The sequence below is a fragment of the Rhinatrema bivittatum genome, chromosome 6 (genome assembly GCF_901001135.1).
Source record: "Rhinatrema bivittatum chromosome 6, aRhiBiv1.1, whole genome shotgun sequence".
Lineage (NCBI taxonomy): Eukaryota > Metazoa > Chordata > Amphibia > Gymnophiona > Rhinatrematidae > Rhinatrema > Rhinatrema bivittatum.
In genome coordinates, this window is record NC_042620.1 from 236,971,442 (window position 1) to 237,097,713 (window position 126,272).

At 44.0% G+C, this 126,272-nt stretch overlaps 1 protein-coding gene across 1 annotated transcript; it reads right to left on the bottom strand.

Annotated features, from left to right (window-relative positions):
* Positions 1-11,397: 11,397 nt before the first annotated feature.
* SLC9A6 (solute carrier family 9 member A6) lies at positions 11,398-106,910 on the bottom strand. The gene is made up of 17 exons (XM_029606644.1): positions 106,454-106,910; positions 95,770-95,969; positions 95,458-95,535; positions 93,761-93,837; positions 74,811-74,923; positions 70,795-70,900; positions 61,427-61,568; positions 61,153-61,258; positions 57,432-57,520; positions 39,003-39,116; positions 37,554-37,665; positions 36,196-36,349; positions 29,269-29,299; positions 28,824-28,903; positions 25,333-25,438; positions 17,812-18,080; positions 11,398-12,107 (listed from the first exon to the last, which is right to left on the bottom strand). Exons 1-17 carry the CDS (start codon positions 106,728-106,730, stop codon positions 12,077-12,079), a joined length of 2,085 nt encoding a protein of 694 aa, XP_029462504.1. The 5' UTR covers positions 106,731-106,910; the 3' UTR covers positions 11,398-12,076.
* Between the last annotated feature and the right edge of the window lie 19,362 nt (positions 106,911-126,272).

Sequence of the window (126,272 nt, forward strand, 5' to 3'; positions counted from 1 at the left end):
CTCTGCGGAAAAGAAGAGACTGAAGGTGGGCCTCGCGTGGACGCACGGATAGTAGAAGGCTGGGCATGCTCAGTCTGCTGGTCAAAGCTTCTAGAAATTTGCATGCGCTGCCTGTATAACACAAATTTTCTCTCATGCATATTCATTGTGGATATCCTGAAAACCCGACTGGCTGGAGGGTCCTCAGGACAGGGTTGGGAACCACTATCCTAGGAGAATCATAATATGATCAAATTTGAATTAATGACTGGAAGGGGGGGGCAGTAAGTAAATCCACGGCTCTAGCACTAAACTTTCAAAAGGGAAACTGATGAATGAGAAAAATAGTTAAAAAACAAAAAACGAAAAAACCTGAAAGTTTCAGACACAAAGGTAAAGAGTGTGCAACAGGCCTGGACAATGTTAAAAAATGCCATCTTAGAAGTGCAGTCCAGATGTATTCCACACATTAAAAAAGGTGGAAGGAAGATCAAACAATTACCAGCATTGCTAAAAGGTGAGGTGAAAGAGGCCATTTTAGCCAAAAGACCTTCATTCAAAAATTGGAAGAAGGATCCATCAGAAGAAAATAGGATAAAAGTATAAACATTGGCAAGTTAAATGTAAGACATTGATAAGACAGGCTAAGAGAGAATTTGAAAAGAAGTTGGCTGAGAAGCAAAAACTCATAATAAAAACTCCTAAAAATATATTCGAAGCAAAAAGCCTGTGAGCAAATCGTTGGACTGTTAGATGATCGAGGGGTTAAAGGGGTACTTAGGGAAGAAAGCAAATGTTGCTTACCTGTAACAGGTGTTCTCACAGGACAGCAGGATGTTAGTCCTCACATATGGGTGACATCATGAGGATGGAGGCCAATCACGGAAAACTTCTGTCAAAGTTTCCAGAACTTTGACTGGCCCCTACTAGGCATGCCCAGCATGGCACCAACCCTGCAGTCAGCAGGGGTTCCCTGCAGTGCCAAAAAATAAAACAAAACGTTACGAACCCAACACCGCAGGGCGGCAGGCGGGTTTCGTGAGGACTAACATCCTGCTGTCCTGTGAGAACACCTGTTACAGGTAAGCAACATTTGCTTTCTCACAGGACAAGCAGGATGGTAGTCCTCACATATGGGTGAGTACCGAGCTGAGGATGACCGAACATGCACCAAATGTACCCAAAGGCGTGCAACAGGCACAACAACTGGGGTGAAATTTGAGAGAGGGTATCCTGAAACCCACCGGGCAGGCGGAAGGGTGTAGGTACGTCACGTTGTAAATAAGTTGCGAAGGACAGATTGGCCGAAGATGGAATCTTGTCTTCCGGCTTTGTCCAAGCAGTAGTGGGCTGCAAAGGTGTGGAGAGAACTCCAGGTGGCAGCCCTGCAAATGTCAGGAAGCAGCACTGATCATAGGTGTGCTACTGAAGTCGCCATGGCCCTCACAGAGTGTGCTTTAACACGGTCTTGAAATGGAATGCCCGCTTGCTGATAGCAAAAGGATATGCAGTCCACCAACCAGGAGGAGAGAGTCTGCTTACCCACAGGCTTTCCCAGCTTTTGTTAGGGTGGAAAGAGACGAACAATTGAGTGCTTTCCCTGTGGGCAGCTGTACGGTCTAGGTAAAACGCTAGAACCCGTTTACAGTCAAGGGTATGCAGAGCCTGTTCTCCTGGGTTGGCATGGGGCCTGGGGAAAAAGGTAGGTAGTATGATGGATTGGTTTAGATGAAAATCCAAGACTACCTTAGGTAAGAATTTAGGTTGAGTGCGGAGTACCGCCCGGTCCTGCAGAAGTTTAGTGTAAGGCGGATAGGTAATTAGAGCCTGCAATTCACTACCTCTGTGAGCTGAAGTGATAGCCAAAAGGAAAATCACTTTTCATGTGAGATAACAAAGTTCACAAGAGTGAAGAGGCTCAAAAGGTGGTTTCATGAGCCGACCGAGAACCAGATTAAGGTCCCAAGAAGGGGCTAGAGGACGCAGTGGAGGCTTGATGTGGAGCAAGCCTTTTAAAAAGCGTGTTACTAGGGGTTGTACTGATAAAGGGACATCCCCAATACATTTATGGAAGGCGGCTACCTCACTGACATGCATTCTGATGGAAGAGGTCTTTAGACCTGATTCTGACAAATGCCAAAGATAGTCCAGAAACTTCAGGATTGGACAGGAAAGGGGTCAAGGGACTGAGAAGAGCACCATGACGTGAACCTTTTCCATTTGTAAGAGTAAGATTTTCTCGTGGAAGGCTTTCGTGAAGCAATCAAGACACGGGAAACTGGATCTGAAAGGTTAAGTGGTTAAAGGATTAACCTTTCAACATCCATGCCGTCAGGGACAAGGCTTGAAGATTGGGATGGCGTAGGCACCCATCGTTTTGAGTGATCAGGAGCGGGTCCTTTCCCAAGGGAATGTTTCTGCGGATGGAGAGATCCTGAAGCATTGGAAACCACACTTGGCATGGCCAGTGAGGTGCTATCAGGATCATGGTTCCCTTGTCCTGATGGAACTTCACGAGAGTCTTCGAGAGAAGAGGAAGTGGAGGGAATGCATAAAACAGACTGGTTGCCCATGAGAGGGAGAATGCGTCTCTGGGCTGAGAATGTTCGCTGCAAATGAGGGAGCAGTAGTTGTCCACTTTGTGGTTCTGGGGGGACGCAAAGAGGTCTACCTGAGGATATCCCCATTGTTGGAAGATGGAGATCGCTACGAGGGGTTGAGAGACCACTCGTATGGTTGAAAGACGCGACTCAGCTTGTCTGCCAGCACATTGTCCACTCCCGGCAAGTAGGTGGCCATGAGGTACATCGAATGGGAGAGGTCTTCTGCCCAAATCTGCGCAGCTTCCTGACACAGGAGGAAGGAGCCTGTGCATCCCTGTTTGTTGATGTACCACATGACCACCTGGTTGTCTGTCTGAATTAGGATGACCTGATTTGACAGGCGATCCTGAAATGCCCTGAGGGCGTATCTTATTGCTCGAAGTTCCTGGAAATTTATTTGGTGTTTGGCTTCTTCTGGAGACCAAGAGCCTTGTGTCTGCAGATCGGCTACGTGGGCTCCCCACCAGAGGTTGGAAGCATCGGTGGTGAGAATGATTTGAGGATTCGGAACCTGGAAGGGCAATCCCTGGAGGAGATTGGTCTGATTCACCCACCAGGCGAGGGACAGACGGAGTGAGTCTGTGACTTGGACAATGGTCGACAGAGGCTGAATAGCTTGAGTCCATTGAGACCTCAGAGTCCAGTGCATGAGCCTCATGGCCAAGCGTGCCATTGGTGTGACATGGACTGAGGATGCCATGTGTCCCAGGAGGACAAGAAATTGGCGTGCAGTTGCAGCATGTTGAGATTGCAGTTGGTGGGCAAGAGACACGAGAGTCAGTGCTCGTTGTCGAGGCAGGAAAGCCTTTGCCTGTAAGGTGTCCAAGTCTGCCCAATGAACAATAAGGTTTGAGATGGGACTAAGTAGGATTTGTCATAATTGACGAGAAACCCTAACAAAATTAGAGTGTGTAAAGTTAGACTGAGGGACGACAGAGCAGCTTGCTGAGTGGAAGCCCTGATTAACCAGTCGTCCAGATAGGGATAGACGTGAACACCTTGTGTCCTGAGGAATGCTGCGACGACTACAAGGCATTTTGTAAAGACTCGTGGAGCAGATGCTAGGCCGAATGGAAGTACGCAGTATTGATAGTGCTTGAGGTCTACTAGGAATCTCAGGTATTTGCGATGAGCTGGACTTATCGCAATATGGGTGTATGCGTCCTGAAGGTCCAGAGAGCAGAGCCAGTCTCCTCTTTGTAGAAGAGGTAGAAGCGATCCCAAGGTGACCATCTTGAACTTTTCTCGCTGGAGGTACTTGTTGAGGGCCCGTAGATCTAGAATAGGACGGACGCCCCCCGATTTTTTGGGGATTAGGAAGTACCGGGAATAGAACCCTAGGCCTTGCTGAGAGTGTGTGGAACAGGTTCTATTGCTCTTGACTGGAGGAGGAGGGAGACCTCTTGATCCAGATGAATGGAGTGGTCGGACGTTCTCCACGTCTGCAGAGGTGGGGAGTCTGGTGGCAGGGCGAGAAAGTTCAGATGGTAACCTTGAGCAATGATTGCCAATACCCATTGGTCGGATGTAATTGAATGCCACATATTGTGGAAGTGGCACAGTCGACCTCCCACTGGTATGTGCAACAGAGGAATCTGGCTGCTGCTCTCCAAGTGAAAGTCAAAAACCTGAAGCAGGCCCCGGCTGGGGAGCTGCTTGTGGTTTTTGTTTTCGGGTTTGACGAGACTGAGGTTTTTGATAAGGTCTCGTAGCACGGGATCTGGCTGGTGGCGGGTAGGACTTTCTTGGACGGTAGAACGACTTCTTAGAGTCCTTTCTAAAGGGCTGCTTTGAGGAGAAGTCGTGAGGCATTGAAGAGAGCTGTTTTAGGGTCTCATGATGGTCTTTTAATTCGGCCACTGTCCATTGGATCTGTTCACCGAACAGATTATCTCCTACACAAGGCAGGTTGGACAACCGGTCTTGCACTTCTGGGCGAAGGTCAGAAGACTTGAGCCAGGCCCACCGTCTCGCCGAAATAGCAGCTGCAGACACTCTGCCTCAAAACCTTTGCTTATAAGGGTTTGTAGTTGGTCTTGGAATTGCTGAGGCAGGGAGTCTGAGAAGTCCTGTATCTGCTTAAAGATGACCCTGTTATATTGAGTCATATAAAGCTGATAGGCAGCAATTCGGGAGATGAGCATGGCCCCTTGGAATACTTGGCGACCAATGTTGTCTAGGAATTTTTGTTCCTTACCAGGAGGGGTAGACGAGTGAGGTTTTGACCTTTTTGCCCTCTTTTGTGCAGACTCTACCACAACCGAGTGGTAATCAAGCTGTGACTTCTGAAAGCCTGGGGCTGACTGTACTAAGTAAGTAGTGTCAGCTTTCCTGTCTACTGGAGCAATTGTTCCTGTATTTTCCCAGTTCTTTTTGAGATCAAGAAGAACCTGGTGGACGGGAATAGAGGTTATTACCTTGGGGACATCCAGGAATTGGATGCCCCCAAGGCATCATCTGGTGCCTATCATCCTGTTCTGTCTGCAATTGAAAAGGAACCAATTCAGCCATTTCCTTCACAAAATTTATAAATGAGAGGTCCTCTGGAGGAGGACGCTTTCTACTCTCAGTGGGTGAAGGTAAGTCATCAGTGTCTGATGAGGTGTCATCTCCCCAGGTATCATAAGGATCAACACCCTTTCCTCTAGGAAGTAGAGGGGGACAGGATACCTGAAGGTCCTGATCTAGGCTCCAAAGGAATCGGAGGAATTATCGGAGGCACCGACGATGGCATCGAAGGCATCGGTATAGGCATCGAGGGCATCGATGGATGGCTCTGTGGTGCCAATGGACGTATCAGCACCGATGGCTGGATCGGTGGTGAGGGACGTATAGGCATCGATGGCTGAGGCAAAACTCCGGATGGAGGAATGCGGAACAGTGTTTCTCCTCCCGATGATGCTGTCAGTGGGGAGGGCATCGGAGCCATTGGAGACCCGGGATCCATCGATGGAAAGGCGGCCATCAGGGCTTCCATCCTGGATAGCAGCGGTGCCAGTGCTGCAGGAATCGGGTCGATGATCGGTTCCACAGTCTGTGCCGGAGGAACCTGAAGACGTTGCATCGCCTTGTTGATGGCCTCCTGGACCATCCGGTCCAGTTCTTCTCAGAAACCTGGAGCAAGTAGCCCCGGCTCCGGAACAGAAGAAGGAGGCAGAGGCATAGCCGGAGGGACCACCATTAAAGGTGGAGTCGCGGCTCCCGATCCCAGATCGGGTGAGGGTCGCCTCGGAGACCCGGTCACAGGAATGGTCGGTGCCTTTCCTGGATGGGGCTTCTTCGACAGCGGCTCGGACGATGGCGAGGTCGATGATTTCGCTCCCTCGACGGTCTGAGTCTTACGGTGCCGATGGCGGTTTCTCCCTTCGATCCCCTCAATCCTGAGGGGGAGCAGAGGGTGTCAATGGCCAAGACGTTGTCGATGCCGGTCAGTCACCGGTCGGTGGTCGATGCTGGCGCGAAGTCAATGATGCCGGTTCCGACGTCGAAGCAATGGATGGAGTCGGGGTTTGAGCACGGAAGAGAAGTTCCATCTTCTCCATTAAGGCCTTGCAACCCTTTGGTGTCATTAGGGCACATTTGGTGCAGGTCAAGACATTGTGCTCACGTCCTAAACACATTACACAGACTTTATGGGGGTCTGTGATAGACATGGTGCGGGTACAGTCCGGGCACAGACGAAACCCCGATGCGAAGGCAAAACTCGACTGTAATCGACGGGAAATGGGTAAAAACTTACTGGAGTACCGTGGACTTATAAAGAGTAGAGGAGGGACCCCTGTGGGGCAATTTAACTTTTAATAATTCCATGAGGAAAATTCCTGTCAGGAATCTCTTCAGAGCTCCTTCACCGCGAGGCTACTGCTGCGCGGAAAAAAGAAGACTGAAGGGGAACCCCTGCTGGCTGCAGGGTTGGTGCCATGCTGGGCATGCCCAGTAGGGGCCAGTCAAAGTTCTGGAAACTTTGACAGAAGTTTTCCGTGATTGGGTTCCATCCTCATGATGTCACCCATATGTGAGGACTACCATCCTGCTTGTCCTGTGAGAAAAGGCCATTGCAGAAGCATTAAATAAATTCTTTGCTTCAGTATTTACTGAAGAGGGTGTTGGGGATATACCCGTTCTGGAGATGGTTTTCAAGGGTGATGATTCACCTGGAAGATGTGGTAGGCCAGAATGACAAACTGAAGAGTAGTAAATCACCTTGACTGGATGGTATACACCCCAGGGCTCTGAAAGAGGTATGAAATTTCATTTTTTCTGTTATTTCAATTAATTTGTAACCTATCATTAAAATCATCCGTTGTACCTGAATATTGAAAGATGGCCAATGTAACCCCAATATTTAAAAAGGGCTCCAGGGGTGATCCAGAAAACTGTAGACTGGTAAGCCTGACTTCAGTGCCAGGAAAAGTCATGGAAACTATTATCAAGAATAAAATCACAGAACATTTAGATAGATATGGTTTAATGGGATACAGCCAGCATGGATTTACCCAAGAGAAGTCATGCCTCACAGATCTCTTACCTTTTTGTGAAGGAGAGAATAAACATGTGGACAAAGGTGAACCAGTAGATGTGGAGTATTTGGATTTTCAAAAGGCGTTCGACAAAGTCCCTCATGAGAGGCTTCTAAGAAAACTAAAAAGTCATGGGACAAAGAAGAGATGTCCTTTTGTGGATTGCAAGCTGGTTAAAAGACATTAAACAGAGAGTAGGATTAAATGGTCAGTTTTCACAGTAGAAAAAGGTAAAAAGTGGTGTGCCTCAGGGATCTGTACTTGGACTGGTGCTTTTTAATATATTTATAAATGATCTGGCAAGGAGTTCGAGTGAGGTGATCAAATTTACAGATGATACAAAATTATGCAGAGTAGTTAAATCTCAAGCAGATTGTGATAAATTGCAGGAGGATCTTGTGAAACTGGAAGATTGGGCTTCCAAATGGCAGATGAGATTTAATCTGAACAAGTGCACAGTGATGCATATAGGGAAAAATATCCCTTGCTAAAGTTTTACAATGTTAGGTTCTATCTTAGGAGTTACCACCCAGGAAAGAGATCTAGGCATCATAGTGGATAATACATTGAAATAGTCAGCTTAGTGTGCTGTGGCGATCAGAAAAGCAAACAATGACCTAGATTAATGATTTTGCTATAAATGTCACATGAATAGCGCTTGTGATACAAAAGGGGCTTGGTTAGGGAAACACACACACACACACAATATTTTCACATTGCAAGCCGAGAAGTGCCCAGACAGGCATTTCCACATTTTGGGCTACTCCTGGCAGAGGAGAGAGAGAGAGAGAGAGAGAGATATAACACCCTAACCCGATTTGATGAATGACCCTGAAAGTTAGGAATTAGGAAGGGAATGGCAAACAAAACTATGAATATCATAAAGCCTCTAAATCACTCCATGGTAAGACTGCATCTTGAATACTGTGTGCAATTCTGGTCGCCCCATCTCAAAAAAGATATAGTTGCACTGGAGAAGGTGCAGAGAAGGGCAACCAAAATGATAAAGGGGATGGAACAGCTCCCCTATGAGGAAAGGCTAAAGAGGTTAGGGCTGTTCAGTTTGGAGAAGACATGACTGAGGGGGGATTTTATAGAGCTCTATAAAATCATGAAAGAACTTGAACAAGTTAATGTAAATCAGTTATTTACTCTCTCAGATAGTAGAAGGACTAGGGGGCACGCCATGAAGGTAGCAAGTAGTGCATTTAAAACAAATCGAAGAAAATTCTTTTTCACTCAACGCACAGTTAAGCTCTGAACTCATTGCCAGAGGATGTGGTTACAGCAGTTAGTGTAACTGGGTTTAAAAAAGATTTGGATAAGTTCCTAGAGGAAAAATCCATAAACCGCTATTAATTAATAAGTAATAGTAGCTTGAAATTTATTTAATGTTTGGGTACTTGCCAGGTACTTGTGACTTGGCCACTGTTGGAAACAGGATACTGGGCCTGATGGACTATTGGGCCCACAGAGGAAGGGTCAGAAGTTGTGTGGGAGCTGCAAGATTTGATAAGGGATAGGATATTAGTGGGAAAAGAGAAGCAAGAATCCACCAAGAGACCAGAGTAGGGGGGGGGGGGGGACTAGAAAGACGGTTGGAAGTGGGCTTAAGAGGGAGGAAGGAGGGCCAGCCCAGTGGCAGTGCTGTGCAGAGGGACCTGGATACAACCAGAGTCAGCCAGGATTGGGAATGTGGGTCAGGGGTGGAGTTATTGTGCAATGGCACCCTCAGGGTTCTGGAAGGAGTCCCCAGCCGAGGTCTGTCATTGCAGACTGAACTAACGTAAACCGGGAAAAGAATAGGGGGGGGGGGGGGGGGGGGAATCCCTGAGCAGTTGTGAATGAAGGCTTACAGTAGTGGCTTCCAGCCCTGGTTCCAACTGGTCTGGAAGCCAAAAGAAACTGCTCGGTCGGGAAAAAACAGAAGGTAGGAAAGAGAGAATTTAGCCTTGGACATGAGGTGGTGAAATGACATTCTGGAGATGGCAGCAGAGAGGAGACCAGTGACTCAGAGTGACAGACAGGAGGAGTTTAGGGATAGAAAGCTAGAGATGGTATATAGCCAAAAGCCTGGATGAGGTTTTTCCCCAAAAGAATGTGCACAGAGAGGAGGACAAGGCCGAGGACAGGGGAATGCCAGCTGGCAAAAAGATGGAGCGGAAGAGGACACAGTGATAGAGAGAAAGAAAACCATGTCAGACAAGAGGTGTTAATTGTTAGGCAGTGGAGAAGGAGGGTGTGGTTAATCGTGCTGAAAGCTGAAGAGTTCAGGCAACATAAGAATGGAGAAACTGACACTAGGGTGTGGCTAGGTCTAGCAGGAGGAGGTGAATGGATATTTTGATCAAAGCAAATTTTAGTCTTGGGCTTGACAGCAGATAAACTGGAGGTCAAGTAATGATTATTTAAACAAAAAATAAGTTAGGAGAGTTCTAATGTTCATAATAACTGAATGGATAAAGCAGTGCCGATTCACCAAATACTAATCTGAGATCTCAGAGCAGACAAATGACCCTGGCTGTTTGACATTTTCTCCTGATGCATTACAGTTCCCACAATGCCAATTTCAAATAGAAGCAGCAGGTTTGCGGTCCCACAATGTAAATGGGGTGTAAATTCAAAACCCAAAGTGGAGCAGGTGGCAGGTCTGTTATTTTTAGCTCCAGGCAAAAAGGCGAGCAGGAGGGAAATTCTCCAGTTTCCCGAGGCTAGACAACTACCTTGGCACATGGCGTTTATTTCCACTGGCAGCAGCCAAAAAGGATTTGGCTCATTTTCTCTTCAAAATACTGGTGAATATTTCTTATCTAAACATTGCTCAGTATTTTTAGCTTAATGTGGTAGATGGTACCAAATAGCCAAAGAGAAAAAAAAAATGTTTTTACTAATAGTTTACACTATATAAAGCTGATAACGCAGAATCTAAATTGGTATATTATGCTTTTTATTTTGCATTCCCCAATGCTTCTTCAAATAGTGTAAAAAAAAAAACCCCAAACTCGCATGCCCTTACACTTGGCATTCCTGCATTAGTGGGTGAAAGATGCGAGATCTGGAGTGCTGTCCATATATGGATGGACATTTTATGCACGCTGCTTGGACAGATTGCTCCCAGTCTCCCAATGGTTGAGGCAAGCTGCCATCTATTGTCCAATGCAGGGAGAGATCAAAGGCAGATTCCCTTTAAAGAAATCATACAAGGAGTTGTGGATTATGCCTGTAACATCTAAGCATTAGATAGAATATAAAGTGAAAAAAAGTAAATTTGAAACAAATAATCTAAAGCTTAAAGGCACTTTGAAAATAAAATGTGTCTCTCTGTAATGCATCCCTACATTCATTCGTTCCTCTCTTCCCTTAGTATCCAAGTTTATAATCTCTCTCCCCAAGAGTCCAGAATTACCTCACCACTCCTCTCTTCTGCAAATGTCCAGACAGGCATGGATTCAGGAGTAGGCAACTGTCTAGAGCATCAAATTTTGAAAGCGCCAAATATCCAAGGCCAGAGAGGAGCTAGTTTCTGCTGGTTTTGGGGCCTTATGCTGGCACAGCAACAAAGGTGCACTTCCATTGTAGTCTGCCAATAGGCACCAAAATCTTAAATCTGGCTCCTTCTCCAGAAATACTGCTTACTCCACTTACTTCCGGTCCCAGAGTAGCAAAATTACAATTCATTATCGTGCTAACAAATTATCACTTTATTAGAGTGGGACACAGCAGGCTAAGAATCCAAGGCTCCTGCTCCATGAGAAGCCTTCATGGTCCTAACACAGCTTCCTCCTGCAATACTGTTATATCTGCTTTCATATAGGCTCCCGTGTTCCCCGCTCTAACCAGTTCAATTAGTTGCAAGCTCATCCTATGCTCCAGGAGGCTTCTGTGGCAGCAGAGACTTTTCGGCAATTGAAACAGGTAGCAGGCAGCCTGGTTTACTGCAGCCACTTCTGAGAGCAGAAAACAAAGTGTCAGCTAGCTAAAACACTTTGAAGCCAACTGGTTGAAATTGAGTATGGGTCATGGAGCTGCTCTCTCTGACAGGGAGGCTTTGAATGCCATTGAGAACAAAGTGACTATAGAGCAGGCCACAACATATAATATATTGTAAAGGCAGTGGAAGCAGACTGCTTATTCTATACTTACATTATGGGATTTGTGCTCCTGCTTCTTCCAGCTGACATCCATACTACAGGTAACACAGTATAAAACTCACCAAAAGGTGCAGCAGAGCTAAGGAGGAAAATAATCACATTACACAGGAAAGAGATATGGTAGAATTTCTTGACTTTAGTAGGTTCCAGAGTAGTTTTTCCAGGATAGGGATGATGACAGAAGATTCAAGTTACATGAACAATGGCCAAATCTTCAAGAATATTTTATTATGTATGAATGAAAGAATTAAGTAAAAAACAAATTTAGAAAATGCAAGACTATGAAAACAGATCTAAAAAGTGTATCTAACAGAGAGAATCACCAATGAGATGGGGGTTTGCCCGATTGCAAAATGATCACAAACCCATTTACAGAAAAGAAAGTTCTTAAAAACACTTAAATGAAGATAGATAAGGTGATGGGACCTGATGGTTTACATCCCGGGAATTTAAAACAGCTCAAGCAAGTACTGACTGTGCGCCATCACAGTTCTTTTCAGCTTGTCTTTAGAGACTGGGGAGACTCTGAAGAACTAAAGGAGAGCTACTGTGGCCCCCAGCTGCACAAAAGTGGAGACAAGGAGGCGGCAGCTAACTTCAGGCCCATCAATCTCATGTCAGTAGGGAGTAAAGGTACCTATAATTTGTTACAAGTCAGACTAATTCACTCATTGAGTGCTGCGTTTAGGCCTTTGCCTTTTGCCACACAAGACAGACCAGCACCTGAAGACGTATTTCTGATGAGTGCCAGTCTGGTTGAGTTTCCTTCCTAAATATCCCATTCCTCAGGCTCTCTTCCTGGGAAGCAGCCAGGGCTGGTGCATCATGCAGGAACCAGGTCACAAAATGCAAACCTAAGAAAGCACAGGAGCAAATGGGATTGGTGTGAGGGTTGGGGGAGAAGGGGCTCGTGGTTTTCAATTCTAGTAACGCACAATTTAAAAAAAAATTTTTTTTACAGCAGTTATGAATAAAAACAGTACAAGATCATTTCATTTCAAGAAAAGGACATTTTTATACAGTAGGTTCATGATGATCCATTTTTCACAGTGCAACAGTAAAGGATCTAGTCAATGTTAACAAAATAAATTAATTTTCAGGAACTATTACTAATGAGCTACACAAAACACCACAGCAAGCGAGATTGATGTCATTAGTGAACAGAACCAGCAGCAGGAGAAACCAGATGGACATTCACTGTCTATTTTAGATTTTTTTTGCAAACATTTAAATTCTGTTTTGCCATGAGGTGCTCCCATAGAGTGGGATTGAAAGAGAAATACCTTGGCAGGTGTCAGGCTCTCTCCTATACAGCAGAAGCCTCTAGGATTTCCCATTTCTTTTTTGGGCTCAGCAGATTCCTCCTGCTCTAATGGGCTTCCAAGCTCAGTCAGCTACTAGGCCACAGGGCCATGAGCCTTCATTCACAGCAAACCTGAGGATTTTTCCCCCATTTTATATCCCTCCCCTACTCACTCACCCAGCCATTGCAGCAGCAGTTTTTGGCCTGGCACCATACGCCAGGGCCTTCCAGAACCCTACAAACATGGGCTCTCAATCTGAGCACTAGATGTCACTATTGCACCATGTCTGGGACTCTACCTTTCACAGGGACTGCGAGCGCCATCTCTGCAGCATCCCCAGCCAGCCCAGGGAATAAGAGACCTGATCTGGCAAATCAAACCTAGGTCCTCCTTGTGGCCATGCACGGCCCTGAGTTACTGGGCTGGCCACAGGATTTCCCCATTCCCGATGAAAACAAAATCAGGCAATTTACTACAAACATGAAAACTGCTTCCCCTCAAAGCCAACGGAAAACAAGGAAGGCTGCACTGCATAAACAACATGCATGCTTCTGTATGACAATTCACCATGGTGGAGAGGAATATGCTCTGTTTTATTTTCATATATTCTTAAGATAGGGTGCCTGCCATGTTGGGCCACTTAAAATTCTGACCTGAAGGAGAAGTATTAGCTTCTAAAAGCTAGACAAAAACTGTATTTAGTCCAATAAAGAAAGGTATCACCTGATACATTTTTTTTTCTTGTTAATGATCTTTTTTTTCCCATGCACAAATTACTTAGAGCAAGAAAACACCTTAAAGCGATCTTTAGAAAAATGTGCTGCCCAAGGAGGATTCACTAAAAGCAGGCATTGCACTCAGAAGAGATACATCACAAAGCTATGTCATTTCAGCTTGTGTTAACTGTAGCACAAGCTTCCCTTCAATTGGATGGGGGGGTCCACTGCAAAATATTGAAGTAAAAAATGTTATGAATTTTTTTTTTTTTTTTTTATAATCTATATTGTCTCAATGGGCTGTTTTCATATCGCACACTAATCTCAGATCTCTTTCCATGACTGTCTCCACAGATAGTCTCTGCTCGTATTGGCATTTTGCTGTCTACCACACAGTTAAAATTATTGTCTGGAATATTCTATATTTATGCTATATAATCACTAAACACGTGCAGAAATCAAAACCTCACAAATCTAACCAATGTGCACACGACAGCTGCTTTCGGTAGACTAATTAAAAAAAGGCTCAGCGAGAGCAGGAGCTACAGAGACAGTCATTTGAGAGTCTGAGTGCCCTCTTTCCCCATAAATTCTCCCAATTTCAGCCAGGAACGATTCTAAGCCTGCTGAGCCACAGCGGTCATTTTATGAGCCTAGAAGTCATTTCAAACACCTGCTTAGAAAAAAAACTGCTGGCAAATCCGTGTTGATGATCATCACTGACCACTGGATTTCTTGCCCACTGCCTGCTGATGACAAAATACAGTCCTGAGAGGTCTCTAGCATTTAGCAAAATGTACTGCGGGCAAAGATGCACAAAGCACTGCATTGTCTGATGCGCTAGGACACTAGTTTTAATGAACACAGGTCTTTATTAAATTCGTCACCCAACACCATACAAGAGAAAACACACAATTTTTTTTTAGTTTATTTACTGCACATATCCTAAAAAAAAAACAAAAAAAAAAAACCAACCAACATAAAAAATAGTCAATGTGAATGTTTTAGTGAATCAAAGGATCAATAAACTCAGCACATAGCAAAACAATGAATTCCAGACATGAAGTTAAGAGGATGCAGGCGTTTACAATGCACTCTCCATGGGATTCCTGCATAGCAGGAAAAAAAAAAAGCAAACAGCCACTTAAATAACAAATGACCGTGGCAACAGCTAAAACTGCTATTGACCGGATGCAAGGAACATTCTGCTGTCCTACGCAGCACACCTTTTACATGAACTGCCCACTTAGCTGTATGCAAAATGACATTTCTTTGATACAGATATACCAGAAACAACTCAGTTGCATGTGGCGGTTTGAGGGGGATAGAGGCTGGTTGTATCAGACCTAAGAACATGTGTTTTCTTTGAAAACATAACTAGAATTTTTTTTTTTAAACCATGAATCTGGGATGTTACAAGGATCTGACCCTAAACCATCTTCTCATTAGAGAAAAAAAAAAAAGAATACATGCAAAAGGAGATGTCTAAAACCTAACACAAGCAAAACTGGTCTAAGTTTGATTTTGATTTGATTTGTAAGATGGGGGGGAAAAAAAAAAAAGAATCCAGACAGACTATTTAAAATGTTCATTGCACCAACAGCCATACCCACCACTACGGAATGCTGCACAATTCAACACACTTGACCTAGTCAATTGTTCAACGCTCTGTCTTCCGGCAGGGAAACAGGATTGCCCACAAATAATGCTTTTCTGATTAAAAAAGGTAGCAAATGTAAGAATGATTAACGAGATTTTTTTTTTTTTTAAATTAACACACACTGCATGCTAATGAGATTTTGAACATAAAGTGCAATGTCATGAACTACAGACGTACAAACTCCACTTCAGTACCACCTATGTTTCTACATACTCAAAGAATGTTCAGGCTGAAGTCAACCGTACGTACACCGGGTGCTGTAGAGTGGAACTATTGCAGACTCCAGAACTTGCCCCCTCCCTGGCCAAGAAAATGGGAGGGGGCTTGGGAAATCGCCCAAATCAGAGACCACCTGATGTGATCCCAACATTCTGGCAATGTTGCTCAAGCATGGTCCAGCTGAAGGTCCCATGAAGACAGAAAGGTTGCATGCTACTTATTGCTGCATTTCCAGAACTGGATGAGGGTGGTGAAGGTTTTTTAAGCTTCATCGCATCTACTGTGTACATTCTGCCAGCTCCTCCCCAACATCTGAAGACTCCAAAAAGGAAGTATCTCAAGTCACTTTGGCCAAGTCAAAGATCTCAGGAATACACAGAGAAAATATGCCAGAGTGAAAACATCCCCAGATCTAATGCATAGGACTATATGCTCATACTGATGGGAAAATATCAGTTGAATTCATGGCTGCTGGCACAGTAAAGAATAACTTGTTAAACTACTGCTGAATAGGCCGGCTCTGTTGGCTCAGGGCATCAGTGTTTCGATTCCCCATGTGTGAGGGCTGGAGGTGGCATGCTCAGGCCTGGGAAGGGAGGAAGGGAAGATGGCTGCCACTACTATGCAAACCCCTACAGGCTAAAAGAGGCTCCCTTCCAGCCCTCAGACAGTTGTTGTTCACTAAGTCACTAGGGCATGCAGAACGTCAGAACTTCCCACACTATGTCCTGGTGTCCCTACAGCCAGTCAGGTTTTCAGGATAGCCACCATAACTATACATGAGGTAAATTTAATCTGTTTATATCTTTAATGTATGCAATTTTATCTCATGCATAGTCATGGTGGATATCCTGAAAACCTGACTAGCTGTGGGGGTCACCAGGACAGGTTTGGAAAGCCCTACTACTGTATGGAAAGAAAAAGTGAAGCTAGTGGGATTAAAAAAAAGGAGAAAAATTATTTGCGCAAGTTACCTGAAGCAGTATCAGGGAGAAAGACAAGTGAGGATAACACTGGATTCAGGGCAAAGATTTTCAGTAGGGATTAAGACACAGGGCCTAGACTTCAAGCCATCCTCTATGATCACTGATATATTTTTCTCACACTAGTCATATTTACCCAAAATGCGATCTCACAAATTAAAAAAAATAAAAATAAACGCCTTTAAAAAGTTCTCGGGACAGGGCTAGATGCTATGGCAGATCCAGATACTAATCATGCAGCACTGGGCACTGCCAGGTGCAAACAAAACTGTTACCTACTGGGCTAGTGCTGCAAAAGCTGCGATCAAAGCTCCAGCCATGACACTGAGGCAACACACACTGGCCATCTGAAAAATACATTTGTACAGGACTCCATGCCCCATCAGTTAGGGGACTGTAGCTATAATATCTGGGTTGGGGGGAGGGGGAGCCTGATTAGGGCAAAGGCCACTGTAGGATGGGAATGAAACCTCAGTCTCAGCACTCTCTGCCACACGAGAGCGAACAGTGCTGGGGCAAGCTTCCAACTGGCCAAGAAATCCAAAAAATAGGATACATGGGAGAAGGGTCCCCAAAAAAAACACATTTCCCAAGAAAACTTGTTTGCTGCTTAATAGGTGATTTTGATGGCTCTTACAGTATTTAAAAAAAAAAAAAAAAAAAAAGCAACTGACAATTATAGCTCCAGTGTTACTTGAAAATTTTAGCCTTCACTTTCTGCCTGTTGCGTGAGCAGAGAATGAACAACAAAGTTTCTTCTTTCATCTCAAGCAAGAACCCTGTAATATGGCTCATCAATTTGCCCACCTGTTAGCAAATGGTTTTATAAAAGGCTCAAGGTTGCCTAGATATATAAAATGACAGTCAGAAGAAGAGATTTCCCCCTTTGTGCTGGTACTTGTCCCATTTTCTTTCCCTGCCTCCACCTGACAATTTCCCAGGGCCTAGGATTTCCCCAACTGGATGGGCACACACTTAAGGCCAATCCCATGTGTTAAGCGGGATTGCTTGAATAAAGCCTCATTACCTCCAGCCCACATTTAGCCATCAAACCTAGGTCAACTAAGCCACAGCATACACATACCCCTCTCGCCTCTGCCGCAAGATACACTTCCTCACGCACATCCCATAGGTAGGACATGTGCGCTCTCCTCTCCCCCAGTAAGCGGGACATGAGCACACAAACATACACCTCTCCGCAGCAGAGTCACAGGATGAGACCTGAAATTCCACATCTGAATGACTCTTTCTGCAATTGTGGTGATCGGTGTGGCAGTATTATCACTATATTTGGCACTACAGTGGATCTTTAATTTTAAAATTAGAAAAAGATTGAGAAAAATAAATAAAATCGGGCATGCGACATACTAAATTGGGGCTTTCCAGTATCGGAACTCTGTGACTATCGCATGCATGACGTTTCCCATCTGAAATAGTTCCACTCTACTCAGAGAAATTCAACTTTACTTTTAAAGTAAGTAATGAGAGGTTGTCCTTCACCACAAGCTGCTTCACGGAATAAATATGTACCTTCTTCCTATGCCATATAAATCAAGATTTACACAGCTTAAATATTCGGAGACATGCGTTAAGAGTTTAGGTACCAGATACTTCTTCATGATCACAACACGCAAATGTTACTGTGAACAACCACCAACCAACGGGACAGGCCTTACATGGGTCCACGTCGCGCATTATTTTGTATGTTTACAGGAGGCTCAGAGTCATCCATGGGAAGAACGAGACGCGTCCCTCGAATGACAAGTTCATGGTCTCCAAATGCGAGCTCCCGGTCTAGGGCATCTTCTGAATTGTTTCCAATAGCCCTTCTGGATGTGCCCGAAGCCACAGATTCTGTATTCACGGTGGAATCGCCATATGTCAGGCTGATATCGCCATCATTTAGGATAAGGTCCGAGTCATCGTCCTTCAGCTGTTCTTGATTCTAAAATGAAAAGAAATGCCTGGGGTTATTCAAAGTCTCCCTACAAACTATACTCTGCCAGCATCACCACTCCAGCTAATTCCAGAAACACCTATGTCCTAGTGGTATCCATGACATAGGTGACATGGCCCCAGTACAGGAGCAGCCATGGCTTGATTTCCATCCACAATATACAGATGCCATGACCCCATTATACTGTCTGTGGAACAAGGATTCCATGCCTCCAAGTCCAGCATCCTGTCTCCTACAGTAGCCAATGCAGGTCACAAGTATCTGACAAGAAACCAAAAAGAATAGATCTAATCCAACCTGCTTATAACCAGGGATAAGCAGTGACTTTCCCAAGTCTACATGGCTAATAGTTTAAGGACTTTTCCTTCAGGAATTTGTCCAAACTCTTTTTGAACCCAGTTATGCTAACTGCTTTCACCACATCCTCTGGTACCAAATTCCATAATTTAATTGTGCACTGAATGAAAGGCATACTCTGATTTGTTTTAAATGTGCTAACTATGAGCTTCATGGAGTGATCCCTAGTCCTAGTACTATTTGAGAAGGTAATTAACTATTCCCTGTTTACCCATTCCACCCCATTCATGATTTTGTAGACTATCATATCTCCTTCTCAGCCGGTCTTTTCTCCAGGCTAAAGAGCCCTAATCTTTTTAGCCTTACCTCACAGGGCAGCCATTACATCCCTTTTATCATTTTAATTGCCTTTCTCTGAATCTCTTCTATTTCTGCTATATTTTTTGAGATGGGGCGACCAGAACTCAAGCCACGGTTGCACCATGGATCAATACAGACACATTATTATATCCTCTGTTATTTTCCATTCTTTTCCTAATACCTAACATTCTGCTTGTTTTTTGACTACCGCCGTGCACTGGGTCAATGATTCAAAGTATTATCCACAATGACTTCAAAATCCTTCTTTCTGGGTGGGGACACCTAATATGGAACCCAGCATCATGGATCTATTGTTTGGATTACCCTTCCCTATATGCATCACTTTGCACTTGTCCACATTACATTTAATCTGCCATTTAGATGCTCAATCCCCAGTCTTGCAATTCCTAATAATCGGCTAGTGACAACTTCGAGGGTCATTTTCGAATCTGAGCACCTCACTCATCACTGGCACTGTACCACAACAAATGGTTTAAAGCACAATAATGGACTTAACACTTGAACTCAGCAGCACTCTGCCATTAGCACATCTGATAACTTAAACCTTTTGCTGCTCTACAAAGCCCATTACTGTAAAAGATTTAAAAAATCAGCTTTTCAAAACTATAAACAAAGCTACAGTGCAGAATTTTATGTTTGTTTTACTTAGTAATATTAGATTTTTAATGGATTGATAAAATACATTCAGAGGATGAGCTGCAAAATGTCCCATCCTCTGGGAGATGCCAAAATATGGTCCTTAACTTGGGTGGGACCTGGAGAGTTCTGCTCATAGAACAATCTCACCAAAGCACATGAAAGCCAGAGCCACAACATCCAAGGGATAATGCCTAGCAAAAGTGTGCAACAACTTCCCAGTAGCCGCCCAGTAAATTGCATGTGGCGACACCTGTTGTGACTCAGTCCAGGAAGTCACTTGAGAATGTATCAAGTGCAGCCCTAAACCCCCTGGAAACAAACACCCTTTAGAAATGTAAGTCAACTTGATCGCTTCCCTCAGCCACCGCACAACTGTAGCCTTAGACGCTTATTTCCCTTCTTTGGACGACTCCACAGTACAAAGAGATAATCCGATCTACGGAAATCATAAGTGACCTTTAGATACCTCAATAATGCATGCCTGTAATCTAAGAGCCTAAGCTCCCCCACGTGAAGTGTAGAGGAATCCAAATCTGGAAAATCTGAAAGCTCCACTGTCTAACTAAGATGGGACGCCAAAACTACCTCAGGCAGAAAAGAAGGCACCATGCATAAAGATCCCCCGCGAATCCATCTGTAGGAAGGGATCTCGACACGACAGCACCTGGAGCTCTGAAATTCTCCTGGTTGAACAAATAGCCACCAAGATAACCATTTAAAGAGTCAAGTCCTTAACTATAGCTCTTTTCAGTGGTTCAAACCAAGCCTTGCACAGTCTTCTAAGGACTAGATTCAGATTCTAAGACTGACACAAATGCTCCGCACCTGAGGATGCAAGTTCTTAGCTCCCCAAAGGAACCTTATCTGTATGTGTGCACCTTACCCCAGAGACAACCCAATGTCGCAACCTGGACTCTCAGAATTACAGGCCAGTCCCTTGACCAGAACTTTTCTGTAGAAAAGCCAAAATATGCGACACCATAGCCTGAACAGGCTGAGGCTGCACTCCGACAGCAGACCAGGACTCGAAGATCCTCCAAATGCGCACAAACATCAAGGATGCAGAAGGTCGCCTAGCCTGCAATAAGGTAGAAATAATAGCTTTGAAATATGCCCTCCATTTCAGTTGCCTCCTCTCGGAAGCAAAGCTGCAAGACAGAAGTGAGCTGCCTGACATGAGAATATTGGGCTCTGGTCGAAGAGAGTCAACCAATGACCAAATATTAGGAGGCCATCTATGGCCAGAATGATCAGATCTGGGAAGCATGGTCGATGTGACCACTCTGACTCTACCAGGATCACGTTGCTCAGATGTTTCTCTATCTGCCGTGATCTCTTGTCCACCAGAGGCCATGGAGGGAAGAAAGAAGAAACTCTCTCCACAGCAGCACCAGAGCTACAATTCCTTCCATACCGTGTGTGCTGTTCAGTGGCTGTAAAACCACAATGCCTTAGTATTCTCTTTGGTCGGGATACCTCCATCTTCTGTGAATGAGACACATCGCTGCCTCCAACAGCTCCCATTCCCCGGGATCTAATTTTCTCAACTGAGAAAATTTGCCTAAACATTGTTCACTCCAACGATGTGAAACACTGTCAGCTGCTCCAAATGCTGCTCTGCCCAGAGAATCATCTCCTGGGCCTCTCAAGCCACTGCCTGATTCTTGGTTCCATCTTGACGGTTGATGTAAGCCACCATTGTCACATTGTCTGATAGGATCCATATTGAATGGCCGTATCACCTTGGCAGACAGGCAAGCCATGCGAATTGCACTGCTCTTGTCTCTAACCAACTGATAGACCATGAGGCCTCCTGTTTCAACCACTGGCTCTTTGCTGACTAATCTTGCCACGCTGCCCGCCATCTGGAGAGGCTTGCATTGGTGGTGACTATTACCCAGTTCGGAACCTCCAATTCTGCCCCCACACTCAAGTAAGCCACCATGAAAGAATGTCCCTGGCTTCCCCCTCTTACGGAAGAGGAAGATGAAACTCTTCCAATAACTGATTACAGCGGGAGAAAAGAGTCCCCTGCAGAGGCCACATATGCATAAGCCCAATGCATTAATTCCAATGTCGATGCCACAGAACACAGGACCTGTAAATAGCCCCAGGCCCTGGGCACCGAAAGCTCTAGCAGAAGCCTAATCTGACTCTGCAATTCAGCACTCTCTCTCTGTGAGAAACACTCTCTCCTCCAGCATGTCAAACTGAGCTCCCAGATACTCCAGAGTTTGAAAGAGGACTAAATGGCTCGTTGCTAGGTTCACTACCCATCCTAGAGTCTTCAAGCACATCGGTACCTTTTGTACTGACTGTCAACAGAGGTTCTCTGATTTCACACAAATGAGCCAGTCATCCAGATGCAGACGCACTAACACACCTTCCTTTTGCAATGCGGCCACCCCCACCACCATTTTGGTGAAGGTATGTGGAGTTGCCAGGCAAAGGGAAGGGCTTGAAATCAAAAATGTTCCCTCACAGCTATGTGCAGATATGCTTCTGTCAAAGCAAGAGATGCCAATAACTCTCTCGTGTACCACTGCTCTGACAGACCTCAGAGTTTCCATACAGAAACGGGGAACCTTGAGAGCCTCCTTTACCTTCTTTAAATCCAGTATTTCTTGAATTGGATACAAGGGAGAAAGAAACGGGATGCTTAACTTAAAATTGGCCTCCGGCCACACTAAGCATGTTCAAGGTCTGAGCCAACAAACTCAGCAAGACATCCCTGTGAAAAAAGAAAAACTCTGAGCAGTCTCCCAATAAGTTTTCCAAAATCTGAGCATTCTCAATAAATTTTCCCTCTTCTAGAGGTCAGAAAGTCAACTTCCCATCAGAATCCTTCAGTGTCTCATGATCCACATCCCTTTGAACATTACCAGGGACAGCCTCCCTACACCATTTGCCCACTGTGACTGACAAATAAGAGGCCCAAGCATGCAATCCCTACCTAGTAGATTGCTTTGCCTTCACTGGTTGCCCCTGCAGAAAGATCTGCAGGCCCTGGAAACATTTCACCCATGAGGAGGAGGAGGATGGATCTAGAGAGGAGCCCATAGGCCCAAACTTGCTCTCGCAAACCTCTCTCTCGGGGAGGAGGAGTACTGACAGTTGACTCGCCTCCCACTCAACTCCCCTCCAGAGACACCATAGGCTGAAGGGACGTCCCAACATGGGCAAAAGCTGTAATAGTCAATTTGAACATCTAAACACCGCTGACACAAATGGAGAAAGAGTGAGGACTTAATTGCTATCAGATAGCAAGGTGCTTGGACCTGTTCGTCCCCGGCGCTGACTTCTCCTGAACTTCAGCAACCCAGGCGTACTCGTACACCCCTCCAGGATGCGCACAAATACAAGTTCAAGACTAGGCTACGGTCTTACGCGCACAGGTCCCCGTGCATGCAACGCCACATGGCGAGAATGCGTGAACATACCTACACACGTGGGAAAAGAACCGCTGCCACGGCCTACCACACAGCTAAGTAAAGCCTGCTTGCACCTTTAGCATGTTTAGACCCGGATCCATTCAATGTCCAGCACCAAAAATCATCGAAGGCCTGAAGAGCTTCTCAACAGCTCAGGCTTCTTGACTGGCTGAAAATCCATGGAGACTGGAGCAGAGAGCCAGCATACCCTGCTGCTTGTTCTGCTAAACAAGCTTTGTGCATAAGCAAATTAAAATCAACAGAAGACCTCCACCAAAACCAGAGACTCCTCCTCGGTGCATGTGCTTCTCTGCACTTCTGTGGGACAGGGAACCACCGGCGATAGTTGAGGAGGGGATTTCCCGCCGACACTGCTACAGAATAAAAAATGGCCGGTTTCCACACTGATGGGGAAAGCTTCAGTGCTAGACCCCTTCGCCCGTGAGGCTCATTCTACTAGTGCAGCCATGCTCGATGCAGACCCCCGAATGCCATGCCGCTTTTGCCGTACATGCACGCTGTTCCTCCCCACACCCGCAGAACCACCAGCACAACAGCAAGCAGGGGAACAGTCCCTCAGTGCCACAGAGCCAACCCCCAATCTCCTCCACAGGCAGAGAAGCTGCTGAAAACTTCCAATGCTGAGCTCTGAGCTGCTAAGATAGCTCTCCCCTGCAATCCCAATGTGTCACAGATTCCTCTAACTAGTTCCTTGTTTTTGTTTTTTTACTCTGAGAACAAATAAAGACACATAGAAACAAATACTTTCCTTTGGTACAGAGGTTCTAGTTCCAGGAGTGCAGGCTGCATGGCAGATAAGAAAAGAGCTAGACCACTGGCTATATCAGTCTCCTTTCGCCACACTTTAGCAACCCAGCCCAGGACAAACCATATAAAAGGGATACTTCCCTGCTCCACTGGGCTTGCAGTGCAGAACTGCCAACAGATTCACCGCTGTCTCATGGGGGATGAGGGATCTGGACCACCAGATGTCCACCCTACAGACCTCCGGACCGAGACACCAGAGGGGTCACCAACCCCCTGCTCGTCTGCCTCAAACCATGGAGAATGGCCCCGCCAGGACCTCACAACCCCCTGGGAGGATCCAGAAATTTTGTCTTGTAACCTTTTTTTTTTTCCTTTCTTTCCAGATTGCAGGTTTTAAACCATCTACCATCTGCTGGAGACAGAGAAATACTGAGGGACTGCAGGTGGCACACTGGGTAGTGCACAGTGTCGGTGAAACTTCCTCTGTCTCCATCTGCTGGCAGGGAGACAAAACCCAGGAGTCAGGACTGATCTTGGTATGAACAGGGAACATTTATTTTACAAAGGGACTATGAGGTTGTTTAATGCAAAACATCACAGCAAGGCTAATATTGGATTAAGCAAGTAGAAAGAGTATCTTCCCTTTGCTTAGAATTCATCACTGGTTGCCAATGCAGGGATGCACTAATTTAAAGTGGCTCTCAATGTTATTTTGAATCATACATGACATGGCCCACAAGAGATTAAGTCCCAACTTTGTGGATATACTCCAAGTAGGCCACTGCAATCAGCCCATGAAAATCTGCTTTCCATCGCGTCTTCACAAGAAGGGCGTTTGGCAAAGACTAGATCTAGGCCTTTTTCAGTACTTTCTCCTGATCTCTAGAAGTCCTCAACAAAGGGCAAGAGATTTGAAACTAAAATTATCTTTCCTTCAGAAGAAAGCTTAAATAATGGGGCCAGAAGCATCTTTAAGGAATAGGGGCCTGATTTATATTGATGGCCCAATTAGTTTTAATTCTGTGGGAACTGAATTTTATTCATTAGGATTAAAGTTTTATTCAGCTTCTGGGTGAGACTGATTGTTGTGGCTCTGATGGACCTGGTGGTGTTATCTATAAGTGGGGACCTGTATCCCCATCAGGCCAGTCAGTCGGCCAAAAGTTTTATTCTAATTACAACAATGTTATGTTTTTCAGTTATAACAACCAAAAACAGTAACAATGAACAAAGTTAAGTGCTGATTTGGCGCTATGTCTGTTATATGTGATTATGCTTTGTTATGGGGCGGGGGGGCTGCAGCTCTCATTCCTTGTAATTTACAAGTTATATTGATATTTGATTGATTATAGGAGTGATTTGAGTATATACTGTCCTGGGCAAGTATTGTAAATTGTTAAATTAATTTAAATTACATTTTAAAGATAAAATAGCAGAGGGAACAAGATACCAGATTAATCTTTAGAAATATATAGTGAATGATTTCTTGCAGAGCTTTTTTTAGTTTGAATTTTCTGTAAAAGAAAATGTAATAACCATAAGTGGGATATTAAATGTATTGGGAGGGATGGGGTACCACAGCTCACTGATAGCACGGATATACCCCAATAGGCCCTGGCTTATGCTTGCACAACTCACTAAGCAAGGGAGAGGAAGACTAGGAGATAAAAGGCAATATGAAAGATTCATTTAAGGTAAACTGGTTTCATTAATGCTGAACTTACTTCGTAGGCCTGAGGGCTTGTCAGACATCTTGCAACAGGTCCACAGCAACTAGGAAGTGTAGTTGTGAGAGGTGGTCCACTGTGTGTCAGCAAAGGCTTCAGATAGCTACACGCATTAAAGAAAGAACCTCAAAGACCATTAGCATGCTGCTTGCATCTGTCCCCTTTACAAGGCTTGAAATTTCTGTGTTTCATTTCTATTAGCTTAGTTTTAATGATTTGATGTACCTACAATTACTTAAAAACATAAGCAGAGAGAGAGAGCTGTTGCTTTAGATATCCTGAATCATTAAGTCTTGGTTACCAGACTTCATGAAATCAGGATATCTGGTCCCATTTTATCTTGGTTTCGCTCCTGACAGGTTATACACAACAGATCAGAGTCACATCGAAGGTCTCCTCCTGGTAAGAAGTTTCCACAGCAGTCCCTCAGGGCTCAGCCCTATATGCTGCGCTGCTCAATATTTAGTTAGCCTTTCTGTGTAAATTTCTTGCTGGTTTGGGTATAAATTATAAGATCTATGCTGACATCCAGTTTTTTATTCTATCAGCCACTTTTGAATTCATTTCCACATGCCCTTCTGCTCTCAAACATTGACTTATCACTGAATAGATAAGAGTGAGCTGATGGTAACAGATTTCCGATCCCTAATGTTCTGAACTTTTGGGTGTTTGAAGGCATTGAGCTATCAGTTGTACATCAAATAAGGAATCTGGGTGTAATCCTAGATCAGAATTTATCCATGAGTCATCAGATGAAAGCTGTGGTGTCATCCGCTTTTAATAAATTACATAAGCTACTTCTTAACACAGATGACTTTTGCATGGTCCTGCAAGCCTTGACTTTTCCTGCCTTTGACTAATTCCTTGTGCTGTGGCTTACCTGCTAAGTTCCCTTAGGTCTCTTCAAATTATACAGAATTCCACTGTCTACATTCAAGGATGAACGATCATATTACTCATGCTCCCTATTCGCTCCACTGGTTTCCTATACTGTGGTGTATGAAATTCAAAATACTAACACTTATACAAAAACTTATCAATAAAGTTAACACCCCTTGGATTAATCTCCCTCGAGGGTGTATGCCTTTCCCAGAGCTTTCCAATCTGCTCATCAAGGGAAGTTAAAAAGTGTCAGCCCTGTGTCTTGCACATCTTGCTGAAACTCACGACCATGTGTTTTCGGTCTTAGGACCTCTGCTCTGGAACTCTCTATCAGGCCCTCTTTGTTTGACAACTGATCCTTGAGCTTTTAAGAAAGCAGTGAAAACTTCTCTCTTTAAAAATGCCTTTAATTAGGTGGATTTGTCCTGATCTAGAGCCTCCTCATGTGTTTGTTGTAAAGCTCTGTCTGCTCTCTCATTGTATGTTTTTGACTTATTCTGTGTCTTTGCTTATTTTGTATGATTTTTTTTTTGTGTGTAGATAGATAGATATATATATATATATATATATATATATATATATATATATAGTTAGCAATCCAACATACCCTGCATGGCCATTTTGATTGTGACACTGCGCAAGCAGTATATGCAATCATTTGCTTGTGCCATAAATTATATATAGGTCATACTAAACTGCCAGTCAAGACTAGAATTATCCACCATAAAAGCTGCATCAGGACTTTTAAACTTGAATCCCCTCTAGTGAAACATTGGATAAAGTATAAGCACACAATGGACGACCTTCAATTTTTTGTGGTGCAAAGATTAATACATGCGAGGGAAGGCAACATTTCTCTAGCATTGCGACGGCAGGAACAGTTCTATATTTACAGCTGGTATCACACAACCAGAAGGATTAAACCTTAATATAGAATGGGAAGCATCTTTATGAGCCTGAGTTTTCCCCTGATGTTTTCATTTTATCCGTTACATTTTTCTTTTTTCTTTTTCATTGTTCTGTTTTCTGTTCCTTTTTTTAAGTTTCTCTGCAACTCAAATTTAAGGTTTGGAATGATAGAACGTTCCTCCAGGTAGTAATGTCATGAACGCTGTGACGTCACTCAGATACGTATGACATTTGCACAGAGATGCACCTGCAAAGCTGCACAAATATGGGTCAGTTTCCCAGTGAAGCGCTGCAGGAAGGAAGGCTCGTGTGAGGTTTTATGCATTTGAGTTTGCTTCTTTTTAGTCTAAAATTTAGTTTTTCATTTCACATTAATCCAGTTTTATTTGTACGCTATTCAGAATGTTTTGTTACTATTTATCCCCAGATATTTTTGTGCAATGCAGAACAAAGAATCTTATACAAATTGCAAATTCGCCCATGCTTGAACACAAATTGCTGATGACTTGAAATTTCCGTTATTTAATGGTGGGTGAGCAGCTTTTGTTTTTAATGAAATAGGTACAGTATAGGTTTGACTGTAATGGTGTTTTGGTTACAGTCTGTTGGTCCGATTGCTGTGTTGGATCTCCTGTTCCTGATGAAGCCCTTTATGTGGAGAAACAAAGGGACCTTTGTCGAAGGGCGTTTTTGACTGACACTTTTCATGGCATCTCTAAGCCAGTGCAACTTGTTATGAGAGAAGAGTTGTCATTTGCAACCTTGCAAGGCTATTGTGAAGACATTTGTGCTTACTTTCTTACAGTGGATTGGATTATTTTGTTTACACATTGTCAAGGCTTCTGGACTTTTGCCAAACTTGCATGGACTGTTGTAAGATATTTATTGTTTTGATGTTTTGAGAATAAATTATATTCCTCTTTGCATAAATAAATATTTTCTAAATAATGGAGCAATCTGGTTGATTGTCAGAACATGAGTGTTGTTGATCTGCTATACATTAATGTCTATACATACATATATTAAATACAAATACATATATATATATATACATATATATACATATATACATATATACATGTATATATATATACATATATATATATATATATACATATAAATACATATAAATACATATATTTAAAAGGGATACATATATCCCTTTTAAACTGGCAGGCTTTCCCAGTTATTCTTCACTGTTAAATTACTATCTCCTTTTCTTCTGTTCCAAGTTGAAATATGTCCCTGTTTTATTGTAACTGCAATTTTCCCTTCTTTTAGCACTTGTTAATGTTTTTTATCACTTGTTAATGTTTTTTTATCACTTTATTGTTGTTCACTCCTTGTTATTTGTAAACCGGCATGATGCGATTCCCTTCGCGAATGCCGGTATAGAAAAGACTCAAATAAATAAAATAAATAAATAAATATATACACACATCCAATTCCCCCAGGTAGACTGTCCTGATAATTTGCTGGCTTCCTCCACGCTTGACCCATCGGTGCCCCCCTTTGCTACAAAAGATGACCTCTGAAGTGAACAGACTTTCTGCCTGTGCATCCCTGCCTCCCTTCCATGAACAGGATTAGAGTGCAGGCAGACATGAGAACCGAACTGGAGCCTCTGGGGCTATCCATCACTATTCATGAAGAGAATTTTGCTTTAGCAGCCAAAATTTCCCTGCCAGTAAGGATACTTGTGATCAAAGTTGTACCACAGTCTGAAGAGCCAGGCACTATCTGCTCTTGTACTCCGCCTTTCACTCTCAGGTAGACCCTAAAAGAAGAGGGAAAAAAAGTTTTAAAAAATGTGAGCCAGCACTTCTCTCTCTCGCACAATGAGCTGTGATCACCATAAGGACATCGACTGCTTAACACACACTCAGGGGGAAGATGGCACTACCAGAGCTACTTGGGTGAATTGTCCTTGGCCAGCATGGAAATCCTCTTCATGTGGAAGATATGGACCAGGGGGAAAAAAAAAGAAAAAGATTTAACCCCAGCCCTCAGCTTTCAAAAGGAAGTGAACAGATAAATGGTACTTCTATCTCCATGTGTGTTTCTCCCCAGCAGTGCTGAATGACATCCTAAGCACACAACATTACGCCAGACTAGAAACACACCAAAATGGTCAGTGCTTACCAACTGATCCTGATCTGCATCAACACCAACCCTAATAGAACAAAAAACAATTAGCAGTGTTGGAAACAATCCCCCCCCCCCCCCAAAAAAAAAAAGCCCTGCACGCATACATAGCTATTTAACAATGCCATGACAGGATGTACACAACACAGAAGGAACTAAATTCCTTAGCTTCTGCTCCTCCATTTTAAGACCATGTTAAAAAAATAAAAATAATCCAAAAGGATCCATTCATCAATAATTCTGCTCCTGTCACACACACACACACACACACACACACACACACACACACACAAAATCCTCTTACTGAGCAGGACGCTATTATTGCCAAGTTATGGACTTTTTACATAAAGAATATACTCTCCATAATATAGTCATTACTGTGGGTTCTTGTTTGACCACCTATAAATCTGGTGCTTTACACCAAGCACAGGTTTGAAGTCTTCCAGCTGCCACACTATGGACTGCAAGTGACATTTAGTGGTCAAACTGGTTCATTACAACTGTCAAATCATGAAATTCACCTTCACTGTTCCTACAAACCTGCAAGTATTCTACCTACAAAGCATGTTCAACTATTTATGTATGATCAGATTTAGCTCAATTTTGGAGGTATGCCCAAGGAGGACATTTCACCATACAAACATCTCCTCAGGAATAAAAAACATGAAAAAATGTGTGACCGTATTGACAGTTTATTTTTGGCCTGGCAGTTTTCTCTTGCTCTTCTGAACTGGAATCAGATTCTACTAAGCTACAGCACCATGAGGCTTTTCTTGCACTATTTTTTCAGCCCCGCCCTAGCAGCAACATTTCTCTGCCAGGAGTCACGGATAGCAGCAGCTCCCTCCATACCCCAGGTCTAGGGCTGGAAAAATCCCAGACACATGAACACTTAGGGGCCTAGCACCTAACATCCCAAGTTCAACAGGAGCTGCTGCCAACCTGAGCCCAAAGAGAACGCGGAGGCCACCAACGCCTCTGGCCCAACCGAGGAAAAAAGGATGTTGCCAAGGCTAGCTCGAGTCTGAGCACAGAAGCCACTACAGCTGCCACTACGAGCCCAAATCCTGGGAAATGGGCCGATACAGTAAAGTCTACGGGAGAGCCGGCTCTCCCGGCGCACGCACCGGCCACTCGCCAGTGCGTGCGATTCTGTATGCTAATTAGGCCCGGCGGTAGAAACGGGCAAAAGGAGGCGCTAGGGACGCGCTAGCGTCCCTAGCGCCTCCTTTTAGCCTGGAGCGGCGGCTGTCAGCGGGTTTGACAGCCGACGCTCAATTTTGCTGGCATCTGTTCTCGAGCCTGCTGACAGCCACGGGCTCGGAAACCGGACGCCGGCAAAATTGAGCGTCCGGTTTTCGGCCCGACAGTCACGAGCCAAATTCAAAAATTTTTTTTTTTTTTTTTTTACTCTTCGGGACCTCAGACTTAATATCACTATGATATTAAGTCAGAGGGTGCACAGAAAAGCAGTTTTTACTGCTTTTCTGTGCACTTTCCCGGTGCCGGCTTGGCTGCACATTTTACTTTCTGTATCCCGCGCGCATACCTAATAGCGCCATCAACATGCATTTGCATGTTGAGGGCGCTATTAGGTGCCGCGGGTTGGACGCGCGATTTCCTCCCCTTACTGAATAAGGGGTAAGGGAAAACGTGCGTCTAATAGCAGGCTAACAGTGCGCTCCATCGAAGTGCACTGTACTGTATCGGCCTGAAAGAGACTGCTGTTGCTTAGGGAGAGTAAGGGAGAAAGGGCCAGGATGGAGAGAGAAGCTAGAGGAGAACAAAGGCAAAAAAAAAAGAGTGAACTACCTCCTTTCCCTTTACAAAGAGCAAAATAAGGGGAAAAAAATTCCTAGAAAAATAAAAAAGCAACATAAAAAATGCAGAAAACAGTAAAACAAATGTAAACATTATCAAAATAGTTTTTTTTTATCCTGGCACCTAAAAACAAAACAAAAAATCTCCAAAATAAATTCTCTTTTTGAAAATAACTCTGCACCCTAGCTTGTCTTCTGCACAGCAGCATACAACACTGTCAATGAGCCATTTGTTCAGCATCCCAATTATTATTTTCCTGCCAACTGAATTACGTACAAATATTTTCCTATTACTGTTGATTTAAGTGGATTCATTCTTTAAAAAGTAATTTCCCCACCAATGGTTATTTGCCTTAAAAAGGAGCTAAAAACTGATAATGAGATGGCAGATGTAGGCAATAAGGTCAATCCTGCAGGCTAATTTTCCTTCTAACTGCAGCATCATGGGCCCTGCATAATCTCCCCACTGCTAGGTGCTTGCTCTATTTTTGCTTGGGGCATCTCGCAAGTGAATATTTGAGTTTAAAGAGAGCTAATGCAAAACTTGGTTATTCACTACTGTTTTCCCACTGAGAATATCATAGATTTGGTCCTTTGTTATCAAATGATGTTTTATTAAGGACAAGAGAAGATTTTATTCTATTGCTGGTTTACTTTTTCTATGCTATTATGCCGATTTATACTTTTTAATTATTTCATTGTAAAACTATATAATCTGTATGGTGTACAACATAAGAGTACTTTTGGGATGCGATGACTCATAAATCTGAGCAAAAAAAAATAAATTAATTGCCGACTCCTAGATTATCATGTAGGCATTAAGAAGGTGGGACTTGATGAATCTCTGAGCTTCTTTCAACCTATCTCTGTAATTCTACATGTAGTGAAACCCCACTCTCAGAGACAAAGGGGCGGATTTTAAAAGGGTTACGCGCGTAACCTTTTTAAAAGCCTCCTGCGCACGCTGAGCCTATTTTGCATAGGCTCGGCAACGCACGCAAGCCCCGGGACGCGCGTATGTCCCAGGGCTTGAAAAAAAATGGGCGGGGAGTGGGCGGGCCGGGGCCTCCAGGCACAGTGGCCATTTGCCGCGGTGCCTGGGATCGCGGGCCGGCCATAGTGCGCAACCTACGCCTGCCCAGAGGCAGGCGCAACTTCAAAATTAAAGGTAAGGGGGGGTTTAAGGTAGGGCTGGGGGGCGGGTTAGGTAGGGAAAGGGAGGGTAAGGTGGGGGGGGCGGCGGAAGGAAAGTTCCCTCCGAGGCTGCTCCAATTTTGGAGCGGCCTCGGAGGGAACGGAGGAAGGCTGCTCGGCTTGGCGTGCAAGTTGCACAACCGTGCACCCCCTTGGATTTTATAACATGCGCGTGACTGTGTATGCAGTCTAAGAAAGAATGTTGGTTGCACGATAGCTCAATTAATGTGAAACGCAGAAACCACTTTTGAAAGGAACTTGGGGTGGGTTTTCTGAGCCAACTATTATGAAAAAACTGAACAAGTCAGAGCCTGTAGTGTGCTTACGTTTTGTATGGAAGTGAAAGCCAGCAGAAAACACTTTCCAGGTGAGAAACTTCAAGTTCAGCAAGTCAAGAGGCTTGAAAATAGGTTTCAGGTGTTAAATTAGGGACACTACTGTCCCAATGCACTGAAGTTTACTAAATGGAGACTTGGAATGCCAGTCCTTCCATAAATTTTGATACCAAAAGGAGAGAGAGAGATCAGAGCTCTGTTCACCTGCTAGCAAGACACTGCAGCAGTGCTGAGATGACTGAAGAGGTGCTGAGGCACTGCTACCCAAAACTGTGGGTTGGGATCACAAAACCTTCATCTGGTGGTCACAGGTGCCTCAAAAGGCTTTACTATTCAGGCAGCAGCAGCATTAGTAGTCGAAGTCAGTGTGGGGCTTATGAGATAGCACATGTGCCCTTGCATGAATTTCTCCAAGTAACAGAAAGCCCTGTGCGAGGTTGGATCAGGACTGCTGCAGAGGCTGAGAGCTTGCACTAGCTCACAGACCCTGTGCTGACATTCATTACTAATGCTGTTGTCACCTGCAGACTGTCATAAGGTTTGGGATCACCCAGGACCAGTGGAGATTTTCACTGCCTCACCCCTCATTCACCAAGAGAAAAGCATAGCCTCGGTCATCAGCTTGCCTTCTCTTACAATCAGTTGTCATCCACCTTTGACCCAGGGTCCAAAAGAAAAGGTTGCCACCAACCCTGGCCAGTCGGATATTTGCAGGAGGTATCAGACAGAGAGGGATGAGCTGTGAAGGGTGTCAAATGGAGAATAACAGAAGGTCAACTGGATGATAGAAGAGCTGGAAGGTTAAAGGGGATGGGGGATGAGAGTGGGGAGATAAAGCGGAATGGGGCAACAGGGGGAATGTCATAGGATCAGCTGGGAGTTATAAGGTAGTCATGGGAGTGAGAGATCAGCTGGACAGATTCAATAAGGGCTGGAGGAGGTGAGAGATGGGATGGGCTGGGGGAGGCTGACAGAGGAGGCCCTCTGGAGAAGGTAGAAGTAGAGATACGATCAGCTAGAGTGCAGGGAGATTGACAGTGCAGTGATGGTTAGAGGAGAACTGCAGCTTTGTTAAAATCTGCTTTGGTCACTCTCTGGGCTCATATGACTAAGTGCTAAAATGGGCTCTCACTGGCTAAAAGTTTGGGAAATTCTGTGTTCACGCTTGAGAAAGAAAAAAAAAAAAAAAGAGGAATAATAGATATGGAAGCAAGTCCTAGGGCCACAGGAAAAGGGATCTAGCTGGCTAGTCCCACAATAAATCGAGAACCTCATCTCTTTGAGACTAGAATTTTTTGGATGAAGGCTTCCTGATGGAAACCAGCACATCCTCCACCTCACTGGGAAGGAGCAGGGAAGAGACTACTGCTTGTTCAATATCTACGCCATAAGGACCAGATATGGCAGGTTGGATGGCAGAGCCTGCCGCCCTCCTGTGTGATAAGGGTCAATGACATTCCCAGTGGATTGAAGACAATTAACAGACCGACGAGATATGGATACCATGCATGTCACAGACAAGCTGATGCTATGAGGATTACACTCGCCTTTTTTGGAAGAGCCTGCTGAACAGTCCTGGCAATGACAGGAATCAGTGGGTATGTACAGAATAGACTGAACTCGAGATTAACACAAAAGTATCGAGAGTTGATCTGTAGCTGATTGTATGCATGGAGGAGAACTTTTGACTTTTCTGCTGTCTTCCCTAGACGAACAGGTCAACCACTGACATTCCCTAGCGACTGAGCAAATTGTCCCGTTGATCCAAGGACCACTCAACATGGTTGCAAAACTCTGCTGAGGCGGTCCACCAATGTAATCCAAATCCCTGAAGGTAGATTGCTTCGAGATGGGCACTGTGATGGCCTGCCCATGATCAGAGTCAAAGGACCTCCTGGCAGAGGGCCATGCTTCCCTTTTTATGTAGAACATGGCCACTTAGCTGTCCATCTGAATCAAGATTCTCTTTCTTGAGAGTGGAGAGAAAGCCTTTAGAACACAATGGATAGCTTGCAGCTTTGGAAATGACTTTATACTAGGGACCACAATCCTTGGGTGCACAGTACACCTTTAGAACATCCAGGTTCCTCCACCACTGAAGATCTGGCTCTTATCCTGAGAGTTCCAGAAACATGATGGGATAATAGAAACATAGAAATGATGGCAGAAAAGGACCACATGGTCCATCCAGTCTGCTCAGCAAGCTTTTTGACAGATATGATCCTACTGACTTCAGGAGGCCCCACTGAAGGCCTTGCATGCACAGAGGAGTCAGAGGAACCATGAGCACTGCTGCAGCAATGTGTCCGAGGAGGGCCAGGTCTAAGCTTGCTGATGGCTCAGTCTAGCTGAAGAAGAGATCTTATCAAATCTGACAGCAATGGGGCTCTCAATGGTGAGAAACACTTTTTCCCCATGAGTCTATCCAGGCTCCTATGAACTAAATTCCAAGACAGAACCAAGTTGGATTATGAGAAATGGACCAGGAAACCCAGGGTCTGGAGAAGAAGCAATACAATCATCTCAAGGGATAAACTCCAGTCTCAGATAGAAAGGTCACCAACCAATCCACTACTGTGCACCCATGATGGACCTCCAGCACCCACAAATAAAGGCCTTGAAACTGTTAACTGCAATCTTCTTGACTTTGGCTCTTCCATACTCAATTTTAATTTTTCTTTTGTAGAACTAAATGTTTTTGATGAAGGGTTGCTGAGGCAGTGACAAAAAATAGAGATATGCAATGAGGCAGAAAGAGAGACCACAAAATAAGGACAAGGACAAGAATCAAAACTATTTTAAAGAGAGACTGGGACACATCCACGCAGTAGCTTGGACAAAGGCAGTGTGTGCCTGTGAGAACTCCTGTGCATGCTCAGCAAAGTCTTTACTAAGTTCTGAGAGCCGGGACCGTGTCTGCATCGTCAGATGATATCACCCACATGTTATGGCTAATTCATGGCTACTTGTCAATGGAGAAATTTTTCCAAGAAAGAAAAAAACCCCAAACCAGTAGACTATAAACAGATATACTGTATGTATGGAGTGTGAATGATATATAAAAAATGCACTTGGAGACACCTGAGACTGAAGTGCATGTGGGCAGATTGAATATCCTGCCCAGTCCTATGGTAATGTTTACAGAAAGCTGATTTGTACCTGCTCAAGGTCACCCTACAAATCTTGGACCATGCTGTGGCTTCCCATAGAACACAAGTGCATATCTAACATTACAGGAAGGCAACTATGGTTGAAGAATGAAACATTTTGGATAGCTGTAATATAAGATATCAGTAAATGATCTTCTAAATCCCTGTACTCAGCTGCTGAGGGATCTGACTTGTACCCAGCTGCAGGAGCAGTGCTGATAGTATGTCTGTCTCTGCTTCAGTAAGCTCCAACAGCAGAAGAGATAGGCATAAAAGCTCTTTATAAGCTAGCACCCAGATAGTAAGGTCCTTATATCTGGGCAGACACTAGGACAGCCTTTGGGACATCATGAAAGTTGGCCTTTAAGAAACAATTAATGATAACAAACCCACAAAGAACGTTTACTGCTAATGTTTATGTCTCACCTGATATGCAAACAAGACAGCATTGCTGTGGTGCCTCCACCAAAAACCCAGACAGTGAAAAACACAATCAAAAGAGTCGTGCTAAACATCATCTGTCTTGCATATGTAGCTGTGTCTCTAATGGACAGAGCAAATGCCATTGCTCCTCGGAGCCCTGAGAAACAGAAAGAGGAAAAAAAAAAAGAAAATATCACTATCTCTACTAGCCCCTGGCTAGATACCTTTTCTGCAATCTTCAAGGCCTGCAGTAGGCTAACAGCCAACTTCAATCCATGTACTCATCTACCCAAGTGCTACTTAGTAGCATCAATGTTTATGCATCTAAAATGCAGCATTTACTCCTCCTCTTGCATCCATCATGGTCAATTCACTCTCACTTCAGGAAAAAGAGGTTGGTTACTTTTGCATTTATATAAATACAAATATTAAAACTGGGCAAAGATAATGGGAAATAGGTAGGTTAAGGTGTGACGAACTTATCAAGAAAAGTGATGTAGCCAGACAGGCTGTGTGAGGGGCAATCTCCAACAGGCTTCCAGGTTTCAAAATTCTCTTGACAATGAGGTTCATTGGTAGGTAGGTTCTCTTTGACTATGAGCCAGTATGAAGTCCATGCATGCAAAGGGTGCACATACTTTGCACTGTTACTTGTGCAGGCAGCCAAGCAGGAGTAAAACAGTCTAGGTACATTTGAAAACAGAATTCACACAAGCTGATTTCCTTCCCTAATTTAAACACCACCCCCCAGGAATGCCCATGCATACTTCTACCCAGCTAGAGAGCACAATGCTGGATATTTTTTTTTTTTTTGGGGCTCAGCAGTTTCCTCCTACCTCCAATTCAGTCTTCCAGCTGAAATGGAACCTGCTTCTATTGAGATACTGTGCCACGAGTCTTTATTCACAACTACTTGAGGATTTTTTTTTTCCCCTCTATTTTCTCTCTCTCCTCCCAACTCAGATCAGTCGTCGCAGCGAGCCCTCAACCAGAGGCCAAAAGCCATGTCTTTCTCTGGAACCTGGCAAATGTGAATCCCTCACTCCACCCCCTCCAAAATCTGGCCAATAGGTTTCACTATTGAGCAAGGGCCAAGACTTCCTCGGTAGCATTCCCAGCCTCACCCAGCCTAACTTGAGAATCAAACTCGGGTCTTTTGCAGGGCCATACAAAACAAACACTTGCCACAAGCCAGCCCACAATCTTGAGTTTATATGACCTAAAAAATAAATTCACTACCTCAGCGACAAGAACCCCAGTACTGCAGCATCCAGGGCAGGGGGACACCTCTCAATCTATGGCACCAGAAAGCATTTTACAACACAGGCCAGAAAATGCAAAGCAAATCTTAGATTACATACCTGCAAACATCATCATATGCTGGAAATTCGACCCAATCTTGTTTCTTCGACCCAAATTAAGTAAAAAGGAGAGTGGGTAAATATTAGCTGCTCTCCCCAAGAAGACAGCCAGCTGCATTCACCAAACGTCAAGGAAGTTTTAAACAATTACCACAGGACAATAGTGCCATCTTAGAAAATGCTTCTACATAACTGGTTTAAAGGAGAACTTTAAGCTACCTGCTGGCACACAGGGAGGGCAGAGAGATAAAAACTACTGAATAAAAGTTTATTTTCTCTCTCCCAGAATGGACAGAGCTATACAGTATATCTTTCCTCAAATGTTATCTAAAGAGACCCACGTGGCCTCAAAAGCTCATGCTGTACATTCACTTCCTTATGTGAGGAATTTGATACAGCTGCGGCAAAGCCCTTTCAGGTATAATTGATCTTGATGTTCCAATGCAGCCGTTGAATGGCATGGAAAGCATTTTGAGCGTTCCTGCTGTGTCAGCTAAGGGTATTCACGGCCATCTATTGGGGCATTCTGACTGGTAAATTTGGGTCCGCGACCATGTCATCCTTAATTGATAGATGGAATGCGGACCTGGGCTCTAACTTAGATACAAAAGTTATGGAAACATATCTGGACAGCGACTCATTGCAGCTCTCTGTGCATGAGGCGAGTAGAATTAAGGATCAGACTGCTACACAGAACATACCGCACTCCACTATTCTACGCTAAACTGTTTCCAGTTTCTTGTACCTTATATGCTGGAGACACTGCGGTGAGCGGGATACCTACCCACATATGTGGTGGCACTGTCTGGGAGTGAAGTACTTCTGGAGAGGGTTCCCTCAGGAAATTGCTGATATTTTGGATCTCCCTGTTTACGTAGCACACCTTCACCAGACGGTTGGGCAGGTGGAATGGATCCTTAGTTCCCTGTCTTTACAGAAATTTGGTTGGACAGTTATTGCTTGCTGCTCACATGGCCATGGTGGCATACTGGAAACACAACCCTTGCTTAAACTATTGGAGAGCACAGGTTCGAGACATTGTGAACATTGAATGCCTTCGCTATGCCATCAAAAATGAGCAAAGTAAATATAAAAATATATGGGGAATTTATCATCAATACTATGGGACTGCTAACAACTGATTGTTTGCATAAGCATACAAATGTACTTTTCTAAGGTTGCTCCTCTTCTCATTGGCATGATCTTTGAATGTTTTATCTTGATCTGTTTATGGGTGCACGTTGTTGTACTTTGTATGCCAAGAAACAATAAAGTTATTTTAAAAAAAAGGCCTACGCAGTACAACATCCGTTCAGATGGCTCAGGAAAAAGTATCACAACCTACCAAGATTCCCTTAGCACCTTACAGATCAGTGTGCAACATGACAGCGATATTTAATGCATGTCACCCATCATGCGCCCCAGTCAGCCAACAGCACAAAAGGATACAAAGGCTCCAACGATGAAGGTGGGGTTAAAGACATGATTCTGGAATGTGAAGAGCGCGAGTCCCATGTAGGAAAAGATGAAGTTTTCAGCCAAGAAATTCAGGAGCTCGAACAACTGAGGAATAAAAAGAAGAAACCTGTGTAAGTCGTCCAACTGATGCCATATCAGTTAGGAGAAAGGAAAATGTTTTGGTTTTCTGAAGACACCATATGCACACATATATGACACAGCATACCCTCGCACTCCCATTACACAATGACATTTTTTCCTGCAGCCCCCATTTCCCCTCTCTCTCCTTGAATCTCCCTATGCTGCATGCCTAGATGACTGAAGAGGCCTCACTGGCCCCCCTCCTCAGAGCATTCAGACGAGGAGGGACCACCAAGGTAACAGCAGCTGTCCGTCCTCCTTCCCCAAGCCCATCACTTGCAAGGTGCTGCCAGGCTCAAGCAGCCCACCCCCCCCAACAGCGGCCCTACTGAACATCACATGGCATGAGTGCAAACACAAGGATGCTATTCTTTACGGCTCAGAAATAAGGCCATGTTCATTTAAATCTCTGCAAGCTGCAGGCTCTGAGTTACTAGCACTAGTTATGACACCATCCACTTTAGGATTATTTGTAAGGCTCTGGTAATAAAGTGCTACATGTATGGTTGTTAGATCATTACAGATATGAGTAGTTAATGAAATCCAGGGAAATGGGTGGGCTAGATGCTGGTTAAGGGTGAGTGGGCTGAAAAAGGGGAAGGGGAATTCCGTTACTGATGTTGTATCTGCTGCAAAAATTACAATAGTGTATAGCAAGAACAACTATGGACTGTTCTGTATGATGTATATTTGTTGCAGTTTCTTCTTAAAAAGAATTTGTTTAAAGTGCTACGAGACAATATTCAGTAGGCCGTTTAAGTGGACACGTTATCTGGCTAAAATTAGCCGGATAACTTGTCCCATGCATTCAGTGGGATAAGCAGCCATGAATATACTTACTTAAAGTTATCGGCTACACTAACTTTAAAACCTAATCAGCTATGTTTGAATATAACCAGTTAGGTTATAAAGTTATCCGGCCTCGTGAAGCTGGATAACTTACCTACCTGAATATCTTTATCCGGGTAAGTAGCACTGTCAGTATAAAAAAAAAAGAAAGAAATCAAAAGGAGCTGCGGCTCAAGTGTCTGCCTTTCCCAATTTTATATAAAAATGACCCTGTGCCCCACAGCGCCCCCCCCCCCCCCCCAACAATACCAGGCCCCTTTTCCCCAATTTTCAATCTCAACCCCCCCTCCCGCAGTCTCAAATGAATTGGGAACACTCCTCCCCCACCCCCGGACCCCCTCCACATACCACCTCCCTGATGGCTGAAAGACATCCCTGCCGGGAGCGAGGGTCTTCACTCACCCACTCCCAGCAGCTCCAGCAGCGTAAACTACATCCAGTGTTACAAATATCTTTGGCCATCAAGGGGGTGGAGGAGGGTCCAGGGGGTGCTCCCAATTCATTTGAAACTGCAGGGGAGGGGGAGGTAAAGAATGAAAATTTTAAAATAACAAAAAATATGGGGGAAAAAGGTGTAGGAGGGGGGGGTCCAATAATGTTTGGGATCTGAGGGGCGCAGGGCCAGACAGGGTCATTTATATATAAAATTGGGGAAGGCAGACATTCCAGCTGTGGACCCTTTGATTTCTTTTCTTTTTTTTTATACAGACCAAGCTATGTACAGCGATACTGACGGCACTAAAGATATCCATTAAGTAGAAAGTTAGCCAGATAACTTCAGGCCAACTCTGAATAAACAGGCCTAAACATCCGGCTAACTTAGCCGGATACCCCCAATATTGGGCTTTACTCATCAGATAACTCAACCCCTTCCCAGCATGCCCCTTTATCTGGCTGTAATTTATCTGATAAACAGTTGAATATCCCCTAAACTTGCCATTTAGGCTTATAACTTTTAGGTTATCCACCTAAATGGCTTTTGAATCTTCACCAAAGATTCTAATAGCCAATCTTTAATATGTTGGATCATACAAACTAAGTTATGTTTTTGTAAATCAGGACAACCATGTGTAGCCGGTAGCATTAAAGTTTTCAACGCTATTCGTGCTTTTTTTGTTCCCCCATAGAAATTTCCTAAACAATTTCTAAAGAGTTATCACCCCTTTCCATCCATATTAGTAAATGTAAAACATATAACCATTTGGGTAAGATCATCATTTTAAATAGTTGGCTTTTCCCACTCATTGATAAATTAAAATAATGGAGTTCGATGCCTTTAATTCTCATTTTAGTACGTAATGGCACTATATTACATTGATATATATTCTGATACTCCATCGGTTTATAAATCCCCAAGGATCTCATTTCTTTGTCAACCCATTTTGGTGGGAAATTAGCATCCCAATTGTTCCTCAAATTACCCAACACATCTAACACCTCTGACTTATCTAGGTTTATTTTCAAACCAGAGAAACTCCCAAACTCCCTCTGCAATTACAAAAGGTGTGCAAGAAAGCCTTTAGGATCAGTAAGAAACAATAAAACATCATCAGCAATAACCACAATCTTGAAACTATTATTGCATATTTTAAATTCTGATAGGTCTAGCTTCAACTTTCTTAAGCAAAGGATCCATACTCAAGATGTACAAAAGGAGGTAGTAATCAACCGTATCTGGTTCCCCTCTGCAAAGCAAACTTTTCAGACAGTTGCCCATTAACAATAGCAGCTGAGGAAGGATTTTTATAAAGTAGCGAAATATACTGCAAAATCCTCCCAGTGAAACCATATCGAGGAAGGACAGAAAATAAAAATAACCAAGAGACATGGTCAAAAGCCTTTTCAGCATCAAATCCAACTACCATCAATGGTATGTGTTTAGAAATTGCTGTCAATAAGCCTACTACGTGTCTACTTGCTGACCTTCCTTTCACAAAACTGACCTGATTCTGGGAGATTAAGTCCAGAAGTACTAAATTTAGTCGAGGCCAAAATTTTAGCAAATATTTTTATATCAAAGTCCAAAAGGGAAACAGGTCTATAAGATGCTGGTTTGAGCAAACCTTTATCTGGCTTAGCAAGCACTGTGATATGCGCAGTCACTGAGGACACTGGGAATTCTCCTCTTTGTAAGGCTTCTTAAAAAAACAAACAAAAAAAACCCCCATAACCCCTAAAGAGAGAATTAAATGCTGCAGAAGTATCTTGTAATGATACTTCTGCAGCATTTGGGCCTGGAGCTTTATGTAAGGCACTTGATTTTATACTGTCCAAAATTTCCTGCATTTCTATGGATCTATTAATTTGCTCAATTTGATCATCCCTCAAATGTGGAAGTTTCAAATCCTTAAAAAGATGCTTTTAATATTCCCCTCCCCTGAAGGCTCTGCTGAATACAGAGATTGGTAGAATTCCTTATAAATTTTACAAATTCCTTTCACTTCAGAACATATTTTCCCATCTTTATCTGACAAAGATTTGATATAAGCTTTTCCCCTCCAGGTACTGACTAAATTCACCATTAGTTTTCCAGCCTTATTCCCAAATCTGAAGAATTTATGGGAGGAGCACAAAAGCTGTTTATAAAATATCATTATCAATTTTTTTTCACAAAAATTTTAATCCTTGCTTACTGCAACAGTGAGAAATCTGGGACTGATATGCATACGCAGCACACAATTTTTCGATACAGCCACTCTCACTATCATCCTCAAAGTTCTGACCTCTTCTAGAGTTTATACAGAGCACAGTTAGGAAATTTCCCTTTTAATTCAAACAAAAAAAATATATTCAAATTCTGATATCCCCTCAAAATCCCTTCACTGCCAGCCACTTTGTAAAATAACATGAAAACCTGCTAAAAAGACATTTAGAAATTATATGGCATTCCAGCCATACCATAAGAGTACTAACATCCAGGTCTTGAACAGCAACAACCTTACCTATAAAAAAGCAAGACTGCAAATATAGAACCAAGTACACTTACTATTGAAAAAACAAAGAAATCCAGACTGCTCTAGATTCCTACACAGAATCTAAATCCTAGTTAGCAGAATCCCTCACCTCTGTCAAACATGCAGAATGCAGACTGACTCTTATCTAATACAGAATAAAAGACCATAAATGATAACAAGCATACAGAGAAAAACAAACTCCAAGAAGCTGAGGAGAGGTGTGGCGGGAAGGCAGAGGCAGGATACAGTATGCCTGCAACATTTCTGGCTTGGATCGGTTGTGGCAATTGCAGGGTTCAGGGAAAAGCAGCAACAGGGAACGGTGATGAGGAATTTTAAGTACCAGTTCCTTATTCTGCAGTCTCCTCAAGCAGCAAGCATACGTGGCTGTTACAGAAAGCATAGGCTTGCTATGTCAAATATTTGGTGACATACCTTCCACCCCTTGATGACATACTGGTTAAGAACCACTGCTCTAGCAATAAGGCATATTATAACTGACCATTGAAAGGCGCCTTGCCACCGGCACCATCGAGCTGTGAGCCCAACCACCATCTCCGGGCACCCAACAGCACATCTCCAACACCATGAGAAAAAAAATGGAAAAACTTCAAGAAATAAAACAGAACAGCGATGAGTGAGAGACCTGATCGGGAGCCCCGCCCCTCCCCCCCGACGTCATCAAGGAAGCACTGACCGTTGAAAGGCGCCTTGCCACCAGGCGCCGTGCGACAAAGGGGCCTTTCCCCTTTGTGCACCCCTTAGTGCAATCCATAGTGCAAGTTCCAGTTAATATCTTTGCATTTGGATGTCTTTCTTTTATGTAATATGCTTCCTGTAATGCCTTTGCTCAATTGTTAAAAAACTTGCATTTTGAAGTTTATAAACCGTTATGATGGCTTTACCGAATGACGGTATATAAAACTCAACAAATAAATAAATAAATAAATAAAGTGTTATACTATATTTGGCATGGTCCTTTATTGCCGGGAGACAACCAGAATAAAAGTAAATTCTTCAGGGCTCCATATCCAGATGCACATAGCAGAAAAGTCTGCACCAGCAACAAGAAAACCCCCAAAAAGCTGGTCAAGTTCAGCCTGACTATCATGGAGATGAAAATCTGCCTATGTATCATATATCAACATTAAAATAGTAACAATAAAACAAAATTAATCTGCATTGTTATTTTAATAAGCAGAGGAATAGCATAGTAATATGGTAAATGATAGCAAATAAAGACCAAAATGATCCATCTCAACTGGCCAACAGATATTTAGGGTTGTAACTGCTGCAATACCAAAAAATATTCTTAAAAACTGTGTGAGCTGGAGAAGGCTCCGTGGTTATTTATACTTTTTCCAGAATTCTCATCTCATATGAGATTTTTGCCCAGATGTCTTACCTACAAGTTAGTCCTACTGTCAATAACTGGTCTCATTTTCTGCTATGCATTCTTCATGCAAAAGGGCATCTCTTGTCCCCCCTCCCCCCCATTTTCTCTGTAATACCTTCTATTTACTTTCAGTTCTCTTCAAGAAAGTTCCTACATGCCTTTCCCTGCCTTCTGTCCATATCCTGATAAACTGCCTCTCCTTACCTTCTCCTCCTGTTCCTTTTGCTCAATTACTTCTCACTGTGGCTGAACAAGCTTTGCAATCTCCAGTGCTGTCTTTCTTTGTGTTACACAGCTGCTTCTGCCAAACCCAAACCTGTTCAACACTCACCATTCTTCGACTTACCCAACTACTTGACATAAGCCTTTTGTGATGACTGTCCCTTGGAATAAGTGCTTGGACACATACTCTTATGTGCTTGCATACAAAGATTCAGCACAGTGTTGATCAGTTTCTTTCCTTAGAAGATAACAGCCTGTACCAGACAACACTGCTGTTCCAGTCCCAGGGCTGGGACCCTTATTCTCCCTCACAGACAATGGCAGTAGCCTCTCTGCCTGCCCATGCAGTCTTCTCTAGTCATAAAAAAAATGGTGATGGACCAAAAGGCAACCCTTTAAAATCTGCTTTTGCATGTCACAGAACGTGTACATGGGGACAAGGTATCTGAGTCAAATCCTGAACCCAGCTCCTACCTCAACAGTTATTGGCTGGCTTCAAGAAGCATGTCTGTTAGAATCCAAAGAGAACAAAGTATCATGCCTGTTAGCCACAGCACTGTTAATTAATGCATTCAAAGAATAGTTTCTTAGAAGAGGGTAATTTTTAAAGCCTCTTATGAATATAAATGGCTGTACTAAAATAGCCCGGGCTTCAGTGCGTGTAAAAGCAGCTGTATACTTTACTGAGCAGAAGCAATCTAGGGGATGGTGTTGGAGTGGAGACAGCATCTATTTGCAGGCTTTTTGATTTTAAAAAAGGATGCAAGTTATACCTTCTAAAGAGGAGGTGTAACTTTATATGGGTGAATGTGTGCGAATACTAATGGGGGTATATCCCAATTACGAAGCTCTCTCTCTCACATTATGGTTTGGTTTGTGGGAGTTGATGCAAAATCTTAAAAACAGTTAAAAAAAAAAAAAAAAAAAAAGCAAAATGGCTTACCTTGTAATAGGTGTTATCCCAAGACAGCAGGATGTAGTCCTCACATATGGGTGACATCATTGATGGAGCCCTATCAAGGAAAACTTTCTGTCAAAGTTTCTAGAAACTTTTGACTGGCATTCTGAACCCATTGAGCATGCCATGATATTCTCAGCCACAGGGGTCTCCCTTCAGTCTCGTATATAGCAATAAGCTTTAGCAAAAATAAAATAATAAAACGTATCGGACCCAACTCCGCGGGGTGGCGGGTGGGTTTTGTGAGGACTACATCCTGCTGTCCTGGGTAACACCTATTACAAGGTAAGCAATTTTGCTTTATCCCAGGACAAGCAGGATGCTAGTCCTCACATAAGGGTGATTAGCACGCTATAGGCTGAATCAGTTTGTAAAGGACCAACAGTGAAAACTTGTTGGAAAAATTGAGGCAGCCTGAAATCATAGCAGGGTGGATGTAGAAGGAGTTGGGATTATACTGGAAACAAGTTAGTTTTTTTTAAAGACAGATTGTCCGTAGGCTGAATCTTGTCGTCCTCTGTCCAAGCAGTAATGAGCTGCAAAGGTGTGAAGAGAACTTCATATAGCAGCTTTACATATGTCAAGAATTGGCACTGAACGATAGTGTGCTACTGAGGTTGACATTGCTCTTACTGAATGCGCCTTTACTCGTCCTTGGAGAGGAAGGCCTGCTTTGTCATAGCAGAACTCTATGCAATCTGCTAGCCAGTTGGAGAGAGTGCGTTTGCCTACTGGATTACCCGGTTTGTTTGGATCAAAAGAAACAAAGAGTTGAGTGGATTTCCTATGGACTGCAGTGCGGTCTAAATAGTATGCTAGTGCACGCTTACAGTCCAAGGTATGTAAAGCCCTTTCACCTTGATGAGAGTGAGACCTTGGGAAGAATGTGGGCAAGACTATGGACTGATTCAAGTGGAATTCCATAACTACCTTGGGGAGGAATTTTGGATGTGTACGGAGAACCACTCTGTCATGTAGGAATTTTGTATAGGGTGAATACATGACAAGTGCTTGTAACTCACTAACCCTTCTAGCAGATGTAATAGCTATGAGGAAGATAGTCTTCCATGTGAGAAATTTAACATTGCAGGAATTCATGGGTTCAAAAGGAGACGCATGAGGCTTGTTAACACCAGATTAAGGTCCCATTCTGTGACTGGTGGCTGCATTGGTGGTTTAAGCTGAGTTAAACCTCTCATAAATCTACTGACAAGAGATTGTATGGATATTGGTGCATTTCCCATCTTGTTATGGTAAGCCGAGATCGCACTTAATCGCACTGGTCTCCAGACCTCATCTGTAAGATGAGGTCTGGAGACCAGAGTCTGAAAGATGACATAAATAGTCTAGCAAAGAAGGTGTGGGGCAGGAGAAAGGGTGAATGTCCTTTTGCGTGCACCACAAAGTAAATCTTTTCCATTTCGAAGAATAGTTCTTCCGCGTGGAAGGTTTACGTGAAGCTATAAGCACTTGAGAGACATTAGTTGAAAGATTGAGTGGTTGTAAGATCAAGCTTTCAACATCCATGCTGTTAGAGATAGGGATTGAAGGTTGGGATGGCGCAACCTGCCCTGATCTTGAGTTATGAGAGTGGGAGCTACACCCAGGCGAATTGGCTCTGTGACTGAGAGGTCAAGAAGTATGGAAAACCATATTTGTCGAGGCCAATGTGGGGCTATGAGTATCATGGACCCCTTGTCCTGTTGTAGCTTCACTAGGGTTTTGGTTATTAGCGATATCGGAGGATACGCGTATAGAAGGCCTGAGTTCCAAGGGCGAGCAAAGGTGTCCTTGGCTGGCTGGTGTTTCTGTTTGTGCAGGGAGCAGAACCTGTCCACCTTGAGATTCAGGTCGGATGCAAAGACGTCTATTGTTGGCTGTCCCCAACATTGAAATATCCTGGTCACTACTAAGGAATCCAGGGACCATTCGTGAGGTTGGAACTGACGACTGAGGCGATCTGCAACTACGTTGTGGATGCCCGCTAGATAAGTGGCCCGGAGAAACATAGAATGTGTCAGAGCCCAGTCCCAAATTTGTGCTGCTTCTTGACAAAGGAGATACGAGCCCGTACATCCCTGTTTGTTCAGGTACCACATAGCTACTGTATTGTCCATTTGAATTAGAACAGTCTTGTGTGAAAGACAGTCCTTGAACGCATGCAGAGCATAACATATAGCTCAAAGTTCCAGGAAATTGATTTGAAATGTTGCTTCGAGTTTTGTCCAGGTACCCTGGGTTTGGAGATTGTCTATGTGAGCTCCCCAACCTAAGGTGGATGCATCTTAAAGTTATCTGTGGGACTGGTTGTTGGAAGGGTTGGCCCTTGCGCAAGTTGTCTCTGTTTGCCCACCAAAGGAGAGATGAACGTAGGTGGTGGGTTACTTGAATTGGAGGCGACAGTGGTTGAATGGCTTGTATCCATTGTGACCTTAATGTCCATTGGGTTATTCTCATGGCTAATCTGGCCATAGGAGTGACATGAACTGTGGAGGCCATGTGACCTAGTAAAGTGAGAAACTGATGAGCTGTTGCTTGTTTCTGCGAGTGTAGCGAGTCTGCTAATAAGGAGAGTGTTTCTGCCCGATCCTCGGATAGGAAAGCTCTTGAAAGGATCGTGTTCAATTCTGCTCCGATGAACTGAAGCAGGTGAGACGGGATGAGATGGGACTTTTGGTAATTGATGAGAAACCCCATCGAGTGTAGCAGAGTGATTGTTCGTCTGAGAGAAACAAGAGCTCCTTGTTGAGATTGACTTCTGATGAGCCAGTCGTCTAGATATGGGAAAATGTGTACACTTTCTTTGTGTAATTGAGCTGCTACTACTGCCAGGCATTTCTTGAATACTCTGGTTGCTGAGGCAAGGCCGAATGGTAGTACCCTGTATTGGAAATGCTGTTGACCCACCAGGAAACGCAAATATTTGTGATAAGGAGGGAATATTGGAATGTGAGCATAAGCGTCTTGTAGAACCAGAGAACAAAGCCAATTTCCTGTTTGAAGAAGGGGAAGCATGGTGCCTAGAGAAACCATCCTGAACTTATCTTTCCTTAGAAATTTGTTGAGATTTCTGAGGTCTAGGATGGGACGTAGTCCTCCTGTTTTCTTTGGAATGAGGAAATAATGGGGGTAGAATCCTCTGCCTTGCTGAGTCCGGGGTACCGGTTCTACGGCTCTGACTCTCAGAAGGGTGGATAATTCTGCTTGCAGATGAATGATGTGATTTTCGTTTAGCGAAAAAGGTTTTGGAGGAGAGTCTCTTGGAATCGATAGGAAATTGAGTTGGTAACCCATTGGTCTGTTATTAACTGGAACCAATGATTGTAGAAGAAGGAAACTCGATCTCCTACTGGTAAGTTTGGGTTGGAATTGTGGAGATGGCTTTTGCTCTGGCGCTCGCCTCAAAAACCTGAAGTTGATCCTGTCTGCGATGGCGGTTCTAGGCTGAGATCTACCCCTAGATGCCGGTGGATAATACCTTCTCGGCCTGTAGAATGGTTTTCTGGCGTCCTTTCTTGGTGGGCGGTGGGACACTGACGAGGAAGAGTCTTGTGGGACCGCCGATAGTTGACGCAGTGTCTCTGTATGTTCTTTAAGTTGAGCCACTGCGTCCTGTACCTTTGACCCAAATAGGTTGTTGCCCACACAGGGCAAGTCCACCAGCTTATCCGGAACCTCAAGCCTGAGGTCAGAGGCTTTTAGCCAGGGCCAGCGGCATGCACTGATCCCTGAAGCTGCAACTCTTGAAGATGTTTCCAAGCTGTCGTAAGCTGCACAGACTTCATGCTTTCCAGCTTCTAGTCCCTTATGGATTATTGTTTGAGCCGCATACTGGTATTGTTGAGGTAGGAAATCAGTGAGTTCCTGCATTTGCTTCCATAGATTCCGCTGGTATTGCATCATATAGAGTTGGTAAGACGCTATCCTGGAGTTAAGCATAGCTCCTTGGAATACCTTTCTCCCTAGAGGGTCCAGGAATCGATGATCCTTCCCTGGTGGTGCAGAAGAATGAAGTCGTACTCTTTTAGATTTTTTCTGAGCAGACTCAACTACTATGGATTGGTGTGGTAGTTGTGACTTTTGGCAACCTGGGACATGTTGCAGAAGATATGTAGTATCCACTCTTTTATTGATTGGTGGAACGGAACATGGATGTTCCCAAAGCCTATGTTGTAATTCCAGGAGGACTTTGTGGATAGGAATGGCCAGGACTTCTTTGGGTGGATCCACGAATTGTAGGACTTCCAAAGTCTGCTGCCTTGTATCTTCCTCAGACACTAATTTGAAAGGGAGTGTGTCTGCCATATCTTTGATGAACGTAGTGAAAGACAAGTCTTCTGGTGGAGACTTTTTCCTTCCTTCAGGAGGAGATGGCTCAGACATGAAGCTTTCAGATGAAGAATCTGTATTTTTCTCCTCCCATGAGTCATATGGTACCTGTTTGGAAGGAAAGGTAGGAGAAGACCCCGGTGGAAGTGATGGAACCACTGGTCTGGAGTCCTGAAGGTCCCAGTTGAGGTTCAAGTGGGCCTTGTCCAGGAACATCCCCTAGTCCTACAGGCTTAGTAGGGAGAGGTTGCGGTAGATGGCACCGAGTCTATCCATTAGCATTTGAAAAATTGAGATGTCCGGTTGCCCTGGAGCCCCAGGCGTGGGTATTGGCATCGGGAATGTCATCGGAATTGGCATCGGTGCTGGTCCCGGCATCGATGCTTGTCTTATCCTCGGGAATGGCCCCGGCATCGGTGCGGGCACCGGTGGATGCACTGGCATAGACAATGGTGTCGGCTTCGGCGAGGGTATCGCGTCGGTGTCGATGGTCGATATTCCTGAAGCGCTTCTCGCACCGCCTGGCAAAGGAACCCGTTCAGTTCCTCCGTAATAGCTGATGCAGGCAGAGCAGCTATACGTGGTGGCGGTGGGGGGCGTCATCGGCTCTACCACAGGGCCCTGTGGAGGCTCGATGTCCGGCACCTCGATAGACTGAGAATGCCTCGGTGTCGAAGGCCTCGGTGTTTCTTGTAGTCGAGGTCGCTTGGCTGTCTACTTCTCCAGGGATAGTAGGGATTCCGGAATCGAAGAATGTCAATGTCGATGCCGATATTTAGAGCGGTGCTTCGTGGAATTTTCAAGGCCCGATGTTGACTTTAATTGATGCCGCGGATGGGGTCAGTGACAACCGGTCCCCTGAACCCTCCAGACGATGTTTTTTTTTTAAGGATTATCCTTTTCGATGCTCCGGCCGGAGACGACTGGGTGGATGTTGATGTGGAAGGTAGCAGTTGGATGTGGAACAAAATGTTCCATTTTTTCTTGCCATGCTTTCCGTCCTTTAGCGGTCATTTCTGCACATTTTGGGCAGGATGAGACATCATGGGACTGACCCAAACAAAGAACACACTCAAGGTGTGGATCAGTAATCGACATCGCTCAATTACATTTGGGGCATTTTTTAAAACCTGTAGCCATGATCTCAACGACAGCCGATGGATGTGTGACTACAAGTTTTGTAAACCCGATAAGAGTCGAAAGGAATATTCTACTCATCGGCCGGTGGTAAAGAGAGACCCCGATGTGGGAGTGAGAAAAAAAATGAAGTTTTAATCTGATTTTTAGTCAGAATTATGTGAAGAATTTCACACAGGGCTCCTGCTCCGCGATGCTGAAAACAGCACGGAAAAACGAAGACTGAAGGGAGACCCCTGTGGCTGAGAATATCATGACATACTGGGCATGCTCAGTGGGCTTAGGATGCCAGTCAAAAGTTTCTAGAAACTTTGACAAAGTTTTCCGTGATAGGGCTCCATCAATGACATCACCCATATGTGAGGACTAGCATCCTGCTTGTCCTGGGATAAAAAAAAAAAGCAAAATCTGAAACCTGCCCCCACTCTGGGGATTTACCAGATGACAGCCTCTCATTACAAAATCAGAGTTGCTAAAATTAGAGGGGGGAAAAAGGCAAAGGAAAATTGGTTCTCACCTGCTAATTTTCGTTCCTATAATACCACAGATCACTCCAACAAATGCGTTTTGCATCCCTACCAGCAGATAGAGGCAGAGAATAAAACTTTGAGGCACTACTACATAACAGAGAGTGCCACCTGCAGTCCCTCAGTATTGACCTGTACCCAAGCCAAAGAAATTGAACCTAAAACCCTCTCCAGGGCGAACAGGTAAAGCCAGGCTGGAAGCCCCTGCACTGGAGCCTCTGTCATCAAAAAAGTTATGTACAAAAAAACTCTTTGGAATATAATACATCGACTATCAGGAATCAGTCTTTTAGCAGTGAAAGGGAGGGTCTCTGGACTGATCTGTGGTATTACAGGAACAAAAATTAGCAGGTAAGAACCAATTTTTCTTTCCTTTACATACCCAGATCAGTCCAGACAAGTGGGATGTACCCAAGCACTCCTAGACTGGGCAGGAACCTGAAAGACCCATAACATACTCTCACCAAAAGATGCATCCTGCTATGTGCGCACATCCAAACGGTAATGTCTGGTGAAAGTGTGAAGCGAAGATCACACTTCTGCGCTACAAATCTCCTGGGGAGAAAACTACTGACACTCTGGCCCAAGAAGCCACTTGCACTCTTGTAGAATGCGCTTTCAGCCCCACTGGAACCTTGCGACCCTTACAAACATAAGCAGAACAAATGGCCTCCCTCAGCCACCACGTAATCGTGACCTTATCACCTTTCTTCACACCCCCGAACACAATAAGATGATCTGAGAGCTGAAATGAAGTAGCGAACTCCAGATAGTGCAGGATAATCTGGCGTGTATTCAAAATAACGCAGTTCCCTCTCCTGCAGAAAATCCCTAGTTCACGTCGGAAAAGCTGGAAGATGCACCACTTGATTAACATGGAAAAAGGACACCACCTTTGGCAAAAAAGAAGGGACCAGTTCGCAACATGACCCCGTCATTAGAAATACGCAGAAAAGGATCCCTGCAAGTCTGAAATCCGCCTGGCTGAACAAATTGCTACCAGAAACTGTCTTTAAAGTCAGGTTCTTCAACTTCACCCTTTTCAAAGGCTCAAAGTGCGCACCACAGAGAACCTGAATAACCAAATTGAGGCTCCAATCTGGACACAGTTTCCAAACTTGTGGTCGCAAACGCTTCACTCCTTTCAGGAATTGAACTACATCAGGATGGGAGGCCAACCACTTCCCCCACACCTTGCCCCTAAAAGAACCCAAAGTGGATATTATGTACGCAGAGCAAGTTATAGGCTAACCACTTAGACAACCCCTCCTGCAAAAGGATAAAATCTGGGGCGCATCCACAGATAGGGGATCTAATCGACGTTTCAGACACCAGGACTCAAAGTCCTTCCAGACCCTGACATATGCTACAGAGGTCAAGAGTCTCTGAGCCTAGAGAAGGGTAGAAATCACCTGTTCCAAAATAGCCCTTCAGACGCAACCACCGCCTCCCAAAAGCCAAGTCGCGAGACAAAAGTGATCCTCCCGATCTGAAAATATGGACCCCTGCCACAATAAGCGGGGAAGATGGGCCAACCGGAGAGGTCCCTCTATCACAAGATACATTAGATCCGCGAATCACAGGCATCGTGGCCACTCTGGCGCCACCAGCACCACCATCCCCGGATGCAACTCTATGCACCGCAGAACTCGCCTGACGAGAGGCCTCGGAGGAAACACTTACAAGCAGGATCCCCGTCAGCCAAGGACACACCAGGGCATCCAGGCCTACCGCGCCAATTTCTCTTCTGCGACTGAAAAACCTTGTCATCTTTGCATTGGCCCGCGTCACCATAAGATCCAACTGGGGGGATACCCTATCTGGCACAGATATGATCCCAAGCTGCCAGGGACAACTCCCATTCCCCCGGATCCAATTGCTGCCTGCTGAGGAAATCCGCCTGCACATTGTCTGCACCCGCAACATGAGACGCCACTATTCCCTCGAGATGGAGCTCCACCTAGACAAACACCTGTCAAGCTTCCAGAGCCTCCGCATGACAGTTGATATATGCCACTGTTGTCGCATTGTCCAAGAATACCCAAACCATCTTGCCTTTGATCCATGGACGAAAGACCTCCAGTACCCAATCTGCCCTTGTTTCCAGGTAATTGATGGACCAGATCCCCTCCTCTGTTGACCAAAGTCCCTGGGCAGACCGCTCCCCAGCCTTTGAGACTGGTGTCCATGGTCACTACCACCCAGTCTGGAGTCTTCAGATCCATACCCTTTTCCAGGTTGGGATGCAACAGACACCACAACAGACTGGATCTGGACTCTTATAGAAGAGGTAAAGGCAGATGATAGTCCTCAGACATTGGATTCCACCTGGATAACAGCACATTCTGCAACGGTCTCATGTGCGCGAAGGCCCATGGAATCAAATCTTACATGGAAACCATGGACCCCAGAAACTGTAAATAGTCGCAGACCATTGGCACTGAAAGCTGAAGCAGACGAGACACCTCTGCTTGCAATTTTGTCAGCCTGTCCGAGGTCAAAGACACCCTGACCTGCTGGGTAACAAAGAGCGCCCCCAGAAACTCCAATGACTGGGAAGGCACCAAGTGATTCTTCACCACATTTATTACCCAACCCAGCAACCGCAAGATGTCCATAACTTGCTGGAGAGACCTCTGGCACTCCTCCTCCGTCTTCGCATGAATCAGCCAATCATCCAAATATGGATGCATCAACACATCTTCTCTTTGAAGGGCTGCCACTACCACCATCACCTTTGTGAAGATCAGAGGTCACGTGGCCAACCTAAAGGGAAGGGCTTGAAACTGGAAGTGTTGACCCAATACCATGAAACACAGAAAGCTCTGATGGTCCGTCGATTGGGAATATGGAGGTACGCCTCCATCAAGTCCATCAATGCCAAGTACTCTCCTCTGTGGACTGCCACCATTACCGTTCTTAACGTCTCCATCCGAAAGCACGTAACCCTTAGGGCCCTGTTTACCTTCTGCAAGTCGAGAATGGGATGAAACATGCCTTTCTTCTTGGGAACCACAAAATAAATGGAGTATCTTCCTTCTCCCTGCTCCTCCCTCGGGGCAGGAACGATCGTATTGAGGTTAAACAGCCTCTGCAGAGTCCTCTGCACCACCTCTCGCTTGCTTCGGGAGATGATGTGGGACTCCAGAAAGGCTTCCCTGAGAGGACGAGAAAATTCTAGTGCACAGCCATCTTGCACCACATCAAACCCAGCAGTCTGAGGAAATCTTGGCCCACTCCTCGTAAAAGCTGGATAATCAGCTCCCTACTGCTTCTATAGAAGAATGGGCAATGCTGGCTTCATTGCAAGGATTTTTCACAATGGGCCTCTTGGCCGGCATCATCCCTAGTGGGTCTGCAGGCACCTTGAAAGGACTGCTGTTGCCTCGCCAACTGCTTTACTCCCATACCGGAGGGCTTTCCTGACCAGAATCTATGTGAATCCCTAAACCAGGACTGAGGCAGAAACACCTTCATGTCAGATTTCCGATCCTCAGGCAACCAATTCCCTTTAGACTCTCCCAAAGTCTTCATCAGCTGATCCAAATCCTCCCCAAACAGGAGCTTCCCCTTAAAGGGAAGATTACACAACTGTGCCTCGAACCACATGTCTGCTGACCAATTTCGCAACACAAAAGCCTGTGAGCCACCACTGCCAAGACCATGCTCCTGGTCGAAGTGCACATCAAGTCATAAAGCACATCCATGACATAAGCCACTGCAGCCTCCAAGCGCACCGACTGCAGAGAATCCACATCCGCTGATGAGGCTTGCTTTCGTGTCTTCTGCACCCAGCATAGACAAGCTCTCTGCTTTATACTACCACAAATCATGGCTTGGAGGCTCAAAGCAGACGCTTCAAATAACTGCTTCAACTGAATCTCCAACCTGCAGTCCTGAACATCCTTCAAAGCGGCAGCCCCAGCCACTGGAATGGTCGTCTTCTTGGTCACAGCTGAAACTGTCGCATCCAACTTCGGTACTTGCAGGAGCTCCAAGGTCTCCTCCATCAAGGGGTAAAGCTCAGTCATTGCCCTTCTGACCAGCTTCCAGGAAGTCCCACGCTCAGTTCACCAACTTGCGAATCTTCTTCGGCAAGGGAAAGGGACTAGGTGGCCCCCGCAGGCCATCCAGGACCGGATTCACACTTTCATTATCCGAATCCTCCTGAGTCACCTTCACCCCCAATTCCTGCAACACCTGTGGAATAAGGGGACACAATTTCTCCTTCTTAAACAAACAAGCAGACCACCTAAGGGTCATATCCTTCTGAAACAGGGAACTCGTCCGGATCCAAATCATCCTTATTTGCATCCACGTCCACATCCAGATCGGCCCCCTGCAAATCCAAAGGATCCTCCGGCATATTATCAGAGTCTTCCCCATCCTTGGGGGTCAGCCTCCAGACCTGCTTGACCCAAACCCAGGCGTCACAGGAGATCCCCAGATCCCCCGGCAGGGGCCACCTTAGCGCTCTTGATAGCATGATAGGGCAGCCTCCCCTTCGGATGCTTGATTCCCACCCCCTTCCTTGCCAAGAAAGCCTTATGGAGGAGAACGAACTCTGGCGAAAAATTTGGGGTCCTCAGCCCCCTGTTCAGGAAGGTTGCCTTCCAAATTGCCACCCCCCATTCTGGTACCACAGGTGGCAGAGGAAGAGGGGAATCATGGGAGTCTCTGCTGACCCCAGACCCCTGTCTGTGATCCCCCTTGGGAATGGTTGACCCCTGAGACCTCCTGGGGCAACTGACTGGAGCCCTCTTCTCCAAGGACCCCTCCCATCAAGGTTCCTTCATCTCCCTCCTTGCAGCTAGAACACAGGGATCTACTGCTCAGCTGAACAGACCAGACCCCGCTGGCCGCCACAATCTGCTCTGGCGCCATTAGGCTCTAGGTGTGCTGCACCACAGGCCACACATGCGGCTGCAACCGCTGCGCCACGTGCACACCCAAGGCGCGCACGACAGGCTAGCACATGTGACTGCAATGCCATACATCGCAAACTACAAGGAAACCAGCCTGAGTGGCATGCGGGGAAACCCCGGTGCATTGGCAGTCGGCCCCCATCAAAAAGTCGTGCAGCAGCGCCAGCCCAACCTGCGAACAAAGGCAACTCAAACTGTCGATCCCTGTCAGCCCAGCTGCTACCTCTCTCACTACCCCCAGAGCGAGGGAGATGGGAGAACCCCCCCACAACCTTCCCCTCCTGAAGTACCAACAGCTCTCACTGCCACAGGCGCACTCACCACCAAACTGCTCCCCTTAAGCTGCTGTAAAGAAAAGAAAAAAAAAAATTAACAGCTTAAAGAAAAAAACAACAACAGGGTACTTCCCTGACAGGTTGGTGAAGATTCAGGAGGCGGCATCAGAGACCCTGAGGGAGCCAGACCTCCTGCTATCAAGACCTGTCAGATGAGGACGAACACCAGCCAGGTGTTTCCAACCCCCGGTCGCCCTGCTCCACCTGAGAGATGGTCTAAGAAGGAGCCTAACACCCTCAGGGAGCCTCCAAAACGTTCTTTAAACAAATTCTAAACTGTCTGTCAGACTGCAGGTTTGCACCTCCACCATCTGCTGGAGACAGAGAAATACTGAGGGCCTGCAGGTAGCACTCTCGGTTATGTAGCAGTGCCTCAAAGTTTTGTTCTCTGCCTCCATCTGCTGGTAAGGATGCAAAACCCACTTGTCTGGACTGATCTGGGTATGTACAGGAACCTCCAATTTTATGGTATCAGATTTCCAGGAGCAGAGATTATGATTTGTCATATCAATCAGAGGTGAGACGTCTTAAGGAGATAATCAAAACAGAGCAGCAAAAAGAAAAACAAAGCATATAAAATGTAAGTAAAAAAAGACAAATATAACCATTTTCATGAGTCTCCCATGTCACTGATTCCATGCACTTACTTGTTTAGTTCGGTGTTGTGATTCTTCTGACAAATTGTTATATGTATAATGAGCCTGTGTTATACCACAGAATAAAACTGCTACTACACCTGCAACCAGAAATAAATGATCCCGTTATAACAAAGTTTGCCACACATGGAATATATGCTTTGACCTGATTAAAAGACTTGGTAGAGAATCTCCTAAGTTTTATTTTTTTTTTTTATATTTTGTCGTCTGTAATACATTTTTTTAAATCTGATAATGTATGCATCTCTGTTCATCGCTCAGGCCTTCCCTGGGTTGAGCAATCAAGAAATTTTAATAAATTTAAAATGTCTGTAAGTAACACATGAATAGTCACTTTTGGGGATGGGGGTAGGGAGGGAAGTCCAGTTATCAACTGTGGTGCCCAAATTGTAAAGCAGCTTCCTAATGGAACAGGGAGAAAAAAAAAGTTAACATTATCACTTTCACCAGATCATGGGTCCCAGACTGTAGCAGGTGAAAATACGTGACTGGGCATTCTGCTGCTTACAGCTAGACAGCACTGCCTTAAGGAGGCAGGCCCCCAGCCCCCTTAGGGGCAGATGCAATACAGTACGCTCAGCCGAGCGCACTGTATAACCAGCAGTCATACATGGGATAAATAGGATCTAATCCACCCCCTAATGCAATAGGGGGATTAGCGCCTATTTAACGCACATCTGACGCGGAGTGAATGAGACAGCGCTCATCACATGCAAATGCACGTGAATGAGCCTATTACTCATTCACTCTGCATGCAAAAAGATAAATGTGCGTCTCAGACAAACTCAGCGGCCATTTTCATTACTGGCAGACAGGCAGGTTATGAAAATCGAGGTCGACTTTACCGACATCGGTCTTCATAACCGGCAGCCGCGGCGGGTTGCATTAGCAAGGAGGTGCTAGGGTCGCGCAAGCGACCTAGAGCCTCCTTCCTAGCGCAACCCCCTAATTTACATATTGCATGGCGCCCCCCTTGCGGGCGCCATGTGCACATTAAGAAAGTGGGCGCTGAAAAGTCAGTGCCCGCTTTCCGCAAAGATTATTGCATCAGCCCCTTAGTCAGTAGCACACACTCACACTGCCCTTGATAAAGCCACTACCCCTCCTCTTTACAGCAACTAGGATATGATAAGGTGGGCAGATGCACTCTGGAGCCAACTCAAGGGGGTGAATTTCCAGATTCCATACGCCTCCTTAAAAAAAAAAAAAAAAAAAGGAATCCTTTAGCCCTACCCAGAAAACGAAAAGGAAAGTGGAAAAATAGAACAAGGCAGGCAGTGAGAGTGAGAAAGAACTGAGAGGGAGAGAGACTATTTTGTTTGTCCTACACGCCCAACATCTTATAAATACTTGTTTTGTTGGCACACTGTCCTAAAGTGTTGCCAATATCTGCACTAGACTGTTAGAGCTGGGTAAAGAAAAAGCCAGGGATCCATATGGCGATTTGCCAAAAGTCACAATAAGTGTCCATGTTACAGAAGGCTTGAAACTCACAAGTTCCAGGGCTCAGACTAACAGCTAGTTTATTGTTTTCACCACCAGTCTCCTAATAAAGACACCAGATGATAATCTTTCATGTAGATCCAGCCTCATGGGTGCATTGCACTATACTTCCTTTTTCGAGTTTGAATGTTCCTGATATTTTTTTCTTTAAGTCTAGCCGTTTCTTCCTGCTCCTTTAGGTTTCTAGCTCAACTGGAGCTATGGCACCATGAACCTTCATTTGTGACTATCTGCAACTCCCACCCCAGCCATAGCTGCAACAATCCTTGGCTAAGAGCCACAGACCATGGCACTCTCTGAAACAAGGAATGAAACACCCAGAGTCTGATCAATAGGTGTCACCACTGAAGGATGGCAGATACTCCCTTTCTATCAGGGCCCATGAATACTACCTCTGCAGCATCTCCAGCCCTGGCCAGCCAACACCAGGATCTGAACCCAGGTAGTGTGCAGTGCTGCCCTTCTGCTGGCACCCGGTATTTCAGTTTCAAGGCTTTTCCAGGTTTCCTGCTCCCAGCTGCTCGCATCCCTCTGCTAGGGCTTAGCAGAGCATGTAGCATAGAGCTCCTGGAGCATGCCATACAGCATGGAGAACTACATTCCCACAGGGAAGGATTACATTATAACCAACCATGTTAAAGAAGAACTAATGTTCTTTTAGCCTATAAATATAGCCCCATGTAGCTGTAAAACCGCATCTTAAAATCTGAAGATACCAATAAAATCGCACCACAAAAGCCCACTCTCACAATAAAGACCAGTGTTACATAGCTGACATCATCAGCTAAAAGGCTAAAAATATTTCAGGCAGATGCAGTTCATCTTCATTTTTTGAAGGGGTTAATAAACATGGGATAAAGGTGAGCCAGTAAATGTAGTGTATTTGGATTTTAAGAAGACGTTTGACAAAGTCCCTCATGAGAGGCTTCTAAGTAAACTAAAAAGTAATGGGACAGGAGGCAACGTCCTTTTGCGGATTACAAACTGGTTAAAAGACAGGAAACGGAGAGTAGGATTAAATGGTCAATTTTCTCAGTGGAAAAAGGTAAACAGTGAAGTGTCTCAGGGCTCTGTACTTAGACCAGTGCTTATCAATATATTTATAAATGATCTGGAAGGGGTACGACAAGTGAGGTGATGAAATTAGCATAAGGTTCAAAATTATTCAGAGTAGTTAAATCACATGTGGATTTTGATAAATTGCAGGAGGACCTTGCGAGACTGGAATATTGGGCATCCACATGGCAGATGAAATTTAATGTGGACAATTACAAGGTGAGGCATGTAGGGAGAAATAACCCATGCTGTAGTTACACAATATTAGGTTCTATATTAGGAGCTACCATCCAGGAAAAAGATCTAGGCATCATAGTGGATAATACATTGATACCGTCTGCTCAGTGTGCTGCAGTAGTCAAAAAAAACAATGTTATGAATTATTAGAAAGGGAAGGGTGAATAAAACAGAAAATGTCAAAGTGCCTCTGTATCGACCTTGAGTACTATGTACAATTCTGGGTGCCACATCTCAAAAAAAAAAAAAAAAAAAAAAAAGATATAGTTGCACTGGAGTACATACAGAAAAGGGAGACCAAAATAATAAAAGGGATGGAACGGATCCCCTATGAGAAAAGGCTAAAGAGGTTAGGGCTATTCAGCTTGGAGAAGAAACGGCTGAAGGGAGATATGATAGGTCTTTAAAATCATGAGAGGTCTAGAATGGGTAAATAAGAATTGGTTATTTACTCTTTTGGATAACAGAAGAACTAGGGGACACTCCATGAAGTTAGCAAGTAGCACATTTAAAACAAATCGGAGAAAATTCTTTTTTGCTCAACGCACAATTAAGCTCTGTTGCCAAAGGATGTGGCTAGGGCAGTTAGTGTAGCTGGATTTAAAAATGGTTTGGATAAGTTCCTGGAGAAGTCCATTAACTGCTATTAATCACGTTGAATAGGGAATAGCCACTGTTATTACTGGCATCAGTAGCATGGGATCTACTTAATATTTGGGTTTTTGCCAGGTACTTGTAACCTGGATTGGCCACTATTGGAAATAGGATGCTGGGCTTGATGGACCCTTGATCTGACCCAGTATGGCAGTTTCTTATGTTCTTATCTTTAAAAGTGTATATATATTTTTTTTTTCACTCAAACAGTAGTCAAGAGAATGAATTTCAGTTCTTTTTTAAACTGCCTCCACTGACCCACCTGTGAAACCATAAGCTTCAGCCAAAAGGAAGGTGCTCCAGGACATCAGGAAAAACAAGCCTGTCTCCAGTAACTGGAACTCCCGCAGCTTGGTGAATTTTGTGACGTAACACACACGGTTAAGGAATGACACACGGCATCAAGCACAATTGCCCCTTGACTCACCTTCCTGCTTTCTTAAAGTAAAACTTGAAGCATGTCTTTAATAAGCTCACTCTAAAGCAGAGCACAGCACACACGCTGTGCTCCACCACCCCAAAAACTGAAAGGATATTAAAGCGGTGACTACGCCCGTCACAGCTCCCATCGCAAAGGATCCACTGAATATCCCAAGGAAATTCCCTATGGACTTAAACATCGCCATCACGTCGAAGGTGTGGCTATTGTCTCCTGCGGGCTGATATGCTACAATTGATCTAAGGAAAAAACAGAGACAATCCATTAATCAAATAAAAAAAAAAAAAAAAAGCAACCATAAAATAAAATGGATATCTAATTTTATTCTGCAATTTCCAAAACACCTGTTTATTCAGGCTCCTCCTGCTACAAAAAAGGCAAATCATTAACCACAGATTACTTTATCATAGTAGAAAGCTGCCTTGCCAAAAGTTAAAAAGCTTGGGTAAAGCACTCATTTTACGTTCATAGTCCAACCAGCTATGGGAGAGAGAAAGCACTAGGAGGAGAAAACACATTCAACTGTGGTCAGTTTAGTGCTTTGTCCAAAACTCCGTTTTTTAGAACATATTCAGCGTAATTTTCAAACCTTTTTACTGTCATAAAAAGAAAAAAAAAAAAAAAGCTGCTGAAAATTGTACCTACCCCTTCATTGCAGATTTAGGAACCCAAGCTGTGCACTTTTACTCCCAGCACAAAGACAGGGGCAGGGTAAATCCTCACATGGCTCTCATTCTGAAAGTCTGGCACATGCTTTTTGCATATCCATTCATACCTGCTTCAAAGCAGGTGCAAACACAAGAAGAACCCACTGTGTGCTGCCAGCCTAGTTTTCAAAAGGAAACCCTTGCAGACCTGTAAGTACAATTTACCCGTGTGCCTGCAACCTCAATGGTCATTCTGAAAATGTTCCTAGTTATATCAGAGATGCGGGTTCAACTGATCCATCTATGCAACCTTCATCAAAAGGCAAATGTGAAATGGAGAGATTACTTACCTGATAATTTTGTTTTCCTTAGTGTAGACAGATGAAATCAGGACCAGTGGGTTTATGCTCCCCTGCCAGCAGATGGAAATGGACCAAGCTGAAGTCACAATATATACACACTCCTGCAGTGACTCCAGCCTGCTAGTATTCTCTTCAAAAGCAACTGTGGACAGACTAGCAAAAAACTTGATTAAAAACAGGTAACCAGAACTGTACTCAACCAACAATAAACACTGAACTCACGTAAGATTCTAGGTACCCCAAGCTAGGGACTGGATGAACACTTACCAGTAATCCCCTGGGACCCAAAGCCTCACAGGAGGACTATTGACACACTAATGGGGCAGCTGAGGGCGGGAAGCTGATCTATCTGTCTACACTAAGGAAAACAAAATTATCAGGTAAGTAATTTCTCCATTTCCTAGTGTGTACTGTAGACAGATGGACTCAGGACCAGTGAGATGTACCAAAGCTGCTCCCAAACAGGGTGGGAGGCTGCCTATGGTCCTGTCCAACACCACACGTGCAAAGTCTGTGTCCTCCCGGGCCTGCACATCCAGACGATAAAACTTGGAAAAGGTGTGTAAGGAGGACCACATCGCAGCTCGGCAAATGTCGATGGGAGACAACAACCTAACCTCTGCCCTTGACACTGTCTAAGCTCTAGTGGAATGAGCCCTAACCTGAGTAGACAATGGCTTTTTAGCATCCACATACGCGGCCATGACCACCTCTCCTTAATCCAGCGAGCTATTGTCGCCCCCAAAGCTGGCTCGCCCTGCTTCCTTCCACCATGAAGGACAAACAGATGATCCGACTTTTGGAAAGGTTCAGAAACCTCCAGATACCGCACAAGTCTTTTAACATCCAAGGAACACAGGGGGCAATACTCCTCTGCGTCCCTGACCTTATCCAGGGACAGCAAAGAAATGGGCCAATTCAAATGAAACTCAAAGATCACCTTAGGCAAGAAGGATGGAACAGTTCGCAACTGCAACACCCCTGGAGTCATCTGAAGGAATGGCTCCTGGCAAGACAAGGCCTGCAACTCGGAAATGCAACACGCAGAACATTGTCTTCAGGGTTAATAACTGCAAGGAAAGGCTATGCAGTGGTCAAAATGTAGAACCTGTTAAAAAAGAAAAATCCAGCACCAGATTAAGACTCCACAAAGGAACCGGCAACCGCAAGGGAGGTCAAAGGTGCTTCACTCCCTTCAAGAAAAAGGCCACATCAGGATGGGACAATAGGGAGACACCACTCACTGTGCCTCTGAAACATGTAAGAGCCACAACCTGAACCCTTCAAGGAATTATGGCCAATCCCTTATTCAACCCATCCTGCCAAAAAAAAAAAAAATCCAGAGTAAGCAGGATTTTAACCGAAAAAGGAAGAACACCGCACTCCTTGCACCAGGCCTCAAACAGTCTCCAAACCCGCACATATGCTAGAGAAGTAGAAAACATCTGAGTGCGGAGTAAGGCAGCAATCACTGCAGAAGAATATCCACACTTCAACAAGTGAGCCCTCTCAAGGGTCAAACTGTAAGACAGAACCAAGCTGGATCCTCGTGAAGAACCAGCCCCTGCTGCAACAGATCCATGTGCAGCAGCAGGCGAAGGGGATCCTCCACCAGGAGTCTCCACAAATCCACATGCCATGAATACCTGGGCCAATCCAGAGCCACCAGGATTACCAGCCCTTTGTGGATTTCGATTCTGCAAATGACCCTGCCCAGCAAGGGTCACAAAGGAAAGGCATAAAGCAGCTCATCTTCCGGCCAGACCTGTACGAGAGCATCAATGCCCAGAGACCTCTGATCTCTCCTGCGACTGAAGAAATCGAGGAACCTTCTCATTGCGAGAAGATGCCACAGGTCTAGGAACGGAAGTCCCCGCGATCCACTATCAGCTGAAACGCCTCGGCAGACACCACCTATTCCCTAGGGTCCAGACTCTCCCTGCTGAGAAAGTCTGCTCATACATTGAATATTTCCTGCGATGTGAGAGGCAGAGATCATCTGAAGATGTACTTCCATCCATTCCATAAGTTGGTCTATTTCCTGCGACACTTGCTGGCTTTTGGTTCCTCCCTGGCGATCGATGTAGGCCACTGTCATTGCGTTGTCTCACATCACGCAGACCGCTTGACCCAGTAGTCTGAGGCTGAACTGCAAGCACGCCAACCTGACCGCTCAGGCTTCCAGGTGATTGATGTTCCAGAGAGCCTCTTCAGCTGTTCAACGTCCCTGGGCCATCAGATCCTGACAGTGAGTTCCCCAACCCTGGAGACTCGCATCTGTCGTGAGCACCAACCAGTTCGGGGAGGACAAGGAAATTCCTTCTCTCAGATAAGCCTCCTGCAACAACTACTTGGGGCGAGAGCAAATTTCCATCAGCAAGTGGATCTGAACCGAATAGTCCAGAGTCCTGAGTCTGCGAGTTCCAACAGCAATGAGCGCTGAAGAGGCGCATAGGCACCCTCGCCCACGGCACCACTTCCAGGGTTACTGCCATCAAGCAGAGCACCTGTAAATAGGGCCACACCGTCGGGCATATAGCGTTTACCAACTGACGCACCCGAGACATCAATTTCTGAATGCGAACTTCCAGCAGGAAGACTTTGCCCAGCCTCTTGTCAAAGTGAACTCCCACATACTCCAACTACTGAGAAGGCTGGAGACTGCTCTTGGCTAGGATCACCATCCAACTGAGCTCCTGCAGAAAGGAAATTATCTTGTTGGGCACCAGATTGTTCTCTGCCAAAGACTTGGCCCAAATCAGCCAGTCATCCAAGTATGGGTGTACCAGGATCCCATCTTTTCTCAACACCGCCACCACAACCACCATAACCTTGGAAAAAGTTCTGGGGGTGATAGTCAGACCAAAAGGTAGCGCCCAAAACTGATAATGGCGACCCAGTGTCGCACAGCATAGAAAACGCTGGTGCTCCAAATGGATGGGAATATGAAGGGACAGCAAAACCTCGGACAGATCCCCAGAAGTCAGAAACTCCTCCAATTGTATCGCCATTATCACAGATTGTAAGGTTTCCATGCGAAAATAAGTCACCCGCAGATGACAGTTGACACTCTTAAGGTCCAGGATGGGACGAAAGGAACCTTCCTTCTTTGGTACAACAAAATTAATGGAATAGTGCCCCGTAATTTTCTGAGACATAAGCATGGGAACCACAGCCCTCAGCCCAAAGAGCGTCAAAAGCGTAGACTCTACTGCCTGCTTCTTCTGAAGAGAGTGGCAAGGAAACACCATGAACATGTCCCGAGGAACACTGTGAAATTCCAATGCATATCCTTCCTGTACCACTTCCAGGACCCATTGATCCAATGTGATCTCAACCCACCTCTGACAAAAGAGAGATAGGCATACCCCTATCTCCTTCTCCTGAAGGTGGGTTGGCAAACCTTCATTGGGAAGCTTGGGACAGGCTGCCACCCGAGCCTGCTCCTCTCTTGGACTATCGGGGACAAAGGGACGGAGACCTCCCAAAAGGCCAAGTCCTCTGAAAGGTTGGGTTTTTGTAGGGATGAAAACGCTTGGAACCCCTGAGACAACCCCTCATGGAAAAGAGGTGCTCCAATTGCTTCTTATCCTCCAGTTACTGAAGAATCACCCCACTTACCGGCCAGCTTTTCCAACTTGCTCCCAAACAAGAGAGAGCTTTTATTAAAGGACATTTTTGTAAGATTAGCCTTGGAGGTTGCATCAGCTGACCAACTCTGCAACCGTAGCTGACATCTGGCCGCCACTACCGAAGCCACTCCTCTGGCTGAGGTACGGACCAAATCACAGCCTGCATCTGCCAAAAAGGCGGCAGTGAGTTCCATAACTGCTCTGGAATTCAACCCTGAATCATCCACCTCCTGAGAGAGAAACATACAAAAACGCGCCACGAGAGTGCAACAGGAAGCAATCTATAAGAACATTACTACTGCGTCAAAGGCAGGCTTAAGGACAGATTCAATCTGCATTCATGCACATCCTTCAAGGCCGCTCCTCCCTCAACGGAGTCATCCATTTAGATACAGCGCAGACAAGCACATCCACTTTGGGAAAATGCAAATGCTCTCTCACAGCTGGATCCAAAGGGTACAGGTCTTCCAGTGCCCGACCCACTTTGAATGATGTCCACAACAGGAAAAAAAGCAAGAGGCTTCACGCAAGGAGACCAAAATGAGATTCTTCTTCAGCTCTGACATAGAATGCGCCCCAGGCACTCCCAACATCTTCAGTGTCTGGGAAATCAGGTAGTTCATCTCTGTGAAAGAACCGTAGCATAGTTCGATATGGCTCCAAACCAGGAGGAATTTCACCACCTTCTAAGGAATCAGGATCCCCCACATCATATGTGCCATCCGGGCTCCACGGGGATACTTGTGGCGAACCAAGGTGTGCCACGGTGCTTAACCGTATGATTGGAAGAGGGAGGGGCCACCGGCTGAGGGTCTGACCTGACCATAGTGGGCAAAGTGGAGGACTGTGCCTGAAAAAAGGCTTGTATACCTTGAAGGAAAAAAAAAAACTCCACCAAAAGAAAAAGCAGCCAGATCCAGGCCCAGAAGGTACTGGAGCGGGTCCAACTGAACTGCCAACTGAACTGCCATCTACTACGGAGGAGCCAGTCAAGGGAGTACAAAGATCTGGCGCACTTCCAACCAAAACTGTAACCAGACCATCATCATCCAGGTTTAGCAAAATCCAAGGAAGACAACTCACCCTGTGCATCTGAACTTCGCTGACACATGCTGGAAGACAGATCAGGCTGAGAAGCCTTAATATGACAGGCAACACAAAAAGAAAGGCGCTTAGGCACCATGAGTGGCGGTAACAGTGCATTCAAACAGGTCACGCTCATAAAAAGTTACGCACACAAATTATTTATATTTTTATATTCTGCTTTTCACACTTTTTTCAGCACTTCAAAGCAGATTACATTCAGGTACTGTAGGTATTTCCCTATCCCCAGAGGGCTTACAATCTAAGTTTGTACCCGAGGAAATGGAGAGTAAAGTGACATGCCCAAGGTCACAAGGAGCAACAGTGGGACTTGAACCCTGGTCACCTGGTTCGTAGCCTGCTGCTCTAACCACTAGGCTACTCCTCCACTCCCCTAACCCCAATGGAAGCGGGAATGGCGTCGGGATGGCGCGCGAGCACAAAAACTGAAAGAAGGCTTAAAAACCCCCGTCTCACTAAGTAAAAGTTCTTTTTCTTCTTTCCTGTCTTTTCTTCTTTTTTTTTTTTTTTTTTTTGTGAAAACTAACCAGAACTCAGCGCTTACCGGCCGAGTACAGAGACCGTCTCCAGCTGCGGGGGGAAGAGGGTATCTGCTGTCACCGCCATGCTCAACCTTCTGCACCCACTGCCTTTCAGCTGTACAAGCAGCTAAATCCACGCCAGGAACCGGTTATCGGACCAAGGAACACCTCTGAGGGGCCACGGAAATCACCTCAGGAATTCTCAGCTGGGGGAGGGACATTTAGGTATCACCGCAGGAGAGCGGGACTTTCGTTTTCTCCATATAAAATTCTCCTTCCAAAATTCACAACAATCCCCATAGGGAGATGCATGTCCACCATAAGTTGGAGACAGAAAATCACTGCAAGTATATATATACTGTGACATCAGCTTGCTCCGCTCCATCTGCTGGCAGGAGAATGTAACCCACTGGTCCATCTGTCTACATGCTAGGAAATCTTCACTTGGGTTACAGAGAGAAGAAATTTACTAGCTGAAACTAGTCTACATCTTCCAGAGGAGGTTTATTGAGCTGTGGTTCACTTTTCACAGTCAGTATTTTTCCATTTTGTCTCGTGCTATAATCCCAGAGGGTGTGGTGTAATACCACTACAAACGAGTCTGCTCTTAAAGGGGCATGATCGAAAATGTGACAGGGACTAGCAACTGTTTACAACAACTGTGCCACAAGAAATATATGCAAATTCAACCACGTCTCAGCAGGCTGAACTAGCTCCTTCTGTGTGTCTTGATTTAAATTTGCATTTCTTTGCTGCTACACTACAATTATCAACAAACGTTAGTTGCTGCAGTGTGACAAACTGCAGACCAAAAATGTTCAAATGACCATTAACCTCCACACCCTCTCCCTCTCAAAAAGAATTCCGACACAACCAAAGGCTAAGGATCAACTAAAACAGACAACTGAAATAACAAATGATTTGTCCTTGATAAATTTTACAAACCTTAAGCAACTAGGCAGGAAAGGGAGCAGAGTGTGCCTGTAATTATGTCATTACACCCCCCCTCCTGTGGGGCAGAGGCAAGCTTATGGGGGAGATAGTTGTGTCACAGCAGGGTGCTGCACTTCTTCACGTAGCTATCAGTGCATCCTGATCTGCAGGTTTCTCCAGCATCCAGGTTACACAACCCAGCAGGAGCAAACTGCAAATTATTTACTTCAATCTGCATTCCTTTACCCCTTCCTTAAAAAGGTAAAGTTAGCTATCTTTGGGTGGATTGTGTAGCAGGTATTCGATACATTACATTTATCTAGCTTCAATTTTTACTTTTTTATTAATTTATATTTTGGACAGTTTCCCTGTGGACTACTGACTAGACTGCTGACAAAAAAAACCCAAAAAAGACAGACCCTGAATAGAACCTCATCCAAAAGCAGCAGGGCCTCAAGAAGCTTTGATTTACAGGTCAACACTGCAGTCAGGAACCCAGAGTCACTTATAAAATGGGAAAAAACTACCCAGCTAAAATAATAAATAGTTAACTGGTAAGTAAAGTCTCATCAGATAATCCATTCATGGTACTGGGCTGTAGCTGGAGGGAGAGAGTCCTCAGTGGCTCACTTCCTCCCGGCTGCCTGCATGGCTCCTGTGCCCGCCCCCACATTAGGGCAGGCTGGGCTGCTATTGGCTAGCCCGGAGAATATGCACACATGGGTACCTTTGTGCATCAAAGGGAGGCTGATGCATGTAGCTTCAGCCTTATCCTTTTACTGTTTATATTTTCACTACTTTAAACAGTTAACCTTTTAAATATTTACATCCTTAAACAACCAAAATAAATGAAAATGTTCTCTCAGCTACCTGCTTCAGAAATCAGCAGCAAGGCTGAAAAAAACTCTTATCCTGGAGTTTATTCGCCTCTCAGGGACCGATTTTGAGGTGCAAAACTCATCTGCAGGGAAGCCTCATTAATTCTGACTAAGGCCCTGCAGCATGCTGAGCACTGCTGAAAACGTATACTGCCACTGTATGATAGGGGGAAACCCTTTTCCATTTCAATATTTAAAAAAAGATTTAGAAATGTTTTCAGTCAAACAGGTTGGCAAAAAGGCCTGTTTATCTGGCAGTATGATCAAGCTCTCATGCTTTTAAATACCCATCCTAAAATTAAAACAAATCTTAAGCACATGGGTTTAATTTTGCTCTTGGGAAAGGCTGTAGGAGCTGCTGAGCTGTTCTCACAGGAGCGTTTGATCTTGCTGGTAAAAAGGGACCCACAAGATGGAGTAGCAGCTTAGTGGTTAGAGCAGCAGGCTGAGAACCAGGGATGCCAGGGTTCAATTCCCACTGCCCCTCCTTGTGACATTAGGCAAGTCACTTTACCTTCCATTGCCACTGCTATAAACTTACAATGTAAGTCCTCTGGGGAAAGGGAAATACCTTCAGTACCTGAAAGTAATATGCTTTCAAGTGCTTGACAAAAGGAACATAAATCAAATAAATTATCTGTATGTCTTTGTAACTTGCCGGTGTGGTGGTTACTACCCTTAACCAATAAGCCTTCATCCTGTTGATGCAACTCCGTCATTGCTCTCTGCTTCAACAGCAGGAGGGAAAAGGGAATTGGACTCAGACAGCAACCAACAAGGACATTTAATTTTATATCTGGGAAAACAAACATGGGTGTAACTTTCTGATGCAACTGTTAATATCCTTAACCAATAAGCTTGATATTTTTTATGCAATTCCAACATTGCTCTCTGCTTCAACGGCAAGAGATAACCAGGAATTGGACTGACAGCAACCAACAAAGGGTTGGTTGCTGTCAGTTGGTTGCTGACTATCACGGGTCTGGGAAACTAAGTATGGGGGTGACCTGTACGGCGCGGCAGATACTATCATAAACTTGCTGGGCAGACTGGATGGACCGTTTGGTTTTTTTCTGCTGTCATTTCTATGAACAGATTGTTTTTTCAACAGCTGGGAGGGGAGTGAGAGGAACAGAAAGCAATCTACATTTCTGTGCAAAGTTATGAAGTCACCAGTCCCTTTTCTCTCCGATTAGGACGTCAGGGTCATGCACGTGTGAGCACGTCGCCAGCTATGCGACACTGGCTGAGGCCTTCGTTACAAGGTATGAGATTTTTCAGGAATTTAACCAGATCTTATTTGCTAATAGACTGTATTGATATTTTTATAATAAAAGAACACAATTTTTTTTTTCTTTTATTAAGACAGAAAGGAATAAGGCACTTACGAGGACAGCACTATGGCGACAGCATCGTTGAGGACACTTTCACCAAACAGCAGTGCATACAGTTCAACGTCCACCTGAAGTTCATGGAATATGGCGAGGACGGTCACTGACAAAACAAGAGGCAGAAACCTCGCTTAGAATGCTCGTGCACGTATTTCCTTCTTATAATATTGCAGTTAGTGCCGTGTGTCCCAAAAAACTCATAGGTACCTTTACTAAGCCATGATAAGCCTCTCTTTCACACATGGTGATACCACGTGATATTTTCATCAAAAATGGGCCCCCTATTGAAATGCATAGGTAATCCTATGATGACAAAATAACATCATTTGTCTCAAAAAAAAAAAGAAAAAAAGAAAAAGCAAGTCTCATTATTTAATGAAAACTGGTCTTAGGGGCAATGGAACGCTAACGTGCATCCCAATGTCCCCAGGATGTTTCCTAAAGGGCCTACAACGGAACTAAACTGGTTTCCCAAAGTACAAAAATCCCTCCCCAGGGTCTGGTTAGACACCCATCCCCCTATGTACCACAAAAAAAAAATGAAATGAATGTGTTGCAATGACCCACGGCCTTCCCAAACCCCTCCCCTATTTAAATGTGCCCCCTATTCAAATCCCCCACCCAGTGTCAGCCCCGACCCCCCCCCCAAATAAAAAAATCTCTGGTGGTCTTGTGGCCCCAGCCCCACCCTCCTTCACATAAAACAAATCCCTGGTGGTCAGTGGTGGCCCGGGTATTGTAAATATTGTACATGTGTAAATATGTTGCTGTTTACAAATAAAAACAGAATTATCTTGGGCTCTAGGCTGGTCAATGCCATTTTCCAAAATGGTGCTGAGTGGCCTTTGCTCCCTATCATACCACTGGATCACCAGGGTACCTATTTAAGGGTAGGTGGGGTCCCCAAACCACTTTCACTTTTATGTGAAAGGCGGGGTAAGGGAGGGGCCACTAGACTACCAAGGGTTGAAAGGGGCCAATTTTAATGTTTGGGAAGTGGGTGTAGGGCATTGCCATGCAACAGTCAAAAATAACCCCTCCCCCCACAGGCATCAGGAATGTGGGTTTAAACAAGACACTGGGGGGAGGGGTTATTTTTGGCCCACAGGGCCCTTTACCAATGGCGGCCCATTGGCAAAGGGCCTTTGCATATTTTCCTTATTTACTGCAATATATTTTTCATGGTTTTTTTTCTCGTGATGAAAAATATCGCGGGGAAACAGCTCCAATATTTTACCAGGGAGGAGCCCGATATTGCAGACACGCGTCTCCCCAGAGAGAAATAGCGCACTACAGTAAACGACCCCCTCAGTTTGAATTGATTTAGCAAGTTTCAGGAGCACCATCAGTGTAACCTCACAGCGACAGTACACAGGTGGAAGACATGAGAGAAGAAACAAGTTTGCTTCTCCCATTGTGTGATCCTGAGCAAGATCCTTAATCTCCCTGTGTAATGAAGGGAGAGTGTAAGCTCTCAGGGACAGGGATAGTGTAACAATGTGATGTATCTTATAAAACATTGTCTACCAGCAACACTAAATTAAAAAAATTAAAACCACACACACATCTCTCTGAAATTCTGGATTACCAGAATTATTCAGGACAAAATTTTCCAGTTCAGTTTTCTACAAACCCCCATTTTCAACTGATTTTTACTGACATCCTTATGCATATTAGGGAAGGATTTTATTAATATTGCTGGTATAAATCACAATAATTTCTTTAGAAAAATCAAACAAATATTAGAAGGATGAATAAGAGCATGAGCCACTGCAGCTGGAATGATATTTCATGATGCTAGCCTGCTGGTAAAAATGCCTGACGAATGATCAATTTGACTCAGCTGACTCAACAAGCAACCAAATTTGAAGTGCTTGCCTGAAGCGATACAGTACTCAAGGACAAGGGCCTACTTACCAAAATGCAATAATGCCTTAATATGCCTGGTTAGTAAACAGGCCTCAGTGAGAATAATGGGGCCTATTTACTAACAAATTGCATTCTGGTAATGAAGGCGCCATGATGCTACACATGCTTTCACTGAGATGAGAGCCATTCTGGACTTTTCCTAGCGCCTGCGCAGGGTCCAGAGTACGCACAGAGCATATGCGGGAGGTTCACCATTCTCTCCCTTTGCACAGTCTGTCCGCTCACTATTTTGTGGGTGTCAGCAATGGATGCTGGAAGACTGGCTCGACACCATGTCGGCATGCAGATCCTCTCTCAGGCACCCCTCGGATATGTTTCCTTCCCTTACTGTTGCCCTTGTCACTTAACAAACGAGTAGGCTATTTTCCCTCCTATCTGATGAAATGCTGCCTAAGGAATTCCTTTATCATCTCAAACTGTCTGGCGCGCTAGAGAAATCCCAACACTTTTTGTAAGGCTTTCCTGTATGCGTAGCCACAGCAAATGGTCGTACTGTTGGCACAGCCAAAGTGCCATCATCATGGGGTTTAAATTAAACCACAGCCTGAAAGAGTCAAAGCAGGCAGTTGACAAAAGCCAAATCCAGACACTATCCTTGCGAATCAAGTGCTAATATTCTACCTACAAATCATGAAAATCAGCAAAGGTTTCCTCAGTCTCAGTCTCAGGAAAGAAAACCCTTAATAAATTAAGCTCTTCACTGTAAGAAGTCCAGGCTCTGCATTAACTGTTCAGTCATACCATGAAGGTGGAAGATGGACTAAATGATCTCCCTTCCAGCCCTGCTATTCCATTATAATTAATTTTTGTCATTGGCAAGGCAACTAGCATCAAACCAACCTGTCAACCCAGAATAAGCAGCTTAGTATTCCACAAGGCATCTGTCACTGCACCGCTAGGAAAAGTTCATGAATTCGTCAAATGTAGCCACCGAGGCAGCCGCAAGCACAAGTGCAACTACGGTTCCATAAAAATCAACAGCGAGGGATGTTCCAAGAATCATCCGCCATGCAGGGGAAGATGAAAGGGAGTTCTACACAGACAGATGCAGGCCTTGGATAGCATCAGAGAAAAGAAGAGTTCAAGGCAGAAAACAAACAGGCAGCTTAAAATCTGCCAGCATGACCTAAAACATTGGCAAATGTCTTAACTTTACAGCACATGCAATTCATTCACCTCAAAAAGCCGAGAGAAGTTCTTTCCTATGGATAAAAGCCTACCTCACACGCAGTCTTTCTCTGCAGAGTTTTGTAGGCTTGCTATTTTTGTAAGGCTAATGCAGCTTTGTACACCGAAGGCTAGAAGTCGTCTTTCACAGACGTCGTCTCTACAAAATGCAGTTCTGTAGTATCCCAGAAATGCAGTCTGTGAAAGAATCCTTCCGGCCTTCGGTGTATGGAGGGCAGACCGCTGTTCAGTAAGACAACACTTTTTTTTTTTTTAATTAGTCAGAAGCAAGCCAACATAATGCAGACTCAATTTTGCAACAAGGTATTTATTAATGAATGCTTATATTTTGCCTTTCCTGGAAATCTGATCAAAATAATAAATAATCTTTATGAGAATGTGGGTAAAGTTGGGGCAGCCAAAACACTAGGCATTAACTACGTGCTGTCCACTATTCTGCTGCCTCCTGTATGGCAATATATACCAGCTGTTTTTCCACAGATACTTATTCACTATCATGGTCCAGGGACTGGGTTATCTGCCTCCATATCACTCTATGACTAGCAACTTATAACCCAACCTCTTCAGGGGGCAGTTTGTATGTTTCCAGTATATATTTTAACATGAGATTTTAAGAGACCATTAGAAAATCAGCCATTCTGGAGTGAGAAAGGAAGGGATGCAGGTCAGCTTTGACTTCTGCTTCAGCTGATTTGCCAGGTGACTCTGACCATGTGTGTTGCTTTTGTTCTATGAGGGCAAGTGCATCAAGCATCCAAAAAGATGTAACACATCATCTTAGCTAGTTCAGTAATTTTATACACCCATTGAATGTATTTATTCTGTTACACACAATAGCACTTCCTTTATAATGTGTTAAGAAATGTCTCTGAATAGGACCTCCTAGCTAAAGATACCTGGATCAGTGGCGGATATGATGGCGCCATAGAACAAACAGTCCGTAAAAAAGAAATCCCCGCCAAGTGTACCAGTCGCCTTCATCATCTTTACACAGCCATACATGACTGCTCTGGAACAAGCAGAAAGACAAGGTGATTACAAAACAAATAGCAGATGCTAGTAACTTCACACATCAGACTGGTTTCAAGCTTGTTTCTAGGCATGGGATTACAGGCTGGTTTCTAAATAGGGCTCCAAATTCACATATGACAGACTTGCTTAAGGTTAACTAGCTCAGAAGCAGAGCATTGTGCTTGAGAGACAGACGAGTTCGCCTCTGGAGCTGAGGGCCCAAGGGATGGACCAGCTCATTGCTGGAGCTCAGACCAGCAGTGTTCGTTCTCAATCTGAGAAAGGGAGCTTTCCCTTGAGGCCATGTCAAGCAAATCTGCCAAGAATAGTCTCTTCTGTGTCCTCAAACTCTTACAGTAATGTTTACAATAAATTGGTAATTGCATCAATATTTCCATATCCCTTCAAGAATTACTAGATCAACAGGTACAGGGATGTTGCACAATCTTAGGGGAAGAAATTGGCATCTAAATAATGTTAAGAGAAAGGACTATTTCTATTGCTGGACCCAAACTATGGAACTCTATACCACAGGAATTACGATTGGAAGCTGCCATGAAATTATTTTAAAAGGGCATTAAAACATGGCTATTCAAACAAGCCTTCCAAGAGCTATTAACTCAATGATTTCAGAATATTGATTTTATACCAAGGTAATGTATATTTTTCATTTTAATATCTCTACTCTTTCTATACTGCCTTTCTGTTTAAATTTTGGATTATTTAGTTTACTATTTTATTTATATTAAGAAACTATGTATTTACTTCTTTTTTCTTTTGGAAATGCAAATTTTTAAATGAATATTTGATAACTACTGTAAACCGATTTGATATGCTTGCATGAAAAATCGGTATATAAAAATTATTAAATAAAGAAATAAATGTTAGCATTTCTAATACAGAATAAAAAACTACTCTTCGGACCGGAGTACAAAGTACTAAGCATAAAGGGAAAAACTTAACACTTCCTTCATAAGAACAAAAGAATTGCCATACTAGGTCAGACTGAGAGTCTATCAAGCCCAGTAGTATCCCATTTCAAACAGTGGCCAATCCAGTCACAAGTGCATGTCAAGATCCCAAACAAAGACAAATCTCATGTTGCTAACACCCAGGGATAAGTAGTGGTTTTCCCCAAGTCTACTTAGTTGTTAACAATTAATGGACTTCTCCTCTAGGAACTTTAAAACCGCTATGCTAACTGCCTTTACCACATCCTCTGGCAATGAATTCCAGAGCTTAATTGTATGTTGAGTGAAAAAAATGTCTACGATTGGTTTTAAATGTGCTGCTTATTAATGTCATGGAGTCTCCCCTAGTCTTTGTATTTTTTGAAGCGTAAATAACAGATTCACATTCATCCATTTTATTCCACTCATGATTTTATAGACCTCTATCAAATTCTCCTTCAGCTGTCTTCTCCAAGCTGAACAGCCCTAACCTCTTTAGCCCTTCCTCATACAGGAGCCATTCCAACCCCTTTATCATTTTGGTCGGCCTTCTTGGTATCTTTTCCAGTTCAACTATCTTTTTTTGAGATGTAGCAATCAGAACTGCACACAGTAATCTAGGTGCAGTCTCACCATGAAGCAATAGAGGTATTATGACATTCGCCATTCCTTTCCTAATAATTCCTAACACTGTTTGCTTTTTTAACCACTGGCATAGACCAAGACAAGGATTTCAAAGTATTGTCCACGATAACACCCAAATCCTTTTCCTGGATGATTACGCCCAATATGGAACCTAACATCGTATAACTAATAGTGTGGGTTACTTTTCCCTATATGCACCACTCTGCACTTGTCCACATTAAATTTCATCTGCCACCTGGATGCTTAGGCTCCCATGGTCCTCCTGCAATTTCTTACAATTGGCTTGTGATTTAACAAATCGGAATAATTTTGTCTCATCTGCAAGTCTGATCACCTGACTCATTGCTCGCTTTTCCATATCATTTAGGAATATATTAAAAAGTACCAGCCTCACTACAGATGTCTGAAGCACTACAGTGTTTTAGCTTTCTTCTCTGAGAAAATTGACCATTTAGTCTTACTCGTTTCCTTTCTTTTAAACTGTTTGCAATCCGCAATAAGTCATTACCTTCTATCCCAGAACTTTTTAATTTTCTCAGGAGTTTCTCATAGGTGACTTTGTCAAAAAGTTCAGAGATGTGCTAGTGGGTCTGCCGCACGACCTGTTCATTAGATCCCTGGAAATGAGAGTGGTACCGAGTAATTGGAGAAGAGCGGTAGTGGTCCCGCTTCACAAGAGTGGGAGCAGAGAGGAGGCTGGAAACCTCAGGCCAGTTAGGCTCACCTCAGTGGTGGGAAAATTAATGGAAATTCTGCTGAAGGAAAAGATAGTGAACTATCTAGAGTCAGGAGGATTGCTGGACCCCAGCCAGCATGGATTCACCAGGGGAAGGCTTGTCAGACAAATCCAATTGATTTGATTGGGTGACTAAAGAAATGGATCGAGGAAGAGCGCTTGATGTCATCTACTTGGATTTCAGCAAAGCTGTTGAAACAGTCCCGCATAGGAGGCTTATGAAAAAAATGAAGCTTGGGAGTGAGCACCAAGGTGGTGGCATGGATCACAAACTGGTTGATGGACAGAAGACAGCGTGTGATGGTAAATGGAACTACTCTGAAGGGACAACCGTGATAAGCGGAGTGCCATAGGGTTTGGGGTGTTGGGACTGGTCCTGTGAGCAACACTGAGGAGAGGATAGAAGGTAAGTTTGTCTTTTTTGCAGATGATACTAAGATCTGCAACGAAGTGGACACACTGGAAAGAGTAGAGAGAATAAGATGTGATTTAAGGAAGCTTGAACAGCAGTCGACGATATGGCAGCTGAGATTCAATGTCAAGAAGTACAGATTCTTGCATCTGGGGTGCAATAATCCAAAACAGCTATCTGTGATCGGGGTGAAGGGCTGTTGTGCATGGAGCAAGAGAGGGACCTTGGGGTGATAGTGTCTTGCAATCTAAAGACAGCGAAGCAATGTGACAAGACGATAGCTAAAGCCAGAAGAATGCTGGGCTGCATAGAGAGAGGAAATAACCAGTAAGAAAAGGAGATGATAATCCCCTTGTACAGGTCCTTGGTGAGGCCTCACCTAGAGTACTGTGTATAGTTCTGGAGACCGTATCTCAAAGGAGACAAAGATAGGATGGAGGCGGTCCAGAGAAGGGCAACAAAAATGGTGGGGGTCTTCATCAAATGACTTATGAGGAGAGGTTGAAGGACCTAAATATGTATCCCCTGGAGAAGAGGAGGTGCAGGAGAGATAAGATGCAGACCTTCAGATACCTGAAAGGTTTTAATGATGCACAATTGACAAACCTCCGCTGGACAGAAATCAGTAGAACTAGGGGGTCACAAAATAAACTCCAGGGAGGACGATGATTCAGAACCAACGTCAGGAAATATTTCTTCACGGAGAGGGTGGTGGATGCCTGGAATGCCCTTCCGAAGCAGGTGGTGAAGACAAAAAACAGTGAAAGATTTCAAAAGGGCATAGGCTAAACATTGCAGATCCCTAAAGGCAAAGGGGAGGGGAATGTAGTAAGGCATGGGGGTAACTTGCTGGTGTGGTGGTTACTACCCTTAACCAATGAGCCTTCATACTGTTGATGCAACTCCATTATTGCTCTCTGCTTTAACGGCATATGGGGGGGGGGGGGGGGGGGGGGGGGGGGAGGAAGAGGAAAAGGGCAATCAGTTTCAAACAGCAACAAACAAGGTCATTCAATTTTACGGTCTGGGAAAACAAATAAGCATGGGGGTAACTTGCTGATGCAGCTGTCACTATCCTTAACCAATAAGCCTTATATTTGTGATGGAACTCCAACATCGCTCTCTGCTTCAACTGCAAGAGGAAATGGGGAATTGGACTCAGATAGCAACCAACAAGAGCCCTGACACTGATGATTTGGGAAAGTAAGTATGGAGGTAACTCGCAAGACTGGAAGATTGGGCATCCAAATGGCAGATGAAATTTAATGTGGACAAGTTCAAGGTGATGCATATAGGGAAAAATAACCCTTGCTGTAGTTACACGATGTTAGGTTCCATATTAGGAGCTACCACCCAGGAAAAAGATCTAGGCATCATCCTGGATAATACTTTAAAATCATGAGATCAGTGTGCTGCAGTAGTCAAAAAAGCACACAGCAAAATTGCTTACCTTGTAATAGGTGTTATCCCAGGGCAGCAGGATCTGGTCCTCACATATAGGTGACGTCACTGACGGAGCCCTATCACGGAAAACTTTCTGTCAAAGTTTCTAGAAACTTTTGACTGGCATACTGAGCATGCCCAGCATACCATGATCCCTTGAGCCACAGGGGTCTCCCTTCAGTCTCGAATGTAGCAATGAGCGTTAGCAAAAATAAAATAATAAAACGTATCGGACCCAACTCCGCGGGGTGGTGGGCGGGTTTCGTGATGACTACATCCTGCTATCCTGGGATAACACCTATTACAAGGTAAGCAAGTTTGCTTTATCCCAGGACAAGCAGGATGCTAGTCCTCACAGATGGGTGATTAGCAAACTTGCATTGAACCAATATTGAAAGGATTGTTGGAAAAAATGGAGGCAGCCTAAAATCACAGCAGGTTGGATTAGAAAGAGTTGGATTATACTGGAAACAAGTTCTTTAAAACAGATTGTCCATAAGCTGAACTTTCTTTATCCAAACAGTAATGAGCTGCAAAATTGTGAAGAGAACTCCATGTAGCAGCTTTACATATGTCAAGAATTGGCACTGAACGATAGTGTGCTACTGAGGTTGACATTGCTCTTACTGAATGCGCCTTTACTTGTCCTTGGAGAGGAAGGCCTGCTTTGTCATAGCAGAACTCTATGCAATCTGCTAGCCAGTTGGACAGAGTTTGTTTGCCCACTGGAGTAGCCGGTTTGTTTGGATCAAAAGAAACAAAGAGTTGAGTGGATTTCCTGTGGACTGCAGTGCGGTCTAAGTAGTATGCTAGCGCACGTTTATAGTCCAAGGTATGTAAAGCCCTCTCACCTTGGTGAGAATGAGGTCTTGGGAAGAATATGGGCAAAACTATAGATTGGTTCAAATGGAATTCCGTAACTACCTTGGGAAGGAATTTTGGATGTGTAAGATCATGTAGGAATTTCGTATAGGGTGAGTATTGACAAGTGCTTGTAACTCACTAACCCTTCTAGCAGATGTAATGGCTATTAGGAAGATAGTCTTCCATGTGAGAAATTTAACATCATAGGAATTCATGGGTTCAAAAGGAGAATGCATGAGCCTTGTCAGCACTAAATTAAGGTCCCATTTTGTAACTGGTGGCCATATTGGTGGTTTAAGGTGAATTAAACCTCTCATAAATCTACTGACAAGAGGTTGCACGGATACTGGTGCATCTCCTATTGTATGATGGTAAGCTGAGACTGCACTTAAGTGTACTCTTACAGACGAGGTCTGGAGACCAGAGTCTGAAAGGTGCCATAGATAGTCTAGTAAGGACGATGTGGGGCAGGAAAAAAAAGGGTCGATGTCTTTTTGTGTACACAAGGCAAATCTTTTCCACTTCGAAGAATAGTTTTTTCGTGTCGAAGGTTTACGTGAAGCTATAAGCACTTGAAAGACTGAGTGGTTGTAAGATCAAGCTTTCAACATCCAGGCTGTCAGAGATAGGGATTGAAGGTTGGGATGGCGCAATCTGCCTTGGTCCTGAGTTATGAGAGTGGGTGCTGTGCCCAGGCGAATTGGCTCTGTGATCGATAGGTCGAGAAGTATGGGAAACCACATTTGTCGAGGCCAATACGGGGCTATGAGTATCATAGACCCCTTGTCCTGTTGTAGCTTCACTAGGGATTTTGTTATTAGCGGTATCGGGGAATATGCGTATAGAAGACCTGAGTTCCAAGGGCGAGCAAAGGCGTCCTTGGCTGGCTGGTGTTTCTGTTTGTGCAGGGAGCAGAACCTGTCTACTTTGTAATTCAGGTCGGAAGAAAATAGGTCTATTGTTGGTTGTCCCCAAGTTGAAATATCCTGGTCGCTACTAAGGGATCCAGGGACCATTTGTGAGGTTGGAACTGACGACTGAGGCGATCTGCAACCACATTGTGAATGGACCCAAGAAACAAATCGAAAGCAGATCCAATATAAATTATATATATATATATATATCCGCTAGATAAGTGGCCTGGAGAAATATGGAGTGTACCAGGGCCCAGTCCCAAATCTGTGCGGCTTCTTGACAAAGGAGATACGAGCCTCTACCTCCTTGTTTATTCAGGTACCACATGGCTACTGTGTTGTCTGTCTGTATAAGAACAGTCTTGTGTGAAAGGCAGTCTTTGAACGCATGTAGAAAATAACGTATAGCTCGTAGCTCCAGAAAATTGATTTGAAATGTTGTTTCGAGTTTTGTCCAAGTACCCTGGGTTTGGAGCTTGCCTATGTGAGCTCCCAACCTAAGGTGGATGCATCTGTAGTTAACGTTATCTGTGGAGCTGGTTGTTAGAGGGGTAGGCCCTTGCGCAAGTTGTCCCTATTTGTCCACCAAAGGAGAGGTAAACGTAATTGGTGGGTTATCTGAACTGGAGATGACAGTGGTTGAATTGCTTGTATCCATTGTGATCTCAATGTCCATTGGGATATTCTCATGGCTAATCTGGCCATAGGAGTGACATGAACTGTGGAGGCCATGTGACCCAATAGTGTTAGAAACTGATGAGCTGTCGCCTGTTTCTGAAAGAGTAGCTGTTTTGCTAATAAGGAGAGTGTTTCTGCCCGATAGAATGGTGTTCAATTCTGCTCCGATGAATTGCAGCCAGTGAGACGGAATGAGGTGGGATTTTTGGTAATTGATGAGAAAACCCATTGAGTGGAGCAGATTGATTGCTAGTCTGAGAGAAGTAAGAGCTCCTTGTTGAGATTGACTTTTGATGAGCCAGTCATCCAGGTAGGGAAAAACGTGTATATTTTCCTTGTGTAAGGGTGCCGCTACTACTGCTAGGCATTTTGTAAACACTCTGGGTGCTGAGGCAAGTCCGAAAGATAGAACCCTGTATTGGAAATGCTGATGACCCACAAGGAAACACAGATACTTGCGATGAGGAGGGAATATTGGAATGTGAGCGTAAGCGTCTTGTATATCCAGAGAACAGAGCCAGTCTTCTGTCTAAAGAACGGGAAGCAAGGTGCCCAAAGAGACCATCCTGAATTTCTCTTTGTAGAAATTTGTTGAGATTTCGGAGGTCTAGGATGGGGCGCAGGCCTCCTGCTTTCTTTGGAATGAGGAAATAGCGGGAGTAGAATCCTCTGCCCTGCTGAGGCCGGGGTACCGGTTCTACAGCTCTGGCTCTCAGAAAGGTGGATAATTCTGCTTGGAGGAGAGAGATGTGATTTGTCTTTATCCAAAGAGACTTTGGTGGAGAGTCTTTTGGAATTGATAGGAAATTGAGTTGGTAACCTCGTGATATTATGGAGAGTACCCATTGGTCCGTTATTATCCTTAACCAATGATTGTAGTAGAAGGAGACGCGACCTCCTACTGGTATGGTTGGGTTGGGGTTGCTGAATTGGCTGCTGTTCTCTGGCCTTGTCTCAAAAACCTACAGCTGGGCCTGTTTGCACTGGCGGTTGAAGCCTAGCAGTTCTAGGTTGTCTGGGTTGAGATCTTTGTTGTGGTCGGGAAGATCTGCCCCTAGGCACTGGTGGATAGTACCTTCTTTGCCTGTAGTACAGCTTTCTGGTATCTTTTCTTGGTTGATGACGTGACACTGAAGAAGAATCTTGTGGGCCAGCAGATAACGGACGCAGTGTCTCTGTATGTTCTTTAAGTTGGGCTACTGCATCCTGAACCTTTGATCCAAAAAGGTTGTCGCCCATAAAAAGGGATTGTGTCTGCCATATCTTTTATAAAAGTGATAAAGGATAAGTCCTCTGGAGAAGACTTCTTTCTTCCCTCAGGAGGAGATGGTTCAGACATAAAAAAAACTTTCTGATTATGGAAAACTCAAATGGAGAATTGGTGTGCGCAGGCTGACAAGCTACCAAAGGTGATTTCCAAAATATATGACTTTCTTAATGGGGATCCCGTTAGTGTCCCTTCATACATGTCAGCCTGGGAGACGGACCTGGTGAAGAGGTTAGATAAAGACACATGGGATCTCATTTATCTAAATACTAAATGCAGCTCTATCTCCGCTTCCTTGACTGAAAACGGATATAAGGTTCTTATGCGGTGGTACTGCATGCCTTATACGATGTGGAAGGCTAAACTGAGGCAATCTGCCCTCTGCTGGAGGGGTTGTGGGGAAATTGGGACCTTTTTCCATATGTGGTGGGGTTGTCCGAAGGTACAGAGATTTTGGAAGTTGGTAGATGATGCTCTCAGTAGCATATTCAGGAGATCCTTTTCTAGTTCTCCCGAGCAGATTCTACTTAGTGTTCCGGCTTCTAGCAGTAGACTTGAATGGTTGCTTATACACCAGATTTTTATAGCAGCTCGCTGTGTGGTAGCAGCTCATTGGAAGGTAGATATTGACCTCATTAAATTTATGCTTCTTCAGAAATTAGATAAAATGCAGGACTTATATAAATGGACTGCTCAGAAACATCGCAATCAGCCAAGATTTTTAGCCATTTGGCAACCTTATCAGGATTGGAGAGGTAAATTATACACTCTTCAGTCTTAAAAGATATTATAAATTGTGAAATTGAGAGGCTTGCGACCCCTGTTCCACAAATGTGCACTGGTTAGGGTGAGCATAACAATCTAACATGTATGGAAAGCCAAGGACAGTAGAATGCATATTTCCCGTCTATGAACTATATAATATACCTATGTTGATGCCATGTTGTTTAAATTTTCTGTATCCCAGATATCATCCCTATTGTTATAATATGTAATTCACACATGTACACAGTTGTATTATGTTTATTTGGATTATTATGCATGGTGAATAAACTATAAGTGACAAAAAAAACAACTTTCTGATGATGAATCAGTGTTTCTATGCTCCCAGGAGTCATATGGTGTATGTTTGGAAGGAGAAGCAGGAGAAGACCTCGGTGGTATTGATGGCACAACTGGTCTGGACAGTCCTGAAGGTCCTGGCTGAGGTTCATATAGTGGGGACGGACCAGGAGTATCTCCTATACCTGCTTAGTAGGGATAGGTTGTGATGGCATAGCACTGATGAGGGCATCAAGTTTTTCCATTAGTGGTTGAAAAATCGATACATCTGGTTGTATTGGAGTCCCTGGTACGGGTACCGGCATCGGGAACGCATCGAGAATTGTGATGGTATTTGTGATGGCATCGGTGCTGGTCCCAGCATCGGCGATGGTGTCGGCTTCGACAAGGGCACCGGCATCAGAGGAGTCATCAGTGTCGATGGATGTAAGTCCTGAAGCGCTTCTCGCACTGCCTGGTGGATGAATCCACTCAGTTCCTCCATTATAGCTGTTGCAGGCAGAGCAGCTATAAGTGGTGGCAGTGAAGGCGTCATCGGCTCTACCACAGGGCCCTGTGGTGGCTCGATGTCCGGCACCTCTAGAGTTGGGGGAACGCCTTGGTGTAGCAGAACTTGGTGATTCCTGTAGACAAGGTCTCTTGGCTCCTGGTGTTCCGGTGATAACAGGGCCTCCAGAATCGAGGAATGTCGATGCCAATGTGTTAGACAATGTTCAGTGGCTTTTTCAAGCCCGGACGTTGATTTTGTTGATGCCGCAGACAGGGGTCGGTGACGACTGGTCTCCCAAACCGTCCACTCAACGTTTTTTAATAATCAAACATTTCGACGCTCCAGCCGGAGACGAATGGGTGGACGTTGACATGGAAGGCAGTAACTGGATGTGGAAAAGGTGTTCCATCTTTTCCTGATGAGCCTTTCTTCCTTTGGCGGTCATTTACGCACATTTTGGACACGACAAAATGTCATGGGATTGCCCTAAACATAATATACACTCAAGGTGTGGATCAGTAATCAACATAGTTCGATTACATTTAGGGCATTTTTTAAAATCCTGTGGCCATGATAACCAGAACAGCTGTAGATGGCTATCTAACCAAAATTTTTGGAAATCGAATCAGAAACAAAAAATTTACTCACCGGCCAGTGGTAGAAGAGACACCCCAATGTGGGGAATGAGAAAAGAGGGATTTTTAATTTATTTTTTAGACAAAGTTGTGTGAAGTTCACACAGGGCTCCTGCGCCGTGATGCTAACTGCAGCGCAGAAAAACGAAGACCGAAGGGAGACCCCCTGTAGCTCGAGGGATCATGGCATGCTGAGCATGCTCAGTGGGCTCAGTATGCCAGGCAAAAGTTTCTAGAAACTTTGTCAGAAAGTTTTCCGTGATAGGGCTCAGTCAATGACATTACCCATATGTGAGGACTAGCATCCTGCTTGTTCTGAGATAAAGAATGTTAGGAATTATTAGGAAGGGAATGGTTAATAAAACGGAAAATGTCATAATGCCTCCTTATCGCTCCATGGTGAGACCGCACCTTGAATACTGTGTACAATTCTGGTCACCGTATCTCAAAAAAGATATAGTTGTGATTGGAGAAGGTACAGAGAAGGGCAACCAAAATGATAAAGGGGATGGAACAGCTCCCCTATGAGGAAAGGCTGAAGAGGTTTATTAACTCCTTCACAAAATGATGGCAGTTTGGTGAGGCAAGACCTGCCTTATGTAAATACATGGTAGCTGTGTCCCATTAAATCATGTCTTTCTATATCTTCTGTGATTTTGTTCTTTAGAATAGTTTCTATGGGTTTTTCTTTCAGCACAGCAGTCAAACTCATCGATCTATAGTTTCCCAGATCACCCCTGGATCCCTTTTTAAAGATCAATGTTACATTGGCCATCTGCCAATTTTCAGGTACAATAGACAATTTTCATGACAGGCTGCAAATTACTAGTAACAGATCTGCAATTTCAGTTTTGGAGTTCTTTCAGAACTCTGAGGTATAAGCCATCTCATCCAGGCAATTTGCTACTCTTTAGTTTGTCAATCTGCCCTATTACACCTTTCAGATTCACTGTGATTTGTTTCTGATCTCCCTAAACATCACCATTAAATACTGTTTCTGACACAGATTTCTCCCTAACATTCTCTTCAGTAAACATTGAAGCAAAGAATTCATTTAAGTCTTTTTGCTATGACCTTGCGTTTCCTAAATGTCCCTTTAACACCTTGATCATATAATGGTCCAACTGATTCGGATGTATTTTAAAACGTTTTTTGCCTCTACAGTCAACTTCTTTCAAATTTCCTTTTTCCTGTATTATATAAAACTTGCCAATTATATAAAGTTTGCCAATGCTTATGCTTTTTCCTGTTTTCTTCAGATGGATCTTTTTCCAATTTTTGAAAAGATCTTTTGGCTAAAATAGCTCTTCCATCACACCTTTTAACAATGCAAGCAATAGTTTGGCCTTCTGCTGTTGGCTGGAAATAATCAGTAAGTACAGCTTGGAAAAAAAATGTAAAACTTAAAAGTATTGGGGAGAACTAAACTATTGGGGTATATTATAGTACGCATTTGTTTCGATTTAAATAGGTAATCAGAAAGTCAGGCAACAAACAGAAGCTTGTGTGTTTGTATTAAAAGTAAATAAAAATAGGCTAGGAACATGGTATGTCTAAGTAAAAAGGTTGAAAGAAAGTTCTGTTACTCACCTAGGAAAGGTGTTAAAGTAGTGTGATTAACAAATGTTAGTACCTAATCAAAACAATCAGGACAGCAGTAAGTCACTCAGGCTGACTAACTGAAGTGTTAAGGTCGTGTGATTGATTTAATTAGGTACCAACATTTGTTAGTCAGAACAGCAGTGAGTCACTCTTGTAAATCTCCAAAAGGTATTGTTTTGCACTAATTTATCTTAGAAGCACAAGATATATTGCAAGGGAAGAGCTCAGTAACCCACAATCCAGTGGGAGCACTAAGAGGAGAGGATCAACTTGCTGGTGGCTGGAAAGAATCAGCAAGTACTGCTTGGAGAAATTTTTAAAACTTAAAAGTATTGGGGAGAACTAAACTATCAGGGTATATTATTTAGTGTGTTCATGTGTTTTATTTTAAATAAGTAATCAGAAAGTCAGGCAACAAAAAGAATGTTAGGAATTATTAGGAAAGGGAATAGAAAATAAAACAGAGGATGTCAATGCCTCTGTATTGCTCCATGATGAGACCGCACCTTGAATACTGTGTGCAATTCTGGTCACCACATCTCAAAAAGGATAGAGCTGCACTGGAGAAAGTACAGAGAAGGGCGACCAAAATGATATGGGGCATGGAACGGCTGCCTTATGAGGAAAGGCTAAAGAAGTTAGGGCTGTTCAGTTTGGAGAAGAGACGATTGAGGGGGGATATGATAGAAGTCTGCAAAAACATGATAAGGCTTGAACAAGTTAATGTAAATTGATTATTTACTAGAGATGTGCTTCGGCTGAACCTTTCGGTTCGGCCTTTGTTATTGGCCCGCCACGGGACATTTTGGTTTCACGCAGTTTGGGCCTTTTTTTTTGGCTGCCCCGAATTTCGGGTTAGTGCGCACTAACCCGAAAAACAAAATTTCCTTTGTTTTTCGGGGTGGCTGAAACAGAACGAATTAGACAATTTTGTTGAAATTGTCTAATTCATCCTAGACGAATGCACATCCCTATTATTTACTCTCTCAGATAATAGAAGGACCAGGGGGCACTCCATGAAGTTAGCAAATAGCTCATTTAAAACAAATCGAAGAAAATTCTTTTTCACTCAGCGCTTAGTTAAATTCTGCAATTCATTGCCAGAGGATGTGGCTTCAGTAGTTAGTGTTACTGGGTTTAAAAAAGGTTTGGATAAGTTCCTAGAGGTTAAATCCATAAACTGCTATTATGGTAATTAATTAGCAACAGTAGCTTGTAAACTAATATTCGGGTACTTGCCAGGTACTTGTGACTTGGATTGGCCACTGTTGGAAACAGGATACTGGGGGCTTGATGGACCCTTGGTCTGACCTAGTATGTTCTTCTATTTTTTTTTTTTTTTAAACTTTATTGAATTTTTTCCAGAACAAAATGTTCAATAATCAACATCAAACAAAGATACCCAACGATTCTTCCTCCCTCCAGTTTCCTTTAATTCCCCAACAGGTTTCAGTCCTTCATGCTTAGGAAGGCTCAGTCTGGCTATAGTATTACTGATTATAAGTATCTGGTAGTATTTGCGTTTTGCAACAAGAATAGATAAATCTGAACCCATTATAGTTTTAAGTCAAGTCCGTGAAAAAAATCCCAATGGTGAAATACAGCTAGTAATATTATAGTAATCCATCATTTCCGTTTTATATTATTGCCCTTTGATAGCAATTTATCAAATTTTCTCTTTCATGTCTCCTGGACAAGAGTCCATAAATAACTTCCAAACATTTTGATGAAGTTGTTACAATTTGTTGTTAAAATTCCCCCCTCCACTTAAATTTGTATTCTTTCCTGTAAATAGCACGTTACAGCCTCAACTCTTGTAAATAATCTGCCTAAACTTGTATATATTCCTCTAAATAGCTCGTTACAGTTTTAATGCTTTAACTTTCTATGCCCCCTGCTCTATGTATAATCCTCCTTGTTTTCCCCTCCCTGTTGATTGTAATTTCTGCCTTTAGTTACAATGTGAACCGGTATGATGTTTGCATACTAATACCGGTATATAAAAGTTTTCAAATAAATAATAAATAAATAAATTTGCTAGACCAGCCCAATTTAGCTAAGATGCATTTCATTGCTTGTATATATCCCTTTATTAGTAGCAGTTTATGCACCCTTTTAACATCTTTGAAATTACCCATATGACCCAAGATGCAAAAAGCTGATCAGAGAAATTTGTCTGAAATCAGGGAAGTAAAAAATGCCAAAATATCCTGCAAAAAGGTTGTACCCTAGAACAGTCCCACAGACAATGCATGAGAATGGCCCCCGCTTGTGGGCATTTTAGACACACATCAGTATACGCTATCTTGACTTTATTCGCTTTACTAGGCCAGAATTTTGAAATAAGTTTCCTTTAAAATCACACTGGTAGTGGCTCTGTGCAACCCTTCCGTCTTTTTTTTTCAATGCGTTGAATACATCTAGTCACCCACTGAAACTGACAACTGCAAATGTCCCAGGTGATACACAAGTAATGGCTTGATGTAAAGTCAGGCAAACGAGAGATCACTAAATCTTACATGGAGGCACGGAAGGTCTGTTTTCAGTTAGAGTCACGAAAAAATATATTGGCTCTGGGTTATTCCATAAACTAGAGGGCTGTTTTAGATCCTTGATTTGTGATTCCTACATTGGAATGAGATGCTTACATGTGACATGTTGTAGTTGGTTCACTTTCACCATGTAAAATATTATATATAATACACATGAAAGGTGTCGCCTTATCCTGTTGGACCCTATACCATCCCTAACAAAGCACCACACCCCCACCAAATTGATCCACCCTATCACTGCGATATAATTTGTACCCTGGTATAGCACTGTCCCATTGGTTATTCTCCTTCCAACAGGTCTTCGAGATGCCAATTACATCCAGCACTTCATTCAATACTATAAGTTCTAACTCTTCCATTTTACTTTTTAGACTTCTGCATCAGCATACAGACATTTCAAGGTATGTTTATTATTTGTATAAACAATTTTCCTAGCAGTTCTCAAACTATTTCTAGACAGATTTGAAATCCTGTTATAATTTCAAAAAAGCAAATGTTGCTTACCTGTAACAGGTGTTCTCACAGGACAGCAGGATGTTAGTCCTCACATATGGGTGACATCACAGGATGGAGCCCAATCACAGAAAACTTCTGTCAAAGTTTCCAGAACTTTGACTGGCCCCTACTGGGCATGCCCAGCATGGCACTAACCCTGCAGCCAGCAGGGGTCCCCCTTCAGTCTTGTTTAAAAGCTACAGGCAGTGCTGAAAAATAAAATAAGAAAATGTAACGAACCCAACACCGCAGGACGGCGGGCGGGTTTCGTGAGGACTAACATTCTGCTGTCCTGTGAGAACACCTGTTACAGGTAAGCAACATTTGCTTTCTCACAGGAGAAGCAGTATGGTAGTCCTCACATATGGGTGAGTACAGAGCTGAGGCTGTCCGAGAAATGCACCAAATGTACCCAGGCGTGCAAGGCACTAGGACTGGGATGAAATTTGGCCGAGAGCATCCTGAACCCTAATGGGCAGGCGGAAGGGTGTTGGTACGTCATGTTGAAAATAGGTTACGAAGGACAGACTAGCCAAAGATGGAATCTTGTCTTCCGGCTTTGTCCAAGCAATAGTGAGCTGCAAAGGTGTGGAGAGAACTGAAGCGGCACCGATCGTAGGTGTGCTACTGAAGTCGCCATGGCCCTCACAGAGTGTACTTTAACACGGTCTTGAAATGGAATGCCCGCTTGCTGATAGCAAAAGGATATGCAGTCGGCCAACCAGGAGGAGAGAGTCTGCTTACCCACAGGCTTCCCTAACTTGTTAGGGTGGAAAGAGACAAACAATTGAGTGCTTTCCCTGTGGGCAGCTGTACGGTCTAGGTAGAATGCTAGAGCCCGTTACAGTCAAGGGTATGCAGAGCCTGTTCTCCTGGATTGGAATGGGGCCTGGGAAAGAAGGTAGGTAGTATAATGGATTGATTAATGTGAAACTCCGATACTACCTTAGGCAAGAACTTAGGGTGAGTGCGGAGTACCGCCTGGTCCTGCAGAAGTTTAGTATAAGGCAGATAGGTAACTAGGACTTGTAATTCACTAACTCTGCGAGCTGAAGTGATTGCCAGAAGGAAAATCACTTTCCATGCGAGATAGCGAAGTACCGGGAATAGAATCCTAGGCCATGCTGAGAGTAGGGTACAGGTTCTATTGCCTTGGACTGGAGAAGGAGGGAGACCTCTTGATCCAGAAGGATGGAGTGATCGGATGTTCTCCATGCCGGTAGAGGTGTGGAGTCCGGTGGCACGGAGAGAAAGTTCAGATGGTAACCCATAGCAATTATCGCCAGTACCCATTGGTCTGAGGTGATTGAGTGCCATATGTTGTGGAAGTGGCACAATCAACCTCCCACTGGTATGTGAGGCAGTGGAATCTGGCTGCTGCTCTCTAGGTGGAAGTCAAAAACCTGAAGCAGGCCCTGGTTGAGGAGCTGCTTGTGGTTTTTGTTTACATGTTTGACGAGACTGTGCTTTTTGAAAAGGTCTCGTGGCACGGGATCTGGGTGGTGGTGGATAGGACTTCTTCGGGCGGAAGAATGACTTTTTAAGAGTCCTTTCTGAAGGGCTGTTTAGAAGAATATTCAGAAGGCATCAGAGAGAGCTGTCTTAGGGTCTCATGATGGTCCATAAGTTCCACCACCGTCCGTTGAATCTGTTCACCGAACAGATTATCCAACCTGCCCTGTGTAGGAGACAATCTGTCTTGTACCTCTGGGCGAAGGTCAGAAGACTTGAGCCAGGCCCACCTTCTCGCCGAAATAGCAGCTGCAGATACCCTAGTAGCAGTATCAAAGATATCATAAGATGATCTGATCTCATGCTTGCCTGCCTCAAAACCCTTGTTTACTAGGGTTTGGAGCTGATCTTGAAATTGCTGAGGCAGGGAGTCCGTCAAGTCTTATATCTGCTTAAAAATGACCCTATTATATTGGGTCATATAGGGCTGATAAGCGGTAATTTGGGAGATGAGCATTGATCCTTGGAAGACTCGGCGACCAATGGCATCTAGAAATTTCTGTTCCTCGCTCTCTTCTGTGCAGATTCTACCACTACAGATTGGTGATCCAATTGTGGTTTCTGAAAGCCCGGAGCTGACTGCACCAAATAGGTAGTGTCAGCTTTTCTGTGGACTGGAGCAATGGATCCAGGATGTTCCCAGTTCTTCTTCAGGAGATCCAGAAGAACCTGATGGATAGGGATGGAGGTTATCCAGGAATTGGAGCAACTCCATCATCTGATGCCTATCATCCTGTTCAATCTGTAATTGGAAGGGAACCAATTCAGACATGTCCTTCACAAAATTTATAAAGGAAAGGTCCTCTGGAGGAGAACGCTTTTTATTTTCAGTGGGTGAAGGTGGTGAAGGCCAATCATCGGTGTCTGGTGAAGAATCATCAGTCCAGGTATCATAGGGATCAGTACCTGCCCCTCTAGGATGTAGAGAGGGACGGGATGGTGGGATACCTGAAGGTCCTGGTCTAGTCTCCGAAGGAATAAATCGGAGGCACCGATGAAGGCATCGAGTGCATCGATGGATGGCTCGGTGGCGCCGACGGGCGTATCAGCACCGATGGTTGGATCGGTGGTGATGGACATATCGGCATCGATGGCTGAGGCAGAACTCCCGAAGGAGGGATGTGAAATGGTGTTTCTCCTCCCGATGAAAGAGTGAGCGGGGAGGGCACCGGCGCCATCGGTGACCCAGGGTCCATCGGTGGAAGCGGCTATGAGCGCTTCCATCCTGGAGAGCAGCGGTGCCAACGCTGCCGGAATCGGGTCAGTGATCGGTTCCGCAGTCGGTACCGGTGTCTGAGGAACCTGGAGTCATTGCATTGCCTTGATGGCTTCCAGAACCATCCGGTCTAGTTCTTCTCGGAGACCTGGAGCAAGCAGCCCCGGCTCCGGAACAGAAGAAGGAGGCAGAGGCATAGCTGGAGGGGACCACCGTTAAAGGCAGAGTCGCAGTTCCCGATACCCTATCGGGGGAAGGGTTGCCTCTGTGACCCGGTCGCCGAAAAGGTCGGTGCCTTTTCTGGACGGGGTTTCTTGGACGGTGGCTCGGAAGATGATTCAAGACTTTCTATGCCGGTGGCGACGTTTGTCTCTATGATCCCCTCGGTCCTGAAGGGGAGTAGAGGGTGTCGAAGGCCGAGATGTTGTCGATGCCAGACGGTCACAGGCTGGTGGACGATGCTGGCACAAAGTTGACTGTGCCAGTTCTGACGACATCGATGCAATGGACGGAGTCGGGGTTTGAGCATGGAAGAAAAGTTCCATCTTCTCCATTCTGGCCTTGCGACCTTTTGGTGTCATTAGGGCACATTTGGTGCAGGTCAGGACATCGTGCTCACATCCAAGACACATTACACAGACCTTAGGAGGGTCTGTGATGGACATGGTGCGATTGCAGTCCGGGCACAGATGGAACCCCGACGCCATGGCCAAGGAAAAAAACTGAGCCGCGGTACGGTTGATGGCCAGTAGGCCACAAGGGCCAAACTAGACTATAATTGACGGAAAAACGGGTAAAGATTTACCGGAGTACCGTGGCTTGAAAAAGTTAGAAGAGGGACCCCTGTGGAGCAAATTAACTTTTAGTAATTCCGTGAGGAAAATTCCTGTCAGGAATCTCTGTAGAGCTCCTTAACCGCGAGGCTACTGCTGCGTGGAAAAAAGAAGACTGAAAGGGGACCCCTGCTGGCTGCAGGGTTAGTGCCATGCTGTGCATGCCCAGTAGGGGCCAGTCAAAGTTCTGGAAACTTTGACAGAAGTTTTCCATGACTGGGCTCCATCCTGTGATTTCACCCATATGTGAGGACTACCATCGTGCTTGTCCTGTGAGAATGATAAGATTACACCACCATCTCTAAAAATGAACTGTCCCATGTTGAGGACTTCATTGCGTGGTCTGAGGGCATAACAACTATTGCAGATGAAAAAAGTGCAATATTATCTGCTAAGAGAGTTTGCTCCATTATAGGTGTGCGAGGGTTGAGTTTCATTGGCAGTACTTGAGGATGATACACTACAAATATAATCCACTTTTATATGAATGCTGTGCTTTCTATTGTTCTTTCCCCTGCCATTTACTCACCCTATCACAAAACATGATATTGCAGTTCCAAGAAAAGCATATGCTAAGATTGACCCAAGGTTTCTGAAGAAATGCCTCTAGAAAAGAGAAGGAACAGTGCATTACAGCTAGCTGGTATGAAACAAAGCACTTTGAACACACTCACCAACTAACAATATGTGTACGGGCATGCAACAAAAGAATGATTTACATTGTACAAGTTTCCAAAATGTATGTGTGAGTGTGTGTATGTCCCTATGCATACAGCCTTATCTCTCTCTGGAATACAAGACTACAAGATGTCAGAGACTTATTTGACTTACTGGAGTTATGAAAGAGTGACTACAGGTAATACATGTCCCCAATGTAATTGCTCATAATGGGTGAGAATAAAATCCATACAGAATGTGTAATCTCAAGCAGTATATATTACAAGCCAAGCATGTGGAGATGGCTCAGGTAACAAAGCATGTACCTATTACTTTCTATGCATCCTTTGGTGTCATCACTGAAACACATGAACGTTGATAAAATACAGGCGTGACAGACATGGAAGTATATTCTCTACTGATGAAATGACTCACACTGTAAATATACACCTTCAACGGACCATCTCACTTATTTTATTTAATACGTTTATAGCTGATTAATTTAAAATCTTGATTCCACAGACTTCTATAAAATTATATTCAGTGCGGATCACATAAATCATACATAATACATTTAAATAGCACATACCACGTAAAACACGTAAAATAAACATACCAGATCAATATCAAACATATCATGCCAATACCATATTGTTTACATCATCCATAAGCCTCCCGGGAAAGCATTGCCTTGACACCTTTCCTGAACTTTTTAATGTCAGATTCCTGCCTTAAATCCAGTGGTAGGGCATTCCATAAAGTGGGAGCTACATGTGAGAATGTCCTATTTCTACACTGTCACCTAAAATCCCTAAAAGAAGGTATTTGCAGCAAAAGTTGGGGCTCTGAACAACATGGTTGAACAGTATAATACCAATTTAATTTCTTTCAAACCACATATGGCGATTCAGTATGAAGAAACTTCAAAATAGTGACCCAACAAGCAAAGTTTTATCCTATGCTTTAATGATAGCCAATGTAACCTTTTTAAAATTGTGGCAATGCGATGCCTTCTGGCTATATCAGACAATAAGCACACCGCTGCATGTTGAATTAATTGCAGTATGTGTAACAATATATCAGGTAAGCCCATACAAATAGTGCAACAGTAATCTAGATGGCCCATTACTAAAGCCTGAAGAACACTCTGAAATGTCTCCATAGGAATAAGAGACTTCACTGGTCGGAGCATTTTTAACTTAAAAAATGCTATCTTAGCCGAATGTTTAAAGTGAGGTCACAACATAAGCTGCAAATCTAAAAATACTATTAAACTCCTTATCTCAGACAGAACAGGCAGAGCTTCACCTTCCAGCTTTATGCCATAATAGCCTAAGAAAGGTACAACATATATTCAAATGTATCAAAATAAACAAGTTCACAATAGAATAATACAAATAATTTTTTTATTAAAATAAAAAAAGACTTCATTTATTCTAATCATAGCTTTTAAATGGGACATAAACCAACTAATAAGCTAAACGACCCCATCCCTTGCACAGGCACATACAAAAGTGCTTAGACATGACTGATCACAAAAGCAAAAAGAGAAAAATCTGAGCGACGTACCCGTTTCAAGCTGTAGCCAGCATAAAAAATAATAGGAGGCAGAAGAATGTTGAAGAACACCTCTGGATCAAATGTCACCTGGAAATAAAGGACATCACTTGAAAGAGATTCAACTGATCTCAGACTGTTTCTTCTCAGCAAATAGGCTGTCCATCAGAAGCATTACACGGAAGGGACTGAAGAGCTAACTTGAGATCCAGTATCTGTATTTTATGATTCAAAGCTACTTCTCTAGACAAAAACATTCGACTTGACAGTTTCTGGTTACCATTCTTGAGCTTTACTGATATTCAGAGAGAAAATCCTCCTTACCTTTCTCAGCATGTCATTATCCTGGACATTATTAAGCGCCTGAGGACGGATTTCCCCCTTCAAGGCATACTCGTAAAATTTCCCACTGACGTTCACTGAAAGTGTTGCAGGACTCGTTTGCAGCTTGCAGATCAAGGTTGCATTGTTAATATCACTGGGAACGTGAATTCCATACCGAAGTACAACACCAACTAAAAGACCTGAGAAGACAAAAAAAAAAGGCTAGAACCAACAGGAAAAAACAAACAAACAAAAACACCTGCAATATTTTTGCCCCTTATTTATCTGGTTTTTATATTCTGCTTTTCAGCACTTCAAAGTGGATTACATTCAGTACTGTAGTTATTTCCTTGTCTACAGAGGACTCACAATCTAAGTTTATTTTATTTGTTTTTATATACCGATATTTGTGGGAACATCACATCAGTTTACAACATAGTGATATAAAATACAATTAAATAGATATACAACAAATTAAATAATTAATTAAAATACATTTAAATAAAATGGACAGAATATTCTAAAAGAAAGACATCTTATGATAGCAAAATACATTATAAAAGATAAAGTAAAACAAAATAAAATACCATAAGCAAGGATAACATCAATACATGAAATAAAATCTAAAAACTGAAAACTTTGGGTCATGATATAGTTGTCGTGTTCCGGTTATGTGAAAGCTTTCTGAAATAACCATGTTCCACCTTCACGGAGCGGAAGGATGGAGGGCTGCCATCTCCAAAAAAAACCAAAACAAAACAGGGGTGGGTAAGAGTATGTAAAATTACCGGTGAGGTCATAGGCTATAGGTATTGCCAATTATTAGGCTTGTTCAATATTTATTGTTTGTTAATGTGGCTCGCGGAAATGGGGGCTACTACCTGGAGATAATAACCTTGTTCAGTGTACATACACACAGTTGATGAGACTCCATCATTGCTCTGGGCTTCAACAGCAAGAGGTAATGTGGAAGAAAAAAAAAAATTTGTATTCACAGGGAAGCGAGGTGTAGCTGGGCAGATACTTTACTTTCAATGCATGTCCAGCGTAGCTCTTGCTTCAACGGCAGGGGGAATGAAGAAGGGAGGATCTGTATGTGGATTGCATAGTCTGGGTGGACAGGGGCAGGGGTGTGGCCTGCTTATTGCGGCGGTTACTACCCCTAATTGAGCTGGATATTCACTTGGATGCAGTTCCAGCGCTGCTCTCTACATTGATAGTAGGGGGGAGGGGAAATAGAACTAGAGAGTACTGGAAGCCAAGCGTAACAAGAGAGAGAAAAAAAAAAAAGTGCATAGCTTGCTGGGCAGACTGGATGGGCCGTTTGGTCTTCTTCTGCCGTCATTTCTATGTTTCTATGTTTTTATTTTGTTTTTGAAAGTCTGCGGGTTTGCCTCTAATCTTAGGTCTGATGGTAAAGAGTTCCATAATTTTGGTCCTGCTAAGGATAAAGCTCGCTCCCTTATGGTATTTAAATGTGCCAATTTGGGAGAGGGTATGGCTAACCTGACACACCTACCCGCTCCCAACAGTGGTGTCTGAACATCTAACACCCCACAGTCAGGGGCTATGAGCCCTCACTCCCCTCAGCACTGAAAGTACTACATAAATGCCGAAAAACAAAAATTTTACCTCCCAGTTCTTCCTTTGACCAGTTTTGGATACACAGAAGTTCTCTTTACAAACCACTGTATGGAAAGAATTTTCAGTGTTCAAAGGATGACTCCAATTATTTTTCCTCCACCAGAATCCCTATTGGCAGTGTGATTGCTGTATAGGCCTGCTTGGAGGCAGATGCAATAAGGTACGGTCATCAGAGCACCCAGTTTTACCGTGCAAATGTTACGTCTGCTGCAGAAAGAAATTTTGCACACACAAAATGTGCATGTAAACCTGCATCCTGCTTAGCACCGTCGCATGAAAATCCCATCCAAAAAGAAGCCCCCCCCCCCCCCCCCCCCAATGCAGAGAGGAGCATTGGCTTAAGTTTTCTTAGCACTGAATTTTACTCCTGGTCAGAGAGAGAGTAAAACGTTTCCAGTGCTGCTGTACTGGCACAACAATAAAAGAGTGTATGTGTCTGTGTGGGAGAGGAGGGATTGGAGTCCGCAACTGGCGAGTGCTCCATATTTACATCATCACTCTTGGAATACTATTGTGTAAATCAGATGTCTTCGACCCGGGGGAGGTAGACCATGGCCTGTCTCTGGTATCCTTGGCAGCCATCGACACCAGTGTCAATGGCTCAGTGTCCATCGGTGCGGCTTCGAAAGTCCCTCGAAGCCAATGCCTCTGACATCTTGTAGAGCCGGATCTTACACCCCCTTCTGGGATCATCTGGGCGCAACTGCTGCAACCCCGGACGTAATGCGATGCCCCCAGGCAGAGGGTACATCTATTATAGACATGGCCCTCATCACCAAGGTCACTGCCTAAACCCCGACAGGTCTTGAAATAAAAGGGACGCAATATCAAAGTCAATGGTGGTGGCTCCCAAAGACCAGCAGGCACCAAGCGCACCACCACCCTGGGGATAGACTGCAAAATAAAATTTTAAAAAAACAAACTTACCCCAAAACTTCAAGAAACCTGGCTAGTGAAAAGGAGAGAATTGGGAGGGTCCCTGTGTCGACCGTGCTATCCCACAAAAAACTCAAAAAAAAAAAAACAAAAAACTGAGGAATAAAAATCGACTTCTTAAGAAGTTTAGAGAGAGACAATTTGCTGTGACACAAGTCTCCATGGAAAAGAACAGACTGAGGGAACCCCACATGGATGCGTGGTATAATGTATGCTCGAACATACTCAGAGAACACCCCAACTTTGGCATAAGCTCTCCGTGCAGGGCTCCATCGGATGTCACCCATATGTGAGGATTGCCGTCCTGCTTGTTCTCGGAGAATTACAAGAATTGGTATGTTATATTTTACATATGGTTGACCACTTCCATTTTGCATCGTGCTAATTTTGATTTGGCCCTCTCCCAGCAAGCATCCAGCGTTCATCCTTCCACTCCCAGCAAGCATCCAGCAAGCATCCAGCGTTCATCCTTCCACGCCCAGCAAGCATCCAGCGTTCATCCTTCCACGCCCAGCAAGCATCCAGCAAGCATCCAGCGTTCATCCTTCCACTCCCAGCAAGCATCCAGCGTTCATCCTTCCACTCCCAGCAAGCATCCAGCAAGCATCCAGCGTTCATCCTTCCACGCCCAGCAAGCATCCAGCGTTCATCCTTCCACTCCCAGCAAGCATCCAGCGTTCATCCTTCCACTCCCAGCAAGCATCCAGCAAGCATCCAGCGTTCATCCTTCCACTCCCAACAAGCATTCAGCTTTCATCCTTCCACACCCAGCAAGTATCCAGCGCTGAACTGGGGGAAGAAATGCTAACTCACCATATACCGGTTAGACATCACCATCTCCACAACAACATTTATCCTGCGCTAGAATTACCACCAAGAAGGCACAGATCTCTTATACCAATTATGATCACACCACTTACCCAGTTCTTAGGGCTCACCCTACTCTCAGTTACTCTATTCAATGCACAATCCCTAACTAAAGAGACACACATCCTCAATGACTATCTACTGGACTCCGACCCAGACATCTGTGCCATCACAGAAACCTGGTTAAAAAACTCAGACATTGCATTAATTAACCAATTACCTATACACAAGTATGACATATTATCAACCCACAGACACAAAAAACGAGGGGGCGGTTTACTTCTAGCTACCAAAAAAGAACTTAGACTTACACCGCATACAATAAGGTCAGAGTCCAATCTGGAATTGGGCCTAGTCAAATCACAACAACTCCAATTATTACTAGTCTATGCCCCTCCGGAATTACTTTAAGCTGACGCCTCTCCCCTCATTGAATCCATAGTGAAGCACATTGATTCAGACCTCCCCTACCATGATCATGGGAGATTTCAACTTACACACCGACGCCTCTCCCCGCTCCTCCAATTGCGAAACTCTCCTCAACTCCCTCAATGCTATGGGATTCTCGCAGATCGTCAACAACTCGACACACAAAGCAGGACACACGCTGGACCTTATCTTTATTAACTCAAAGTTCACCTGCTCTGTGGCACCCTCTTGTACCCCAGTCCCATGGTCAGATCACTTTCTGATAACCAACAAGGTCTCCACAATACAACAGACTCACAACCCACAGCATCCGTCTACCATTCATTTCAGGAAAGCATGTGCATCTGAGATCCTCAGCGACCATCTTGCGAAAGAACTCTCAAACCTGGATCTATCCAACCCCGATTCAGCCGTTCTCTCATGGCACAACATTACAGAAGCAGTTGCAAACAATTTATTCCCCGCAGTCTCCAAAACAATAAACCCAGAAAAAAAAAGGAAATCAACCCTGGTTCTCTAATGAACTCAAACGGTTGAAACTAGTCCTACGTCACAAAGAAAATAAATGGCGTAAAGCACCAAACTCCTCTACGTTATCGACATACAAAGGAACCCTACATCACTACAGAACCGCAATTCTAAAGTCAAAAAAAGAATACTATGCAAACAAAATCCACGACCTCCAATATGATGCCAAGGCGCTCTTCTAGTATGTGTCTCAAATCACAAAGCCTTCCCCATCGACGATACCCGACGATCAGGCACAATCGAAGGCCAACGAGCTTGCTTCTTTCTTCCAGCAGAAGATTGCAAATACCCTGGCACTCTTACCAACCAAGACCACCTCCAGCTCTACATTCACCAACACTCACACCCACACTGGAATCAAGCTCAACAATTTCGAACTAACGTCCCCCGGTGAGATCGAATCCCTCCTCAAGAGACAGAAACCATCTAGCCATCCAGCTGACAACATCCCTTCCAAACTACTGCTACTGATTCCTAACAAGATCTCTGGACTGATAGCGAACATCATAAACTGCTCGTTAACCCAAGGGAGGTACCCAGACAGCTTAAAAACCGCCTCTCTTAAACCCCTCCTCAAGAAACACAACTTAGACCCCAAAGAACTTGCCAACTTCCGCCCCATCTCAAATCTCCCTTTCTTAGCCAAACTAACAGAGAAATTGGTTAATACTCAGCTTTCAGAATATCTAGAAGAACACAATATTCTATACCCATCCCAATACGGATTTCGCAAATCTCACAGTACAGAAACGCTTCTCATATCATTAACAGACCATATCATTATGGGATTAGACAAAGGCTACTCCTTTCTTCTAGTACTCCTAGACATCTCAGCGGCATTCGATACCGTCAACCATCCATCCTCCTGACTCGCCTAGCAGACATAGGTATAGCCCTGACTGGCACTACTGCTCACAGTTTCAAATGTGCTAATTCAACTCATTTTTGTGCCGCAATGTATGCTTCAGGATCACACCCTGCCCTCCTGCTTCCTGAAGAACAGGAGTGGAGGGAGCAGAACAGTAAGGAAAGGACTGAATTAGGTAGCAGAGTGGCTCCTCTCTGCTCCACTTATCCCCCTCTTCCCTGCAGGCTGCCTGAAAGGGACCCCTGCTGCTTTGTCTTTTAAGTCTGAAAAGCTGTTTCCCCCCACATATTAAGCCATATATATACCGGGTGTTGCATAACCTTTGCCTCCCACATTGTGGCAGCAACCAGAAATCTGATAGAAACATACAATATACCATTTTAATCACCATTCAAAACAGAATTGAACAACATAATTAATAGCTGGTGTGCCCACCGTTAGCTTGCAAAATTGTTTTAAAATGAACAGAGTATGAACACAAATTTTGAAATAAATCAGTATCCTTTTCCAAATTGAATAAGACCAATTCCAAATTTAGATGCAAGGTTTCAGTGGATTAACATCGCTGACCACTTTCCTTCAAAATTAAACTCTCCACCTCATCCTTAATAATGGCACCTATGTTTTTGGCAACGTTTGTCCGGGGAGTTCCTTATCATGAACAAAAGTAGCTTTGCCTACTATCAAAACGTTTTTCGGATCACTCAAAAATGGGATATTTTCAGCTAAAATCACATGCTGAAAATAGGCACTATCCCAAGATTCCTCATGTTCTTTTGATTACCCATGACAAAAAGACCAATGCAAGCAGGGTTTCTAACAATTTGGCGAAAATGTTCCTCGTCACTAATTTTATTCAAAATTTTTGACCAAACTATCATTTTGAAAATTTGGTTTTCGAAGTGAACAAATGAAAAAATCATTGGAAGGCGCTAAATGAAGGAAATCCTCTTCATCTCAATTTCATAACCAATTCACCATCCAGAGTCTGGTTGGATTTGGGTGTCTGTTTTCAATGGTTTTGAAATAAAGTGAAATGCCTGGATACCAGCCTTGACTAGATACTGATAGATGAACAGTTTATCAACTTTTTTCCTCGTCTCATCCAAAATCGTTCATGCCACCTGATAACAAACAGCTTTTCTTCTGTTTGTTGCTGGAATTTTCAATAATTTTTTGGCTTTCTTGAGACAATTTTAGCAGTCGACCATCACCAAATTCCGTAAAACACTTAGCAGTCTGAACCCAGCTTTCACTTTGACCTAATTTTTCAGCAATCCACTTTTTCATAATAAAAGGTTGTTCCAGCATCACGCACTTCACAAAATGCAACTCACTCAATATGGTCAATCTGACGTTATTTTCCACTATTGTACATTCCAGCCGTAAATAATAAAATTTAAGTAATGTGTAAGATACTGTTAAATTCCAAACTAAATAGTTTACAAACTGGTACAAAAATTATATTAGCGGGATAATCCAGTGGAGCACTGGAGGTGGGGCGGGAGGTGGCAAAGATTATGTAACATCCGATATATACACATTCACACCCTGCATATGTATTTTCCACAGATGTGTAGTGTTAATTAGGCCAATAATATACTAACAGTACAGAAGTCAAGTACATTTAGTTGCAGTATGAAAAAAGGAAGACATATGTGTTTTCCTGGAAGAAATCCTAGTACATATCAATTCCATTTAAACCTGAAAATGAAGCTCAAAGAGATACGAGTACTAGCTTGCTCTACTGTGCCCTCATTTAGTAGTGAAAGGGTTAAATGAGTAAAGGGACACCCTTCGTAGGGTGTCATATAAAAACTGAAAATAGGTCCTGCTCTATCACTCAAGTCACCACACTATGATGCAGAGGTTTCAAGTTTAGATCTCATCTGCCGGGATGGACAGGCCAAGGCCCACTGTAGAAATGATGCACTGGGGCCTGCAAAGGGGAGGGAGGATAGCTGGCAGTGGTACTGAGGGTACACTTTAGTGAAGGTGCCCCTCATGCCTGCAAGGGTTTCTGCAGCCTTGTCTGGGCATGCTATCCAGGGAAGGAGGAATAAAGATAGATGGTATAAAGGGGAAAGATTAAAAAAATAACCGGAATTAATTACAAATTTGATTCCACTGTAGAACTATTGTCAGCAAGAGGATGCTCTCTGCTAAATCCAACAGATAACTATAAACCTCGCCCCAAGGCTGTTATAATCATTATCCCTCACAGGTTAGGAAAAGTGACCCAGTTTCATTACAGATCACAATCAACCCATCTCTTCCTAAGTTATAGCAGTAGTGAATAAGCTAAATACCCACATTCAAACCAGCAGGAAGTTTTTGTACTACTGTACTTGTTACTGTATACAGTTCATTTTGTTCTGTTTTGGAACAGAGGAAACAATGCTATAGCGAAAATGTTCTCCATCAATATAATATGCAATAATTTAGCATGGGGTACATATGTAAAGAAGGATGTAATAAATTAGACTTACAGACTAAAGAACCACAAATCACCAGTACCAGATGGTATTCGCCTCAGAGATCTGAAGAAACTCAACAGGAAATTGCAGACTTTTTTTCTTGTGGTTTGCAACTTATTTAAAACAGTCACAGTACCTGAAAACTGCAAGGTGGCCTATGTGATGCCAATTTTTATAAAGGGCTCCAGGCATGATTTGGGAAACTATAGTAAGCCTGATGTCAGTGATAGGCAAACTGGTAGAATCTATTCTTAAAAAAAATTACTGACCACATAGACATGATTTAATGGGAGAGAGTCAACATGATTTTTGCAAAAGAGAAGTCTTGCCTTCAAATTTACTAGATTATTTATATCTTAAAAACAAACATGTGGGTAAAGATGAGCCAGTTAATATTGTACATTTTGGATTTTCAGAAGGCATTTGACAAAGTCCTTCATGAAAGATTCTTCAGGAAATTGGGAGGTCATGGGATCGGAGACAATGTCCTATTGTGGCTAGTAACTGGATAAAAAAAGACAGGAAACAGAGGCTAGGACTAGATCATCAGTTTTTCAAATGGAGAAAGGTGGTTAGTGGAGTGCCCCAGGAGTCTGTACTGGGACCTGTGCTATTTAGCATATTCATAAATGATCTGGAAAAAGGAACAGCGAGTGAGATGACCAAATTTGTAGTTAAAACAAAACTGTTTCCAGTCATTTAAACCACAGCAGATTGTCAGGAAATACGAAATGTCCTTGTGAGACTAGAAGACTAGACATCTAAAATGGCAGATGCAATTTAAAGTGACAAGTACCAAATACTGCACGTTAGGAAAGATAATCCCAACTACAGGTACGTGTTGCTGGATTCTGTGTTAGGAGTCACTACCCAACAAAAGGATCTTGGAATATTTGTGGACAATATCTTGAAATCTTCAGCTCAGTGTGTGGCAGAGGTCAAAGAGGCAATAGAATGATAAGAATTATTTGGAAAGACTAGAGAACAAAACTGAGAATATCATAATGTCTTTATAAAGATCTATGGTGCAGCCACATCTTGAGTATTGTGTGCAGTTTTAGTTGCCTCATCTCAAAAAAGGACAAGGGGGACATAGAAAAGTTATGAAGGGGAGCAACAAAAATGATAAATGGGATGGAAAAGCTCTTTTTTGAAGACTAACGAGATTAGGGTTGTTTAGCTTAAAGAGACGAGACATTTGAGAGGGGATATGACTGAGATTTATAAAATCATGAATGGGGTAGAACGGATAAATAGGAAACAGTTATTTACCCTTTCAAACAACATCAGGACTTGGGGATTCAAAAGAGGGTTGGACAAGTTCCTTGAGGAAAAGTTCATAAACTGTCATTAGCCAGATAGATTTGGGAAAGCCAGCACTTATCCCTGGGAGTAACATACAAGAAATACATCAACTATTGGGGATCTGCTGGGTACTTGTGACCCAGACTAGCCACTTTCACAGACAGGATACTGGGCTTGATGGACCTTGATCTAACCTAGCATGTCACTTATGATGTTCTTAAGTTAGCTGTTTCTGCACTAACTGTTTTACCTCTGTATGAAAGCATTTAGTCAAATATCAAATTTAATCAGACAGGTTTTTATCTTTGGGTACACACTACCAAATACAATTGTTTCAATATATCAGAAGTTAATAAATATGCTAACAAACAGTGAACAAAAATAAATTTAAAAAGAACATTAAGTGTGATATACTGAATGTTGTTTAATAATAACCTCAATTTAAAAAAAAATCTATTTGTAATGGCTTCTGACGTGCTTTTCCATCTTCCATAAAATTAGCTTTGCCTTATCTCCTCAGCAGGAGGATATTCCTTTTTTTTTTTTATAGCAATACAGGGTGTCAGTTTTAAATACTGCTTCTGGGATAGTTCTCTATCCAAGACATTCAAGTTCTGCTTCTAACAAAACAATATCTGCAGCACCAATGTTTAGAGATACTGCTGCATACAGTGCAAACAGGAAAGGCCATGGCAAAAAAAAACAAACAAAATTTAAAAAATAAAGAGAGAGAGAAAGCCAAACACACAAGAGGAGAAAAAATGTATTTCTTTCAATTTTCATCCAAAAAGGATGTCTACAAAATCAGAACCTTGTACATGAAGGATTGTAGGAAAGATTATTGTATTCTGGGCAGACAGCTCTTGCTAGATTCTCTTAGCATTTCACTTTCTTCCCTACCCAGTCACCTTCATTTATTTAGTCAGTTTTATAATCCACTAAAAATTCCAATAAAATTGATCACTGCAGAGTACAATAAGAATATTCATAACTCAAGAAAACAAACAAGCACATAATATTTAAACCTCACCATGCACTGCCACAATCTCCAGGAGTCCCATCACCTTGCTACCTGAACTTTCCACGCCAACTGAAAACATGGCTCATGCGACCATAACAATGAATATAAAATCTGAACTCTCCAACAACGGAATTTATGCACAAGACAAGTAACAATCGCAATTTATGTTAACCTTGTTATTCACCACCTAATGCAATGCATCACCTAATCACCTCCCACACTGTCAAACTATATATAAAATTCAAGTAACTAGATTCCATGCTAGGTAAATTGATTTAACTATACTGTAATCCGCTTTGAAGTGACTGTCAAGTCAGGAAAAGAAATCCAAATTTAAATCTCTCCTTCTGCGACTTCTGAAAGTCGCAATAATTCAAAACAGTGGGGACCCGGGGTAGGAATACCCAGCGAATTTGGGAACCAAGGGTCCCCTCCCATTCCTTTTTGTCCCTTGGACCGTTATCACGATCCCCGAGTGACCCGCTTACTGCGAAGTCACTGCGCTCTTTTCATCGGGTGCCACACGTCCGATCGCCGGCCTCTGTCAAAAGACATAAGCACTGAAAAAGGTGCCACGGCACCGGCGCCCCCCGCCGCACGGGCACTGACCGTAGATCATGGCCAGGCCGGTCTCGTGCAGGAAGCGGAACCGCCGGTGCTTGAAGAGCCAGATGGTGAGGATGGTGAGCGTGAGCAGCAGGATGAAGATGAGCAGGTTGGCGCTGTCCTGCCGGTGGCTGGCCTCGGCCCGCTTCTCCGTCACTATCTCCTCCATGGCGCTGTCCTCGGCCCGGCCGAGAGCCAGGAGCGGCGCCAGCAGGCACGCGGCCAGGGCGAAGGCGGGCGGCCCGCGGCCGCCCCGCGCCGGCCTCCCGCTCGGCGCCATCTCTCTCTCTTTCTCGTCCGGCGCCTCTTCCTGTTCCCGCGGGCTGCCGGGAAGAAGGGCAAAGGGCGAGCGCGCGAGCCCTCGCCTCCCCCCACCGCCGCCGCCGCCGTACGAGACAGGACGGCTCTGCTTAAAGGCGCCGATCCGGGAGACAAGCAGGAGGCGGGCGGGCGGGCGCTCTAATCGCTTTCAGCGGAGCCGGAACCGGGCCTATTAGCCGTTGCTCACTACGTGTACGGTCCACCCGGTACTGGATTCTATTTCAAGTCTGAGAACGGTTTTTTTTGGGGGGGGGGTGGGAGGGAGACTTAAAAGTTTTTGAAAAGTTCTCTTACTCGGCCAGGCCTACCACCCACGTGAAACTTATTTAAAAAAGCAGCCGTGCCAGCAGAAAGGATCTGGAAAAAAAATCCTAAGTAATTGGTGAAAATCTCCCCTTTCGTTCTGAGTTCTTTTTCATCATTTCTAAGGAAATGTTTCTCATGCAGGAAAAAAAAAATCAGTTTGGGCATATGCTGCACTAAACATACGGACGTCCACATTCCAAAGGATTTGTCCGGCTAAATTTGGAATTTAGCCGGACAAACCTGGAGATTCACTGAGGGCATTAGGAGTTTTATATACCATCGTTCCAAAAGAAGATCACACCGGTTTACAGTATTAGCATTCATACTTATGGTCTACGAGCATATGCTTTGTGTTAACGTTCACCCTTCTAATTCGACACCACAGTGAATACATATTCTATGTCACAGTTATACAAGGATATCCTAGTAGTTCCTTCTTAATTTAGTTCACATTAATTCTTTCTAGGTCTACATAACAGTGAAAATAAATTCTAATCCTACTAGTAATACCTTTATATCATTCGTTATGTATTGTTTGTTCGACTAGCATTATTTATTTATGTTATTTATTATTTATTAATTTTTATATACCGACAGTATGCACATCACATCGGTTTACAGTGAAACAATAGAACAGGGTAAAGGGAAATTACATCATAACAATTATCTCAGGTACTGGCAATGCAGTTATCAGCATTATAGTAGTTTACATTAAATCGTATGCCTTTCTAAAGAGCCATGTTTTCAGTTCACACTTGAACTGATGTAATGGCTCTGGAAGTGAGTTCTACAGCTTGGGGCCCGCTATTGCAAACTTTAGGTCTCTTATATGCGTTAGGTGTGTGTTGCGAGTGAAGGGTACCATTAGGAGACCTTTGTCTTGTGCTCTTAGGTCTCTCTGTGGTGTATATTGTTGTAGTGTCACCTCTAATAGGCATAGGTCGATACTGTTGATGATGTTGAAAATTAGGGATAACACTTTATAATGAATTCTGGGTTGTACAGGAAGCCAGTGCAGGGCTCAGTGAGGGGGTGATGTGTTCGAATTTCCTTGTCCCTAGAAGGAGTCTTGCTGATGCATTTTGAAGTAACTGTAGTGGTTTTAGTAGACTTGCGGGGAGGCCTAATAAAAGGGAGTTACAGTAGTCTAAGTGTTTGTAAGACAGTGCAGAAGTCTTGTATTGTTCACAGAGGTTTTAGTCAAAGTAGAATTCTCAACTTGAAGTATCCTGATTTGATTAATTTGCTTATATGCTTTTTCATAGTGAAGTTCTTGTCAATCTGAATTCCAAGGTCTCACACTTCATCTGATGGAATAATATTGGTAATTCCTAGGTTTAGGGTTGGCGGTTTGCGTATCGAGTTGTCACTCCTTAGCCATATAATTTCCATTTTTTTTTTAGTTTAGAGTTAGTTTCATTTGGGAACGTTTTTGTTGTATGGCCTTCGTGTATGTTGACAGAGTTGCGGCAGTTTTTTTGAATGTTTTGTCGAAAGGGATGTAGAATTGTATATCGTCTGCATATAGGAAGAAGCTGATTCCCAGATTTGCTAGTAGAGCACATACCGACAGGAGAGAGATGTTGAACAGAGTGGCTGAGAGTGCTGAACCTTGGGTGACGATTGTATCAGTCGGAAAGGTGTCTGTGATTTGATTATCTAGTTTGACTTGGAATGTCCTATATTTTAAGAAGGAAAAGAACCATTTGTTGACATTTCCAGCTATTCCAGCGCTAGCTGCTTCATCAGGAGCTTAAGTGCAGAATTCTTTGTCAGAAACTGAGCAATCTTTCTCTGTTAAATAGATACCTTAGAGCAGGACGACACCGTCTCACAACATCTTTAAACCTCTGTTCTATTCATTTAAAGATGTTGTGAGACGGTGTCGTCCTGCTCTAAGGTATCTATTTAACAGAGAAAGATTGCTCAGTTTCTGACAAAGAATTCTGCACTTAAGCTCCTGATGAAGCAGCTAGCGCTGCGAAACTTCGGCCGTGAGCTTTGTTAAAACCAATGAGCCTTGTTAAAATCAATATTACAGTACTGAAGATTGAATGACAATAATATATAAATGAAAAACCTTGAAAAGAAAAATTGGAAAAAGAAAGTAAAAAATTGAAAAAAATAGAACACTAAGGACTGCCGCAGATGATTAGAGGTCCGGGCAGCTCTCGCTTGGAAACTATAGAGAACACGCTGTCAGGCTTGATGATGCGGCTAAAAATCAAAAATTTTTTGGGAAGCGGTATAATTGATATAAGATTGTTTGGAGTGTGACATTTCCTTTTTGTATTGGATTTAATGTTGATGGAAATTGTCTTAGTTCTTTTTTGAGTCATGAAAGTATTTATATCATAGAGAAAATAAACTCTATAGAGAATACTGTACAAATAAAATCTGAAAAGAAAGGTATTTCCAAAACAGCATACGAGATCATATTAAGTTGTTACAAACTTCTGTATTGGATATAGAAGAAGAGACAACTGAGGAAATAGAAGATCCTGCAGACAGGAGGAATAGAGGAAACAGACACTGAAAAAGAAACAGAAGTCATTTTTCAAATGACGAATTCCTATTGAGAGATAGAGATGATATTGCTAGCATTGAGGAAAGTGAAATTGGATTTCCCTTTAGATCTTAATGGAAAAATAAAGGGCAATTACCTAAATTTCTAAGTGAGAATTATATTCTTTACTGAACCAAAGTTGCCTACTTCATATCCCAAGTAGGGAGAACTAAGCTGGCAATGGAAAGAGCTAATTTGACTTATGTAAAATTTCTCTGAAGAGTGAATTTCAGAGACATTATCTTCTCAGTTTGTGGTCCCAATTAAGGAACACTGATTTCTGTACTGAATTGATTTGCAAGAATACATGGTTGGGGGTTCTTAAGGTATAGGATGCCATTTGTACCTTTATTTAGTAAGAGATGTTGGAGGTAAATATCAAGATGACATTTCAGTCAGCCATGGAAAATGTAAATGGGGTAAATAAAAAATAAATACCTGCCTAATTGTTGCTGGGGCCATGTGAGCCTGGGGATTTTCCAGCAGCCAGAGAGAGCCCAAAAGTGCCGCAATGAGTTTTTTTAAGTAGATAAATGCCGCTCAGTACGGCTGGTGCCACACTACAGCAGCAGCGCTGAGAATTCTGCTGCTGCCAGCTTTAAGCCAGTAGACAGTGTCAGAGCTGTAATCAAAGCCCCGGCATGATTACAGTGCAAGCCAAGCAGTCCTCATAGACTTGGGACAGTGGTGTCAGCAACAGGCTGCCTACACAGTGCCTAAGTGTAAAAGTTAATTAAAACCTGTCAGAAACTGGGGTTTGATAGTGGTGGTCACCAGGAGAGATCATATAAATATGGATTTAACCTAGCCTACCAGGAAGCCCCCATGGCAATATCCTAAACAGCCTTTCTATCGCTCTCATAAATATTATTCACCCGCACCGAGGTCCAGAGCTCAAAGGCCTGTCCCCAAGACAAAACAGAGACAACCTAGGCCACCTCAGGTGCCTACAGTTCTGCCACGGAACCCTGCCACGGGGTTTTGACTGGCAGCTAGGGAGCATGAGTCAGCCATCTCCATGGAACCCTGTGGGTCAACTCCAGCTATCTGCAGATCGGTGAACCTCGATCACATTGGACCTCTGGGTCCTATCCATCGTTCATCAGGGTTATTGGCTGCATTTCCAGCTACTTCCACCCTGCTCCCCTCCGTGTCCCTGGTGGAGAGTGGCAGGGGTCGAATGGATCCTTCGAGTGGAGCTCTCTGCCCTAGTCCTGGCTCAGGTGGTCGAACCCGTTCCGCCCAGCCAATGGGGCAAAGGAGTCTACTCCAGGTTTTTTCTAATCCCCAAGAAGACGGGTGGCCTCCAGCCCATTCTGGACCTGAGAGCTTTAAACTTTTTCTTGGTAAAGGAAAAGTTCAAAATGGTCTCACTGGGCACCTGATTCCCCTTCTCAAGGCGGGAGACTGGCTCTGCTCCCTCAATCTAAAAGACACGTTTGCCCATCCCCATTTTCCAGGCGGATTGGCAGTAAGGTTTAAAGTTTATTTGTACTTGTATACCGTTGTCTCGGCGTAGCCTTACAGCGGTTAACATAATAATAAAATACAATAAAAGAAAATTACAAACAATAATAATAATATGAGATAAAATTTAACAAGTGAAAATAAAAGATATCCTAATAAATAATGTCAGAAGCCATAAATATTAAACCAATAAATACTAAAAGACATAAAACATGCTTTCAGTATTAAGTTAATAAAAAGTCAAAGCCACGTATGATTGTACAGTACCTGAGATTCCTGGTCGGACACTACTATCAGTATTGAGATCTGCCCTTTGGCCTAGCATCTGCGCTCCGTGTCTTCACAAATGTCTGGCAGTTGTTGGTGCCCATCTTCAAAGGCGGGGAATTCATGTTTTCCTCTACCTCAATGATTGGCTCATCAAGAGCAACTCCAGACAAGGGGCCCAGAGTGCCATGTGCCTCTCAATCGACTATTTGGAAACTCTGGGATTCTTGATCAACTATCCTAAATCATTGGGGCATGTGTAGACATCGTCCAGGCGAAGGCTTTCCTGCCTCAGGACAGGGCAGCGACCTTAGCGGCTCTTGCCTGGCACGACTTCAGCTGCCCCCATGTCTCCGCTCAACAGTTCCTACAGCTGTTGGACCATATGGAGGTGACAGTGCATGTTACCCCTTTTGGTTGGCTACACATGCGCTGAGCACAATGGACATTGCGCTCTCAATGGTGTCAGGCTATGCAGGACCTGTGTGCTGGTATTCTAGTTATGACACAGCTGCAGCAGTCCCTCCAGTGGTGGACACTCCCTTCAAACCTGGAGCAGGTTTGCCCTTTTTGGCATGCTCAGCCCCAGGCCTTGCTTACCAACAACGCGTCTCAGATGGGTACACCAGGTCATGACCTACTTCACTAAACAATCGATTGTCTTTAACGATATATTGTAACTGAACCTTTTGTGGCACCTGTTAGAATGTACGCATTCACCTACATTAATTTATGTGTCTACATGTAAACCATTGCAATGGTATATAACTTAGCGACGGTATAGAAAAGATTTAAAATAATTAAATAAAGGGTTCTGGTCGGTTCCAGAGTCTCAGCTCTAGATCAAACTCTTGGAGTTCCGAGCGGTCCACTGTGCTGCCGATGCCCAGACATCGGCAGTGCCCTGCGGGTGTTCCAGGAGCAGCTCGTGAACAAGGTGGTTCTGGTTCAGACCGACAATCAGGTGGCCATGTGGTACCTGAACAAACAAGGGGAGATGGAATCATTCCCCCTCTTCCAGGAGGTGGTCCATGTTTGGTCGTGGGCCATCGAAAACGGCAGCACTCTCCAGACGGTGTACCTCCTGGGGTGGTCAACATTCTAGCCGATACCTTGAGCTGGATGCTCCGGCCCCACGAATGGTCCCTCAGTCAGGAGGTAACAAACCACATCTTCCGCTCCTGGGGGACCCCGGACATAGACCTCTTTACCTCCGTGGAAAACAGAAAAGTGCGCCGCTTCTGCTCCCTCAGCAAGAGGGGCAAGGGATCGATAGCGGACACCTTCTCGATCTACTGGGGCACAGGGTTGATGTACACTTACCCTCCTCTTCTTCTCATATCCAAGATGCTCCAGAAATTGCAGGAGGATCAGAGCTCCATGATTCTGACCACTCCCTGCTGGCCCCATCAGGTCTAGTTCCCGACCCTTCGGAATCTGGCTTCACCTCCCCAATCTGATTGGGGACGGCTCCGGACCTCATCACCCACGACCAGGTCAGGCTCCGCCACCCCAAGCTCTCACGGCTTGGATGTTGACCGGGTGACGGTAAGGGCCCTCGGCCTGTCGGATGGGGTATCTCATGTCCTTCTGGAGTCCAGAAAACCACCAGAAAGTCCTATAATCTGAAGTGGAAGCGGTTTTTGTCCTGGTGCGAGAGTCACAGTCTGGATCCCTTCTCTTGCTCCCCCTCCTGCACTCTTGGACTACCTGTTGTCCCTCTCCGAGTAGACCACATCAGTGAGGGTTCACTTCAATGCCTTCAGGGAATACCATCGGGATTCGGATGGTTCTACAATTTCTTCCCATCTGCTAGTGGGCCGATTCATGAGGGGCTTGCTATAACTGAAGTCCCCCACTCGCCCCCCGGCGGTTTCCTGGGATCTCAATGTAGCTCTCACAACTCATGAAACCTCCAATTGAACCATTATGTTCTTGTGATCTCAAGTACCTCTCCTGGAAGGTGATTTTCTTGGTTGCGGTCACATCAGTTCGCAGGGTAGGTGAACTGCAAGATCTGGTGGCGAACCCGCCTTATACAAAGTTTTGTCATGATGTACCTGAAGTTCCTTCCCAAGATGGTTTCGGAGTTCCATCTCAACCAGTCCATTGCCTTCTTTTTTCCCGAGGCCTCAAGCTCACCAGGGTGAACGTTCTCTACGCACTTTGAATTGCAAGAGGGTGCTTGCCTTTTTACTTGAAATGGACTGCGCCTCACCGTGCCTCCACTCAGCTTTTTGTATCCTTCCACAAAAACAGATTAGGAGTCGCTGGCTTCAGACTCTATCCCACTGGTTAGCGGATTGCATTGCTTTCTGTTACACACAGGCAGATTTGTATCTTGAGGATCACTTCAAAGCTCACTCTGTCCGGGCCATGTCAGTCTTGGTGGCATTCTTGTGGGCAGTTCCTGAATTTTCTCAACACTTTCGCCTCGCATTATTGCCTGGACAAGGATGGCCGGCAGGACAAGTCGTTTTGGACAGTTCATCCTTCGTAATCTCTTCCAGCCATAAAAATCCAACTCTCCTTCCGTGGGCCCTATCCTTTGATGCAGGCCTGCTCCTGTGGTTGCTACAGCTCCACACCTGTTCTCTGCTGCACATGTTCGGAGAGGCCTGGAGCTACTTAATCACCTATGTGTGAGGACTACCATCCTGCGTGTCCTTGGAGAAAACAGAGTTGCTTACCTGTAACAGGTGTTCTTCAAGGACAGCAGGATGGTAGCCCTCACGAAACCTGCCCGCCTCCCCACAGAGTTGGGTTTTTCTTCTCGCGTTTTGTTATTTTATTTTTTTGCGAACTCTATGTTACAAGACTGAAGAGGGACCCCATGTGGATGCATAGTTAGCGGCATGCTGGGCATGCTCAGTGTGTCTGTCAAAGTTTCTAGAAATTTTGACAAAAGTTTTCCGTGCCGGGCTCCATCCGATGATGTCATCCATGTGTGAGGACATCATCGGATGGAGCCCATGTGTGCTGTCCTTGGAGAACATCTGTTACAGGTAAGCAACTCTGCTTTATTCAAAGTCAGAAAATAGTTGTAATTGTAAAAACAACTCATAATTTTATTTCTGTCACAGATCTTAGAATCCTTGTGGAAAACAAATGTTCAACAGTAGCCCAAAAGAAAACAGAATGTTAGGAATTATTTGGAAGGATTATAAAAGAAATCGGAATATAATGATACTTCTGTTTCAATCTATGGTGCGACCACATCTTTAATATTTTCTGTGGTTCTAGTCACCACATTTCAAAAAAGAATGCAGAAAAGAACAACCAAAATGACTAAGAGGATGGAACCCAACCCCGCAACATTCCTCCATCTACAAAACAGCCTTACACACATATAAGCAGTCTACTCTCAAACACAAGCGAGACTTTTATGGTAAAAAAATTCATGACTATAATTTCAACCCCAAAGTTCTTTTCTCCTACGTCGCCAGCCTCACCACCCCTGTCCTCCCCACTATCCCAGATTCCGAGGCCGTGGCCAAATGTGAAGAACTGGCCAATTATTTCAAAAACAAAATCTCCAACCTTCTCTCCAGATTTTCCCCCACCAACCCGTCCCCCCCTACTAACCCACCCTTGATCCCCTCCCTGTCCCAACCTTCAATGGCCACAATGGATCTTACCTCCTCTAAAGAAATTACAGGCCTCCTCCGAAAACTTAAACCTGCCTCTCATCCCAACGACACCATTCCCACCAAAGCGCTAATAGCCATTCCCAACAGCATATCCAGCACCATAGCTGAGATTATCAACTGCTCCATCACCCACGGGATAGTCCCAGATTCCCTCAAACATGCTGTTGTCAAACCCCTCCTCAAGAAACCCTCTCTAGACCCCAAAGACCCTTCCAACTTCCGCCCCATTTCCAATCTCCCTTTTATCTCCAAACTTATGGAAAAGGTGGTAAATTCACAACTCATGGACTACCTAGAAAACCATGATATTCTCCATGTCTCCCAATTTGGATTCAGGAAGCACTTCAACACCGAATCCTTACTGCTCTCCCTCACTGACTATCTCCTCAGAGGTCTGGGACAAGGCCACAGTTACCTCCTCGCCCTTCTTGACATCTCAGCGGCCTTTGACACCATCAGCCACCACCACCTCCTGACACGGCTAGAAAGCATCGGCATCTCAGGAATAGCTCTTGCTTGGTTCAAATCCTATCTCTCTAACAGAAAGTTCTCTGTGAAAATTGGAAACAACCTATCTGCCTCATACCCCCTACAACAAGGAGTCCCGCAAGGCTCATCACTCTCATCTACCCTATTCAACATTTACCTCACTCCCCTCTGCCACCTCCTCACTGACCTTAAACTCAAATTCTACCTTTATGCTGATGATGTACAGATCATCATTCCCATTCACAACTCCATATCTGACGCCCTCAAGCACTGGGAAAAGTGCCTTGCTGCCATCAACGCCCTCCTCACCAACCTTCAGCTTGCTCTCAACACCAACAAAACGGAACTCCTTCACATCTCCTCGCACCCCCCTGACCTCCTACCTAACGACCCTAAACTTAACCTCCTCACAGCTCAACCCTCCGTTAGAGACCTCGGAGTCCTTCTTGATCCCAACCTAAGTATGAAACCTCACATCAACTCCATCCTCAAAACTGGCTTCTTCAAGCTAAATGTACTAAAGAAACTCAGACCCCTGCTCTACGCCCATGACCTCCGCACAGTGATCCAAGCTACCCTCACCTCCAAACTAGATTACTGTAATGCCCTCCTCTTAGGGCTCCCATTGTCTTCTATCAAACCCCTTCAACTTCTGCAAAATGCTACTGCAAGACTCATTACAAACACACGCAAACATGACCATATTACCCCCATCCTCAAGGATTTACATTGGCTCCCCATAATGTCCCGTATACACTACAAAACTCTGACCATAATTCACAAGTCCATTTACACCCACAACTCCAACTGGCTCGACCTCCCTTTCACTGCCCCCCTGTCCACCCGAGCCACCAGATCTACCAACAAAGGCACCCTACACGTTCAATCCTTGAAACAGGCACATCTCTCCTCCACCCGAGACCGTGCCATCTCTATTGCCGGGCCCGTTCTCTGGAATACACTACCTGTCCACATGCGACTTGAACCCTGTGCATTTAAATTCAAAAAGAAATTAAAAACTCTCCTGTTCAACCATGCTTACACAGAATAACTCCTTCCACTCCCCCTCGCAGTCCCCTTTCAGGTAACCTCCTTATTAAGGAGACTTTCATTGTAAATTGTTTTGGTTATTACCTTCTTGTTCTCCTATCCTTCCTACTGCCTTTCTGTTCTTCCCCCGCCCAGTTACATTCCCCTGTTGCAATGTATTTTCCAATCTTTCAGTTACTATGTGAACCGGTATGATGTCCCCACAAATACCGGTATATAAAAGTTTCTAAATAAATAAATAAATAAAACCACTCTTTTACCAGGAAAGTCGAAATAGAATAGGACTCTTTAGTTTGGAGAAGAAACAACTGAGAGAGGATATGGCAGATGTTTACAAAATCATAAGTGGTGAATAAAAAATTAATAACAAATGGTTATTTATCAAACAATTTTATAATTTGAGGACATCCATTGAACAAGTAAGCTATGAAATTTGTTGGCAGAGGATGTAGTTGAGATTAGTAGTATAGCTGAGTTTAAAAAAAAAAGACTTGAACAAGTTTCGAGAGGACCGATCCATAAACAGTTATTAGCCAGGTCCACTTCATACTTCTGGGATGGAGAGAAGAGGAATGAACTGCTGGGTTTTTTCCAAGCGACCCAGACTTGCCACTGTCAGAGACAGGATTGTTGAGTTCAATGGATCTTTGGTCTGTCTCAGCACTGTACTTCCTATGTTGCTATGTTCTTATGGTAGAAGTACATTACATCTTCCTTCTCCCAGCAGCCCACCCACTTGAACACACTGCTTTCTCCTTCTCTGCCGAGTTCAGGTTTGCTTTTTCCTCTTCCCTAGGCTGGGCCTCAAATACTGTATAAGATGAGGTGAGTTTTTGGACATTGAAAATATAGGGAAAAAAACTTTGCCTTGTATTTGGGCCAATATGGTATAAGAACATAAGAAATTGCCATGCTGGGTCAGACAAGAGTCCATCAAGCCCAGCATCCTGTTTCCAACAGAGGCCAAACCAGGTCACAAGAACCTGGTATAAATATTCCAGTGTCAGATTTGCGCTTGTTGAGGTGTTCTTAAGTAATCTTTTCATGTTCTATGGTCTTTATTTGTTTTCTTTTCTAAGGGGAAATAGCTGTTAGAGATGTGCACAGATTTTTTTTGTTTTGTTTTTCATTTTGTTGTTTGTAATCCTTGGGTGGGATAGAATCTCGATGTTGTCCCCAAAGGCACATATAAATAAAAAGATCCCATCTACAGCCAGTTCACACACTAGCTTTTCATGTCTTATGTCCAAGGCTTCCTTTAGGGGGGGGGGAGCATACTTCAAGGCTCTTTTGCATTAATCAACGTAAACAGCATTGATAATCTCCACAGTCTATAGCAGCAGTAATCACATTGAGAGGACATGTGGTTTCCAACTCTTTTGCTGATATTTGATCACTTGACTGAAGATTCTTTACTGCCCTTAGATTTTTAATAAAATTGATGAAGAATAAAGATTAATACATTTGTGACCTCACTCTTCTAGTAAAGTCTTTGAATTTATAGAAGTCAGTCCCTTAGCAATTTATCTCCTTCTCCTTTCAATTACTCAGATTGAAGAAAGTATGATACTTCTTCCACCTCCCAAATTTATCTGAAGCTTCAACCCACTGTGGAATGGTTAGAATTTAGTCCCAATTACTTCTCAAAATACAAGAAGTCCCAATTCTCATACCTCTCCTACAGTCTTCTTAAATATCTTAGTCTCCTTCCAAAAGCACTAGCGTAGCACTTTCCTCTTAAGCACGTGAATCAGTAAATAAATAAATAAATCAACTCTTGAACAATACCTTCAACTCCTTCTCTCTGGTAATGGTCAGGAATCCATTCCTCTCTGATAAAACCTCAACTCCTCAAGCTCTTCCTAGGTGAAAGACAATGGTTTGGAAACTGGGTCCTGGTGCCAAGGGCACTCAGTCCCAAAGGAACAAAAATGCATTTGGACTAAAAAGGGAAAAAAACCCCCAAATAACAGACAGGAAGGATGGAAAAACTTCCTTGTCTCCCAACTGAGAAGATAGTTACTGAGGAAAAGTCACTCAAAATTAAAACTCCTCTGCATCGGGTCACTGACTGATCTATCCACTGGAGGAAGATAGCAGCAGAATCTTCCCTACGCCTTGCTCTAACCTTACCCAAGGACTCCAAATCCTTTGTGAAGGGGTACCAAGGATTTCACAGGGAAGGTTTCCAAAAATGGATCATGAAGTTAGCAAGTAACACATTTAAGACTAATCGGAGAAAATTCTTTTTCACTCAACGCACAATAAAGCTCTGGAATTTGTTGCCAGAGAAGGTAGTTAGTGCAGTTAGTGTAGCTGGGTTCAAAAAAGGTTTGGATAAGTTCTTGGAGGAGAAGTCCATTAATGGCTATTAATCAATTATACTTAAGGAATAGCCACTGCTATTAATTGCATCAGTAGCATGGGTTCTTCTTAGTGTTTGGGTAATTGCCAGGTTCTTGTGGCCTGGTTTTTGGCCTCTGTTGGAAACAGGATGCTGGGCTTGATGGACCCTTGGTCTGTCCCAGCATGGCAATTTCTTATGTTCTTAAACAAGTAAATAAATCAAAATAAGTCAGACAAAAACTGATCCCAAAAGGGGCAACTCAGGAGTTCCAAAAAGTCTGACAAAATATCAACAGGAGACATGAACTTCCTGCACTCTGAAAGGTTAAGTAAAAAAATCCAACTAAAAATCCACACCCTAAGCTGGTGGCAGAGGTTTATATACTGCTAGAGTACACTATCTACAGCTCTCACTTGGGGGAGTCAAACGCAAACCTCTCTTCACTAAATCTCTCTGAACCTCCCCAGCTAGATAGTACATTCCTTCTGGTAAGGAGGCCTAACATTCATTACATTTGTTTTTTGCTTGCTTCATTTATTTGAAACAAAAACAAAACAAAAGTGAAATAAAGAAACACAGAAACAAAATAAAAAAAATGTCTGCCCTTACTCGTAAGCTTTGATGATGAAAATGCATTTGACAGAGTTTCCTGGTCTTTTCTAATGAATGTCCTAGATTAATTTGGGTTCTGTGGTTTTATTACTACTGCCATTCAGGTTCTTTACTCAAATCCGGAGGCGCGCATCAAAGCAAACAACCATCTCTCCAATTCTTTCCCCCTAACTAGAGGGATGTGCCAGGGAGGCTCTTTATCCCTCTTACTATTTATATTAATATTAGAACCATTGATACTGACTTTAGAGAAGATGTTAAAAGATGCTTTCAGGCTTGAGGGATTTCAGCCCCTAGAAGCCCTGTTATTTGCTGATGACATCCTACTGCTTCTTTCTGATGCCAGGGCAAGGCTGGGAGATGTCTTGAAGGTGTTTAAAATATATGAAAGTTTTTCAGACCTTTAGCTAAATCTGGAAAAATTGGAGGCGCCAGATCTTTTAGAAACCTTGATAGAGGGCTGGCCAAATTTCCCTCTTCAGTAGGTGGGTGATTCCATAAAAGATACGTGGTATCAATCGAATGTTTTTGGCTTCATTTGAGAGTTCCAATCAAAAACACAAAGTTGGATGAAATTTCCTATTTCTGGAATGGGGCAGATTGCACTAGTAAAAATGATCCTTCTACCATTCTGCAAATGTTACCTTTATGATTGACACTGTCTCATATTAGGTTACTAAAGAAGATATGTTCCCAGTTCATATGGAAAGGAAGCATTTGAAAACTAGAATATCTATAGCAAAACTTTCTATCCTGAGATTAGGAGGAAAATGGGATTTTTCCAAATATAACATTTTTAAATATCATTCAGATCTGTCTATGGAAAGATCTTTGGTAGCTCCTCTTGATTTTCGGTATGTATTACACACCCAAAAAGGAGAACTGCCAATAGGTCTGACGGAATATTTATTGGTTAAATCTATGAAGCAGACATAGAAATTTCTTTGTGGATTGCTGTCTCTTCCATGGGAGACATCTCTGTGATTATGTTTAATAGGTAATCCCTCCTTTCCGCCAGGAGACTCATGTAAGATTTTTAAAACATTAATACAAAGTGGAGTTGAGACTTTCCAACATTTCATAGATATAAAGACAAATAGGTTACATTCCTTTCATTATTGTCAATAGCACTTAGGTTTAACAAAGACAGATTTTTTGGCCTTTTTTCAAAGCGAATTTTGTATGAATCAGGTTTAAATTTGAGTCCTTCACATACACTTCTGGAGAATTTCAATATTTGAACCAGTTATATAAAATAGATAAACAGTTTTTATCAAAATTATATAAATATCTTCAATCTATCATGAACTATACTTTAGTGCAATCTCTGGCAGACATGGGGTAAAGATTTTAATATAGAGATAATAGATGAAACTATAATATTGTGTATGACCATGTTGTATAAAACTAAACTACTACAAAAACCTCCTTGAGGTTCCATCAGTCAAATTAGCTAGGCTTGACCTCACCAGAAAGAGTGCCTTCTCTGTCACAGGTCCCATTCTTTGGAACGCTATGCCCAATTCACTCAGATTAGTATCTAATATTAAAGAGTTAAAAAAAAATCTGAAAACGTATTTCTTTATCCTTGCTTTCTGATGATGCAGATTGGTTGATGGTCACCTGTACTAAACTTACAAGATGTGATGTCATTAGTGCTGTTTGCTTTGCTATGTTATGATTTGTTGTTTTTCTGACTTGTTTTTAATTATTGTACCACAATGTGATAACGTAAACTGCCTCGATCAAATCCCATTGTAGAGTGTGGAATATACAACTTTTAAAATAAAATAAATATATACTGAATCTGCCCTACTGCATGAACAAGCAATTAAAAATAATGCTGACTTATTTTTTCCCCATATAGAGCATCTAAAGTCCATATAATAGATTCTGCCTCTTGTTTGAAATGTTCATCAGAAAATTCTACACGTTATCATGGGTTGTGGGAATGTACAGTAATACAAGAATTTTGGTCCAAAATTTTACAATATCTTACTGATGTGTTGGGGATGTCTGTTCCTATGGATCCACTTCTTTGTATTCTATGTCATGCAATAGTGATTCCAGGTTATACTAAATTTAAGTTATTCTTGTTGAAAGGTATGCTAATTGCTAAAAAAAAAAAAAAAAAAAAAGCATTGTTAGCTAAATGGTTATCAGCTGAAGGTTCACTTCTCCAATACTGGAAAACTGCTTTAACCGATCTGCTGTGTTTAGACTACAGGATATAAAACATTCAATCGCAAGGACAATCTTCTCCCTTTAAGAAGATATGGACTGCCTATATAAAGTCATTGCTGAGGGAACTGCAATTGAAATTTTGGTGACCTAATGTAGAAGTCCTGAGCTACACATGAATAATATTTTCTGTGGTGACTGCATTAGAGAGGCTAAAAGGAGGTTTGATAGGGTTTGGGGGAAGAGAGTGTATTGTTGGTTCTATGTGCTCCATTTCTGGAAGACGATATATAATGTTAAAATGAATAAAGATATTTTAAAAAAAACATTGTCTAGTCCCTGCCTTTCTGCAAAAATCCCACCTCTGGCCCTTCCCTGATGCCACCAGCTTCCCTTGAACCATCTTACCTCATAAAGTCTTTAATATCCATTAAAATCTTCATGAGCAGAAGTGATTCCTGGTCACTCCTGCCCTGCTGCTGCCACTATTTCAAATGGTACCATTGTTACTTCTTTCCATATAAAATGGTGCCAGCCAGACTTTGGCTGGTGCCATTGTGTACAGTAGAAAGTAGTAAAGGTGTCAGCCACAGTCTGCTGGTGCCATCTGAAATACAGACAGCAGTGGGGCAAGAGAAACTGGAGATCGCTTCTGCCCCATGAAGATTTAAGACAATAGGGTAAGAGCATCTGGGAGAGGTTGGGGGCATCGAGAAAGGGCACGGGAGGTGGAGGGGGGTGCAGTTCAGTATGCCAGATCGAAGACAGCATTTTAAAAAATGTAACAAATTTCTATTGTTTTCAAAACAAAATTAAATAAAATCGGAATATCTTTAAAATTCACTGTTTCATTTCAGCAAAAGCACATCCCTAATAACTTTACTGTTTCTTAAAACTTAATGAATCTGTTGCAATTGGTGGTCTGCGGGTCCTCCCGAGGACCGCCACTCTTACCTCCAGCCCTGGGTCCGACGTGATGCTTCCAGACGCCGGGGGAGGTCCCTGCTCTTCTGTGGCCCGTTGGGCGCCGCTGATTTCGCAACCGCCCTTGCCAACGCCGACAGCTCTGGAAGATGCAGGCAGTAGGCCTCTCACGCAGCCTTCCTCAGAAGCTGCTCCCAGGCCTCTCAGGCAGGTGTGCATGCGCCTGACTGAGCTCCCCTTAAAGGGCCCATGGTGGTAAAAGCCTGACGGTGCCTGGTAATGACATCACAGGTCAAGGATTACTTAAGGCCATTTCTCCTGCTTCTCCTTGCCTCTGCAATAGGTCGATTCCTTTGGAGAAGTGCTTTGACTCTGCATTTCTGATCCTGATCCTCGCTTCCTGGTTCCTGATTCTGCTGTGTGTTGTTCCAGCGTTCCTGTGTCCAGTTCCTCGTTCCTGGCGGTCTGGTTTGTCTTCTGAGTTCATGTCTTCATGGTCAGTTTTCCCTCCGTCTCTCTTGAGCGTTTCTCATCTTGCTCCTGTGGTCCCTCATCCTCCTCTTCATTCCTCGTCTCTCGGATTGGACTTCTGGCACTAGCCTTAGCCCAGACTCCTGACTTGACTTTGGATTGGACATCTAGCTTAACCTTGGACTGGACATAGACACTGATTGACTTCCGCCTGCCTCTGACCACTACTTGCTCACCGTTACTGACTGAACTCTGCCTGCACTGACCACTGTCTGAACCACGACACTGAGTGAACTCCACCCGCCTCTGACCACAGCATGATCCTGACTTTGTCTGATGCCTGCTCTGACTACTCATCCAGACTTCGCCTTCTCCTACCATGCTGGCCTGCACCATCTTCTTTGTGATGGATCTTCACCTCCACATACGTCCATGCCTGTCCAGCTGTTCCTGGCACCTGAGGACTCAACCTAAGGGGAACAAGGGCTGGTACTGGTGAAGCTCCAGTTGGGCCTCTATGCCAGCCAGCTCCACCTGCCAACGTTGGGGACTTGCAGGGCTCCTCCCCACAGGCTGTGCCAACTCCCCCCTTGGTCCAAGGGTTCACTTCCACAAAAGATTGCCGAGGTCATGGACCCGGGGTATGTCTCGGGTCTTCCAGGCCTAGCACAGAAGATCCAGCTTCAGCAGCAGTTTCTTGAGCTCTTGGCAAACTCCTTGGAGTGACTCAGCACCCGCCTGGTTGTAGCAGAAGCTTCAGCCGCTTCCTCGCATCCTGCAGCTGTTGCAGCTCCCCCAGTCATACCTACTCCCCCCATGATTCATCTACTAGCACTGCCTTGGTATGCTGGGGACCCGAAACAGTGCCAAGGATTCTTGAACCAATGTTTCATGCACTTCTTTCTCCAGCCAGCACTGTTTCTCAAAGACTCTGTCAAGACCACCTTCGTACTCTCCCTGCTGGATGGGAAGGCCTTGGCCTGGGCCTCCCCATTATGGGAGTGAGCGGCTCCTCTTCTCCAGGATCTTCAACAATTTCTCAAGGCCTTCAAAATCGTCTTTGACGAGCCCAGCCAAATGGCCACGGTGAGTTTGGACCTTCTTCAACTATGCCAGGGTTCCCGACCACTGATGGACTATATTATAAAGGTTTGAATCATGGCTATAGAGCTAAAACTGGGGAGAAGACAGCCTCCTTAGTATTTTCATGGAGGCGATGTCTTCGCCGGTCAAGGATGAGCTGGCCGCCCATGAGCTCCCAGAATCCCTGGATAGTCTTATTGACTTGGCTGGGAGAATCGGCCATCGTTTCCAGCAATGGGCCCAAGAGCTTCACCCACCATACAGACCCATCATGTTACTAGCTCCCCCCGATTTCAACACCATCTCTCTCCCGCTCCAACGGCAGCACCAGCTCAGGCACACTCGGAGAAACCGATGCAGCCCAGCCAGGGGCGCCTCACCCCTGAAGAAAGGCTCCAATGATGCCAGCTGGTGTTTCTATCTTCTGCACCAGGACTGGGACCAGGAACCAGCTTGTGCAATGCCCATTGAAGTCGGGAAACAAGCCTAGGGTCAAGTGGGGAGGTGATTCTAGGCTTCACAACTTCAGCTCCTCAAATGACTCTCCGGTAACTATTTCTGTGAATAACCAAGAATTTACCACCCAGGCCTTGGTTGACTCTGCTGCCAACCAGAGGAACTTCATAATGAAAGCCCTCATCGATCACTTGCAGCTTCACAAAGTTGCCAGAAAAACACTCTTTTTCATCTCCTCTATTCACGAGGACCCACTTCTCAGTCAGATCACCCTTGCCATGGTGCCCTTGCACATACGCACCAGTTTGCTCATGTGGAAAACATAGTTTTTCATATTATCAACAAGGCAGTACATCCCATTGTTCTGGGCATACCATGGCTGCAACTCCACTCTCCGCCGTTTAACTAGGCCTTGTTACAGCTGTCCAGCTGGGGCCCCCATTGCCACAACTCATGTCTGCAACGTGTGGAACCATGACCTCGCTTGCCCTTGGCAGCAACCCTGGTGGTGCTGCCCCCACAGTACCCAGACTATACTGATGTTTTCTTCAAAAAGGAGGCTGAGACTCTGCCCTCTCATAGGGTATACGACTTTGCCATCGATCTGCTTCCCAATTTCGAGTGGAAGAGTGTATCCATTATCCGTCCTGGAGACTAAAGCGATGTCTGAATGTGTAAAAGAAAATCTCGCCGGGGGTTTCATCCGGCCCTCTACTTCCTTGGCTGGGACTGGTTTCTTCTTTGCCTCCAAGAAAGCTGGCTTATTACGCCCATGCATCGACTTCAGAGGGTTAACTGCAATAATAAAAAAAGACCAGTACCCTTTACCACTCATTGCCGAGCTGTTTGACCATCTCCAGGGATCAAGAGTGTTTACAAAGCTGGACCTCTATGAGGCTTACAATCTAATTCGGATTTGGCATGGAGATGAATGGAAGACGTCATTCAATACATGAAACGAGTACTATGAGTATCTAGTACTCAAAGTACTCAAAGGGGCGTGGGATAAACATTGTGGATCCATCAGGTCTAGAGGACGTGTATAAAGAGGAGGCAGCAAAACACTGCACGGAGTGGCAGTAGCCACAGAGGCATTCACGGAGCGGGATGCCAGTGGCCAGTGGTTGGTGTTCCACCTTCATGGAGTGGAAGGATGGAGGGCTGCCATCTCCAAATTAAAAAAAAAACCAAACAAAAAAAAAACCAGGGGTGGGTAAGAGTACGTAAAATTAACGGAGAGTTCATAGGCTATAGGTATTACCAATTATTAGGCTTATTCAATATTTGTTGATAGTTAATGTGGCTTTCAATGCATACTTCACTTTCAATGCATATCCAGCATAGCTCTCTGCTTCAACGGCAGGGGAGAAGAAAAACTAATGCTTCACATATATCCAGCATAGCTCTCTGCTTCAACGGCAGGGGAGAAGTAAAACTAATAGTTCACGCTTATCCAGCATAGCTCTCTGCTTCAACGGCAAGGGAGAAGAAAAACTGATACTTCACACATATCCAGCATAGCTCTCTGCTTCAACGGCAGGGGAGAAGAAAAACTGATACTTCACGCATATCCAGCATAGCTCTCTGCTTCAACAGCAGGGGAGAAGAAAAACTAAGGGCTGAATAACATAG

Bases quoted from the DNA above. Each gene is read 5' to 3' on its own strand.
- SLC9A6 (XM_029606644.1), bottom strand. From the start codon at position 106,730: ATGGCGCCGAGCGGGAGGCCGGCGCGGGGCGGCCGCGGGCCGCCCGCC. The intron at 74,924-93,760 runs GTGAGTAAATGG...TGCTTGTTCCAG, and splicing joins ATATCATGTTTTGTGATAGG to AGCAGTCATGTATGGCTGTG. The intron at 61,259-61,426 runs ATATCCTTTCAG...CGTGTGTGTTAC, and splicing joins CGGGCGTAGTCACCGCTTTA to GTCACAAAATTCACCAAGCT.